Here is a 144179-nt window from a genome sequence, read left to right on the forward strand (position 1 = left end):
CTACTTAGACCCCCAAAGTGATCCGAACCAGGACTTAGTTCAACTCAGAACTAGAGATAAGCAGTTCGGGTTTGTTGAAAACTGAACACACCCAAACTTTGGGTTTCCGAATTGAACCGAGTCTCAGTTCTGATCACTTTTGGGGTTCCAAGTAGAACCGAGCCCTGGCTCAGGTCTTCCCGTAAGTTTAGAACACTGATCTGAAAAAAGCGTCAGGTTTTGGGTTACATGTAAACAGGTCCAAATTACATGATTTGAGCTGTTTTTATTGATGGTTCAGCTGAGCATACATGTGCAATATAGAATAGCAATGAGCTTTTACTATTGGACCACCCCTGTTGAACAGAAAAAAATCGGCCATCAGGAGGAAATGATGAGTGGTTGAAAGTCAACTCTAGGAGGGAAGGGCCCTGGCTCAGAGGTGGACACAGTGTCAATGTCGGATGCAAGCAGCCTGTTTTCAACAGCACATGCATCCAAGTAACACTGCACATGCGTCCCAACTGGTACAGCCAAAATCCACAGAACAAATTGGACACAGAGAGAGTGTCAGGGTTCAGCCTGGGATCGTCCAATACTCATCGTGGTGCCAGCTTCCCTTGACTAGCCATGCGGCCAGACGACAGGTGCGGTAGTGGGTAGTGAGTATTATCCCCAGGGCCCTGTTGATTTCCACACAATCTGCGGCGGTGGTTATGGGCACAGCTATATAGTCTGTCTCACCTGACTGGACCCTGCACCAATGGTAGCCTGGTCACCTCTCAGCTGACTCTCTCCTCCAATGGACAGCTACCTAAGGGTATAAAGCAGGACTCCAGGAAACAGGAAGTGGCCTGCACAACTCTTCTCCAGTAGCTGCTTGCTTCAGATCCCTGTTCCAAGCTCCATGCTGTTGTATCCTCAGTGTGCTTCACCAGTCTCTGTGATATTCTCCAGTGATATTCAGCATCGTTCACTACTGTAATTCTCCAGTGATATTCAACATCGGTCACTACCAATACTCCTTAGTGATATTCAACATCAGTCACTATCGATAATCTCCAGTGATATTCTACATTGGTCACTACTGATATTCTTTAGTGTCATTCTACATCATGATTACTGATATTCTCCATTGATAATCTCCAGCCACCCAGTTGTCTTTCTTATCTCCCTGTCAGTTGCTAATTCCTGGGTCCCTGATCAGGGGGCAGTGATGGCACAATGCTAAATCCATATCCTAATTGGAGGGGTCACTGGTGAAGACCACCAATGAGTTAGACTCCGCTCCTTTGCTCAGGTCTCGTCAACACAGGAATTAGCCGATGAGGAAGATGTATGTACTTTCTCCTCGTCTACTGTTGCCTCCCCACCTAGTCAACTCGTCTCCCAGTCCTCTGATTGGAAACCTCTAGGGCCAGGGCATGACAGAGAGGCAATTTCTGTGGGCATTTCTGGGTGGTAACAGGGGGTGGACAGACATGCAGGCGTATCGCGTGTGTGTCCCTGTCAGTGACTGTGGCCATTGCTGCACTGATTTAGGTGGCCATGTTCAGATATATATTCTGTGCCTCCATATGGCTGGTGCAATGTTTGATTGTGCGACCAATGTGTGGCCGATGGTTCGTCTTAATAGGCAAAGTGTCGGATCAGCACCGCAGTCAGTGGGAGTCTCTGCGCTGTGGAGAAAGATGCACTCACGGCTGCATAAGCGTCCACTGTCAATGTGTCTGTCTGACCTGTCAGTCTGACTCCCAGTACTTTGTCAGTGTGTCTATTCTGTGAACCTGTCTACAAGCACTATTACGGTTTCTATCTGTCATGTCAACCTGTCTTCCAGCATTGTCAGTGTGTCTGTTTGTCCTGTGAGTCTGTCTCTCAGTTTTGCCAGTGTGTCTGTCTATCCTTTGAGCCTTTCTAGCAGAACTGTCAGTTTGTCTGTCATAGATGTGAGCCTGTCTTTCAGCACTGTCAGTATGTTTGTTTGTCTGTCTGTCTGTCCTATGAGCCTATCTTCCAGTACTGTTAGAGTGTTTGTTTGTGAACCTGTCTTGTGTCTGTCTGTATTGTGTTTTTGTCTTCCTCTTAGTGTGTCTTTTCCCAGCACTGTCAGTGTGCCTGTCCCTTAGTCCTGCCTATGTTTCTGTCTGCTGTGTCACTTAGTTTGTGTCTCAGTCCTGTCTTGGTGTCCTCCAATCCTATCATTAGCCCCAGCATAAGCTAAGTTGTGTATGTGTAATAATGACTGCAATAACAAAATTGTAAGTTTACATTATTTGTTCTAAGGGCTCAAAGGTATTAGTTAACCATGAAAACTGAAAAAAAATAGCATTTTTGTTTCAGTCCAGTTAGTGGCATTGACCACATGGTGGATGCAGCAAGAACTCCCGTCATTATGGCAAATGTGTCTTGCTGCTTACTTATGGCAGTGCTGCACATACCTGTCGCAGATGAGACTAACGTCACTGCAGCTAAAATTTTATATTTGTAGTAAAAAATGCCTGTTTGCTCCAGGAATACATGCTTGTTTTGCTCTTCTGTATCATCTGCTTCCAGAATACAGCTATGGAATCTTTGTTACTGGCAAGTATGATCAACTAAAGTCTCTGCATTAAGTTTTTGTTATGCAGTAATTGCATTCTATACTCTGGATCATTGCTCAGTATTCTGCTAGCGACATAGGCCCTCATTCAGAGCCACTCGCTATTTGCGGTCGTTCGTCCTAAAACAAGGGGTGGCTATTCAAATGAACCGTTCGCTCTTTGCGGTCTGTTCACTCCTCTAGGTCTGAACGAGTGAACAAAACTTGCGATCGTTTTTTTAAAAAATACGCCCCCTGGCTGCTCGCATCCTACGTCATGTCCGCTATTTATTAGATTAATCGAGTACATCGACCAGGGTATGAACTGCTCGCTATTCTTGGGGTTGGTTTTTGCTACCACAATTTTGTGAGCAGTTCTGGCTATGAAATAGCCCAGTGACGTGGTCAATGACGCTTCTGTTTTAATTATGCACACCCATAAAACGCCCGTTTTGACCTTTAAGCACGCCTGCGTTTGGATCTCCACTCCCCGTTTTCGAGCACATTCCCCTGTTACCACCCACATACGCCTACTCCTGTCACTCAAATTATCAGGCATTCGCTATTTTGCGAGCACATGAATTTCGACTGCACTGACTGGTTCGCGCATGCGTATAACGATCCATACGCATGCGCAGTTGGGCAAACATCGCTCGGAACGACCGAGCGGCCACTTACGAGCGGCTCTGAATCAGGCCCATAATGTTTCTGGACTTCCCTTTGAAATTGCCATCACTGTTCAGTTTGTGTCAAAAGTATTACCTTTTCTGGACCTGTTACTTCTATTATATCATGCACCTAACATGCTGCTTGGCTTTAAGCCATTGGAATCCATATCCGTTGCATTTATTTTACATTGGTAAACCTTTTCCATGTTCTTGTTTGGTTATAATGAAGAACTCTGTTTCACCACATTCTTTGATTTCTTCTCTGTTATAAGTCTTATCAGCATTTTTGTGACACTTTTTATCTGTCTGAACCATTGCTGTAAGGTTTTTAGAGTCTGTCTGACAAAGTTGTGTGATAAAGATCAATCATTTCATATCATTTTCCCATTCTTAAAGCAATTTAGATTTACTAACACTAAAGCTGGGTACACACTTGGCGATATCAACCGTTCATTCGATTGGGCAATATATCGTGAGCGCATCGACAGGTGTGTAACCCCAATATGTCTTTGAATTATGTTGTTCACAGACATATTTCATTGGCTGTGCATCACAGCAGAAGGCCGATATATATATCTGCAGATATATCGGTGTATCTGCTGATGTGTATGGGCGACTTGCCAATCACCTGCAGGAAGTGACAGCTCAACTGGGTGGGCAAATTAAATGATCATAAGGCCTGATATAACGGGTGGACGATTGGTAAGTATATATGCTCTTACCAATCATCAGATAGGTCGGCTAGTCAGCCAAATGGCTGACCCATTAACTTAGTGTGATACAGTCCAACTTACATTATCATATAAATACACCTAAAAAAGGAAGGCAACCTTTTTTGCCAATAGATGTAACTACTTCTGGTGGCTTGCTGCTGCCCAGAGTCAAAACAGTAAAGTTAATAAAACAAACTCAGCTTTGTGTCTGGGACCACTTGGTTTAAACAAGTATCTCTCGTTCCCTTCCTCCTTTTTTCCCACAGTGAAAATGAAGGCTGCATTTGGCAATGATTGTCGACTGCTACATAGAATTTGTAGCAATGTAAAACATATACCTTTCTACCCCAGGACAAGCAACGGATTAAGGCCCTGATTCAGAGCCGGACGCTCTTTTTTTTGTATCGGCCTCCTTGATGGTTCAATGTACACAAACTTTGTCTAAGGCACAAATTACTAAAAATATTGTATAAAATTATGTTCAGACTGTGTGTATAAGGTGTATATGAAACATAAATGAATTTCATTTCTGTACACAAACTTTGCTTGAGCCAAAAAATTATTGAAAATACTGTATAAAATTACCTGCAGGCTGTGTGTATAAGGTGTAGATAACACATAAATGCATTATGTGTGTATATTGGGGTCCCATTCCTAAGATATTTAATTATGATATGCAATTATTCCAAAATATGGAGTATTCCGTTATCCAAAATAAACCTGGTACCAAGCATTTTGCATATGGGAGACTCAACCTGTAGTAACTTATTAATTATATTTATTAAATGGTCATTTGTACGCTTGCTTCACTATTATATATCCCTAACAGTGTGACATAGCACACTCTTTATGACTGTACTAAATCAACAGTTAAAAAATTAAGGATGTTTGAGTTGCATCCATTAGGAAAGATTATTTGTTCAATAATCTTCAGTAATTGTTCTGTGATATTTTATACTATTTTAATGTGGTTATTATTATTATTTAAAAACTAAATATTTAAGGGATTAGATGTTATTAGGGATACTTTTTAGAAAATTACAACTAGAGGCAATGACGAAAACTAGAATATGCTACACCTCTGAAAACCATACTATGATAAATTGCCATTTTTAATGCAACCCATCTTATAAAAGCTTTTTTTTGTTTATAATACATAGGACCTGCTCAAGAAAAAGCTGGAAAACACTGAAGTATATAAATACATACAGAGGAAACTATACAGAATGCTTTTTGTTGTTTTGCAATCTTTTCAACACTTAAATTGGGAGTTTCCTGTTTCCTTGAAATTTAAGAAACAATACAGCTGATTTTCCCAGAAATATATAATTAGATTAGATTTTTGGAAAGAAGCATCAATTTACATTAAGAATAAGTAAAGTCCTGGCTCAGTCAGATGGTGTTGGTTAAACAAACTGTAGCTTTCCCCTCTTCCTTCCTTTCGCTTTCTTTCACTATTTCTCCCTCTTTCTGTCTGTAAGTCTAATATAAAACTTTTCATGGCATTAGTGTGTCTCATATGAGGACATCAACTTTATGATTCCTGACACTATCATTGGGTATATATTGATTATACTGCTTAAGCTTAGGGAACTGGTTTTTTTTACAGGACATCTGGTTTCCTTTTGATTACCAGTGAATCAGCTCAGAGTTCCAAACTGTGGGTTTATGTGACACTGAGGCAAAGAAAACCCCTTAGTACTTAGTAATGCAAAGATATAATTGAAAGCAAATCCTCAGTTACAATTCTGCTTTTAAGTTGTATGCAATTTATTTTACCAGCAGCTTTGAAATGATTAAATGACTTCCTATACTAGTAGACCTTTAAAAGTCTACAGCACGTTCAAACACTCCTGCATATTTGTGGTAGCCTAAGCTGATGTTAGCATTTAATGTTCTAGGTATAACATGGTAATTATAGAACTCCAGGGTTATAGCATTAAGTTATTTATTTATATACAAAACAAGCATGCAAACATATTGTGGTAACACCAGAGCTTAAAATAAATGCTTAAATCATTACAATATCCCATTAGTGAAATATTTGTTATAACTACGCAACTTGAAAAAAAATCTTATTTATTAGGCAGTTGTACGTGATTCTACTTGTAAAATTCTCACAAAGAAGTTACAGATAAAAATTAGTGTAGCAAATATTTAATTATTAAACTTTTCAGTGCTGATTTTTGGATAAAAAGAAACATACTGTGTCCATTTTTCCTGTGAGGATAGTATAGCAAAGATGCAATCGAGTAAATTTACCAATTATTATTATTGTATTTGATATTATGAAAGATATTTAATGATAACATTATTCAGTAGGGCACTAATGATGATCGGGAATCTGTGCAGACGACAACTGTCAGCAGACTGTCAGTGATTGACAGTCTGCTGCCGTTTCGAGGCGGGGAGGGGGCGGCGATGACCTCTGTTTCCTGAAACTGAGGCGTGTTGCTGCCATTGGGGGGTGGGAAGAGGCCAGGATCTCCTAATTTCTCGCAGCTGCAATGGCCGGCTATGTGACCCCATGGGTCACCTTAGCCGGCCGATGGTTCGCAGAATACCCGATGCTGCGTTGGACAATGCAGCTCGGATACGTAATGCAGCAGGATGCGTGATGCCTCCTGCTGCATTACCATATCAGTACAGACGTAATAGTTATTCCGTCTGAAGCTGAATCAGGCCCTGAATTCAATTAAAAAGGATCATCATTGTATGAATCCACATTTCTCACATTCTCATACTTTTTCCAGATAATTGTATTAATAATTGATAAGGACAGTGAAACAGTTACATCTGAAAAGGGAAATAAAGATCCATAGTCGTGTGGTTTTCGTTTCTCACTCTGTTGCTAAACCTCAATGTTTGCTACTAAGTTTCTTGTATCTGATTGTCTAGTATTTCCATCCAATCAGACACAAAGGACTACAGTAGTTCCCCTTCTTGTGCTGGTTAGTCCTCATTAGAAATAGCTACAGTATATATGATTCATTTGTTTAAAGAATGTCCATCTTTCATCTAGCACACAGGGCCTGATTCAGACCCACTCATGGGTGCACTGCGCTCGCAAGTGGGTCGATGGTCGGTCATTGCGCACACGCGGCATGTGCACCCCGCATGCGCGAGCCCCGGAGCGAGTGAGAAAAAACTTGCTCCAGGGCTCGCTACAAGATGGGATGGCTGTCGATACTGATCGACAGCTGGCCCCGTTTTGTAGGCAGGGAGGGGGGTTGGATGCACAAACAGAGGCATTCCTGAAGGAACGCATGCCATTTGTGGGCAGCCCTACTGACATCACTAGTGATGTCAGTAGTGGACTTCCTGCTCTATTAGAGCAGGAAGTCCACTCGGGCTTGTGAGATCTGAGACCCTACCACAAGGGTCTCCTCGCAAGCCCGATGGTCACGATAATCACGACCATCGCCAGGCTGCATGCACATGCTGTGGGTGATCACCCACAGCTGTGCGAGCAGCCTGGAGGCCGATAAAAAAAAAATAGGGACGCCCTGATTCAAAGAGAGTGCACGCATATAGCGTGTGCCTCTGAATCAGGCCCACAGTTCTTTCCTGTGACATCACAAAATGTAGGGGAACTACTCCCCCCCTGTGCTCAGCACAACAATGTCGAGTGTATAATGAAATCGACCACTATATTGGCCAAACTGATATATCAGACTAGATTAAAACAAAGACAGCAGGAACAGAGAATAGAGTGGGAGAGGGACATAGTTGGGGAAAAGAGAGGAAAGATAGACAGGGGATCGATAGATGGTGAAACATGAGTAGAGAGGAGGAGAAATAGGGAAAAGGGGGATGGGGAAAACCAGATAAGGGAAAAGCCAGCAGAAGAGAGAGACAGAAAGAGAAAAAGGGGGTCAGACATGAAACGGGTTGGAAAACAGAAGGGAAAATGGTGCGCTAGTATTCAAATGCTGTCTTGTATACAAACTTGCTGCTGACAACTGAGGGGTTCTGTCCAAACCCTCACGAAAAGCACATGAGTAGAAAATGTGTCTGTGCTAGTATCTATACATAAATTCCCAAGGCTGTTAATAATACAATTAAAATTTTAATAAACATACACATGAACTACAGTTCAACCTTTTAAAACATATACCCTCAATTAGCAATGAATAACACTGTTGCCATGCCTCCAAGCCATAAATCACAAAGTAACAATTTTGGTGCAATGTGACTCTAATCAGAAAAAGTCCCAATAAATATAAAGGACAAATATGGGTAATTTAATGGATTGTTCCCGTCTGTATCACTTAATCAGTGATGTTCACATAGGTAGAGAAAGACCTCTAAGCACACAAAATGTAAATCGATACATAGTCACCAAGTAAAGACACTGTGATGAGGGTCCAACAAACGGCTCCCCGATGTGTGGCTCCTTTGTGACTGTGTATACCCGCAACACGTTTCCTCTGTAGCTTGTTTTTGGATTAGACAACTCCCGGCTTGTTCCAGGCTCCAGCGTCTCCCTTACGGTCGCGACGCACCAGCAGCTCCTGACCAGACCAAGTGAGATAGGTATTGGACTGTAGTTCCCAGCCCGCCATGATCAATGTCTGCAGAGGTACCATGTGTGCACAGATGGGGGTTGGAAAATCCATCTCCTATGGCTACAAATATGCTGCCACTGATGGTGTTCCATGGCCTTTAAAGATAAATGGTGCCACTATTATCCACAAGTGCATGTATTCCAATAGCAGGAGGCAAATATAAGGATTAAAACAGTCTACAGTGTGTAAACCCTTGATGCATTTCTCCCCTCTCCCAGGGTTTTTTTCAAAAGGCAGTGAAGTACCTCTCCTCAGAGAGACCAGCTTATTTATACCACACATAATCAATCAACTCCAAGTGGATGCATCTGTTTATGTGACATTAATTAGCATAAAAGGGATCCAAATATACCAAACAGCCAATAGAAACAAATTGGCTGCGCTCATTCAATAACACACTGGTGTATATATTATAGACCATACTTAGGTATGAAGTGTAAAATAATTTTAATTATACAATCTCATAAACAAATATATAAAAATATTCAGAGCCTAAGTGGAACATATATATGTTCCTACAAAAATTAAAATACATACATACATATACAAAACATATAGTTAATATCAAAAAAAGAGATTTGATAGGTATAGTCAAATTTACTGGTTGGATTGTTACCAGGCAAAGGAAAAAAGAAAAAATGTATCCCTTGAATACACTGTATCTGTGGCAAGTTTGTGGCTAGTGCAACAGTTTAATATAGTGTTGCTATATTGAGTAGGCAACATGAAATGAGCTCTCCCGATTTTCTTTTGTTGTGTTCTTATATTGCTGGCTGGTATGACAGCCTGTGATCTGCAGATCAGAAATGCCGATATTCCGTGTGTAAAGTTGCATAGATCGCGGTGGCTGCGGCATGTACCTTCATGTGTCTGTCACTGGATAGAAAACTTTTCCCCTTTCATTGCGGGAACTGTCCATGGTAATGCTCCGCTCCGTATCAGGTAATGTATCTCTGCTGTCGGAGCCGCCGGCCGGCTTAGGTGGAAACCTGCTTGTGAGCAGGTGCCTGCGGTCACGATGGAATGGCGTGACCACCAGTGGAGACTTCGTGACAGTTTGCTTGTTACCGAGATCCCCCTGTTAGAGATGGTGATAAGCTGGGTAATGATCTTTGAATATTGGGTCCGCTCAAAGAGAAAAAGTGTTGCTTTTGGGAATCAGATGCCACAAGTCCAGCTGTGTTTGCTCAACGCGTTTCCGTGTGTCTGCACACCTTCGTCAGGAGAATGCTGGGAAAAAGGGATTTAACCCTTTTATCCAGTTTCTGTCAAGTAGTATAATAAGAGTCATTTTCGGCTGAGACTTTCAAGGGATATCAGTCAGGTGCATTCAGTTTGGTCTCTCATTATCTTGCACGATTACAAAGGTTGGTTCAAAATCTCTTATACCCATAACAATTTAAAAAATATCAAATATGTCTAAAACACTTAGTCTCTATATGTAAAAATGTTCTTAAATTATTGTATCTAAGTATATCATCCAGTTCATATTGTTTTACCAATGAAAATCAATTGCCAATTTTGCTTATGTTTTAATCTCACAACCGTTATGAGAAATGTATGTTAAGGAAACCTTATAAATAATAAATAAATGAAATTAATTAAAAAATGACAAGATATAAATGAAAATAAGAATAAAAAGTATATATAAGACTTGTTATATATTCTTATTTCTGATGTGTAGTCATTTTCCCCCCTGCTATAGATAAGTGTATAAATATGCAGTTCTCTGATCTAAATATTTATATATACATTTGTCCCTTCACTTCTCATACATTCATTATTATAAAAATTAATGAGACAGCAATAATAATCATATATAAAATATGATATTCCATGATATCTAGCAAGTCAAATACACCAAATGTATCCAGATAATCGAATGATAAATAAAAATATATAAAAATAAATATAAGTGAACAAAAACTGTTGGTGTGAATTTATATTATGAGGTCACTGATTGGAGGGAATAGTTGGTCTCACATTGATGATCAAGTGTGGACATGTAATAGTCCCAAATACCTACAGGGAACTGTAGTGGAATCTGGGATTATATATCAAAATCCACCTCCGCCACTTCATTAAGACCCTCAGGGTATAAAGTACGCATTTTATGGATCCAGTAAGTTTCTCGAAGACAAAGACGAGAATATCTGTCCTCTAGCTGTACTTGTGTTCTATACCTATAATCTGTATGCATTTAAATTCCCCTTGATGTTTTTCGATGCAATGCCTTGATACAGAGTGTTCTGATTTGTTGTTCATAACATTCCTTCAGAAATAAGAAATAAGAATATATAACAAGTCTTATATATACTTGTTATTCTTATTTTCATTTATATCTTGTCATTTTTTAATTCATTTCATTTATTTATTATTTATAAGGTTTCCTTAATAAACATTTCTCATTACGGTTGTGAGATTAAAACATAAGCAAAATGGCCAATTGATTTTCATTGGTAAAACAATATGAACTGGATGATATACTTAGATAAAATAATTTAAGAATATTTTTACATATAGGGACTTAGGACCTCATTCAGAGCCGGTTGCACAGAGCGTGCGGTCGGTCTGAATGAGGGGAGGACCTCTTGAATTTTCAGCCTTACGACCGCCTAAGGTGATGGTCGCGATGGTCAAGACCATCGCGACCATCGGGGCTTACGATGAGACCCTAGGGTAGGGTCGTGCCGTCGTGCGCATGCTCTGTGGGGGGCAATCGACCCGGTCCGAGCGCATCGGTGCTAGCGACCGGGTCTGAATGACCCCCTTAGTGTTTTAGACATATTTGATATTTTTTAAATTACTATGGGTATAAGAGATTTTGAAATAACCTTTGTAATCGTGCAAGATAATGAGAGATCAAACTGAATGCACCTGACTGATATCCCTTGAAAGTCACAGCCGAAAATGACTCTTGTTATACTAATTAAAAGAAACTGGATAAAAGGGTTAAATCCCTTTTTCCCAGCATGCTCCTGACGAAGGTGTGCAGACACACGGAAACGCGTTGAGCAAACACAACTGAACTTGTGGCATCTGATTCCCAAAAGCAACACTTTTTCTCTTTGAGCGGACCCAATATTCAAAGATCATCATCCAGCTTATCACCATCTCTAAAAGGGGGATCCCGGTAACAAGCAAACCGGCACGAAGTCTCCACTGGTGGTCACGCCATTCCATCGTGACCGCAGGCACCTGCTCACAAGCAGGTTTCCACCTAAGCCGGCCGGCGGCTCCGACAGCAGAGATACATTACCTGATACGGAGCGGAGCATTACCATGGACAGTTCCCGCAATGAAAGGGGAAAAGTTTTCTATCCAGTGACCGACACACGAAGGTACATGCCGCAGCCACCGCGATCTATACAACTTTACACACGGAATATCGGCATTTCTGATCTGCAGATCACAGGCTGTCATACCAGCCAGCAATATAAGAACACAACAAAAGAAAATCGGGTGAGCTCATTTCATGTTGCCTACTCAATATAGCAACACTATATTAAACTGTTGCACTAGCCACAAACTTGCCACAGATACAGTGTATTCAAGGGACACATTTTTTCTTTTTTCCTTTGCCTGGTAACAATCCAACCAGGAAATTTGACTATACCTATCAAATCTCTTTTTTTGATATTAACTATATGTTTTGTATATGTATGTATGTATTTTAATTTTTGTAGGAACATATATATGTTCCACTTAGGCTCTGAATATTTTTATATATTTGTTTATGAGATTGTATAATTAAAATTATTTTACACTTCATACCTAAGTATGGTTTATAATATACACCCCAAGTGTGATTGAATGAGCGCAGCCAATTTGTTTCTATTGGCTGTTTGGTATATTTGGATCCCTTTTATGCTAATTAATGTTGCATAAACAGATGCATCTACTTGGAGTTGATTGATTATGTGTGGTATAAATAAGCTGGTCTCTCTGAGGAGAGGTACTTCACTGCCTTTTGAAAAAAACCCTGGGAGAGGGGAGAAACGCTTCAAGGGTTTACTCACTGTGGACTGTTTAAATCCTTATATTTGTCTCCTGCTATTGGAATACAATCACTTGTGGATAATAGTGGTACCATTTATCTTTAAAGACCGTGGAACACCATCAGCCGCAGCATATTTGTAGCCATAGGAGATGGATTTTCCAACCCTCTTCTGCACACACGTGGTACCTCTGCAGATGCTGAACATGGTGAGCTGGGAACAACAGCCCAATACCTATCTCACCTGGTCTGGTCAGGTGCTGCTGGTGCGGTGCGACCTTAAGGGAGATGCTGGAGCGTGAAAAAAGCTGGGAGTTGTCTAAGTAAAACAAGCTACAGAGGAAATGTGTTGTTGGCATACACAGCCGCAAAGGAGCCACACATCGGGGAGCCGTTTGTTGGACCCTCATCACAGTGTCTTTACTTGGTGACTATACTGTACATCAATTTACATTTTGTGTGCTGGAGGTCTTTCTCTACCTATGTGAACATCACTGATTAAGTGATACAGATGGGAACAATCTATTAAATTACACACATTTGTCCTTTATATTTATTGGGACTTTTTCCGATTAGAGTCACATTGCACCAAAATTTGTGATTTATGGGTCGGAGGCATGGCAACAGTGTTATTCATTGCTAATTGAGTTTATATATTTTAAAAGGTTGAACTGTAGTTCATGTGTATGTTTAATACATTTGAAATTGTATTATTAACAGCCTTGGGAATTTTCGTATAGATACTAGAGCGAACACATTTTCCTCTTATGAAAATTGTTGGGACAGAGAAAGGAGGAAATATAGAAATGCAGGCAATAAAAGTTTGAGAGCTGGCTTACTAACAGCAGCTGCCGAGAAAAGGAGATGCAGAGGAGACAGGAGGAAGGGGAAAAAAATATAGAGGAAAGAGAAGGAAACCAATAGTGAGGTAAGAAAAGTGCACTAGCAGTAGTAAAAAAGGAAGAAGCATTGGGATGAATAGGGTGAGACTGGGGAAATGGGAGAAATAGGGGAAGATGGGAGGTATAAGGGGAGATGGGAGAAATAAAGGGACATGGGAGGTATAGTGGGTGACAGGAGGAATAGGGAAAAATAGGAGAAGAGGGGAACAATAGAAGAATAGGCGGAAATGGGAGGAATAGGGGGAAATGGGAGGAATAGGTGGAGACTGGTGGAATATAGACAAATGGGTGAATAGGGGGAGATGGGAAGAATTTTTGGCATATAAGAGGAGTAGGGGAATAGGGGAGGTATAGGGGGAGATGGGAGAAATAAAGGAAAATGGGAGGTATAGTGGGTGATGGGAGTAATAGGGAGAAATAGGGGAAGGTGAGGGAAGAATAGAAGAAAAGGGGGAAATGGGAGGAATAGGGGGAAATGGGAGGAATACGTGGAGAGTGGAGGCTGGTGGAATATAGACAAATGGGGGTATAGGGGGAGATGGGAAGAAGTTTTGGCAGATAGGAGGAATAGGGGAATATTGGGGGAATAGGGGGAGATAGGAGAAATAAAGGGAAATGGGAGGAATAGTGGGCGCCAGGAGTAATAGGGAGAAATAGGGGAAGATGGGGAAGAGGGGAAGAATAGGAGGAAATGGGAGGAATAGGGGGAAATGGGAGGAATATGTGGAGAGTGGAGACTGGTGGAATATAGACAAATGGGGGAGGAATATGGGGTGTTGGGAGGAATATGAGAAAGAATAGGGTAGATGGGGGGAATAAAGGAAAGAATATGGCAGAGAGAAGGAACAGGAGCAAGAATAGGTGGAGATGAGAGGAATAGGGTAATGATAGGGGGAGAGATGAGAATGTGGGGAAGAGAAAGAAAAAACCCTGACAATAGCTGTCAACTGGAAAATGATGGGTCCAAACTACTAGTAGGCAAATAACAAAGGATTTACCATGCCTATTTTTAAAACAAAGTTGATGCATCCAATATGTTTCATTGTGGAAACATAATGAAAAGAAATAGTACAGGAGTACAAATAAAGTTACTCTAACCAGGCTAGAAGGGAAGAGGGTTGCTGGCTCTGATCTTGCTATAACAGACTAAAGACAATTAATGCCAATCAGACCACATAAATTGTAGTAGATAAAGTCGTTTTACTATAATGCTGTATGTTCACATGCTATTTCATATGAGATCTTAACATGATTTTGGTGGCTGCTTTGTAATGGGTTGAGTAGGATAGACTAAAGGTAATGAGTAGTTACAGTTTTACAGGAGACACAATAAAGATGGTAAGACAAATTACATTATAAATAATTAGATTAGGAACCCTCTGGATCAACTAATACTTGAAAAGCTTTTTTGGAGCAATAGTGCATACATATAATGTTGAATTAAAAAAAATGGCAAACTGAAGGAAACTAATGTCAATAGTTTTTATGTAAACACATTTTGGAAATTTGTTAAAATAATAATTAATTTTTATTTTAATTTGAGTGGAAACTATCTATATTTTTTTAATTACGGCATATAGGAAGACTGTAAAAATAAAAGAATATTGTGCTCCCTCTTTCTACTTCCAGGTTAAAATGTAGGACACAAATGGGTTTATAGTCACGGTTACATATAATGGAATTAGTATAATTTAATGCACCTTTATGTGAAATATATACATGGTGGTAAGCAGGTTTAACATTATATAAAGTGGATGGAATAAAGAGAGAGAACTGTAAAATGGACATTATACAAATGGCTGGCTTATACTGTGATATAATGTACATAATGTACAGAACACCTTACAATATTAATATTATTTTTTTTCTCCTGAAATTCATTAAATTGTAATTTTTAATGCAAATAAAAATTATGCGCATCATACTTCTCATTTGTTATCACATTACTTACTATCTTTATTGCAGCCTATAAGGAACAACATTGACATTGTTCCTCTTTGCAACCAACCAAATTGGTGTTGTTTAGATCTACAGTAGGAGTACAAATAATTTCCAATGGTCTTGAATCAACACATGCAATCCATGTATGAACTGCAGAAGCATTGTATTTGCCAAATGGTATCCTAAGTAGTTTTCTTTGGTGCTTATCCATCCAGGTAACATGAAAACATACCCAATACAGAGGTGGCCAATTCAGATTTTGAATTCAGAAACTTCTAAACCAAAAAGTCATATCTTACAGGCACATTAGAAATGACCTCTTCATTCGTCTATATAAAGATGCTGTTTTTATTTGTCCACCAACTATAACTCAAGGGACTTTTACATTTACATATCTATAGTTAGATAAAATGTTTGCAGATATACTGAGAATTGGTTCGAAAGCAGAATGCAGTGTAAATATAATTGGTCTCTATCAGTTGAACAAAAATTATAAAAGGAATGCCTTGGGTTTCACCATTGGCCAGCTGTGTTTATTATTCAGTCATTTAAATTGCACTATGGAAACTGTTTTTCCAGACTGCTGGCAATGAATTTATGTATGTAGTGTAACCATGTAAGATGAGGTTTTGATATGGATTTTAGTTAATATTTGTGTTTAGGTTTATACAGAGAAATGTGTTTCAGTATAGTCAAATGTCTATATGATTGAATGCCTGCATGATTAAATGTACATTGTTATTTACCTGCATGTCTATTCACAGGTTCCCACCAGTGATTAGACATGCAGGTAATCACTATCACCAAGCCAAAGAAAGAGTCAACTATGGGCCTGATTTACAGTTGAACGCAAATACATTTGCATCATATATACAGTAAATACAGCTTGCATAGCGTTTGTCACATGGTACATGTGCACACTTTGCATCTGTATTTTAAATTCAGGATATCATAGACTTGCACCCCCTTGTGATTGTAGAGATGTGACAGGGGTGTTAACATCTAATTTCATTACAGTAGGAGATGCCTTTTTATCCTTGCAAAGTCAATAGACAAAGTCTGTTTCCAAATTGATGATGATGATGATGACTGATGCATTTGTATCAAGTAAATGGAGCCCCTTGAGGTTAATCAACATAAATGTCCAATCAGAGTGCTCCATGCAGGGTGCATCATGCTTACAGTATATTGGCAGAACCTACTGTATGGTTTTGATAGGTGTTAGTGGTGACACCTATCATATTTAACATATTTAACACTAACCAATTTACCATCTACCTGCTCTCTTATAAAATGGTGTCTTATAGCAATGGTATTGGAAGACAAATCAATTGCACATTTGTTGTCACATGCAATGTTGACATTGGGCCTGATTCAGAGCCGTTCGCTATTTGCGGTCGTTCGTTCAAAAACAAGGGGTGGCTATTCAAATGATCCGTTCGCAAATTGCAGTCTGTTCACACCTCTAAGTCTGAACGAGTGAGCAAAACATACGCTCGTTTATTTGATAAAAACGCCCCCTGGCTGCTCGCACCATACGTCATGTCCGCTATTTATTAGATTAATCGAGTACATCGTACAGCGTATGAACTGCTCGCTATTCTTGTGGTTGGTTTTTTCAACCGCTATTTTGCGAGCAGTTCTGAGTTAAAAAAAACCAAGTGACGTGGTCAATGACGCTGCTGTATTAATTATGCACTCCCTTAAAATGCCCGTTTTGACCTTTAAGCACGCCTGCGTTCGAATTCCACTCCCCCGTTTTCAAACACCTTCCCCTGTTACCACCCACATACGCCTCATTCTGTCACTCAAAATAGTAGGCACTCGCTATATAGCGTACAAACGATTTTCGGCCGCACTGACTGGTTCGCGCATGCGTACTAAAAACCGTACGCATGCGCAGATGTGCGAACATCGCTCGGAACGAGCATACGGCCGCTAGCGAGTGGCTCTGAATGAGGGCCATTGTCTTTTGGACTAAGAAGATTCAATTTACACAAAGTCTCCATCAGCCACAACGCTTCTTTGGCTGTTTCTGTGAATGTCATGTACTCCACCTCAGTAGTAGATAAGGCAACAATGTGTTAGAATAGGAGAGCGCTACTGCTCAGTCTCCAATATGGTACCTCCATGGATGAAACTTTATTCCCCTACCAATATGGCCTCTAGACCCTACTACTGTGTATGCATGGTGCCATCTAGCCACTGTGTATGAGTGACATAGTGGGAGATATATGTCTCCCCCTTAGCTCCTGATACCTGTGACCTATTACCCACAATACTGCTGTTCCAACACCAGCACTGTTACCGCATACAAGATACAGTCACTGGCTGCTGATATGTCTAACCAACTTTGCTACAAGCTCTGCTTCATGCTCTTTAACCAGTGTAACAGTGAGTATGGCTGTGCTATCATTTGCTCAATAAACCATGGTGCCTGGTTAAGTCACACTGGACTTATCCTTGGGTCAACCACACATTGCGCTTGTGTGGATTCATTCTGCCAAACCACCATCTGTACTAGGGGTGTGCACCGGCCACTTTTCGTGTTTTGTGTTTTGGTTTTGGATCTGGATCTTTCTTCGTGTTTTGGATCTGGATTGGTTTTGCCAAAACCACCCTTCCGTGTTTTGGGTTCTGGGTTTTGTGTTTTGGATCTGTATTTTTTTGAAAAAAAGCATAAAAACAGCTAAAATCACAGAATTTGTAGGTTTTTCTGCTCCTATGCTATTATTAACCTCAATAACCTTAATTTCCACTCATTTCCAGTCTATTCTGAACACCTCACACCTCACAATAGTGTTTTTATGTCCAAAAGGTTGCACCGAGGTAGCTGGATGACTATGCTAAGCGACACGAGTGGGCGGCACAAACACGTGACCCATCTAGGAGTGACACTGCAGTGGCAGACAGGATGGCAGTTAGAAAAACTAGGCCCCAAACTGTACATAATGCAAAGAAAAAAAGAGGTGCAAGATGGAATTGTCCTTGGGCCCTCCCACCCACCCTTATGTTGTATAAACAGGACATGCACACTTTAACAAATCAATCATTTCAGCGCCAGGGTCTGCCACACAACTGTGGCTGAAATGATTGGTTCGTTTGGGCCCCCACAAAACAAGCTGGCAATTAATGTGTCCCTGCACAAACTGGCTCTACGGAGGCAAGATGTCATCCTCATCCTCCTCATCCACCGATTCCTCACCCTCTTCAGTGTGTACATCCTCATCCTCACAAAGTATTAACTCGTCCCCACTTGAATCCACCACCACAGGTCCCTCTGTACGTTCTGGAGGCTGGTCTCCCTGGAAGAGCTGATAATTCATTTTGATGAACATCATCTTCTCCACATTCTGTGGAAGCAACCTCCTACGCCTTTCGCTGACAAGGTTCCCGGCTGCACTAAACACTCTTTCGGAGTACACACTGGAGGGGGGGCAACTCAGGTAAAATAGAGCCAGTTTGTACAGGGGCCTCCAAATTGCCTCTTTTTCCTGCCAGTACAGGTATGGACTGTCTGACATGCCTACTTGGATGCTGTCACCGATGTAATCCTCCACCATTCTGTCAATGGTGACAGTATCATATGCAGTGACAGTAGACATGTCAGAAATTGTTGCCAGGTCCTTCAGTCCGGACCAGATGTCCAAACTTGGTCCTGCCTGCCCTGCATCACCGCCAGCGGGTTGCTTAGGATACCTAAGTTTTTTCCTGGCAGCCCCAGTTGCGGGAGAAAATGAAGAAGGAGCCGTTGACGTGTCACGTTCCGCTTCAGCTGACAGTGTGTTCACCAGCAGGTCTTTGCACCTCTGCAGGCTTGTGTCGGCCGGAAAGAGAGACACCACATAGGCTTTAAACCTAGGATCGAGCACGGTGGCCAAAATGTAGTGGTCTGATTTCAACAGATTGACCACCCTGGAATCCTGGCAAAGCGAATGAAGGGCTTCATCCACAAGTCCCACATGCCGAGCGGAATCGCTCCGTCTTAGCTCCTCCTTCACTTTCTCCAGCTGCTTCTGCAAAAGCCTGATGAGGGGAATGACCTGACTCAAGCTGGCAGTGTCTGAACTGACTTCACGTGTGGCAAGTTCGAAGGGCTGAAGAACCTTGCACAACACGGAAATCATTCTCCACTGCGCTTGAGTCAGGTGCATACCCCCTCCTTTGCCTATGTCATAGGTGGATGTATAGGCTTGTATGGCCTTTTGCTGCTCCTCCATCCTCTGAAGCATATAGAGGGTTGAGTTCCACCGCGTCACAACCTCTTGCTTCAGGTGATGGCGGGGCAGGTTCAAGAGTGTTTGCTGGCGCTCCAGTCTTCGGCACGCAGTCGCTGAATGGCGAAAGTGGCCAGAAATTTTTCGGGCCACCCAAAGCGTCTCCTGCACGCCCCTGTCGCTTTTCAGAAAATTCTGCACCACCAAGTTTATTGTGTGAGCAAAACATGGGACGTGCTGGAATTTGCCCAGATGTAATGCCCGCACAATATTGGTGGCGTTGTCAGATATCACAAATCCCCAGGAGAGTCTAAGTGGGGTAAGCCACTGGGCGATGATTTCCCTCAGTTTCTCTAAGAGGTTGTCGGCGGTGTGCCTCTTACTGAAACCGGTGATACACAGCGTAGCCTGCCTTGTAACGAGCTGGCGTTTCTGAGATGCTGCTACTGGTGACGCTGCTGCTGTTGCTGCGTAAGGTGATACATCTACCCAGTGGGCTGTCACAGTCATATAGTCCTTAGTCTGCCCTGTTCCACTTGTCCACATGTCCGTGGTTAAGTGGACATTGTGTACAACGGCATTTTTCAGGACACTGAGGACACTTTTTCTGACGTTTCTGTACAGTCTCGGTATCGCCTGCCTAGTGAAGTGGAATCTAGACGGGATTTGGAACCGGGGACACACTACCTCCATCAATTGTCTAAATCCCACTGCACTAATGGCGGATACCGGACGCACGTCTAACACCAACATAGCAGTCAAGGCCTCAGTTATACGTTTTGCTTCAGGATGACTGCTGTCGTACTTCATCCTCCTCGCTAAGGACTGTTGGAGGGTCACTTGTTTAGTAAAAGTAGTGGTGTTCCTACTTCCTCTCTGGGATGATGAACGACTCCCAGCAGCAGCAGCAACAGCAGCAGCGGCAGCAGTAGGCGTAGCAATGCAGGATCCTCCGGAGGAATCCCGGATAGGAGAGTCAGTCATGCCAGTGATATGGCCTGCAGGACTACTTCCGATCCTGACTAAGGAGGAAATTGACGAGGAGGGAGTTGACGGTGTGGTTTGCAGGCGCTTGGATACAACAGGACAACGGGATTTAGGTGTCCCTGGACTGCTTACGGTCTGAGCCAAAGTTTCTGAACTTGACAGTAACTTTTTATGAACGCGCTGCAGGTGCCGTATAAGGGAGGATGTTCCTAGGTGGTTGACGTCCCTACCCCTACTTATTTCACCTTTACATATGGTACATATGGCAAGACAGTTGTTGTCCGGATTTGGATAGAAATATTGCCAGACCAAAGAGGTGGAATGTTTGGTCTTCTGCCCAGGCATGACCGTGATGGGCTTTTTCATCCCACGGACAACAACTGTCTCCCCCGGAGCCTGATTTAAACAAACCACATCACCATCAGAATCCTCCTCGCCAACTTCCTCCTCAGCGCCAGCTACACCAGTATCCTCATCCTGTTGTACTTCAACAGTGACATCTTCAATTTGCATATCAGCAAGTGGACTGTGGGTGCTCCTTTCAGCACTTGCAGGGGGCGTGCAAATGGTGGAAAGAGCCACCTCTTCCCGTCCAGTGCTGGGAAGGTCAGGCATCGCAACCACCACCACACTTGGACTCTCCTTGGGGATTTGTGATATCTTCTTAGAAAGCACAGTTCTTCGCTGTGCTTTTGCCAGCTTAACTCTTTTGATTTTTTTAGTGGGAGGAGTGCTTCCATCGTCATGTGAAGCTGAACCACTAGTCATGAACATACTAGGGATCGACCTTAGCCGTTCCTTGCCACTCCGTGTCGTAAATGGCATATTGGCAAGTTTACGTTTCTCTTCAGCTGATTTAAATGTCTTTTTCAAGGTCATTTTCCTGAACTTTGCCATTTGGGATTGTATGTGCCCTCTACTATGACATTGGGCATCGGCCTTGGCAGACGACGTTGATGGCATGTTATCGTCTATGTCATGACTAGTGGCAGCAGCTTCAGCACTAGGAGGAAGTGGTTCTTGATCTTTCTCTATTTTATTTTTATCGGAGAAAGTTTGGTCCTCCATTTATGTTATATCGATTTGATATATATGTGCGGCTAAACACAGAAAATAATTTTTTTTTTGGTTTGGACTGGAGTGTACTTTGTGGGTTACAGCACCCTTTAACGGTCAAGCCAGCCGGCCCTTTACTTATGACACAGGCGCACTCTTGGCACTACTTTGTTGATGCACGTGCGGCTACTGCGCACACAATTCACAAACACAGAAAATAATTTTTTTTTGGTTTGGACTGGAGTGTACTTTGGGGGTTACAGCACCCTTTAACGGTCAAGCCAGCCGGCCCTTTACTTATGACACAGGCGCACGCTTGGCACTACTTTGTTGATGCACGTGCGGCTACTGCGCACACAATTCACAAACACAGAAAATAATTTTTTTTTGGTTTGGACTGGAGTGTACTTTCGGGGGTTACAGCACCCTTTAACGGTCAAGCCAGCCGGCCCTTTACTTATGACACAGGCGCACGCTTGGCACTACTTTGTTGATGCACGTGCGGCTACTGCGCACACAATTCACAAACACAGAAAATAATTTTTTTTTGGTTTGGACTGGAGTGTACTTTCGGGGGTTACAGCACCCTTTAACGGTCAAGCCAGCCGGCCCTTTACTTATGACACAGGCGCACTCTTGGCACTACTTTGTTGATGCACGTGCGGCTACTGCGCACACAATTCACAAACACAGAAAATAATTTTTTTTTAGGTTTGGACTGGAGTGTACTTTCGGGGGTTACAGCACCCTTAACGGTCAAGCCAGCCGGCCCTTTACTTATGACACAGGCGCACGCTTGGCACTACTTTGTTGATGCACGTGCGGCTACTGCGCACACAATTCACAAACACAGAAAATAATTTTTTTTTGGTTTGGACTGGAGTGTACTTTCGGAGGTTACAGCACCCTTTAACGGTCAAGCCAGCCGGCCCTTTACTTATGACACAGGCGCACGCTTGGCACTACTTTGTTGATGCACGTGCGGCTACTGCGCACACAATTCACAAACACAGAAAATAATTTTTTTTTAGGTTTGGACTGGAGTGTACTTTCGGGGGTTACAGCACCCTTAACGGTCAAGCCAGCCGGCCCTTTACTTATGACACAGGCGCACGCTTGGCACTACTTTGTTGATGCACGTGCGGCTACTGCGCACACAATTCACAAACACAGAAAATAATTTTTTTTTTGGTTTGGACTGGAGTGTACTTTCGGGGGTTACAGCACCCTTAACGGTCAAGCCAGCCGGCCCTTTACTTATGACACAGGCGCACGCTTGGCACTACTTTGTTGATGCACGTGCGGCTACTGCGCACACAATTCACAAACACAGAAAATAATTTTTTTTTAGGTTTGGACTGGAGTGTACTTTCAGGGGTTACAGCACCCTTAACGGTCAAGCCAGCCGGCCCTTTACTTATGACACAGGCGCACGCTTGGCACTACTTTGTTGATGCACGTGCGGCTACTGCGCACACAATTCACAAACACAGAAAATAATTTTTTTTTGGTTTGGACTGGAGTGTACTTTCGGGGGTTACAGCACCCTTTAACGGTCAAGCCAGCTGGCCCTTTACTTATGACACAGGCGCACGCTTGGCACTACTTTGTTGATGCACATGCGGCTACTGCGCACACAATTCACAAACACAGAAAATAATTTTTTTTTAGGTTTGGACTGGAGTGTACTTTCGGGGGTTACAGCACCCTTAACGGTCAAGCCAGCCGGCCCTTTACTTATGACACAGGCGCACGCTTGGCACTACTTTGTTGATGCACGTGCGGCTACTGCGCACACAATTCACAAACACAGAAAATAATTTTTTTTTTGGTTTGGACTGGAGTGTACTTTCGGGGGTTACAGCACCCTTAACGGTCAAGCCAGCCGGCCCTTTACTTATGACACAGGCGCACGCTTGGCACTACTTTGTTGATGCACGTGCGGCTACTGCGCACACAATTCACAAACACAGAAAATAATTTTTTTTTGGGTTTGGACTGGAGTGTACTTTCGGGGGTTACAGCACCCTTAACGGTCAAGCCAGCCGGCCCTTTACTTATGACACAGGCGCACGTTTGGCACTACTTTGTTGATGCACGTGCGGCTACTGCGCACACAATTCACAAACACAGAAAATAATTTTTTTTTTGGTTTGGACTGGAGTGTACTTTCGGGGGTTACAGCACCCTTAACGGTCAAGCCAGCCGGCCCTTTACTTATGACACAGGCGCACGTTTGGCACTACTTTGTTGATGCACGTGCGGCTACTGCGCACACAATTCACAAACACAGAAAATAATTTTTTTTTTGGTTTGGACTGGAGTGTACTTTCGGGGGTTACAGCACCCTTAACGATCAAGCCAGCCGGCCCTTTACTTATGACACAGGCGCACGCTTGGCACTACTTTGTTGATGCACGTGCGGCTACTGCGCACACAATTCACAAACACAGAAAATAATTTTTTTTTGGTTTGGACTGGAGTGTACTTTCGGGGGTTACAGCACCCTTTAACGGTCAAGCCAGCCGGCCCTTTACTTATGACACAGGCGCACGCTTGGCACTACTTTGTTGATGCACGTGCGGCTACTGCGCACACAATTCACAAACACAGAAAATATATTATTTTTTTAGCACTTGGGGGGAGCACCCCTGATGGACAGAGCACCCCCTGGACAACACTACAGCACCCCTTTAGGACTGGGACACTGCACAGGACTTTGGAGTGGACACAGCCCCTATGGAGAACTGACTGCACAACACAGTCCAGCCAGCCCCTATGGACTTTGAAGTAGTGGACACAGCCCCTATTAACAACAGCAGCACAGCACAACACAGCCAGCCCCTATGGACTTTGAAGTAGTGGACAACAGCAGCACTACACTACACTACACTACACAGCACTAACTCCCACCCTCCCTCTTCACTGTCCACAGCCGAGTGAGAAAATGGCGCCGACGCGGGTACCTTATATAGGATCCAAAACCCGCGAGACTCGGAAGGCGGGATGATGACGTTTTGCCTCGATGTCAGATCCGAGTCAGGCGGGAAAAGTCGAGCCTGACTCGGATCGGACTCGGATCGGGGGGGCTCGGGGGGGTTCGGATTTCAGAAATCCGAACCCGCTCACCCCTAATCTGTACACACATTTCCAATACAATGGTCTGTTTCCTGCTAGCCCAGCTAATGACTTTGCCTGCCAAAGCAAATAGATATCTAGTGTAGGAACATCTGTCATTCACATCTGATCTCCAGTTAGCATGACAGAAGACTTGTAATTATGAACCTCCATTTTTTACAAACTGTAGTTTTAAGGAACTTGTACCCCTCAGGTATTTTAGGATACATTTAAAAGCAATCCAATGCTCTCTTCCAGGATTAATTGCAAATTGGCTAACATGACTGGCACTTTGACAATCTGTGAGACAGGAAATTCAAAAGCTCCAGCATAACCATTTTGTAGTGGAACATAGCCCAGTGAGACAGCATGGGTGAAGTTCAAATCCTGACAGCGGAAGCCCGGCAGATGTGAAGATCCCGATTGCTAATAAGGTAAGTATTTACTAACCCTACACCCCTTAACCCTAACCCTCCCTTAGGGGTGCCTAACCCTAACCTCCCCCCAAGTGCCTAACCGTAACCCCCCTCTTAGTGCCTAAACCTAACCCCCCCTTCCCCGCAGCCTAAACCTAAGTCTCCTGGGGGGGGTGCCTAACCCTAACCTCCACACGGGGGTGCCTAACCCTAACCCCCCCTTCCCCTATCCTGACCCTAACCCTCCCGGGGGGGTGCCTAACCCTAAGCCCTCCCAGGAGCCCTAAAACCTAACCATCCCCCCACATGGCTCTCCACACCCGCCGCCCAGTTTACCTTCGTTCGGCATGCTGGGCGTTGGTCTAATGACAGGCATCGGGTTTTCGACATCTGTCATTAGTGCTTGCTGGGATTAGACAGTCAGGAAGCTGGCAGTTGGTATTTAGACCGTCGGCTTCTTGACTACATCCCGTCAGCATAAACATGCAGATGCCCTTTCTTGATCAGAGGTGCTTTCCAAGGTGTCCAAGTTACCAAGGTCAGCAATTTTGAGAGGAGAGGTATGTAATAAAGAGTCTTATTTGCCACACCTCTCCTACCGGGGATAGGTAAAACCCCAAGAAGTCTGCAGGAACAGGCTGTAGATAGGGATAAATTCCCTCTAGGTTTCATGGTTGTAATTGTTTTATTGGTTTCTGTGATTAGTTTGTAGTGCTTAGGTAAAAGATAAAATACTGTCTGTTCTTTTGGGCAGGGCAACTGATGCTGGCTGGTGATTACGCTGTTGAAATAGGTCTAGCTAGAACAAGGGTCTTCTGGTGTCATCCTGACATACAGTATGTCTGAGGTGCTATTGTATATGTGATGTGAACAAGAAAAAGTACAGTTTTTCCAGCAAGAAGTTGTTGGTGTGTCATCTGCCAAGTGGCAATATTACAAAACCTTATAAATTCAATAAACTTATTTAAGCACATATGCCCAATTTTAGACTCTAATACTGGATAGAAAAAAAATTTAAGGATTTACACAAAGAGTATTTAGCAAGTTTTGGTTTAGCTCAATCTCAGGTCAATATGCCAAGTAGGAACGTCTATAAATACCTTCAAATCCAACATTTTATAAGTCATTGGTGCTCCTCTGATAAAATACTGGGTGTAATATTGCCCCTGACCTTTGCTCTAGTCTTTTCAGATGGTTAGGTGTCTATGATTTCTAAATGGTATACAAGACTGGATCCTACTCTATTTCCTGAAATAATTAACTAATTCCATACTGAGAAAAGGAACTCCAGGTGGATTACTGTAAACATTACTGGTTACATGTGTTTTGCACTATATGCTAATGTACTACATATACAGTATTGCCCTAATCTTTGGCCTGGACCAGTACGCTATCTAGTACCTCAAAATTTATTCACTACTACTACTTCTAAATATTGAATTACCCACTCTATTGAGAACTATCATACTTAAAATAAATAGTAAGTGTATGATAGATCTTTAAACATCAGACACACATCTAGTGGAGTCTATACATCTGCAAATGATTGCCGCAATTCTCCTTTCTGCCGACAGTGAGGTTGGGGAATCAGAGATATTCAATATGTTGAAAAATCTCGATTCTCCGATCCCATCCCGAAAATGTTCTGACTCAGCGATTCGGTGATTTTTTTACATGTCAAATTTTTCCTATCCACCGATGGATCACTGATCATTGATGGTCGCTGATCCACGAAATCAATTCACAGATTTGGTCGGATTGGCAGAATGGAGAATTGGGCCATAGATGTATGGGTCCCTAAGACATACTTACTCACCTCTGGAGAATGTTGATCCAAGTAAAGATAAAGATATTATTATTATTATTATTATTATTATTATTATTATTATTATTATTATTATTGTTTCATTTTATTCCATTTGTTTATTATCATATATTGTTGCTCTTTATAATCATGCTTCATTGTACTGGTGATGCACCCCATATATCTAATACTCCTTTTATATTTTAATAATCAAAAAATATTTTTAAACAAATGTTACATTATTGAAATGGGATTTCAGTTGTTGATAACATAATAATAAAATTTGAGACAAGTGTAAATTTGCATTTTGAAGGCTTTTTTTTATCCATGGCAACTATATAAATCTAGTTCTTTGTCCAATAAAAAGAATTCATAGCTGAAAAGTGCTGTAGCAACAAGAAAGTCTACAACATTATAGCTAGGACACAATTTTACATGGGGAATGCTGTACCAACAACTTTTCATTTATTGTATCCATGTTTTTTCAATAGGTATTTATTTTTGACCAAGTATTCTATGCACACTGCTACAAAATAAGTTATCAATTACTGGTGAAGATTATGGGGAAGATGTACTAAGCCTTGAAGAGAGATAAATTGGAGAGAGATAAAGTACCAACCAATCAGCTCCGGTAATTTTTCAAGCACAACCTGTTAAGTGACAGATAGGAGCTGATTGGTTTATACATTATCTCTCTTCACTTGCTCCCACTTCAAGGCTTATTACATCTAACCCCTTATCAGAAGATTCTCTCATTACCCTCCCCAGGGGATCGGTAAGAATTAATCCCCGACGCCGGAAGACCGCCACCAATGAAAATCCCGATCAGTAAGTACACTAACCAACCTAACCCTCTCCTCCCCTAACCATCCTTTAGGAGTTCCTAACCCTAACCTCTCACCCTAGAGCCTAACCCTAAGTGCCTAATCCTAACTCACCCATCCACACAGCCTAAACCTAACCCTCCCATGGGGGTGCCTAACCCTAACCTCCCCCCGGGGGTGCCTAACCCTAACACCCCCTTCCCCTACCCTAATGCTCCCGGGGGGTGCCTAAGCCTAAGTCCCCCCAGAAGACCATAACCTAACCCTCCCCCCCGCAGCTGTCCATGCCTGCCACCCAGCTTACCCTCATTTGGTATGCCGGCCATCATGCTCCCGGCATAGGGATAATGATAGGCATCGGGATTTCGACGCCTATCATTTGTCCCCTGTCGGGATTGCAGTCGGGAAGCCGGCGGTCGGCATTTCGACCGTCGGCTTCCTGACTGTATACCCTCCCCAGCACCTGCCAGCTTACTGAACTTGAATTGGGAGCACATGGCTAGCAGCTGCCTGGCTCAGCTATGATCCAGTAAAGACCGAGGGGCAATGTATCAATCCTTCTAATTAGTGGAAAAGCAACCAATCAGCTTCTAGCTAGCATTTACCAAGTACATCCTATAAAATGATAGGTAGACGCTGATTGGCTGCTATGGGCAACTTTTCTTCTTCTCCACTCTTTTGAAGGCTTGATACATCTCCCCTAGGTCTTAACTAGTATGGCAGCCTCTGGAGACACTTAGCAGTATGAGCAAGTTTCAGTAAATATGTTCAAACTCTAGGTGGCAGCTGTAGATTTTAGGGCACCCCCTCCTCCCCTCCCAGTAGCGGCTTCCACTGCTGCAACTGAGACAGACCAGGAGAGGGGAGAACCCTGCAGCAGTAGGCTGGCCACATGGTAAGTATAGCAAGGTAGTTTGAGGTGCATGCTGGATCTGTAGTAGTAGTAAAAATATGAACCATAACTGGTGCATACTATAAAGTGCTAAGACATGTATGATGCCAAAGACACAAAATTGAGCCATATCTGCGTCCATGTATACAAGAACAAATCTGCTGCAAAGTGGAAAATGCAAAGTAATAGGTGCAAAATTTAATATGTAGACTCATATATGATGGCAAATGTAATATACAGAGCCATATCTGTATATATCACACCCTTCATTTATACAGCTGCTTTCTTATTATATACAGGTTGAGTCTCCCATATCCAAAATGCTTGGGACCAGGGGTATTTTGTATATTGGAATATTCCGTATTTTGGAATATTTGCATACCATAATGAGATAGCTTGAGGATGGGACACAAATCTAAACACAGAATGCATTTATGTGTTATATACACCTTATACACACAGCCTGCAGGTCATTTTATACAATATTTTCAATAATTTTGTGGCTAAAACAAAGTTTGTGTACATACATGAAATTAATTTATGTTTCATATACATCTTATACACACAGCCTGCAGGTAATTTTATACAAAAATATTTGGATATGGGAGACTAAGCCTGTATTCACAAGTGGTAAAGCGCTGACATAGGACACCCTTTGAGGTGTAATATAGTTTTAAAGCGTATAGTTTTAGAGCATATCTGGTACCAAGGCAAATATGTAGACACACGTCTTGTGGCATGCATAACCTATAATTGGCACCAGTTATGCATCCGTGTATTAAAAGTTAGGGGTGTGCACCGGCCACTTTTCGTATTTTGTGTTTTGGTTTTGGATCTGGATCTTTCTTTGTGTTTTGGATCTGGATTGGTTTTGCCAAAACCACCCATCCGTGTTTTGGGTTCTGGGTTTTGTGTTTTGGATCTGTATTTTTTTTTTTTAAAAGTATAAAAACAGCTAAAATCACAGAATTTGTGGATGTTTCTGTTCCTATGCTATTATTAACCTCAATAACATTAATTTCCACTCATTTCCAGTCTATTCTGAACACCTCACACCTCACAATATTGTTTTTATATTATAGCTAGGACACGATTTTACATGGGGAATGCTGTACCAACAACTTTTCATTTATTGTATCCATGTTTTTTCAATAGGTATTTATTTTTGACCAAGTATTCTATGCACACTGCTGCAAAATAAGTTATCAACTACTGGTGCAGATTATGGGGAAGATGTACTAAGCCTTGAAGAGAGATAAAATGGAGAGAGATAAAGTACCAACCAATCAGCTCCTGTAAATTTTCAAACACAGCCTGTTAAGTGATAGATAGGAGCTGATTGGTTTGTACATTATCTCTGTTCACTTGCTCCCTCTCCAAGGCTTAGTACATCTAACCCCATTTCAGAAGATTCTCTCATTACCCTCCCCAGGGGATGGGGTTGCACCGAGGTAGCTGGATGACTATGCTAAGCGACACAAGTGGTCGGCACAAACACATGGCCCATCTATGAGTGACACTGCAGTGGCAGACAGGATGGCAGTTTGAAAGACTAGACCCCAATTAGTACATAATGCAAAGAAAAAAAGAGGTGCAAGATGGAATTGTCCTTGGGCCCTCCCACCCACCCTTATGTTGTATAAACAGTACATGCACACTTTAACAAACCAATCATTCAGCACCAGGGTCTGCCACACGACTGTGGCTGAAATTATTGGTTCATTTGGGCCCCCACAAAACAAGCTGGCAATTAATCTGTTCCTGCACAACTGGCTCTACGGAGGCAAGATGTCGTCCTCATCCTCCTCATCCACCGATTCCTCACCCTTTTCAGTGTTGTGCACGTCCTCATCCTCACAGAGCATTAATTCGTTCCCACTGGAATCCACCACCACAGGTCCCTCTGTACTTTCTGGAGGCTGGTCTCCCTGGAAAAATTGATAATTCATTTTGATGAACATCATCTTCTCCACATTTTGTGGAAGCACCTCCTATGCCTTTCGCTGACAAGGTTCCCGGCTGCACTAAACACTCTTTCGGAGTACACACTGGAGGGGGGGCAACTTAGTTAAAATAGAGCCAGATTGTACAGAGGCCTCCAAATTGCCTCTTTTTCCTGCCAGTACAGGTATTTACTGTCTGACATGCCTACTTGGATGCTGTCACCGATGTAATCCTCCACCATTCTGTCAATGGTGACAGTATCATATGCAGTGACAGTAGACATGTCAGAAATTGTTGCCAGGTCCTTCAGTCTGGACCAGATGTCCAAACTTGGTCCTGTCTGCCCTGCATCACCGCCAGCAGGTTGCTTAGGATACCTAAGTTGTTTCCTGACAGCCCCGGTTGCGGGAGAAAATGAAGAATGAGCTGTTGATGTATCATGTTCCGCTTGCTGACAGTGTTTTCACCAGCAGGTCTTTGCACCTCTGCAGGTTTGTGTCGGCCGGAAAGAGAGACACTACATAGGCTTTAAACCTAGGATCGAGGACAAAATGTAGTGGTCTGATTTCTACAGATTGATCACCCTCGAATCCTGGCAAAGCAAATTAAGGGCTTCATGGATGTATAAGCTTGAATAGACTTTTGCTGCTCATCCATCCTCTGAAGCATATTGAGGGTTGTGTTCCATCGCGTCACAACCTATTGCTTCAGGTGATGGCAGGGCAGGTTCAAGAGTGTTTGCTGGTGCTCCAGTCTTCGGCACTCAGTCACTGAATGGCAAAAGTGGGCAGAAATTTTTCGGGCCACCCAAAGTGTCTCCTGCACGCCCCTACCGTTTTTCAGAATATTCTGAACCACCAAATTTATTGTGTGAGCAAAATATGGGACGTGCTGAAATTTGTCCAGATGTAATGCCCGCACAATATTGGTGGCGTTGTCAGATATCACAAATCCCCTGGAGGGTCTAAGTGGGGTAAGCCACTGGGCGATGATTTCCCTCAGTTTCTCTAAGAGGTTGTCGGCGGTGTGCCTCTCACTGAAACCGGTGATACACAGCGTAGCCTGCCTTGGAACGAGCTGGCATTTCTGAGATGCTGCTACTGGTGATGCTGCTGTTGTTGCTGCATAAGGTGATATCTACCCAGTGGGCTGTCACAGTCATAGTCCTTAGTCTGCCCTGTTCCACTTGTCCACATGTCCGTGGTTAAGTGGACATTGGGTACAACCGTATTTTTTAGGACACTGAGGATACTTTTTCTGATGTCTCTTTACATTCTTGGTATCACCTGCCTAGTGAAGTGGAATCTAGATGGGATTTGGTACCGGGGACATACTACCTCCATCAATTGTCTAAATCCCACTGCACCAATGGCGGATAAGGGACGCATGTCTAACACCAACAAAGCTGTCAAGGCCTCAGTTATCCGCTTTGCTTCAGGATGACTGCTGTCATACTTCATCCTCCTCGCTAAGGACTGTTGGAGGGTCAATTGCTTAGTAAAAGAAGTAGTGGTGTTCCTCTCTGGGATGATGAACGACTCCCAGCAGCAACAGCAGCAGCAGGAGGCGTAGCAATGCAGGTTCATCCAGAGGAATCCCGGATAGGAGAGTCAGTCATGCCAGTGACATGGCCTGCAGGACTACTTCCGATCCTGACTGAGGAGGAAATTGACGAGGAGGGAGTTTACGGTATGGTTTGCAGGTGCTTGGATACAACAGGAAAAATGGATTTAGGGGTCCCTGGACTGCTTACGGTCTTAGCCACAGTTTCTGAACTTGACAGTAACTTTTTATGAACGTGCTGCAGGTGACATATAAGGGAGGATGTTCCTAGGTGGTTAACGTCCCTACACCTACTTATTCCACCTTTACATATGGCACATATGGCAAGACAGTTGTCCAGATTTTTATAGAAATATTTCCAGACCAAAGAGGTGGAATGTTTGGTCTTCTGCCCAAGCATGACCGTTATGGGCTTTTTCATCCCACAGACAACTGTCTCCCCCGGTGCCTGATTTAAACAAACCACCTCACCATCAGAATCCTCGTCAACTTCCTCCTCAGCACCAGTTACACCAATATCCTCATCATATTGGGCTTCAACAGTGACATCTTCAATTTGAATATCAGCAAGTGGACTGTGGGTGCTCCTTCCAGCACTTGCAGAGGGCATACAAATGGTGGAAGGAGCCACCTCTTCCCATCCGGTGTTGGGAAGGTCACTTGGACTCACTTGGACTCTCCATGGGGATTTGTGACATCTTCTTAGAATTAGAAAGCACAGTTCTTTGCTGTGCTTTTGCCAGCTTAAGTTGTTTGATTTTTGTAGCGGGAGGAGGGCTTCCATCGTCATGTGAAGCTGAACCACTAGTCATGAACATAGGGGAGAACCTTAGCCGTTCCTTGCCACTCCGTGTCGTAAATGGCATATTGGCAAGTTTACGTTTCTTCTCAGATGATTGAAATTTATTTTTAAAGTAATTTTCCTGAACTTTGCCATTTGGGATTTTATATGCCCACTACCATGACATTGGGCATCGGCCTTGGCAGACAATGTAGATGACATTTCATCATCTATGTCATAACTAGTGGCAGCAGCTTCAGCACTAGGAGGAAGTGGTTCTTGATCTTTCCCTATTTTAATTTTATCGGACAAATTTTTGCCCTCCATTTATGTGATATTGATGCACGTGCGGCTAAGGCACACACAAACACAGAAAAACATATATATATTTTTTTTCAGGCACTTTGGGGGCTACACCACCCTTCAACAGACGAGCTAGCCAGCTCTTTACTTATGACACAGGTGCACACTTGGTGCTACTTTGTTGATGCACGTGCAGCTACAGCGCACACAAGTCACAAACACAGAAAAAAATATATTTTTTTTTTCAGGCACTTTGGGGGTTACACCACCCTTCAACAGATGAGCCAGACGGCCATTTACTTATGACACAGGCGCACACTTGGCACTACTTTGTTGATGCACGTGCAGCTACAGCACACACAAGTCATAAACACAGAAAAAAAATTTTTTTTTTTTCAGGCACTTTGGGGGTTACACCACCCTTCAACAGACGAGCCAGCCGGCCCTTTACTTATGACACAGGCGCACGCTTGGCGCAACTTTGTTGATTGCCCATGCGACTACAGCACACACAAACAGAAAAATATTTTTTTTTGCACTTGGGGGGAGCACCCCTGATGGACAGAGCACCCCCTGGACAACACTACAGCGCCCCTTTAGGACTATAGCCTTTATGGAATACTGCACAACACAGCCCAGCCAACCCCTATGGACTTTGGAGTGGACACAGCCCCTATGGACAACAGACTGCACAACACAGCCCAGCCAGCCCCTATGGACTTTGGAGTGGACACAGCCCCTATGGACAACAGACTGCACAACACAGCCCAGCCAGCCCCTATGGACTTTGGAGTGGACACAGCCCCTATGGACAACAGACTGCACAACACAGCCCAGCCAGCCCCTATGGACTTTGGAGTGGACACAGCCCCTATGGACGACAACAGCAGCACAACTCCCACCCTCCTGTTTCACTGTCCACAGCTGGAGTGAAAAATGGCGCCACCGCAGGACCTTTTATTGAATCCAAAACCCACGAGAATCCGACAGCGGGATGATGACGTTTTGTCTCGATTTCTATCCGAGTCAGACGGGAAAACTCGAACCTGACTCAGATCCGGCTCAGATCGGGGGGCTCGGGGGGGTTCGGATTTCAGAAATCCGAACCTGCTCATCCCTATTAAAAGTACTTATGAACACTCACAAAAAGCTTTCCCATGGGTCCTGTTCAACACTTCTTACAGTCTATTGGCTGATAGTGCTGTCACCAGTCCTGCAGTGAGCCCTGGCAGACAGTTGGAGTTCATTGTAGGACACAAGCTATAAAAGCTTTCAGGCAGTGAAATAACTGTTAAGCTGTCAATTTCTAAGGTCAAACTCGAAGTTCTAGTTTGAAGTTTGTGTGTGTGGTTCACAGTTAGACGACTGTAAAACATAGGAGTTCGAAATTCTTAAGACAGTTTGAACATGTACAAGCTTAATTAGCTATGCTTTATAGTATTTTAAGAGTTTTCTTTTTTTTAATAGCGAACATTACTGTTTTTGAGTTCGAAGTGTAAAATCACTGCTTGCATGAAAACCTGTAATAAGTTAGCTATTTAATCTCAAATTACAAAAGGGTTCATCTGGCTCGATTTCAGTTCGGAATATTTAGTCTAATGCTGGGTACACACTACACGATCCATTGCACGATATACATCGCTCCAACGCGGATCGGAATGATAGATCATGTGAACCGCATAGTGTGTACGCCCGATCGCGGGTGGGTTGTTCAACACATCATCCCATTTGTTGGGCAGCACAGCATTTGAGACGATTCAATGAACAACGTCATATTGCTAAATGCAGCATGGAACTACATATTGTGCCATCATACACTGCATCATGCAGTGTGTATAGACGGCGCAATGTATTTGCTGTCGCATCATGCCATCGCAGGGTACACACATTGTGTAGTGTGTACCCTACGTAAGGTTTGAGAATTTTCCATCTCTAGAACACATACAACAAAGCGATTTGAGAACTTATGCCGGGTACACACTAGACGATATATCGTCCGATCTGGCGACATATCGGGCACATTGTCTAGTGTGTACCTGCTATGTCGCTGACGATGCGCCCTCCAATGCAACATGGCCCCCTTCTCCTGCCATCGCTCCCGGCAACGGTAAGTGTGTATGCACTTTCTGATTCCGGCACTCCACTGGGTGGCATCGCTAACGAGGTCGGTACACACTAGACATCGTCTAATGTGTACCGGCCTTTAGAAACAATATTGAGCAGATAAATTAGTTTGTACATGCGCAGGTGCAGGTACAGTACATTCTTAATAACTCATTTTACTTGGTTATTTGAAGATCTGATATATATATATATATATATATATATATATATATTTCGTCCTCTGATTTTTAGAAATTTGTACATCAAACAAAAATTGACAGAAGTGAAAGAGTTAACCTAAAGTGTCGTGTTAGAGAACAGCAGTCACATACTACTGAGAGGCCTGGAAACCTTTAGTGTCCACAAAGTTCAGTTCAACAAGGTTGCGTGACATTTCAGATAATTCAGATTATGTTCAGATACATCTCTTTGTGTTGTTAATGTGAGTTGACATTTGACAGGGGATAGACTGAACCAAATATTTCACATATTTGCACATCAAGGTTTTAAATAAAACTCACCACTGCAGAAAATGTTTTGCACTACATTTAAACTTTGAAAGAGTGTGTTTTGAATATATATGTATAATGGACGGCACTCAGTGAGACTCCACAACATGAAAGTCCACAGCACTACTTTGCTTATTTAGTCAACGTTTCAGAGTTGTACCTCTTTTATGAAGATACTCATAAAAGAAAAAGGACACCCCATATATAATCTTCACCCAGTGTACCATCAACACACCGCTTGGTCCCAGAGACATGGCGCAGGCATCACGGTCATCCCCAGGGGGCGTGGCCAACCAGTCACAGGCAAAGAGACGAAAGATATCTGTAGTGTAGTTGAATAGCCGATATCACAATCGCCTTGGAGGTAACTGCTGAAGTGAAAGAAAAATCCAGAGCAATATAGAAAACATTGAAAAAGCCACGTTCGCATAAAATACACTGAAACAAGCCCGATCCACATAAAATACATTTTAAAAAACACATTCACATAAAATACGTTGAAAAAGCCATTCCAGCCCACTATCATTCAAGCCCCCCCCCTCCATGCCACTGCAGCGGCCCCTCATGTGTCACTCCAGCCTGCACCCATAAGCATGACAGCAGGCGGCATCCTCCCAGCTCTCATACAGCCCCCCCCCACTGCCACACAGCTCTTACCTTGTTAAGTGAGGCAGTCCCTGAGCCTCCCATCTCCTGCCCCAGCGCGCGCTCTGATGACTCCCAGATCCAAATAAGCCTCCCTTAAACAGCTGTGCATCTGTCAGAGGAGGCAGGCTGCAGGTGTCAGGGCTCGGGAGCAGTGCCGGGTGCGGGTGTCGGGAACCGCATCACTACAAACAAAGTGCTGCATGCGGCTCGAGAGCTGCAGGTTGGCCACCCCTGAACTAAGCAAGAAGTATACAAACAGTATAAAACATGCAGAGAGTGCATCTGTCACTTCCATGGTAATAATATGATCTTGATCGATGGAGGGCCATATGTTCTTTATGTCTTTCCAATATACAATAGTCCACAGCGACATCTGATGTAATAGTCAACATATTGACTTGTGCAGGTGAGGGGATGCTTGATTAAAAACTTTTTTCCAGTGTGCGGGTGAACAAATGTATGACCCATCTCCAAATGGCTGCACATTATTATGCAGCCAGTGCATCTGTAGTCACCTGGTTTTGTTTTGTAAGAAAAAGAGCCGATGCTTGTGGCTTATGATTAGAGACATCATTATGGATGACTAGGTCCTTGATATTCTGGTCTTTTTAAATGCTGGTCTAATGTCCACATCTTTGAGCATAGTTAGGGACTGATCAGAGGTAACAATAGGCCAGAGTTGCCTGACTTTTTTGATAATATCAGTGGATGCAGACTAGTTTGTCCTACTCTTTTGCTCTGTGAGTAGAATTTAATGCTTTTGTTCTTATAATCTTCAGGGTTTTGTCTTTTGCCTCTTTTAACAGTTTAGGATGGTAACCTCTCGCAATATACTTGAGGATCATATTTTCAATCTGAAGGATGGCATCCTTGTGGTTACTGCAGATCATAAGGATCCTAAAAAACTGAGAATATGGTAAGCTTTTTTTTAAGGTTGGCAGATGATAACTGTTCACCTGTAGGAATGTATTCCACTCTGTTGCTTTAAAGCAAATCAAGATGTCAATCTCCAATCTCTCAATGATTTTGACGGCCACATCCAGAAAATGTACTGTGTCATAGTTGCATTCATAGGTAAATTTTGCTGCTGTATCTAAGAGGTTAATTTGTGGCATCATGTTGTTGAATGCTTCTTTGGAATATGGACCTCATTCAGACACAGTCGCAAACTCTCTCGCTCCGGAGCTCACTACAAAAGGGCCGGCTGTCGATGGTGGTCGACAGCTCGGCCCATATTGTAGGCGGGGTGGGGGGTGGTTTCACAAACGGAGGCGTTCCTTAAGGAACGCTTGCCGTTTTGTGGGCGGCCGCACTGACATCAGCAGTGATGTCAGTGGGGAGCTTCCTGCTCGATCAGAGCAGGAAGCTCCCTGGGGCTTGCGGCTGCCGAGACCCAACCTTAGGGTCTCGTCGCAAGCCCCGATGGTCGCGATGGTCTTGACCATCGCGACTATCACCCTGGTCGGTCGCTAAGCTGTGGGTGGTAACCCACAGCTTAGCTAGCGACCAGGTGGCCGCACTAAAAAAAAGAAGCGGCCTCCCTCATTCAGAGAGAGCGATCGCTTCTTGCGACAGCCTCTGAATGAGGGCCTATGTCCATAATAGAAAAATATAATCTATGTAACGAAAGTATGTGGTTATGGATCCCTGTGTTTCTGGTGATGTAAATAACAAATCCATTTTCACTTTGCAAATGAAAAGATTAGCAAGGTTAGGGGCCACACATGACCCCATAGCGCATCCGGATTTCTGTATAAAGAAAAAGTAATTCCGCGACAAAGTTAATTCTAGTAATGTAAGTACAAAAATTGATATCTGGTCCGGTGTAAGATGGATTATTTGTAATAATTAGTAATAATGAGAACCGGACCCACCCAAAACCTCGCGACCCCTCTGTCGAGTAGCGAGGATTTGTTTTCAGCTGACTTAACGCTGATTGACTGAGAGAGCTGTCTGTCACGGCTCTCAGCCAATCGGCCTTAATGCCCATTGAAAACACTACAAAGTAGGGAAAAGAAGATGGCGCCCGCCATCCCCGCCCCCTGACACCGCTGGCACCCCCGCTGCTGACACCCCCCGCTGCCGACAGCACCGGCAGCCCCACTGGCATCAGCCCCTGCAGCCGACACCACCGCTGCCGACACTCCAGCACTGCTGCCCAACGTACTGAGGACACCGTCAGTGACCCCCACACTGCTGACACTCCCACAGTGAGGACACCACCAGCACCCCTGCACTGCCGACACAGTCAGCAAACCTGCACTGAGGACATCGCTGGCACCCCCGCTCTGCTGACACCCTGCATTGAGAACACCCCTGCACTGCCGACATAGTCAGCAAACCTGCACTGAGGGAACCCTGCACTGCCGACACAGCCAGCAAACCTGCACTAAAGACACCGCTGGCACACCCGCACTGCTGACACAGCCAGCAAACCTGCACTAAAGACACCGCTGGCACCCCTGCACTGCCGACACAGCTAGCAAACCTGCAGTAAAGACACTGCTGGCACCCCCGCACTGCCGACACAGTCAGCAAACCTGCACTAAGACACAGCTGGCACCCCCGGACTGCCGACACAGCCAGCAAACCTGCACTAAAGACACCGCTGGCACCCCCACACTGCCGACACAGCCAGCAAATCTGTACTAAAGACACCGCTGGCACCCCCGCACTGCCGACATCACCGGTAGCCTTCACTGAGGACACTGCCAGTACCGCAGCTCTGCCATTCCATGTATTGAAGACACCATCAGCAACCCCGCTCTGCCGACACTGCTGTCACAGTAAGTGCACTATTGGTGTATCCAACCCGCACTGTATAACACACTGTATCCATGTTGAAAATTAGAAACTGAACTGCCACTAACGCCCACTGTGTCACTTAGCTTAGTCAGCCAGCTAGCTGGATGCAACCTTTCGGCCTTAACTAGATTAAGCAAATAATATTGTGAGGTGGTCAAAATTGATTGGAAATGACTGGAAATAAATGTTATTGAGGTTAATTATACTATAGGAACAAAAACAGGCCAATTTTATGTGATTTTAGCTGTTTTTGTGATTTTTTAAAGAAAAAATCCAGATCCAAAACCAAAACACGAAAACAAAACACGGAGGTGAGGTTTTGGCAAAACCAATCCAGATCCAAAACCAGGGTAGATCCAGATCCAAAACCAAAACACTGGGGTCGGCACACATCTCTATTAATAATGCAACGAATGGTTTAAAGAGCTTGCTGATGGGGTTTGCAAGTGTACAAACTCACCAAGTCAATGGTAGATAGTGGTGAAAGCTGTTGTATTTTAAAATAAAGGTGGTGGTAACTTTGAGGATAGTGGATTGTGCTTGTAGCAGAAAATCAAGGAATTGCAAGACTATGTAATACAGTGAATTTCTGGCGGCAAGCAGACAGCATACTCTATAAGTATAACTTGCAGGAAACTGCATGGGAGGAAAGTATTGAACAGGTCACAGCCCAATTGTTACATCTAAAAAAATGTGAAGTGCTTTTTTTCATTCACGGAGTACTATTTTTTCCTTTTGTTTTTGGATCTGCATTTTTTCAAAAAAATCATAAATACAACTGAAATCACATAATTTGGGCCTGTTTTTGTTCCTACAGTATTTGTAACCTCAATAACTTTAATGTCCACTCATTTCCAATCAATTTTTACCACCTCACAGCTCACAATATTGATTTAATCCAGTTTAGGCCAAAAGGTTGCATCCAACTAGCTGGCTGTCTAAGCTAAGTGACAGCAGTGGGCAGCACTAACATGTGGCAGTTCAGCTTCCAACATGGCACTGAGTGGTACTGTAGTGATAGACAGGATGGCAGTTTAATAAACTATATGACCCCATAGGAAGTTTAAAAACCAAGAATGTTTTCATTAATCAAGAACTAGGTCATAGGCCTGAGGGAGTTGGAATATGTTTAAGGACTAAAGTCAGGAAAAGGACGGAAGGATTGATTCATTTTTAATTTATTTATTTTAATGTTTTGATTCTTAAAAAAAAAGTTCTTCAGGTCATGAAAGACATCTTTGATCTGGAGTAGGTTTTCTATAAAACTAATAGAAATGTGGTGGCCTTATTTGTGGAGGTGCTGCTAGTACACACTGTAAAAATATGTTTACTTTGTGCTCTGGGAGGTTGTTAGGGATAATGGGAACATGAATTGCTGTTTACATCAGAGGAAAGCAGCCTGTAGCTCTCCAGCTGAACTAGAACTCCCAGCATCTGTGATGTTTGCCGGGCCTACTGTCAACAGCAGGTGGCGTTCGTCAGTTTACCTCAGCCTGCTTTATGCACTGTATGTAATTTCTGGACATATTTGGCATTCAGCAACCACATGTAGAAGATTTCAGCAGCTGTGGCAGTTCAACTTCCAAAATTACACATCAGGAAACAAATGTTTTTATTATTCAAGAGTCCTAAGGGAGTTGAAGTATGTATGTAGTTGAAGGCAAGGAAAGGAAGGGTTGATTAGTAGTAAATTTAATTTCATTTTTTGATTCCAAAACAAATTTATGAGGAAGGAGGGGAAGGGAGGAGGCATTTACAAAAAATATTAAATCATTCAAATCAGTCCTTGCACCAGAAGAATCCTTGAGTGCTACACCTGCTGCTGCTGCTCCTGGGAGTGGATCTTCATCCCAGTAGTAGTTTAGAAAAACAATTGACTGTTAAACAATCCTTTGCAAGGGTAGCAAGTATGACAGCGGTCACCCAGTTGCACAGCGGATCACTGACGCCATAACATCTATGCTGGTAATAGATGTGTATCCAATAGCCGCCAATAATGCAGTGGGTTTTGGTTTTAGACAGGTGAGGTTCTGTGACCCTGCTACCAAATCCCATCTAGATTCCACTTCACTAGAAAAGCAATTCCCAGCCTGAACAGGGATGTTAAAAATGTCCTCCAAAATGCCAGTGTACCCACTGTCTACTTAACCACATACATGTGGACAAGCAGAACAGAGCAAACACAAGATTACATGACTGTAACAGCCCACTGGGTGGGTGTATTGCCTTTAGCTGCACCAACAGCAACAGCAGCATCTAAGAGCAGCTGCTCATTCAGAGCCAGGCTACTCTGTGTATGACCGGTTTCACTAAGAGGCATACCACTGACAACCTTTTAGAAAAGCTCAGGGAAGTCATTGCAAAATGGCTTACCCCTCTTGGACTCTCCTCGGGATTTGTGATTTCTGAAAACGCCACCAATATTTTGTGAGAGCATAACAGCTGGGTGAATTCTAACACGTCCCATGTTTTGCTCACACAATCAACTTGGTGATGCAAATTTTTTTTAAAATTACATGTTCATGCAGGAGATGCTCTCTATGGCCCGAAATATTTCTGGACATTTTCGCCATTCAGCAGGCATATGTAGAAGATTGGAGCACCTGCAAGAGATGTTGAATTTGCCCTGCCACCAGCTGAAGCACGAGATAGTTTCTGTTAGGATGTGGCCTGGGATCGACCACTACTAACATCCGCACCAGCTTCCTTGGGCTTAGGTGTTCAGTCGCTGGGAGTGGAGGTGAGTGGCTGTTGAGTATTCTTCCCTGTGATTAGTTATCCTTACATTTCTCAGTGCAACTCTGCGATTAGATTCCTACCCATTCTCAGTGTATTCCTGTGTCTACTTTTCACAGTGCAACTCTGCGATTAGGATCCCTACAAATTCTCAGTGTACTCCTGTGTCTACATTTCTCAGTGCAACTCTGCTATTAGGATCCCTGTCGATTCTCATTGTTTCATATCAAGTGCTGACTACCATCAATTCCCAATGTTTCTTATCAAGTGCTGGCTATCATCGCCACTCAGCATCTCATACCAAGTATCGATTACCATCGATTCTCAGTGTCTCATTCCAAATGGTGATAACCATCGATTCTCAGTGTCTTGTACCAAGTGCTGGCTACCATCGCCACTCAGCATCTTATACCAACTATCGATTACTATTGATTCTCAGTGTTTCCTACCAAGTGCTGACTACCATCAATTCCCAGTGTTTCATATTAAGTGCTAGCTACCATGGCCACTCAGCATCTCATACCAACTATCGATTACCAACGATTCTCAGTGTCTCATTCCAAGTGCTGACTACCATCGTCACTCAGCATCTCATACCAACTATCGATTACCATCGTCACTCAGCGTCTCATAAGTCCTGATTACCATCGCTATTTAGCATCCCATACCAGGTGCAACTCACATATCAGTCTTTGGAGCATCATGCTTGCTCATCAGTGCTTATATAATCCTCCCATATCTATCTCTGTGTTTTCTCCAGGTACCTGCCTCAGGATCCATGACCTGTTCACTTGATGCAGTGAAACACACATCTTGCTTGGAGGGGTCAATGGTGAATAACATAGAGTGGACTAGACTCCGTGCCCTGGGGTCGGTTTCATCAACACCTGGGAGAGACGTATGTAGAGGACATATATATTTGCCTTCCCATTTCTACTCATCCGCTACCCTTAGCCTACCAGCTCAAGTTCCAGCAGTTGTAACCTATATACATCCGGGTATGACAGTTACAAGGTGGAACTCCAACCTTTATATGCTTCAGTAGTTGGAGGAACAGCAAAAATCCATCCAAAGCTACACAGCAAACTATGACATAGGAAGAGGAGGGGAATGGACCTAACTCAAGCTCAGTGGAAAATGCTCTGTCGTGTGCATGCGCAAGACCCGGATAGCGATGGGCAAGCCGTCGCTCCGGGTCTCGCTACAAAGGGGGCGTGCTGTCGATGTTGAGTGACAGCATGCCCCCTTTGGTGGGTGGGCCGGGGGCGTGGCTGCCCAGATGGAGGCATTACCATGGGAACACCTACCGTCTAGGGCCGGCCCCACTGACATCACAAGTGATGTCAGTGGGAGTGCTTTTGGCTGTCAGAGCCAAAAGCACTCTTGGGCTTGTGGCAATGAGACCCTACCACAAGGGTCTCAATGCAAGCCTGATGGTTGCAATGGTCTTGACCATCATGACCATCTTTTTGGCCGCTTGCTATAGCTGTGGGTGGTCACCCACAGCTATGCGAGCGGCCAGGAGGCCACTCTAAAAAAAGAGAAGGATGGCCCTGATTCAGAGTGTGCACTCTGTCAGAGCATCCGGCTCTGAATCAGGGCCTAAAACCCTTCGAAGTAGTCACCTGTGAAGTGAGTTCAGATACTGCCAGCTTGAGTCAGGTAATTCCCCCAATTAGACTGTTGGAAAAGCAACTTGAGAAACTGAAGGAGGAGCTGAAACAAAGAGATTCTGCAAAGTACATTGGACTTGTAGATCAAGTCCTTTATTTGCTTCACAAGGAACCAAGGGTTGTCATGACCTTCCATCAGATCAATACATTTTGCCAACCGTGCTCGATCCCAGGTTTAAGTCATATGTTGTGTCTTTCTTCCCAATGGACACAGATCTGAAGACATGCAAAGACTTGTTGGTAAGCAAACTATCAACTCAAAATGCACGTGATGCAGCGATGGCTCCTCCTTCAGTTTTTCCAGCAAGTGCGGCTGCCAAGGCAAAACTAAACATTCCCTAAAGACCCACTGGTGATGCAACACAACCACATCTGGTCAGGTCTAAAAGAATTGCCTACAATTAAATAATTGAGACCTCTACCGTGACTCCATCTGATACGGTCACCATTCAGGTTGAGGACAAATTTTAAAGATAGCATCCAAAAAGGCATGTCAGACAGTCTGTTGGACTTCTAGCAGGAAAAATAGGTAATTTGGAAGCCCTTGCACAAACTGGCTTTGCTTTACTGGCACTTCTCACCCACCAGTGTATACTCCAAAAGAGTTTTCAGCACAGCCGGGAACCTTGTCAATGATTGGCATAGGAGGCTACTGCCTCAAAATGTGGAAAAGATTATGTTCATCAAAATGAACTACAAATTCCATGAGGAAGACCATACTGCCAATTTCATCCAAAACTTACAGAGGCACATGTAATGGTGGATTCCAGCAGGGACAAATTAATATTGTGTGAAAGATGATGTAGACACCGATGAGGGTGAGGAATCCAATGATGATGGCGACAACATCTTGCCTCTGTAAAGCGAGTTTGTGCATGTACAGATCAGCTGCCCATTGGTAGCTTATCTTCTGGGGGCTCATACAAATCAATCACTTAATGACTGAGGATATTGTTGATGAAAGTGTTGGTGGTGAAGAGGTAAGGTGCTTGGATCTAGTAGAGAGAAGGAAGCTAACTGATGCTGGACTGCTTGTTGGTACTTTTTTAGCCAAAGTTTCTGAATTTTTAAAAAACTTTGTTGATGGATGCACTGCAGATGATGTAACAGGGAAGAGGTTCCTAGATGGTTAAGGTTCCTACCTCTACTTATTCTGGCTTTACAAAGGGTACAGATGGCTTGACAATTGTTGTCTGGATTTGGATAGAAATAATTCCACACATAAGAATGGGACTTTTTTTGTCTTATGCCCAGACATGACAATTGGCTTTTCCTTATCATGGGCAACAACTGTTTTTATTCACTGGTGCCAGATTTACACAAACAACATCCTCATCATCAACATCATCAACATTCTTATTAACGTCAGCTACACATATATCCTCCGCATCCTGGTGCTCTTCCACAGAAGCATCCTCGATTTCTGTCAGCATGTTCACTTGTCATCATAAGAGGCAGAACCACCAGTCATAAATAAATGCCAAGGCCTTAGCCTCTCCTTGCCATTTCATGTGGGGAAAGGCATATTGCCAATTTAATGTCTTTCTGCGGCTAACTTACATTTGTTGTTTTTTTCTTTACTACTGTAAAAGTTTGGTTCTTTGATTTTGGATTCCCTGACTTAAGCCCTATATGCCCTTAGGCATCAGCTTTAGTATATGATGTAGACAGACTAGTATCGTCATGACTGGTGGCACTGGCAGCAGCTCCAGTACTAGTATGTGGTTCCTGCTCTCCTCTCAACTGATCTTTCTCTATATCAACAAACATGAATTAAGTGGAGTACAGCAAACACGTCAATTTGTACCAATTTTATATATTACACTGCGTTATCAATGACCTACAGTTTCACAATAAAAGAATAACACACTGCACTACCACTTACAGTGTCACAAGATTTTTTATGAGTAAAACACTGTGCTACCACTTACAGTGTCACAAGATTTTTTATGAATAAAAAAAGAATAACACACTGTGCTACCACTTACACTGTCAACGACGGGAGTAATGACATGCCCATTTTGATTCTTGAACGGGTGGATGAACTATTAATGTGGCAGCACACAAAACGGAGCTGGGAACAGGAAGGGGGCAAAGAGATTTTTAAGTCTGGTACTAGACATCTCTTATTATTGTGCTTCTGGGATTATGTATGGGAAGGCTGGAAGGGGAGGATGGAGAACATATCCCAATAACCATCACAAAATAGCTTCAAGGAAAGCCAAGTCCACCAGGTTGGTATATACAAATCAAGGTAGAAAAATAGCATTTAGAGTATTTTGCAAGTATACCTATTTGTGATTTTAGTTGAAATAAATACAGTATGAAACAAAAAAAAGTAAGCGTCAGAGCAGCAGCACAAATGCACAGTGCTTATATGGATACACTGGGGTATGGCCTGCAGCATCACAATGCTTATATGGATACATTGGGGTATGGCCAGCAGCGTCACAGTACTTGTATGGATACACTGGGATACAACCTGCAGCGTCACAATACTTGTATGAATATTACACTGCGGGACGACATACAGTGTCACAATACTTGAATGAATATTACACTGTGGTATGACCTACAGTATCACAATACTTGTATAAGTATTACATTGCGGTATAACCTACAGCGTCACAATACTTGTATGAATATTACACTGCGGTATGACCTACAGCAACATAATATGTGCATTAATATTACACTGCGGTATGGCCGTCAGCGCCACAATACTTCTATGAATATTACACTGCAGTATGACCTACAGTGACACAATACTTGTATGAATATTACAGTGGGGTACAGCAGAGCCCCTGGATGTACACAGCCAGAAGCCCCTGGATGGACACAGTAACCCCTGCCTGTGGATGACACAGCAGCCCCTGGATGGACACAGCAGCTCCTGTCCCTGGATGGATCCAGCAGCCCCTGTTCCTGGATGGACACAGAAGCCCCTGCCCCTGGATGGACACAGCAATCCCTGGATGGACACAGCAGCCCCTGCCCTGGATGGACACGGCAGCCCCAGGAGGACACAGCAGCCCCTGGATGGACACAGAACAGCCCTGACATGAACAACACAAGAGCCACCGCTGGAATGAAAAGGCGCACTGATCACCCGGACATTTATTGAATACAAAACCTGTGAGAATCTGACAGCGGGAGGATGACGTTTTGCCTCATTTTGGATTCTGAGGCAGACGGAAAAACCTGAGCCTGACTCGGATCCTACTCAGAATTGCCATGTTCAGGAGGGTCCGGTTCTCTGGGAACCGGACCCACTCATCTCTAATTCAGAGTGCCGGGATTTGCTGCATATATATACAGGTTGAGTCTCCCATATCCAAAATGCTTGGGACCAGGGGTATTTTGGATATCGGAATATTCCGTATTTTGGAATATTTGCATACCATAATGAGATATCTTGAGAATGGGACCCAAATCTAAACACAGAATGCATTTATGTGTTACATACACCTTATACAAACAGCCTGCAAGTCATTTTATACAATATTTTTAATAATTTTGTGCATAAAAAAAAGTTTGTGTACATACATGAAATTCATTTATGTTTCATATACACCTTATACACAGAGCCTGAAGGTTATTTAATACTGTATTTTAATAATAATTGTGTGCTTTAAACAAAGGTTGTGTACAATGAACTATCAGAAAGCAAAGGCTTCACTCATGCTAAAAATATTCCGTATTTCGGAATATTTGGATATAGGAGACTCAACCTGTACAAATATATATATATATATATATATATATATATATATATATATAATATCTTAATATTTAGAGAGTAGTGACTTCACGTGTGTCACATGACTGACTGTGAAATAAGTATATCAATTCAAATTATAGCAAATGCATATGCACTAAGGCGTCCTGGATGGGCAGATACATCTATATTATTATTTTCTTTTAGATACATTTATTATTTTTCAATGATGTATAACACTATGCTAAATATATTGTAAATTTAGGGAGCATTTTACAAAATGATTTAATGAATAACAGGCAATACCATAATTTTATAATTATGTGATTTGAACAAACACTGCAGGGTCACGGTGTGTTTTACAAAGTGCTCTCATAATGTGAAACCAATCTGTAGACTGGTGCTGTGATTTCTTGAACACACAGAAGCCAAATGCCAAGGAAAGAAAAACCTATTCAAGCATTTTTTTTCCTCTCTCCATACAAAACTCTGTCTGTCAGAAGCATAAACACTTGCAATCATGCACTTCCAAGGATGCATGTGCTATCAAAAAGGGAGGTGTTAATTGCTGTGCTAATTACAACATGATTGTTTTGCACTTGTTTTGCACTTGCAGGTGATTAAATTTTTAACGAAGCATATTACTTGGCACTGTTAGCATAGTTAACACATTTTTTTTTATGCCTTGGGAGAAGTCCCGCACCGTAGACCCTTTGCTGGCTGTAATGTGCTGTTGTGTTTGGAACGAGCCTCTGTTTAGTCTGTCAGTAGCAGCGCCCCAGCTTCCTGCTTGGGAAAAAGCAGCAGCATATTATAATCATACTCAGCATGAGCGCACCGGCCAGATGCGTACGCTGAAATCACCAAGGTATTAGCTAAAAATTAGCCAGTGCTGCTGATGCCAGTCTCCCAGACTTCATTTAAAAACTACAGCAACTCAAGCCAGTAAGACAGCAGTGTCTGATGACTTGAAAGCAAAGTAGAGAAATGACAGCGTGTTTCAAGTGATTTATATCTGCTTTACAGTGTCTAGTCCCAAGTGGACGAAAGCATGGGAAACTTGCATCTGTTACATGGGCAGATTTGTCTCTGTGTGCTCCCACTGAGCAGCAAGCTGCATACATTGAGCACATGAAGTACAGATGCATGCACGCCCACCATAAAAATACACGAACATCAATGAATCAAAACACTTCAGAGATTTGTGATGCCATCTCATTCTCCATTGCTCTACTCCAACCCATCAGAGATGTTGGGTGGTGGCACCTACATTGGCAGGCGCTAATATGCCCTCCAGCTTTTTGTCTCCAGCCGTGATTGCTGGAATAAAATCGAAGCTCAAAATTCAATGAGATAATATTAGTTACCATGCTGACAGCACTTGGCAGATTCAGTCTACTGTAACCACCTACTGATTGTGACTCGTACCTATTAAATATAAAATCTTCCCAAATTAGTCTGCAGAGAAAAACAAAATTAAGACTAATGCGCCATAAAATTTCACATTTCCGTCCTCTGAAATTTTATTGATGCAATTTAAAGATGAAGATATTTATTTTCTAGCAATTGAATTTTAAATATGTTATAATTAAAAGTGCAATCTTTATTTTTGCTTTATTTGCAGTAGGCATAATGTGCCTTGTTGACAGAATGCAATCAAATGTGTTTTAGGCCTTATCATAGCAGGTTAGTAATTGTAGAAACGCTCCAGTAGCCATTTGCGTTGCAATTTTGCAGCTTGACTTTTTTCACGGCAGCTGTCAGCTTTTGATTTCTATATGAATTGCTAGGGCACACTATAAGGTCAGCCACCTTTTACTCTCCCACACACCACAGCATGTGTTCTCTGCTACAGCACTGAAACGATGAGGCCAGGCAGTGTAATCAGAGCATGCTATTGAAGATTTCTGAAAAAAAAAATTAGGTTATAAGATTGTAAGCCATTTCCAAGTTAAAATCAATAGACATCAAACAGGAAAGTATAGAGAAATAGCTAAATAATTTTTCTCTCACATATGTTTTTTTGCAACCACTGCATATGATTACACACCACGCCAATGATTATTTTCATACAAAAACTGTAATCTAAAGCGCTAAGTGTAAATATATATATATATATACACTTTACATTAGTCATTTACATTAGTCATCAATTCAGTTGTTTTTAGTTTTATATATATATATATATATATATAAATTTATATATATATATAAATATAACATTATATATATATATATATATATATATATATATAAAACATATTTTTCTTTTTTTTTTATCTGTTTATACTAGCAATTTAGTCTAGAATACTATTTTTAGGTTCACAGTAGGTGGTGTAGTTCAACATTTCCTCTCCATATTCTGATCTACTATGTAAATGTCATCAACAATAAATTTATTGTTTTGACAAAATAGATAATGCCATATTACATATGTACTTATACAGTTTATGATTATTATTGTAAATTGAACAATTATTCTGGGCACACCATGGTCAATTTAAAATTGTCAGATCTAAATATCGCCCTTAGGGTTACCTACTTATCAACAGCCCTAATGATCAGAGTCCAGTCTCGCAATGACTTGAATGGGAGTTCCTACATTTCCGTGGTCTTTTTGGGAAATTCAATCTAATGAATAACCCATATTGTTGCCTCTGAAACAATATCACTCTAAATATGATAGAAATTCTGTTATATTCAGTATTTGATGTGAAAATGTTTAAAATCTTTACAATAAATAGCCTTGATTTTCGAATAGCAAAATAACATATTATAATATACATTATATAGAACAAAACTCAGAATATGATATAAATTAAATTAAAATTCAAACTCTGTATAAGAGGCATCTACTCAAATATCTAAAAGTTATATAAATAATTATAAATATAATAATTACATGAGCTTTACAAATTCAACATACACAAAGGGCTGTTGCTATGCTCTAACTAGTTTGAAATTCTAACATTTATACAGTTAATGTTAAAAATAGTGCAATATGTCAATAATTTATTCTGAAAAAGTAACTGATTTTATTGATTGATTGATTAAATCAAGTCAATGTATTTTGTGATAGACTAACAGAAACAGGACATAGGGCCTGATTCAGAGCCGCTCGTAAGCGGCCGCTCATTCGCTCCGAGCGATGTTCGCACAACTGCGCATGCATATGGGTTGTAATACGCATGCGCGAACCAGTCATTGCGGTCAGAAATTGTGTGCTCGCAAAATAGCGAATGCCTGCTAATTTGAGTGACAGAATGAGGCGTTTGTGGGTGGTAACAGGGGAAGGTGCTTGAAAACGTGGAGTGGAGATCCGAACGCAGGCGTGCCAAATGGTCAAAATGGGCGTTTTAAGGGTGTGCATAATTAACAAAGCAGCGTCATCGACCACGTCACTTGGTTGTCTTTTAGCCTGAACTGCTCGCATGATTGCGGTAGGAAAATGCTACCACAAGCACTGCGAGCAGTTCATACGCCTTTCGATGTACTCGATTAATCTAATAAATAGCGGAGATAACATAGGATGCGAGCGGCCAGGGGGCGTTTTTTAAAAAATAGCGAGCGCATGTTTCATTCGCTCGTTCAGACATAGAGGCGTCAACAGACCGCAAAGAGCAAGTGCTCTATTTAAATATCCGGCCCCTTTTTCTGAACGAGCGAGCGCAAATAGCGTCCGGCTCTGAATGAGGTCCATAATACATTAGGCAAGTTGTGAATTATTTTTTGAGTAAGCAAAGATTTTCTACATTTAAGAAACAACACTATATTAAGTTTATTCCGTACTTCTTAACTTTCCTGATATAGATGGTAAAGCACTCATAAGAGGTCTCTGCTCTGTCACCCCCTCTGAGGAACATCTTGTTTGTATGCAGGAAAGTTGGAAGGGATGTCTTGCGCATAGCTGTTCTGCATAATGGAAGTTACTGGGTGTTTGGAGGCATCAAAAGTGCTATAAACGCCAGCATAGGTAATGCCACATCCTCTTTGTACTGTTCCATCTTGCAATTGATTCGCTAACTCTCCCATTCAAGTTGCTTCAAAGTTGGGAGGTAGGATATGTTATCCTTTACAGCTTATCAAAACATATATGCAAATGATTTACTTTCAATTGATTAATTAATTGATTTTAAATTCGGTAAACATTTTGGGAAACTTCATATTGCTTTTTTGTAATGTTTTTTAAAACACTGATTAAGCTAAGTATCTATTAAAATATAAATAATATATACCATATTACAGTATAGATGTCTCAGCTTATAATTGTGACAAAGTGACAAGCTTATAACCGTAACAAAGTGACATATTAATACAAATTCTATAACAATAAAAAATAATAGAGCAGATAGCAAAATGGGAAATGTCGGCAATAAGATAATGATTATAAATCTGCATCGATATCTTCTCCAGACACACAGGTTAGTCTGCATCAAATGATTTATTACTAGAATAGGTCTGGTTAGCTAGTGAGCATCATCTGAAACCTGACTGATTATTTTTCAAAGGGCAACAGTGTTATAAAGAATAGTTAATTTACATGTGGGCACCAGTAAGACTGACTACAGTATATTTAGATGTGCATTTTTAAGGAGTTTGATAGCAAGTTTGACAGTACATTTTTATTGTTTGTATGTTATTTACCACTCCTTTATTTGAAAAAACTTATTTTCTTTATTGAAGCATGAAAGCATAAGTCAAAAGTACAATGCAAACAAATAATAAAGCAGGTAAAACAAAAATATATGACAAAAAGGAACAGCAGTATGTGAACCATTAACAAATAAGTAATTAAATAAACAAAAAAGTAATTAGAATGAGAGGTAGACCTGGATCTACAAGAAAAAATAAGAACCGCAGCCCCTATGGAACATATATGGCAAGAGAAGGTATACCAAGTCACTGGTAATATGAGGTATTATGGTGTATCAGGTTGCATGGTGGAAAAGTAAATTGGGGGGTCTTGAGTACACACATGGGTTTCATACCAAAGTGTACCCAGAAAACATTTGCAGAGTTGTTCCCTAAGTGAACGAGTGAGGGTGTCAATGAAACTCTCTTGTCTCAAAGAAATGCGCTATAAACTCTTTTTGCATGGATGCTTCCAACCAATCCATTCAGAAGTCATGAAAGAGCTTCTCTAAAAATAGTGAGAATGACAGAGGGGCAGATTGTATCCACAACTGCAAAATAAATTTTTTGGCTGCAGCAATTACAAGTAATAATTTCCTTGCCCCTTAGCAACCCGCATGCTTTCAGGCAGGATACCAAGGATGGCTTATAGAGGGGAAAGGGTAAATAGCTTACCAAGTGACAAGTAACATAATGCCCTACCTGAGCCCAAAATCATCTAATCATAGGACATGCCCAAAAACAATGTGCCAGGTCCGCCTTCAGAGAGCCACAGTAGGGACAGGAAAGATCCTACACCAGCCCTACCAATATCTATTAAGAGGAGAAAAAAATGTCCTATGGAATATGGCAAGAAAAAGTTCTACATATGATGCCACCGGGATTAATTTAAAAGACTCAGCTGGTGTCCACAATATTTTGTATGTGGCCAGAGATGGGAAGTGATCCCTTCAACCACTTCAAAACAGTTTTTATTAAGTATGTGGACTTTGCAGTTTTGACTGCATTCCCCATATGTACAAAGCTCTGGAGAGCTAAACTTTTTGGAGGTTGTATCCGGTAGACAATGCCATCTATACATGGTGTTGACTAATGTAATCCTTTGAGCTCCTTTTCACATTCTTCCCTGAGATGGATCCAATAGGATCCCTTCCAGTGTCCCCTGTGGCTTGCGCATCGGCCAGCTCATGCGTAGAAGGACTGCTCAGTCATAAAACTGGAAGTCCTATCATCACAAACGACAACTATTTTCAGAAGAGCTGGCCTTTAATCACATTTCTACATACAGTATATACTGGCATTATTAACACTGATATTCATGCGGTAAATGGCGGGATGTATCGTATCCATAAGTGTTGCAAATTTTGAACTTCAAGAAGATTGTACCATCAACATGTACGTGACCAATGACCAATGACTAATGAGCGAGAGAAATTCAATTGTATTTCAAATCAGTTAAACTTTATAAGCATCTCTAGTCCATCCTATTACCTACCACAGGACCATATCCATCATTAATTTCAACTTCACAGTTTTTCTCCTAAATAATACTCAAGTCAACCTCATTTATGTTTTTTATGAAAATGAAGAAACAGTGGACTGTCTTTATTATATGTGTTTTAGAACGTTTATTACATTGGTCAAAATGCTCTGTTTTAAATGCACAAGAAAGGTACAAAGCAGGGTCCCATGACAGATTTCAAAGATTCTAGGGAGATAAACAGCGAATACCTCAAGTGTAAATTGGCAATGGCATTGAAATAATCACATCTCACAAAACAAAATGTCATTTTTGATTGTGAATACAAAGCAGAATACAATTATGCTCCAAGCTCACACTCAGCAATGAATGTCTTGTTACAGCCGCTTTTATTAGAAGATACAACATTTTACAACCCAAAAATCTTGGACTGAAAAAAACATAGAAATTACATTTGCAAAATTTTACTACCTTGAAATGACTAGAGAAGAGCGGGTTCAGATTTCAGAGATCCGAACCCACCTGAACTTAAGAGATACGCGGCAGATCCGAGTTGGCTCGGGTTTTTGCCGCCTGACTCGGATATCAAAATGAGGTAAAATGTCATCATCCCACTGTCGGATTCTCACGTGTTTTGGATTGTATAAAAGGTCCCACGATCGCCGCCATTTTCATTCAGGCTGGGGAGAGTGAAGAGGAAGGAGGGAGGGGGCTGTGCTGTGTTGTTGCTGATTGTGTTTAAATGGCAGGCTACTGTTGTCACTTGTCAGGAGCTGGCTGCTGCGTAGGGGCTGGTTGGCTGTTGTCACGCTTGTCATAGGGGCTGTCTGTTGTCCACTCCATACTAGGGCTGGCTGCTGTGCTGGGATGTGCCTGTGTTACTCTATCTACTATACTAGGAGCTGTTCTGCAGACAGAAGAGAGGGGCTTCAGTGGCTCCTGTGTCACTGCAGTCCATAAGCTCTGCTGCTGTGTTGTCCAGGGGGTGCTCTGTCCATCAGGGGTGCTCTTCACCCCCAGTGTGAAAAAAAAGAAAGATTTTTCTTCTGTGTGAGCTGCGCAGGGGTGCTGCCTTTGTTTATCAGGGGGCCGCTGCCTCATTCAGGGGTACTCTTCCCTCCCCAAGAGTGAAAACAAATAAAAAAATTAAAAGGGTTTTTTTTCTGTGTGTGCATTAGCCACACTTCTCAGCAAAGTAGCTGCGCAGGAGACAGTGCTGCCTGTGCCATTTATCAAGAGACTGCTGCCTCATTCAGGTGCTCTTCTTCCCAAGCGCCATCAAAAAATCAATTCAATCAATCAATGTGTTTTTTTTCTCTGTGTGTGTGCTCATTAGGCACACTTATCACCAGTAATGTAGCTGCACAGGGGTGCTGCCTGTGTCATTTATCATGAGGCTGCTGCCTCATTCGGGTGCTCACCCTCCCAAGTGCCAAAAAAATAATAATCAATCAAATAATCAATCAATGTGTTTTTTTTCTGTGTGTGTGCACACGTTAGGCACACTTATCACCAGCAACGTAGCTGCGCAGGGGTGCTGCCTGTGTTGTTTATCAAGAGACTGGTGCCTCGTTCTGGTGCTCTCCCTCCCAAGTGCCAAAAATGAATTAATTAATCAATCAATGTGTTTTTTTTCTCTGTGTGTGCATTAGGCAAACTTATCATCAGCAACATAGCTGCACAGGGGTGCTGCCTGTGTCGTTTATCAAGAGGCTGCTTCCTCATTAGGGTGCTCTCCCTCCCAAGTGCCAAAAAAAATTAATTAATCAATCAATTAATCAATGTGTTTTTTTTTCTGTGTATGTGTGCGCGTTAGCCATGAGATCACAAATGCCTCAGCTGAGATTTGCCTAAACATTTTCAAAAGGTGACAATAGAGGATATGGTTTAAAAAATGGAATAAAGCAGCTAAAACTGCACTGACAAGGTTCCTGGCTGTGCTGAAAACTCTTTCTGAGTACACACTGGAAGGTGGGCAGCTCAAGTAAAGCAAAGGCAGTTTGTGCAAGGGCCTCCAAATGACCTTTTTTTCCTGCCAGTAGTCAAATGGCCTGTGTGACATGCCTATTAGCATGCTATCATTAACATTTTTTAAATAGTCCTCAACCATTCTTTAAATTGTCACCATATCAGATGGAGTCACACTAGAGGTGTCATTAATCGTAGGCAAGTCTTCTGACTCGACCAGATGTCAAAACTTGGTTGTGTTGACTCATCTGCATCACCAGTGGGTGTTTTGAAAGTTTATTTATTTCTGAGCAGATGCACTAGCTGGAGAAACTGAAGGAGAAGCCATCGCTGTATCAAGTGCCACTTGAGCTCTTCAGATCTGTATCCATTGGGTAGCAGAAACAACATATTCATCCCTTTTGGGCTGAAAATCCACTCCCAGCAGAAGGCATGGTGCTCAAGGATTCTCAACAAAGACACAACGTAAGACTTAAACCTTAAATCTGAAATCTTGCATTTGCTCTGTTCCACTTGTCCACATATCTGTGCTTGTTAAGTGGACAGTGGGTACAATGACAGTCTGAAGGCCACTAAATAACCATGTTTTTTTTAATGTCCCTGTACAGGTTGGGAAAAAGTTTCAAGTGGAATCTTTGAAAATTAATATTTAACAGTCAATTGTTTTGGAAAGTACTCTTCCTGGTCCCCTTCTGGGATGAAAATCCACTCCTAGCAGCAGAAGCAGGTGCAGGATTCTCAAGAAAGACACAACGTAAGACCTTAAATCTGAAATTTTTAATTTGCTCTGTTCCACTTGTCCACATATCTGTGCTGGTGGACAGTGGGTACAATGGCAGTTTGGGGGCCATTAACTATGTTTTTTTTATGTCTCTGTACAGGTTGGGAAATGCTTTTCAAGTGGAATCTTTGAACAGTCAATTGTTTTGGAAAGCACTACTAGAAGTCTTCCTAGTCCCCTTCTTGGATGAAAATCCACTCCCAGCTGCAGGCATGGTGCTCAAGCATTCCTCTGGGGCAAGGACTGATGTGAATGAGAGAAATATTTTCTGTAAATGCCTCCCCTCTCCTCCCTCATAAATTTACTTCGGAATCAAAAAATTTAATTTAATTTAGTACCAATCAACCCTTCCTGTCCCTGCCTTCAACTACATACCTACTCCAACTCCCTCAGGCCTTTTGAATAATAAAAACATTTGTTTCCTGATGTGCCATGTTGGAAGTTGAACTGCCACGTGTTTGTGCCGCCCACTGCTGCCGCTTAGCTTAGTCAGCCAGCTAGCTTGGTGCAAATTCTGTGCCTAAACTGGATGAAAACAATATTGTGAGCTGTGAAGTGGTCAAAATTGACTGTAAATGAGTGGAAATAAATGTTATTGAGGTTAATAATACTGTAGGAACAAAAACAGGTCCAAATTATATGATTTTAGCTGTTTTTTTTATTTAAAAAAAAAAAATCCAGATACAAAACCAAAAAGGAAAACACGAAAGGGTGGTTATGGCAAAACCAATCCAGAGAGGAGATACAGATCCAAAACCAAAACACGGGGGTCAGCGCACATCTCTAGAAATTACTACTTTAAGCAGTTATTAAAAAGTTTGAAGACCACATTACATAAATCTACAATTGGGGGCTAATATCCACCTGTTAAATCAATTAACCTGTCAAATTACTTAAAACATCAATATTTATCAATATATTTCTCATCATATTCAAAGCTGACTAATAAATGCAATACTTTCGGAAAGGTCAAGAGAGTTCTTAAACCTATATCTCTTCTCTTAATAATTTTGGAACTCGTATGATAGATGGGATGTAGTTAGAGGTTAGGCACTAGTGGGAGGGTTAGGGTTAGGAATTAGGGGGTTGGGTTAGGTTTTTAGCTGCAGAGTGGGAGGGTTAGGTTTAGGCATTAGGGAGAAAGGTAAGGTGAGGGTTACGATTAGGCACCAAGGAGGAAGGTTTAGGGCTAGAGTTAGGATACCTACTGACAGGTGTCAGTATCCTAATCCTGTTTAGATGCCGGCATTGGGATTCCGACTGCTGGGTTCCCAAGATCCGGCATCCTGCACCCAGGGGCTCATGGGAAGAAGGGTGCATGGCCTAATTGTGGGAGGAGTGGCCACGCCCCCTAGGAAGAAGAAAAACATTTTTTTTGCAGCACTGCAAAGCAGGGAGGGGGGCGCTGTGAGCCCCTCAGCTCGGTGCATAGCCAGTGGAGGGCACGATCAGTGTGATTGCTCACCCCACAGGCATAAGAGACTGCTGTGGCAACTACTTAGCATCCACGAGCAGTCTCACAGTGCAGCCCAACACACAGCAGCATGTGCTGGGCTGCTTTGATGTAAGAGGGAGGGGGGGTGGCGCCAGATCCGGGCCCCCATCAAGCCCTTCCAGCAAGCCCAGGCCCGGGTAAATAGTACCCGCTCTCCTCCCTCTCTGCCCCCCTGCCTGTACCCGACCCATATCATATAATCTCCCATAAACCCTTATTCTAAAAGTTGGTATCATGGTATTCCTCCTGCCTGGCTTCTCACCAGCACGTTGTATAGCTCCCAAACATGTTGGGTGGTGGCTAGGTTTCCTTTATTGTTTCTGCAGGCTCCTTCAACACTAATGCTGAAGAAAATGCCAATAAAATGGAAGAGAAAGAAGTAATTGTTTAGAAATAGTAATATTGTTTGTGATGCTTCTGAAATAATGATTGATCCAGGACCCTAGTTTATTTTCTCCCAATCTGAGATGGGTAGACACATACTGATGATTGCTGGCTTTGACAAACCACACCTTATTAAATCTACTCCAAGATGTTTGAATGAAGAATAGCAGCTACAAGGAGATTTAAACAATAGATATAATAGACAGCTAAGTACAAAACTTTCTGGACATTATTACAAGAAAAGTATTGTATTAGACTCCTATGTTAAAAGCTAACTTTGAATGAGACTTAAGGTGCGTACACACTGAGCGACCTAGCAATTCAACAATAACGACCAATGATTTCCTTTGAAGTTCCTGGCCTCTGTCATGAACGATATCATTCATATCCTTCATACACAGTGAACGACATGATGAACGATTTTGCCTACGATCAATGAACAACAATGGAGCAAAGACAAGATAAGATGGAGGAAAGAGAGTGTCCTGGGAGTGGCCACAAACATGAAGATCATTTGTTGTTGGTCGTTTTCCATAAAACAAATGACTACAATATAGTTAAAATTGGCCTGCATGTACGTGTGATGAACGACAATGAACAACGACCTACGGGAGCGCACATCGTTGGTCGTTATCGTTCATAATTTTTAGGGAAAAAATGAATGATATTTTGAACGACTGAACGATAATGATATCGTTATCGTTGGGTCGAGAAAAATATTGCCCAGTGTGTACGCACCTTTAGGAGTTCAGAATCACTAAGGAAAACAACTGTAAAAATAGTAATACAAGTTTACTTTACTTTCACAGAGGGCACAAAAACAAATCAACAACCATAATGTAAAGGTAGATGGGGAGAAGCATTATCAGCTCCAAAAATTAAAGCAGGTATTGGCGACTGAATTGTTTATGCAGCTTCTGATGGTGTGTTATAGCTGGAATGAGAAGAGGTAATGGAAGGTGGAGATATGAAATTGAAAGATGTGGTGTCAGCTACTGTCATCAACAAATTTCCAGAGATCATCAAAGTAGGAGCCTGCCCATAGGTGATCTGTGCAATAGAGCATCCAATGGAAGTATGCACAATACTGTACCAGTGTAAATTGGTGCTATAATGACTCAACTCTGAAGATTTGTTGATCTTATAATTCACCTGCCATCCAATGCTGTAATCTGCGTCTGAGCAGTGCATAAGCTGCTCATAATTGTATACCTACATGTACCCTAATTTTGGTGACCAAATAAACTAATAAATATAACAGTTCTTCTGTGTCATTGTATTTATAATATGTAGTTAATTAATGCACCGTGCCTGAAAATGACACAGGGCTCAGCCCATGATGTAGGAGATACAGGAGACAATGATGAGGTAAGGGGAGACACGTTTCAAGAAGCAGGAGATCAAAGGGGCAGAAGTGGTCAGCAGTGGTGTAACTAGGGTATTTGGAGCCCAGGGCAAATCTAAAAATGGAGCCCCCCCATGTGCGAGCGCCAAAGGCACGTGCGGCAAAATAAATGGGCGTGTCCACTTAAAATGGGTGGTGTCAACATGACACACACCCCTTTCTCATCACTCTGAACATTCCTTTCCATTCTATATGCACCTTAATGCAGTGCCCCTTATACAGTCCCCAATATGCAATGCCCCCAGTAGTGGTCCACCTTATGCAGGCCCCCAGTAGTGCCCCTTATACAATACCCCCAGTATGCAATGGCCCCAGTAGTGGTCCCTCTTGTGCAGGTCCCCAGTAGTTATCCCCCTTATGCAGTGCCCCATGTAGTGGTCCCTCCTATGCAGTGCCCCCAGTAGTGATCCCCCCTATCCAGGGCCCCTTATACAGTGCCCCTGTAGTGATCCCCCCTATCCAGTGCCCCTTATACAGTGCCCCCTGTAGTGGTCCTCCCTGTTCAGTGCCCCCAGTAGTGGTCCAGTGCAGTGCACCTTGTGCCCCCAGTAGTAAGCCCCTTATATAGTGCCCCCCAGTAGTAGCCCCCCCTATGGAGTGCCCCCCAGTAGTAGTCCCACCTATGCAGTGCCCCAGTAGTGGTCACCCCTATGCAGTGCCCCTTATATAGTGCCCCCAGTAATAGTCCCCCCATGCAGTGCCCCCAGTAGTGGTCCACCAATGCAGTGCCCCCAGTAGTAGTACCCCCCCAGTAGTGGTGTCCCCCCCGATGCAGTACCCCCAGTAGTAGTCCCCCCAGTAGTAGTCCCCAGTAGAGGTTCCCCCCGATGCAGTGCACCCATTAGTAGTCCCCCCTGATGCAGTGCCCCCAGTAGTAGTCCCCCCCAGTAGAGGTCCCCCCCAGATGTAGAGCCCCCAGTAGTGCAGACAAACACACAAGTAAAAAAACACTTACCTGAATCCCCGCTCTGGCTCTGACTCCTGCTCCCGCTGCCATCCGCACAGCAGTCTTCCCGGGCTGGCGCGCTCTGCATTATGGGAGAGATGTCATGACGTCTCTACCATCATCCACTGCAGGACCCGGAAGGCGGAGCTCATGATTGAGCTCCAGCCTGGCTCTCGCAGTGGGCACAGCAGCAGCCAATGAGAGTCTGTCTAACTCTCATTGGCTGCTGAAACACACACATCGCTGCCGCACTGGCGGCGATGTGTGTGTAAATGTGTAGTGCGACCACGCTCACTGCGGTCTGCACTACATAGGCTAACTAGGATGGGCTGGTACCATGGCTGGCGGCCCCTCCCTGGACCGCCGGTACCACGGTGCCCAGGGCACGAGCCCCAGCGGCCCTGCCTTAGTTATGCCACTGGTGGTCAGGGGATGCATGAATTATTGGACCAAGGGAGTAGAGTCATGGGGTAAAGCAAAGCTCAGGTGAAGTAGGAATGACTTGTCTCTGGAAACAAAAAGAGCACGATAGGGATCAGGAGAACTCCGGATCAAGCAAAAAAATAAGTCCATTAGGAATCAAAAAACACACATTCTGAGGGGCATCTTCCGAGGCCAGGTGAGTTAGGGATCAAAGATCCAGTGGGTAATAAGGGATGCAGAGCAAATTTTAGGAAATAAAGGAGATGTCAGAGTGTTGGGCTGCAGAAGGGGCAAAGAGATTATTGGACAGAAATTATGATTTAGGCCAGAATGCAAATGTCACTTTTCATCATAAGATGACATTTGATGTGTGCACCATCTCACAGCATGATGACATCACATAGCATGCCTCTTTTTCTTATCAATTACCTGTGCTGCTGTGAGCAGTGTTTTATATATTTATTCATATCTAAATAGTATTGCATAGCAGATTGTTAGTAGTGGGTCATCCAACAAACAATGAAAATAAATGCTGCTGTTCAGGATGTAGATGGTCAGAATACCGGCTCCAGATCCCAACAGTTATCAGAATATCGGATCCAGAATCCCGACGGTCAGAATCCTGGCGGTAAGTATCAGACTTAGTGTTAGGGGTTTGATTAGGGTTAGGCAATAGGAGGGCTAGGGTTAGGCTGCGGGATGGGAAGGTTAGGGTTGGGCTGCAGGACGGGAGGTTTAGGGGGAGGGTTAGGGTAAGGGTTATAATACATTAAAAAAATCTGTCAGAATGCTGCTGACCATCGGCATCCCTTGCTGTTCAGTGTCACAGTATGCTAGTAACTACTACTGCATGATTCCATCTGGGCTTGATAAATAGGAGTGAACTTACCTTTGGTTATGTGCACAGCTACTATGCTGAGTCAGAGCTGGATTAAGGCGGGGCACAGGGTATACACTAGGGGTGAGTGGGTTCGGATTTCTGAAATCCGAACCCCCCGAGCCCCCCCGATCCGAGTCAGGCTCGACTTTTCCCGCCTGACTCGGATCTGAAATCGAGGCAAAATGTCATCATCCCGCCTTTCGGGTCTCGCGGGTTTTGGATTCTATATAAGGTACCCGCGTCGGTGCCATTTTCTCACTCGGCTGTGGACAGTGAAGAGGGAGGGTGGGAGTTAGGGCTGGCTGGGCTGTATAGTGTAGTGTAGTGTAGAGCAGTGTAGTGCTGTGCTGCTGTTGTCCATAGGGGCTGTGTCCACTCCTCCAAAGTCCATAGGGGCTGGCTATGTTGTGCTGCTGTTGTCCATAGGGGCTGTGTCCACTCCTCCAAAGTCCATAGGGGCTGGCTGTGTTGTTGTTGTCCATAGGGGCTGTGTCCACTCCTCCAAAGTCCAGACGGGCTGTGTCCACTCCTCCAAAGTCCATAGGGGCTGGCTGTGTTGTGCTGTGCTGCTGTTGTCCATAGGGGCTGTGTCCACTCCTCCAAAGTCCATAGGGGCTGGCTGTGTTGTGCTGTGCTGCTGTTGTCCATAGAAGCTGTGTTCACTCCTCCAAAGTCCATAGGGGCTGGCTGTACTGTGTTGTGCAGTCAGTTGTCCATAGGGGCTGTGTCCACTCCAAAGTCCTGTGCAGTGTCCCAGTCCTAAAGGGGTGCTGTAGTGTTGCTCTGTCCATCAGGGGTGCTCCCCCAGAGTGCAAAAAAAATAAATATTTTTTCTATATTTGTGAATTGTGTGCACAGTAGCTGCACGTGCATCAACAAAGTAGCGCCAAGTGTACACCTATGTCATAAGTAAGTGCACTCCAAACCAAATAAAAAAATATTTTCTGTGTTTGTGAATTGTGTGCACTGTGGCTGCATGTGCATCAACAAAGGAGCAGCACCAAGCGTGCGCCTGTGTCCCATAAGTAAAGGGCCGGCTGGTTTGTCCGTTAAAGGGTGCTGTAACCCCCAAAGTACACTCCAAAAAAAATTTAAAAATATATTTTTTTGTGTTTGTGAATTGTGTGCACAGTAGCTGCACGTGCATCAACAAAGTAGCGCCAAGCGTGTGCCTCTGTCATAAGTAAAGGGCCGGCTGGCTGGACCGTTAAAGGGTGCTGTAACCCCCAAAGTGCACGCCAAACCAAATAAAATTTTTTTTTCTGTGTTTGGGAATTGTGTGCACTGTGGCTGCACGTGCATCAACAAAGGAGCAGCGCCAAGCGTGCGCCTGTGTCCCATAAGTAAAGGGCCAGCTGGCTTGTCTGTTAAAGGGTGGAGTAACCCTCAAAGTGCGCTCCACAACAAATAAAAAATTATCTTATTTTTCTGTCTTTGTGAATTGTGTAGGCTGTAGCTGCACCTGCATCCTCAAAGCAGCAGCGACAAGCGTGCGTCTGTCTGTTAAAGGGTGGTGTAACCCCCAAAGTGCACTCCAACAAAAATAAAACATTTTCTTCTGTGTTTCTGAATTGTCTGCACTGTACGTGCATCCTCAAAGCAGCAGCACCAAGCGTGCGTCTGTCTGTTAAAGGGTGGTGTAACCCTCAAAATGCGCTCCACAAAGAATAAAAAAATCTCCTTTTTTTTCTGTCTTTGTGAATTGTGTGGGCTATAGCCGCACCTGCATCCTCAAAGCAGCAGCGCCAAGCGTGCGTCTGTCTGTTAAAGGGTGGTGTAACCCTCAAAGTGCGCTCCACAAAGAATAAAAAAAACTTTTTTTCTGTCTTTGTGAATTGTGTGCACTGTAGCAGCGCCAAGGAGCAGCGCCAAGTATGCGCCTGTGTCCCATAAGTAAAGAGCCAGCTGGCTCATTTCTTAAAGGGTGGTGTAACCCACAAAGTCTCCAACAAAAACACAAAATTAATTTCTGTGTTTGTGTGCGCCTTAGCCGCACGTATATATCAATATAACATAAATGGAGGACAAAACTTTCTCCGATAAAAATAAAATAGGGAAAGATCAAGAACCACTTCCTCCTAGTGCTGAAGCTGCTGCCACTAGTCATGACATAGACGATAACATGCCATCAATGTCGTCTGCCAAGGCCAATGCCCAATGTCTTAGTAGGGGGCACATACAATCCCAAATGATAAAGTTCAGGAAAATGACCTTAAAAAAACATTTAAATCAACTGAGGAGAAACGTAAACTTGCCAATATGCCATTTACGAGACGGAGTGGCAAGGAACGGCTAAGGTCTTTCCCTATGTTCATGACTAGTTCTTCAGCTTAACATGACTATGGAAGATATCACAAATGAGAGTCCAAGTGTGGTGGCGGTTGCGCTGCCTGACCTTCCCAGCACTGGATTGTAAGAGGTGGCTCTTTGTCACTGTTGATGTACAACAGGATGAGGATACTGGTGTAGCTGGCGTTGAGGAGGAAGTTGGCGAGGAGGATTCTGATGGTGATGTGGTTTGTTTAAATCAGGCTCCAGGGAAGACAGTTGTTGTCCGTGAGATGAAAAAGCCCATCACGGTCATGCCTGGGCAGAAGACCAAACATTCCACTTCTTTGGTCTGGCAATATTTATATCCAAATCCAGACAACAACTGTCTTGCCATATGTACCATATGTAAAGGTTAAATAAGTAGGGGTAGGGACGTTAACCACCTAGGAACATCCTCCCTTATACGGCACCTGCAGCACGTTCATAAAAAGTTGTTATCAAGTTCAGAAACTTTGGCTAAGACCGTAAGCAGTCCAGGGACACCTAAAATCCCGTTGTCCTGTTGTATCCAAGCGCCTGCAAACCACACCGTCAACTCCCTCCTCGTCAATTTCCTCCTTAGTCAGGATCGGAAGTAGTCCTGCAGGCCATGTCACTGGCATGACTGACTCTCCTATCCGGGATTCCTCCGGAGGATCCTGCATTGCTACACCTACTGCTGCTGCTGTTGCTGCTGCTGGGAGTTGTTCATTATCCCAGAGAGGAAATAGGAACACCACTACTTTTACTAAACAATTGACCCTCCAACAGTCCTTAGCGAGGAGGATGAAGTACGACAGCAGTCATCCTGAAGCAAAACGTATAACTGAGGCCTTGACTGCTATGTTGGTGTTAGAAGTGCGTCCGGTATCCGCCTTTAGTGCAGTGGGATTTAGACAATTGATGGAGGTAGTGTGTCTTTGTTTCCAAATCCCGTCTAGATTCCACTTCACTAGGCAGGCGATACCGAGATTGTACAGAAACGTCAGAAAAAGTGTCCTCAGTGTCCTGTAAAATGCGGTTGTACCCAATGTCCACTTAACCACGGACATGTGGAACAGGGCAGACTAAGGACTATATGACTGTGACAGCCCACTGGGTAGATGTATCACCTTACGCAGCAACAACAGCAGCATCACCAGTAGCAGCATCTCGGAAATGCCAGCTCGTTCCAAGGCAGGCTACGCCTGGTATCACCGGTTTCAGTAAGAGGCACACCGCCGACAACCTCTTAGAGAAATTGAAGGAAATCATCGCCCAGTGGCTTTCCCCACTTAGACTCTCCTGGGGATTTGTGATATCTGACAACGCCACCAATATTGTGCGGGAATTACATCTGGGCAAATTCCAGCACGTCCCATGTTTGTGCAGAATTTTCTGAAAAGTGACAGGGGCGTGCAGGAGACGCTTTGGGTGGCCCGAAAAATTTCTGGCCACTTTCACCATTCAGCGACTGCGTGCACCTGTGTCATAAGTAAAGGGCCGGCTGGCTTGTCCGTTAAAGGGTGCTGTAACCCCCAAAATGTACTCCAAAAGTCTGTCTGTTAAAGGAACACATTGGTGACAGCATCCAAGTAGGCATGTCAGACAGTCCGTACCTGTACTGGCAGGAAAAAGAGGCAATTTGGAGGCCCCTGTACAAACTGGCTCTATTTTACCTGAGTTGCCCCCCTCCAGTGTGTGCTCCGAAAGAGTGATTAGTGCAGCTGGGAACCTTGTCAGCGAAAGGCGTAGGAGGTTGCTTCCACAAAATGTGGAGAAGATGATGTTCATAAAAATGAATTATCAACTCTTCCAGGGAGACCAGCCTTCAGAACGTACAGAGGGACCTGTGGTGGTGGATTCCAACAGGGACGAATTAATGCTCTGTGAGGATGAGGATGTACACAACACTGAAGAGGGTGAGGAATCGGTGGATGAGGAGGATGAGGACGACATCTTGCCTCCGTAGAGCCAGTTTGTGCAGGGACAGATTAATTAACAGCTTGTTTTGTGGGGGCCCAAACGAACCAATCATTTCAGCCACAGTCGTGTGGCAGACCCTGGCGCTGAAATGATTGGTTTGTTAAAGTGTGCATGTCCTGTTTATACAACATAAGGGTGGGTGGGAGGTCTCAAGGACAATTCCATCTTGCACCTCTTTTTTTCTTTGCATTATGTACTGTTTGTGGCCTAGTTTTTCAAACTGCCATCCTGTCTGCCACTGCAGTGTCACTCCTAGATGGGCCACGTGTTTTTTGGGACTCGTGTCGCTTAGCATAGTCATCCAGCTACCTCGGTGCAACCTTTTGGACATAAAAACACTATTGTGAGGTGTTAGGTGTTCAGAATAGACTGGAAATGAGTGGAAATTAAGGTTATTGAGATTAATAATAGCATAGGAGCAGAAAAAGCAACACATTCTGTGATTTTAGCTGTTTTTATGCTTTTTTTCAAAAAAATACAGATCCAAAACACAAAACCCAGAACCCAAAACACGGAAGTGTGGTTTTGGCAAAACCAATCCAGATCCAAAACACGAAGAAAGATCCAGATCCAAAACACGAAAAGTGGCCGGTGCACACCATACACATATAGTGCTTCTCCCCGTAAATGACAGAACACGTGTGTTCTGTCAATTTTATGGCTGCCAGTCAATCAGCGGCCGCTACCATGGTAACAGGCCACTAGTTGGATGAGAATGGCTGTTACTAAGCCAGCACTTCTTCATTTATTTATTTTGGTAGCATTAGAGGTGTATCTGATTTTTCTTTCATAAACACATTATTGCTCGTTAAATATATTTAAACAGCAAGATAGTGTAAATATATCTTAATAATGTCTTTATGATAGATTAGATACACCTCCAGTGCTACGAAAATAAGAAAAAATAAATTATATACACACACACACACACACACACACACACACACACACACACACACATATATATATATATATATATATATATACACACAACACAGTTACTGCTGGGGCGCTTGGGGCGCTTTAATCAGACTCTAGAACAATGATAAAGTCATTATATTCCTTATGTTGTATAATACAATTCCTTCAAGGCTTAAAAGGTTCCGATTCTTTTTCTCTTGGAGATTAAAATCACCGATATTCGTGCTTGTTTTTTCAGAACTGGTCAAATGAGTTTGTATAATGGAGCTTGTTTAACGTCCTCCTTGAGGTTCTATAAAGATACCCTCATACCAGAAAACACCCAAAATAGGCCCAATGGCCAAAATTAATAATAATTCATGATCATTAAAATAGACTTTTATTAAAATTCCACAATTGTAGATGGACAGAAGATCTTACATGAACCAGAAATGTCAACATCCACTACATAGGTAAAATAGATTCCTCTACACCTTCCAATGGAGGGAAATGTTTTAAGTATAGTGTCCACCTTTCACACAAACCCTACGTGTTTCGTCTTTTACCAATACTTCTGCAGGGGTAGATCTCAGAATGAACTTGCACACATATGATCTTAGTATGACAGTGTTCTATGCGATTCTCAGAACCAATATGACCTCACAGCTGATATATATAGTGTGATATATAGGATTTCTTTAATCATCAACAAGACTATATAAAACTTTTAGGTACTTATACCTCTCTGTCCCACTACTACAATTAATCCTCTGGCTCTGTTTCTTTTTACTGTTAGTTAGAATGAGAAGCCAGTAGGCATAGATGGAACAGCCGGGACCCGGCTGACAATGGAGACAGGTGCCCCCTTCAGGGCTGGCACCCAGTGGCAACTGACTCCATTGTCTTCGGGAGTTCCGCCAATGCACAGGGGGCCCCCCAGCCAGTGCTGCTTTTCCCCAGCTGTGGTGCTGCTGTCTCCAGCCTCCGCTGTCAGCAGCATCGGCGCAGGCTGGAGATGAGAAGAATCAGTTCCAGTGCTGCCAGATAGTCAGGGACAGATGCAAGTGGGGGGGTGGACGCGCACACAGCCACACATGTCATGTCATACAGCGGCCGGAAGAGGGACTTGCGTGTGGTACAGCTCCTCTTCCCGGCACTCTAGGAGGCGGACCTTACATCGATCTGCCCTTCTCCCTGCATGGACTCTGGGATGTCACGTCTGGCAAGGAGGAGTGACAGGGTGCCTCTGTATTCACCAGGCTGCCTGCAGACAGTGCTTGGGATTCTACACTGTGCTGTGGTGTCTACAGTCCACTCCACTCTCCACCCTAGCCAGCCCCAGCACAGCAGTCAGGGGAGTGAGGACCAGGTGCAGCACCAGTGGGAGGAGAGGGAGAGCCTGTTCGGAAGGTGCATGCATTAAACAGCCCAGCAGTAACAGGTAAGTAGTCTATTTTATGATACAAGGTAAAAAAGAAGTTAACCACTGTAGAAATCTGGGTCTGTTATGTATTGGAGGAAGTGGAGGAGTATTAGCTTGTGGACAAGAACACCATCATGGATGTTGCAGCTTCTGCAGCCATTTTATAGTTATGAATTAAAGTGTTCCTTATGTGGCAGCAGTACAACTGTAAGTCCAATGCTGCCACTATAAGAGGTACCAATAGGAAGCACTGGGGAAGGGAGTTGCAGGTGGTCCTAATCAGGTCAGTGTGATGTATTCATCCAGCTATTGTACTACAGAAACAGAGGACAGCAGGGCCGCTAGCACTGGAGGGATGTAGTTAGCACACTGACGGCTGAGGTGCCGCTGGTCTAAATCCCGATGTGGGAAGCCCGACACGGGACTTTAGATAGGCGTTGAAATACCGATGCCAATCTTAATCCCGATGCCGGAATACAGAAGGATGTCATCCTGAAGGAGGTAAATCCGGGTCGTTTTGTTAGCCGCTGGGGGGGGTGGGGGTAGTGTTAGGCTTAGGCAGCATAGCGGGGTTAGGGTTAGGTTTTTTGAGGGGGAGGTTAGGATTAGGCACCACTGGGGGGGGGGTAGGGTTAGGCTCTAAAGAGGAGGGTTAGTTTTAGGCATGAAGGGGGGAGACTTAGGTTTAGGCACTAACTGGGAGGGTTAGGGTGCGGGGTGGGGAGGGTTAGGATTAGGCTACAAAAATGGAGGGTTAGGGGGAGTAGGGGGGAGGGTAAGTATACTTACCCGATCCCTGTCGTGATACCGACCATCGAGGTGCCGCTGTCGGTATTTTGACAGGAGGCATCCCGATGGTCGGTATTACATACCCATTCCCTCCAGCCATTTCCCTTACATGCATGGGCATCCTGGTGCATTACCCTCTAAAGGACATCCATAAGGCAGGTCTGGGATAATACATAGAGTTATGGTATGGCTCACATAGATCTAACCACTGAGGTGCAACAGCCGCTGATAGAATATACACAGAACACACTATTTTTCAGGACAGTCAGATTATATAGATGTGTGCCCATCTCCCAGCGCTGACCAGTGCGTAACTCACAGCCTGTGTCCCTGCACACCATGCATAACTAGGTTTGTGTTACAGTTCTCCTCACACGTTACTTACCAGACGTGCTGCAGACACCCGGCCAAACAGTGTAACGTATAGCACACAGACCTGCATCCCACTCAGTAGATGCGCTCAGCCTGTGTCCAAAAGCGGTGTAGAAAGGTGCAAGGCCCTAAAGAGTTGAGATTGAAAATGGGAGTAGTCAAGTTTAATTCTTAAACCACCCTTCCCTCTAAAAGAAAGTCTAGATCCGTCCATACCGAGAGGAGGCTCCAGAGTCTGCCCCCGCTGTAGGACTGCAGGTAGGACCTGCACTGCTGAGTCATGGAGGTGCTGGGGGACAGACACAGCGAACACAGCCAGGGGGGAAGTGCTGACAAGATGGAGAGGGTCCCCCTCTATTTAGTGCCCTGGACCCCCCGAAGGCTTAATCCGGCTCTGCGCTGAGTGATGAATGTGATCACTGCAAAATGTAGTTCTAAACAATGAGCATTCTTATTTTTCATGGGTACAAGCTAGTAAACCTAAATCAAGGGAACATTAACTTCACAATTTCCTGTCTTTAATTATTACTGTGTGCATGAAAGTAATTGTGATAATGATATCTGTTTTTAGGTTTTTATTATGTTGGGAGACAGTGAGTACATTTGCACAGGTCAAGCAGTCTTGAGCAATGTTCGGATGTCTTTTCAGCCTATTCGCACCCTAAACAAACAAAATTAAGAGGGCAGCATGATTGGTGTAGTGGCTAGCATTACTTTCTCACAACCTGGAGGTTATGAGTTAAAGTCCTATCTAAGGCACTATCTGTGTAGTGTTTGTATGTTCTCCCCACTGTTGCATGGGTTTCCTTCGATTGCTCTGGTTTCCTCGCAAGCTCAAAAAACATACTGGTAGGTTAATTGGCGTTTGACAAAAAAAATTACCCCAAGCGCATAATTGTGTGTGTGTCCTTGTGATAAAGAATATAGGACCTGATTCAGAGTCACTCGCAAGCGGCTGCTCGCTCGTACGCGGCCGATGGTAAGCTTCATTCTGCGTGTGCGCGAAGTACTCTTTGCGATCGCAATCCGCTCGCTTGCCCAGCAACGACAGCCCAGTGTAATGAGTGACAGGAGAGGTAGTTTGAGGGTGGTAACAGGGGCAGGACACTAATAACGGGGGAGTGGAGGTGCGAACACAGGCGTGCCTGAGTGTTGCAACGCCATTTGTAAGGCGTGCATAATTAACAGGCAGCGTCATAGTACACGTCACATGCCTGTTTTTTACACTGAAGTCCTCGCAGTGCTTGCGGTAGGGTAAGGCGACCACAAGCGCTGAGTTCGATTCTGATGTCCTCGATGTACCAATGTTTTAATACACTTCCTGGAGATGACGTGCACTAGTAGGCGTCTTTACATACGCTAATGGGTGTCTGCATACACAAAGCGATCGCTCGCACAAAGTGGGCATGCTTATTCCTTTCCGAGGGAGCGCCTGCCATGCCGTCACTTAGCTGAATTTGCATACGCTGGGTGCGAGCGATCATATCTAGCGAGCGGCTCTGAATCAGGTCCATAGAGTGTAAGCTCAACTGGGGCAGGGACGGTCCAACTGAAATGATTTCTGCAAAGCGCTGTGCTATAAAAATTACTGTTGTATGTGTGCTATTTAAATAATTCTTAATACATAAATAAATAAATAAGGGAAATAGAGGTGGGTTCGCAGGAAAATAACTAGCACATTATTAAAGAGTAGGGGGCCTATTTATGAAAACTTGTGATTCAGCTACGAAAATTAAGGGTGTTTATTTCTCATCTATTAAAATCTCTGCCTGGGACAGCAGCTCTGATAAGTTGCTGCTCCAGCAAAGTTCTTGGCAGTAATGTGACAGCTATTGCTATCAGCTCACTGGCTGTTCTGACACTGCACATGATCTTGTTAATCGCTAGTTAGTTATAAATAACCCTGATACCTAAATCATGCAGAAACTACCATATCCTCATGAAAATGATGTACAATGGGATTAATAAATAGGGCTTTACATCCTAAATAGGTAGACAAAAGAAAGAAGAATCTTATTTTTAATTGCTGCTTGCCTTTTTGTACTAATTCCATTTAAATGTATTTTCTTAAAACTGTAATTACATAAATTGTATGAGAAGTCTTTAAACAAATGAGGATGTCTTTAATTATTGGGTAATAATAAGTTGCGCTGTCATGCTGTCAACAAAATCAATACAGAATAATTAAATAGAAACAGACTGGGGGGTTATTTTTTTGCATGAATATTATGCACATTCTGTAATAGAGCAATGGTTCCCATTAATAAACTTCGGAAACACTCAGTCGTGGTTCACTGACTCTCATTAATTGCAGAACAGTTCTAGTTTTGTAACCTTAGTACCATCACAATTGATTATTCAAATACTTTTCTTTTTCATGGGGAAAATACTGACTTTGGCTGGGGTTTTGCGATGATGCTTAGTCAAATGAACAAACACTGGAATTACTGGATTTTAATTGTTGGGAATGTTGCACAATGGCTTATTTCTCTTGCTTGAGAAGTATTTGCAGAGGAAAGGAGTACTCTAGCCTGTGAAAATGGAGACCCCAATTCAAGACCAGTGCAAGCCCCATTGACCTTGGGCAAGTCATTTTATTTCCTCTAGCCTGAGGCACAAAATCCGTACTTGTGATCCTTGCATCATGACCTGTATTGTTCTACAGGCAGAGATTTACACTGGTGGCATTATATGAAATGGAGGACAGTATATTGAATCCTTAACATTTTTTTTTTTTTTTATTGTTGCTTTTAAGCTTCAACAGACTGGAGGAAAATAATTTATGGGAAAAAATCCCTCTACTGTTCTCATTTTTAAAATAAGATTTTTGTAATTTCTGTGTTCCTAGACAACACAAATGTTTTGATGAAGAATAATAAACCTTTCTATCAGCAATTCAATTTCTCCTGGAATCTCTTAGTATGACCTTGTCCAAGTAAAATATACAGGACCCTATTCAGTAGTTAGGTTCTGGAAATGCTGATAACAGCACTGATACTATCAAACATTCTAAGGGAATTGTCATATTTTATATGCAATAACCATGGACTGCTAAAAATCTAATATAAGTACAGATTTTTTTTCTACAAACAACCACTACAGGTAACGTAATTTTATATGAGTATTTATAGATTGAATAAAGGATTCAGAAAATCTGTTTGTATTTTTTTTGTAGATAATTTATTTGAATTGGTCAAATGCAAAAGGTACATACATGCATTAGAGCAAATAAGCAACAAACATTAACCAGTAAATGGTGAGGTAGAGTGTAGCATAGTAACAGAATTTGACAGAACAAAGGCCCTCATTCAGAGCCGTATGCTCTGAGCAGAGCGCACGCTCTGAATGAGGGCCGCCCTCCATAAAAATGGAGCGTCCTCCTGGACGCTCGTATAGCTGTGGGTCACCACCCACAGCCTATACGAGCGTGCAGTTTGATGGCCGCGATGGTCGTGACCATCGCGACCATCGAAACTGCGAGCCGGAGCCTGCGGTTGAGGTTTTCAACCGCAAGGCCCGGAGTGATTTTGGCTCTATCAGAGCCCAAATCACTCCCACTGACATCACTAGTGATGTCAGTGGGCCGGCTTCTGACGGGAGGCGTTCCCTTGGGAACGCCCCCGTCAGGGAGGCACGCCCCCGGCACGCCCACCAAAGGGGGCGTGCTGTCAATCAACATCGACAGCACGCCCCCTTTGATCAGACACAACGAGCGAAGGACTTTCCTTCGCTCGTCGCGTCTGGCGCATGCGCACTACGGAGCTCCCTCCGTTGTGCGCATGCTCAGTGCAGACCATTGACCCACTTGCGAGCGGACAGCCGCTTGCGAGTGGGTCTGAATCAGGGCCAAAGATAAAACATAATAATAACATAGAGACAGGATTTAAGAGGCAAGATCAGGGTTATTAGGATTTATAATACTTAAGCTGCATACACACACAACGATTTTTTGTACGATTATCGTTAACGATATCGTTTATCGTTCAATCGTAAAAATCATACACTTTCTGAGTTAAAACGATGAACGATTATCGTTCATGCGCGTTCACGTTTGTAGTTTGTAGTTCAGTCAGACTGACCAACTGAACGATTTTCATTAAGGGAATATTCAAAAATCGTTTGTAGTTCAAAAAAATCGTTCATTACACTTTAAAAAGTCTGACAGATAATCTGACAGAAAATCGTTCATAAAATCGTTGGTAACAAAATCGTTGTGTGTGTATGCTGTCTTAAAGGTAGGATGGGTTTGGGGGCAGGAGGGAAGGTGTGTGTTTGTGTATGTGGGAGGGAATAGGTGTGTGTGTGTCTCTGTGTGTGACAGTACAGAATTAGCCAAAGAAGAATCGCTGTAACACAATGAAGTTGATGCTGACATTAGGTACTAGCAGATATAGAGGAATAATCTGAGAGTTGTTAGTAAATATCCATATTGTGTATCTCTCTGCCACACATATTGTGTATCTCTCAGGCAGGGGAGTCAAAAGGTGAAACAGGAGGACAAAGACCCCATGACCGATATGCCATAACAGGGATGGACTGGGGCAGTAGATCAGCCCTGGCAGTCCGCCCTGTGTGTGCACCTTAGGCACGCTCGCTCACAAAGTGTTTGTTTCAAGGGGGCATGCCATGAGTCACAGGGTCATGGCCATGTGGACGAGCACAGCACACCGGCCCATTACTGCCGCCACCCCTACTGTCTCCCTGAGCTCACATAGTGAATCCGGAGGCGTGGGGACACTTTCGCCCTCCTCGAGCCGGCCCTGAGGCCATCGACCTTTCTGGCATTTGCCAGAAGTACCCGGGGGGGTGTGGTTAGAAAAACACAGGCATGTCTAACCATTTAAACTCTGTTTCATTGGCGTGCATAAATTAGCCATTGCAATAATTTTTGCAGCATGCAGCAGCATGCCCTATGTGCGCCGATGTTACCGATGTTTATGCTGTTGCATGTCGTCGGATGGATATGAGAAGGCAGCAGTGGGCGTCCCTATGCTCGGCTGTACTTTGGCAGGCATTAGCATATTTTAGCAACTGCGATCTGTGAAACATTGCAGTTGCAAATGCATTAGTATAGATCTCGGATTCTGGCCCTCATTGTGTTTTTGAGCACTGATAATGGAGGTGAGTGCAGGTTTTTCCAGTACTTGGCCAATAAACATTTGGCTGCTGACAGGACATTTGCAGAAAGTTTCCTGTAGAATGTGTTTAGGCCTTGCAGGACCGGATCTTGGCTCTATGCTGCCCGGTACCCGCCCTGCCCACGGAACCAGTGATGTCATGATGTCACGCCTAGTGGGCTGGGCTGCCGGCTCTAGGAAATGGAGCACTATCTGGAACTTCTCTGGGTAGATCCACATGCTGCAGGGTGCTCTGCAGCAGTGGTCATTCCTCCAGGGTGCTGAACTAGTGACTGTGCAGCCCCCAGGGCCCCGTGCAACGGCACCGCTCGGACACCCCTAGTTATAGCCCTTACGTCTTGGGGGGCATAGCATAATAACAATGCCCATGGGTCCATAGCTACCAGGAATTGTTTAGTATTATGTGTACATTTTCCCAATAATAAATAATTATAAGCCAGGACCACCGTATATAGAGCATGGAAACCCTGGGCTACAGTAAGCCTAGGAAACATGTTATCATGGTTTTTTGGGGTGATATGCCCCGGGGACTATAGATCATGTCCTTCCAGGCCTCATAAATTTTGGAGATCATGGCTCGACATGTTGGTTGTGGTCTACAAAATATTGTTTGTATTTTATTTTGGCAATAATACATACATTAATTGAGTAAGAACTATAAATAAATTCAAATACAACAAAACTAGAGAAATTTAGTATACAACAGCAGATTCACTGGGAAAAAAAACTAAACAACTAGAGATTGTCACCCATCAGAGTCTGGATCACCATTACTAGGTCTGGCGGTATTACTTTACTGCCACCTGTCTTACCACTGGCCACCTATGCCATACCTGAGACCTATGGACACTCTATAAACATGCAGTTTCTTGGGCAGTCTCACATGATCATGCTCTGACAAACCAGTGTCCAGCAACTTCGGTCACATGATTTTTCCAGCCTATCAGTTCTAAGGGCACCTTATTTAAACCAGGAATTGCTGACTACTCATTGCCAGAACAACATCTTTCTCTGAGGATCTGTATGGTGGCTTTTAGTTTAGTATCTGTCTGAGTGCTAAACAAAAGAACCTGTTCCAGTATTGCTTCTCAGCATTCAGTTGAAAACTATCCAAAAAACCTGTTCTGACATTGTTTCTCAACATTCAGTTCAGTGCTATCTAGAAAGCACATGTTCTGGTATTGCCTCTCAGCATTCTGTTCAGTTCTATCCAGAAAACTTGTTCCAGGATTGCTTCTCAGCATTTAGTTCAGTGCTATCCAGAAAACGTATTCTAGCATTGCTTCTCAGCATTCTGTTCAGGGGTATCCAGAAAACTTCTTCCAGTACTGCTTCACAGCATTCTTCTCCAGTGCTACGCAGAAAACCTGATCCAGTATTGCTTCACAGCATTATTCATTGCAGTTTTCCTTAATTGTGCTTCCAGCACCCAGTTATATTTCATTGAAGTTTTTCTCAGAACATTCTACATTCCAATGCATCCACAGGTAATCCTGCTAGCCTGCATCTGTTACCATTCTCAATACCATTCTCCAGCATAAGTTTTCTGCTGCTAGTAAACCTGCTAGAAGAACAGCATTATTAAACTACCAAGCTTTATTCACACTCCACCCATACAGCCAGCCCTAAGGTTCCCCGACTTGAATCAACCAACCCCAAGTGCCGTGACAGAGTGGAGGGACACAAATCAACAAACTTTGAGTTTTTAAAAAGATTGGCATTTTATTGCTGAAGAAACTTATAATATGGTTCCAAAAATTTTTTAAATTGGAAGGCAGTAATTCTTTGCATTGCCTTAGATTTAAGAAATGTTTCCTTCCTCTAGGTAACATGGCATTCTAGGGTTTAGTTGTCTGAGATAAACACCATACAGCCTGTGGGCCTGATTCGGAGATGGATGGAATTACAGAGCCGCACAGGAGAGGCTCTGCAATTCCCTCCATCTAAAATGTTAATGCGAAACGATGTGTCTGTAGGAAACAGACACCTCCTTCCTGCATCTGCAATACCAGCGCTGCGACTGAGGTCGCAGCCAGAGATCACCATCGCAACCATCGCGACCATCAGTCACATTGGTTGCCCCTTTGGCCAGGCTGCGGTAGCTGAAACTCACCGCAGCCTGGCCAGGTCCTGGCAGCTGCGAGGCCAGAAAATCTGCATTCATTAATGCAGATCCTGGCCTCACCCTTCCAGAAAACGTGGGCGACAGTTGGGAGGGTCTGCGGGCGAGATCACAGGACCCATCCTGCACAGGCACAGAAATGGTCCTGCGCATGCGCAGACCACTCACCATCGGAGATGTACGCTAACCATCGGGGTAGTGTACATCACTGAATCAGGACCTGTGCTAACAGAAATTACAGTGGGCATTTCACCAATCAAACAAAAATAGAGGTTGGGGATAGGACAATAGGGAAAGTTGGAAAGCAAGGATGTGTATGAGGTAGCAATTGAAATAGTGCCCCTATACAAATTACCATTCATTTCATGGGACAAATCTTTAAGACCTGAGGACTTGATTCAGAGATGGATGCTAATGCGATCGCAGCTACGTTTTTGTACGCAACGCAGCTGTCAAAATATGCCAATGTTTGCAAAGACCACCAGAGCATAAAGACGCCCACTGCTGCCTTCTTACCAGCGTGTGACAAAGAATACCTGTGTAAATATCGGTAACATCGACGCACATTGAGCGGCCATCTTGCCCTTGCGGAAGGTCTGACCAACCACAGACATGGCAGCTCTCCTCTCATGCAGAGGGGTCTCATACTGCATAGGCAATCGCAGTGATTATTTATGCACGCCCGTGAAACGGCGTTTAAACAGTCAGGCACGTCTGCGTTTTTCTGACCCTGTTACCACCCTTAAACATTGACAACCTGTCAATCACTGTTCGATGTATTCCTATGTGCGTCCATGTGACTTATACGCATGCGCGATGGCAAACAATCACTCGATCTGCGTACAGAATCGCCATTGCGTTCATCTCTAAATCGGGCCCTGAGTCTGTCTCTGGAACAAAGTTGTAAATATGAGCACTTTATGCCAGTGTCACAAAATTGGCTTGTAGGAATAGCTGGTAGGAATTGGTCCTGAAAGCTGGAGGCGGAAGGGAATTACAAAAGTTTTACTAGATCAAAAACATAGAAGCAGATTGGGTATTTGTATGAGTCAGGGAAGCCAGACCTGTGGGTATCATCATTCACAGACACATATGTCAGGAACACTATTTAAGGATTGAAGCACAATACATTTCCAGTTTGTAGAATTGACTGCAATTTGATTTAGTTCCAGAAGAATGAAGGCTATTGGCTACAGACAGTAAGTGGGCAGGAGACTGAACTGAGCATTCTTCAGGCAAATCCGTAATGTACAATCTCTCCAGAATAACAACTGAGATAAACTGCTGTTGTTGCTGTGTATTTGCAGAAAGTACATACATTGCTTCATACGGCCTCAGTTCAATTGTAACTGAGGGGCCTATTCATCAACACTAAAATAACGTTTTTAAGGACATTTTCCTTAAATAACGTTATTTTGGTATTCATGTAGCCACTTAGCACAGGAGATATCACAGATGTCTCCTTGCTAAGTTCCCCTGCGTTAATTTCCACACTCCCCATACATTAGTATGGGGATGTGGAAATTGTGGTATTCATCAAATTCCGAAAATTATCAATTTTCGGAATTTGATGCAGTTACTATTCGCCACTGTGAGGCTGGTCGGACATGTGTGCTCCCCAGGAGAGCACAAGAAAGTTTAGACCAAAAAAAAAAAGTTTTTTTTTTTTTCTAATCTGTCATGTGGTCTGCTGGGAAACCACATGACAGACCAGCAGGACGGAGCTGGAGGCTGCTGCGCGGACAGGTAAGTCCGGGGGGGGGGGAGGTGAGCGGAGGGGGGAGGGGGGGTACGAAACTTAACGCATCTGTAGGCAGTGCTGCGCATGCGCTGGTTTTACAGATGTAACAGCGCATGCGCAGCACTGTTTCCAGACGCGATAAGGTAGTGTAGGCAGGGAAAAGTATCTATTTCCCGAAAAGCTGTCATTGCAAAAATGACAGCTTTTCGGAATAGATACTTATGGAGAGGTGGAATGATGAATTCCACCTATAATTAGCTAGAACTCCATGAGAGTTCTAAAGCTAATTATCTCCAGAGAATTTTTATGTTTAATGAATAGGCCCCTGAGTCTGTCTGTATTTTGCCCCTGCATATTATTTTTTTTCACATATTCATAGAGACTGGATCCTATTGGTGTTGCTTTCTGTTTAGCAGTGTTTGTGCCTATTGAATATCTGAGTACCATGGGCTAGACTCCCATGTTTCTTGGTAAAGCAATACTGATTCGTTTTGACCTCAGAGGAAATTACATATTCAGTGCAATCTGGATGACTTTGGACTGGAGCGAACAGTAAGCACACACAGCACACTGAGGCAAAGGGAGGCCTATGCTGCTGGTGGTAATCTGGAACTGGGGCAATACCAACCACTAATATCCATTAATTGTATTACTATAATGCTTCCCAATAGTAGCTACAGTAGTACTTTATGAGTAATTAGTTAGTAAATAAGTCTATGGTCTATATCAGCAATAATGCAGGTTCAACTTCTAACCAGCTTTGTGCGAGCACCCCGGGCCCAAGATTTATGCTGGCTGCAATCATGTCTATGCAGAGCATTTTTTTGTGCAATCCTAACATCTCTGCACTGGGGTTTGTGCTGTTAAAAATATTGGGTCTCATTGAGACCCGGTCACAAGCGCTGAGCGCTCGCAACCGGGTCGATGGTTAGGCCCTCCGCAAGCACAGCGGCCGCACTGCGAGTGCGCAAGCCCCGGAGCGAGAGAGAAACTCTCTCGCTCCGGAATTACTACAAAAGGGCCGGCTGTCGATGTTGATCGACAGCTCGGCCCATGTTGTAGGAGGGGCGGGGTGGTTTCACAAACGTAGGCGTTCCTTAAGGAACGCCTACCATTTTGTGGGCGGCCGCACTGACATCAGCAGTGATGTCAGTGGGGAGCTTCCTGGTCGATCAGAGCAGGAAGCTCCCCGGGGCTTGCGGCTGCCGAGACCCAATCTTAGGGTCTCGTCGTAAGCCCCGATGGTCGCGATGGTCTTGACCATCGCGACCATCACCCTGGTCGGTCGCTAAGCTGTGTGTGGTAACTCACAGCTTAGCTAGCGACCAGGAGGCCGCACTTAAAGATAGAAGCGGTTGCCCTCATTCAGAACTAGTGCTCGCTTCTAGCGAGCGCCTCTGAATGAGGGCCATTGTCCTTCCAGAAATAGTACAAATGTTTTATTTATAACATTAGCAGTTCTATGATAAAAATCAAAGTAGAAATCTCATGTTTCATCTAAATGTACTATTTCATTATTGGTTTGTGTTATAGCGGATCATTAATTGAGTAACTGATTTACATCTGTGCTTAGCATGAATGGTTTACGTGAAATACACATGATGCTATCAAGGACCTTTTATTACATTGCAATGCCATTCAGATAAGCCATATTCCATTAAAACTAAAAATACTGTTTTTAAATATTGCAAGAGTAAGCAAGTTGCAAAGTAATTTGTAGTAGAAACCTTGTAGTGTAGTTAAGTTTAATATTATGCAAATTGAAAGATAATTATGGGATAAATATGTTACTGCTTACTCCCTCCTTACAGCCATCAAGAGAGGAAAAAGGACATAATGCCTGGACCATAGAAAATAGTCAGCAGGTCATGACTGCATTATGATTGGGGATACTGTCAAAGGTTCATAAATACACTGGGAAGGAAGCAGGCAGTTGTCCATATATACAGGGGAGCACAAAAAACACTATAGAGATAATAAGCTTAGATAAACATTCCATGTTGCACTCACTGATAACATGAAACACAGTGGCCTCGCTGAGGAATCAGAAGGAACCTCAATCCTCCAGCATAGATTCATAAATCAGTAGCAATAATAGAGAAAGGACCATAGCCCTCACAGTCTTCAGCAAGTGCGACACATATTTATTCATGATGTAATCTCCTTCCTCAGGTACAAAACAAAAAATATGAATCATGTGAATGTCACTCTCCGAACACCATAGAGGAAACACTGGGCAGTAGAATAAGTAATAGGTATTGTAGTACACTTAGGGCCTGATTCAGACCCGCTCGCAAGCCCTATGTGCTCGCAAGTGGGTCGATGGTGGAGCACTGCGCACGCGCAGCATGCACAATGCGCGTGCGCAAGCCCGGAGCAAGTGAGAAATTCACTCGCTCCGGGCCTCATTACAAATGGGGTGGCTGTCGATGTTGATCGACAGCTCACCCCGTTTTGTAGGCGGGGAAGGGGGGAGTGGCTGGCCAAACGGAGGCGTTCCCACAAGGGTCTCGTCGCAAGCCCAATGGTCGCGATGGTCGCGACCATCGCGACCATCACCTGGCCGCTCGCAAAAGCTGTGGGTGGTCACCCACAGCTTAGTGAGCGACCAGGAGGGCATTTTTTTTTTTAAAAGCGGCCGCCCTGATTCAGAGCGAGCGCTCGCTTGTTGCTTCAAGAAAATTGCATTTCCAGTACAAAAAGTAGGAGAACTCCTGGACCCCTGGGAAAGTATTCTATCCTCCCGAATAAGGACTTTGCTTCTCAAACTGCCTGTATGCACAACAATATCACATACAGTACATGATGTGATGCAATGTCTCAACATCCCTACATTCAGTTACAGTGTGCTAGATATCAATAAAATAATTAGTAGAGAAAGTGAGAGAGTGAAGGTGTGAGGAGAAAGAGAGAGAGAGAGAATGGTGTAAGGGAGCCTGAGAGAAAGAGAGAGAGAGAGAGGAGGTGGGTGGCTCTGGACTAATTATTCATTACTAATAAGCATTTACTTATTGTTTTTTTAAACAAACTCTCTAATAATTCTATAATAAATTAAGAGACATATGTGTGTATTATTGTATTTTTTTATTAGTATAATGTGTTGTACAGACACTGTATGCCCAGCTATATCCTTGCCACTGTCACGGCAAATAGCGCCACGCATAGCATGGGATGCGCGCGCCCGCAAGCGGATAGGCGCATTGCATTCGCAACTGTGCCTCCATAGGCTTGCATCTTGCGCTCGCAGTGCGTGCCGTAGCGTCCTGTAGCATATGCAGGCATGAGGAATCGCATGGCGCATCTGTATTTTATGTTAAATATATTATGGTCTGTTCATACTTCAGGGAGTTCATATTGATACAATTTACCCTGCATCACAGCGCTGTTTTTTTTCTATGGTTGCCTACCTAAAATGAAAGTATAAAAAAGATAAAAATCTCACTTAAATTGCAACTCAAGTGAGATTTTTATAATTTTTTATGGTTTATTTTAGGTATATCAATTAATATGTCCGATTTTATCATGTGATACTGTTTATTTATTTGGTTTTAAATATTGTTTTAAATAATTTTTTTAAGTTTTTCATCAATTATTGTCTGCGCTAGAGAAATACATTATGCAATTTGAGTATCCAGGACAGTACTTGCATGTTTTTTGATACCATTAATAAATAAAAATGTACTATTTATTTCCATTAATACTTGGCAACTCTCTTTTGATTATTCCTACTTTATAATATAGCTCACTGTGTGAGTCAAAGGTTGATAATTGTCTCAGCTTCAGCCAATATAATGATAAGGACAGCCCCAAAACACTGTATTGCTCTCCTTTGAGAGGAGAAAGGGACAGTCTAGTCAAAGCAGACACATTTTATTAGATTATTATAATCAAGATTGTTGTTATACCCTCCTCCAGTGCTGGTGATGGTGCACAACAGAGCCAATTTTATTATGGCCATAGATACTGTTCCCAGGAAATATAGTGTGACTTAACCCAGACAAATGCATTGAGATATCCCCGTGTTTACATGCAATCCAAAACCCGAGATTCGTTTTTTAAATCCGAGTTCTGAACTTACACCGAGTTGGGACCCGGTTTTACACAGATTCCCAAAACTGAACTGGGCTAGGACTCTGTTCAACTTGGAAACCGAAAGTTCTTGTGTGTTTGTTTTTTACCAAAACTGAACCGCACATCTCTAATACATTGTGATGGCAATTGTCAACCAAACCAAAGTTATATAATTAATAAAATAAAAAAAGGGAAGGAAAAGAAATGGATAGTATAGGTTGGGAAGAGCTAATGTTCTGTAAAAGCAAATATGTGCTTTCTCTGTCAATGACCATGGGCTCTATTTATCAACATTGTTTTTACTAAAATAATGTGAAAAAGGGTGTTTTCTAGGGGTGTGCACCGGCCACTTTTCGTGTTTTGTGTTTTGGTTTTGGATCTGGATCTTTCTTCGTGTTTTGGATCTGGATTGGTTTTGCCAAAACCACCCTTCCGTGTTTTGGGTTCTGGGTTTTGTGTTTTGGATCTGTATTTTTTTGAAAAAAAGCATAAAAACAGCTAAAATCACAGAATTTGTAGGTTTTTCTGCTCCTATGCTATTATTAACCTCAATAACCTTAATTTCCACTCATTTCCAGTCTATTCTGAACACCTCACACCTCACAATAGTGTTTTTATGTCCAAAAGGTTGCACCGAGGTAGCTGGATGACTATGCTAAGCAACACGAGTGGGCGGCACAAACACGTGACCCATCTAGGCGTGAAACTGCAGTGGCAGACAGGATGGCAGTTTGAAAAACTAGGCCACAAACTGTACATAATGCAAAGAAAAAAAAGAGGTGCAAGATGGAATTGTCCTTGGGCCCTCCCACCCACCCTTATGTTGTATAAACAGGACATGCACACTTTAACAAACCAATCATTTCAGCGCCAGGGTCTGCCACACAACTGTGGCTGAAATGATTGGTTCGTTTGGGCCCCCACAAAACAAGCTGGCAATTAATCTGTCCCTGCATAAACTGGCTCTACGGAGGCAAGATGTCATCCTCATCCTCCTCATCCACCGATTCCTCACCCTCTTCAGTGTGTACATCCTCATCCTCACAGAGTATTAATTCGTCCCCGCTGGAACCACAGGTCCCTCTGTACGTTCTGGAGGCTGGTCTCCCTGGAAGAGTTGATAATTCATTTTATGAACATCATCTTCTCCACATTTTGTGGAAGCAACCTCCTACGCCTTTCGCTGACAAGGTTCCCGGCTGCACTAAACACTCTTTCGGAGTACACACTGGAGGGGGGGCAACTTGAGCCAGTTTGTACAGGGACCTCCAAATTGCTTCTTTTTCCTGCCAGTACAGGTACGGACTGTCTACTTGGATGCTGTCACCGATGTAATCCTTTAACAGACAGACGCACGCTTGTCGCTGCTGCTTTGAGGATGCAAGTGCGGCTACAGCCCACACAATTCACAAAGACAGAAAAAAAAAAGAATATTTTTATTGTTTGTGGAGTGCACTTTGAGGGTTACACCACCCTTTAACAGACAGACGCACGCTTGTCGCTGCTGCTTTGAGGATGCAGGTGGAATCTAGACTGGATTTGGAACCGGGGACACACTACCTCCATCAATTGTCTAAATCCCACTGCACCAATGGCGGATACCGGACGCACGTCTAACACCAACATAGCAGTCAAGGCCTCAGTTATACGTTTTGCTTTAGGATGACTGCTGTCGTACTTCATCCTCAACGCTAGGGACTGTTGGAGGGTCAATTGTTTAGTAAAAGTAGTGATGTTCCTACTTCCTCTCTGGGATGATGAACAACTCCCAGCAGCAGCAATAGCACTAGGAGGAAGTGGTTCTTGATCTTTCCCTATTTTATTTTTATCGGAGAAAGTTTGGTCCTCCATTTATGTTATATTGATATATACGTGTGGCTAAAGCGCACACAAACACAGAAAATATTTTTTTATTTTTGCTGGAGAGTAGTGCACTTTGTGGGTTACACCACCCTTTAAGAAATGAGCCAGCCAGCTCTTTACTTATGGGACACAGGCGCACGCTTGGCGCTGCTCCTTTGTTGATGCACGTACAGCCACAGTGCACACAAATCACAAACACAGAAAATATATATTTTTTTGGTTTGGAGTGTACTTTGCGGGTTACAGCACCCTTTAACGGTCAAGCCAGCCGGCCCTTTACTTATGACACAGGCGCACGCTTGGCACTACTTTGTTGATGCACGTGCGGCTACTGCGCACACAATTCACAAACACAGAAAATATTTTTTTTTTGGTTTGGAGTGTACTTTGGGGGTTACAGCACCCTTTAACGGTCAAGCCAGCCGGCCCTTTACTTATGACACAGGCGCACGCTTGGCACTACTTTGTTGATGCACGTGCGGCTACTGCGCACACAATTCACAAACACAGAAAATATTTTTTTTTGGTTTGGAGTGTACTTTGGGGGTTACAGCACCCTTTAACGGTCAAGCCAGCCGGCCCTTTACTTATGACACAGGCGCACGCTTGGCACTACTTTGTTGATGCACGTGCGGCTACTGCGCACACAATTCACAAACACACAAAAAATATTATTTTTTTAGCACTTGGGGGGAGCACCCCTGATGGACAGAGCACCCCCTGGACAACACTACAGCACCCCTTTAGGACTGGGACACTGCATAGGACTTTGGAGTGGACACAGCCCCAATGGACAACTGACTGCACAACACAGTCCAGCCAGCCCCTATGGACTTTGAAGTAGTGGACACAGCCCCTATTAACAACAGCAGCACAGCACAACACAGCCAGCCCCTATGGACTTTGAAGTAGTGGACAACAGCAGCACAGCGCAGCACAGCACAGCACACTACTCTGCACTACACTACACTACACTACACAGCCCAGCCAGCCCTAACTCCCACCCTCCCTCTTCACTGTCCACAGCCGAGTGAGAAAATGGCGCCGACGCGGGTACCTTATATAGGATCCAAAACCCACGAGACTCGGAAGGCGGGATGATGACGTTTTGCCTCGATTTCAGATCCGAATCAGGCGGGAAAAGTCGAGCCTGACTCAGATCGGCCTCGGATCTGGGGGGCTCGGGGGGGTTCGGATTTCAGAAATCCGAACCCGCTCACCCCTAGTGTTTTCACACCCTTTTCACATTATTTTAGTATCGCCTATAGTTATTACAGGGCAATTGGAGTAGAATTCGTAAAATTCTACTCCAACCCCTAAGTATCACTTATTTTTAGTAAGCAGATCGCATTTCCCATAACTGTAATGGGAAATGTGATCTGACCATAATTACTAAAAATAAATGTGAAAAAAATACCGGGGAAAGCCCTGTGATAATAACGCCACCTGAAGGTGGCGTTATTCAGGGTCTACCCCGGGTTACCGGACTCCTGCTCTGCTCTATTGGGGAGAGCAGAGCCGGGAGTCGGTACCTGTAATCAGCTGTGTGGTCTAAACAGACTGCAAGCTGATTACTGTAAAAAAAAAAAGAATAAAAAAAATTGTAAAAAAAAAATTACTTACCTGACTCCAGGGACCGGTGATCGGGCCTCCGGTGATGACTCCCCTCCGGTCAGCTGGTCTCCCACAGTGTACTGCTGCCCGGTCATCAGGTGATCGGGCCCCAGTGCAGTATGGGAGATCACCTGACTGGAGGAATGGAGATCATCACCGGAGGCCTGGAGCATGCAGGTAAGTGTAAGTAAGGGAGGGGGGGTCATGGGGGGTCGCGGGGGGTCCGCGGTCGTGGGGGGCGGGGCTTAGCGCCGGAGGGGGGGTAGCTGCGGCGAACGGTCGGCGCATGCGCGGGCACTTAATCACGGTATTTTTTGCGAAAATACCGTGATAAGGCTCCGAAGGGGATTAGCAGGGACAGAGCTTTATCGCAAGCTCTGTCCCTACAAGGGCTTTGTAGTAAATCCCTGTGATATTGCCTGAATTCGCAATGCGAATTCACTCGGTAATATCACACTACAATCTGCATTACCAATGCGGATTGTAGTAAATAGAGCCCCATGTACATTTAGCAGAACAAAAACAAATAAACACTGATATTATTTATTATACTATAATAATGTTAAAAAATAAATTTAAAAATTTAATTTACTAAGTTCAAAATGCCTGTAGGCTAGTGCAAAATCACTTTGTCCTGCACTTTTCCGTAATTGCAGAAATGTCCCTAGATTATTGCCAAGGCATATGGGCTTGTAGAACAAGAGGGTAACATTTATAGAAGGGAAGAGGTAGAGGATGTGGGGAAGATTATTGGAAGAGTCATTTACTAGCGACATCTATTGGCAAAACCTATAGATGTGGATATATGTGGAAGTAGTGTGTGATGGAGGTCAGTCCACATGATGAATAACTTAATCAGGTTGTGGTTTATTAATTGAGTAGAAAAGGTTGCTGAATAACACAGGGTTAATGCAATAGGAATACAATGTACATAGCATTTTCAACAGATCCGCCCAGGAACATGTGGGGTTGTAATACAGGTGGTGTGCTACTTAGTGAGGCACACAGTTGCACTAACATACAGTGGTGGCAGTGGAGTATAAGGAACAGCTAGCAGTCGTGACACAGTGGCACTTGCAGGGTCTCCGATGTAACTCACCCTTTCCGCATAGGAGACACACACAGGGCACATCCTTTTACAATGGAGAATGGAGGTGAAGAGGCACGGACAAGCCATGCAGGTGCAGTAGCAAATCTAGATTGTCGGATCGAAAGTCGCGGTGACGCAGCTCTGGCAGTAGGGGTCCCGGCAGCTCAGAGGACACAGTGCAGAGCACTCTCCTCCAACAACGTCTGCAATAGAAGCACAAGTTTTTTAGAACAATGCAAAAACAAGACTTCGTTTTGAGTAGAGAGATTCAAAAACATTACCATTCCCCAAAACTACTTCAACTTTGCTCCAGCCCTTTTAATGGGACACATTATGCACCTCCTTGTTATAATTTGTATAAGAAGGATGTTTCTAAGTCCACTACCAAACAATGCATAAAAAGTATCACATACACACAAAAGTTTCACATAACAATAAAAACAGTCCAAATGTTTTCTCACTCTCATGAATAAATTAAGCCATGTTGGAAGCTAAACTGAACTGTATTTTATGAAAAAAACTAAGTATATATTATTATATTATTAGAAATCGTGGTTTTAAGGTGGTTTTAAATTTGTTAAAATGTAACAATGTCCCCAGGCAAGACACCCAGCTGTAGATCAATCTCTTTTTCTTCCAGAGTGTATGGGCCAGCTTTACGCACTATACTTGCTTCTCAAGACTTGACTTATCTCTCTTTATATATATATATAATAGAGATTGGCGGTTCCGGTTCTCAGAGAACCGGACCCACCCGAACATAGTGGTTCCGAGTAGGATCCGAGTCAGGCTCGGGTTTTCTCATCTGACTCGGAATCAAAAACAAGGCAAAATGTCATGCTCTTGCTCTCGGGTTCTCACTGGTTTTGGAATGTATATAAGTCACTCCCCGCGGTGATCGGTACCATTTCCTAGCTGAGTTCCAGGCTGTCAGTCTGTGCTCCATCAAGGGAGAGCTGTGTCGTACAATTCAGGGGTGTGCTGTGCTCCATTCGGGGTAAGGGGGGGTGTTGTCCAATCCAGGAGTGGACTGTGCTTTCTCCCTTTCTCCAGGGGGCTGTGTTGCCCATCAAGGGGTGTGCTGTGCTCCGTCCAGGGGTCTGTGTTGTCCAATACAGAGGTGTGCTGTGCTCTGTCCAGGGGGCTGTGTTGCCAATCCAGGTGTGTGCGGTGCTCTGTCCAGGGGGCTGTGTTGCCCATAAAGGGGGGGTGCTGTGCTCCGTCCTGGGGGCTGTCTTGTCTGATCCATCGATGTGCTGTGCTGTCCATCAAGGGGTGTGCTTTCCATCTAGTGTGCTGTCCATCCAGTGTGCAGTCCATCCACAGGCTGTAAAAAAAGTCAATAAAAGATTTAAAAAATAAATAAATAATAAGTAAAAAAAAAGTTAAAAAGTAGATTTTTTTTTGTACTGTACCACAGTGTATCCATATAAGCACTGTGACGCTGCCGGCCATACCGGAGTGTAATATTCATACACCTATTGTGATACTGTAGGTCATACTGCAGTGTAAAATTCATACAAGTATTGTGATGCTGCAGGCTGTACTCAGGTGTAAAATTCATATATGTATTGTGACGCTGTAGGACATACAACAGTGTAATATTCATACACGTATTGTGACGCTGTAGGTCATACTGCAGTGTAATATTCATACAAGTATTGTGGTGTTGCCAGCCATACCGTGTAAGTATTGTGTCACGCTGTAGGTAATACCGCAGTGTAATATTCATACAAGTATTGTGATGCTGCCGGCTGTACCGCAGTGTAATAGTCATACAAGTATTTTGACACTGCCGGCCGTACCACAGTGTAATATTCATCCAAGTATTGTGATGCTGTGGGTTCATACCAGTGTAATATTCATACAACTATTGTGACACTCTTGGTCATACCGCAGTGTAATATGCATACAAGTATTGTGACATTGCCAGCCATACCGTAGTGTAATATTCATACACGTATTGTGACGCTGTAGGTCATACTGCAGTGTAATATTCATACAAGTATTGTAACGCTGTAGGTAATACGGCAGTGTAATATTCATACAAGTATTGTGATGCTGCCAGCTGTACCGCAGTGTAATATTCATACAAGTATTGTGATGCTGCAGGCTGTACAGCAGTGTAATATTCATAAAAGTATTGTGATGCTCTAGGTCATACCACGGTGTAATATTCATACAAGTATTGAAACACTTTAGGTCATACGGCAGTGTAATATCATACAAGTATTGTGATGCTGTAGGCCGTACCCCAGTGTATCCATATAAGCACTGTGATGCTGCAGGCCGTACCCCAGTGTATCCATATAAGCACTGTGCGTTTGTGCCACTGCTCTGATGCTTACTTTTTTTTTGTTACATAGTGTATTTATTTCAACTAAAATCACAAATAGGTATACTTGCAGAATACCTTTATGCCATTTTTCAACCTTGATTTGTACATACCAACCTGGTGGGCTTGGCTTTCCTTGATCATAACAGTCATGATTGGTCAGATGCAACTCAAGCACCAAATGGAGAAGCTATTTTGTGATGGTATCTGGAGATGTTCTCTCTCTTCCCTTTCCAATCTTCCCATACATAATCCCAGAAGCACAATGATAAGAGATGTTTAGTACCAGACTTTTTAAATACCTTTGCCCCCTTCCTGGTCAGAGCTTCTGTTTTGTGTTCTGCCACATTAATAGTTCATCCACCCATTCAAGAATCAAAATGGGTAGGCGCGACACCGGCATTACTCCCGTCGGTGGGAGGGCCCAAGGACAATTCCATCTTGCACCTCTTTTCTTTGCACTATGTGCTGTTTGGGGCATTTGGGTTAAAAATATACAGTATATTTTTAACCCAAATGTGAGTGTGCATTTAGAAATAAATTGATTGTTATTTGTTGATAAACAATATTGCACTATATTATTTTCTTTTAATATATGGGAGCTGATGATCTAAAAGTGACGTAAAGATCTATCAGGAGTCCATTGGTTATACTTCAATGAGAAATTGTGAAAGGCTTGATCTATCTACTAAAGTGTGAGTGACCCTTTTTCTAAAAATTGGACTTCATAATCACCACAGTATTATACTATCCCGTTTTCTCTCTTCTCTTGGGAGGTACGAAAGAATCTTGGGGAAAAGAGTGGTGATCCTAAAACAGCGAGAAGAACATTTTGTGTTGTTTAGGGTACAACCAAACTTTTTCATGAATTAATCTCTTTATGGACAGTGCCATTGTGAGACTCTGTAACTTTTTTGTATTTGTATCAAGGAAATTGTAAGGTGTCCTTTGAATCCATCATGGGCTGCAGTCCTTTATGCGCAGTTAAAAGACAACTATTATCTTTGATAGCATCCTCTGTATGCCCCTTTCATTTTAAAAAAAATTATCTGAACCACTGGGTGGGCAAAACATGGTCGATTTTCAAATTTAATCAGTTTTTTTTATTGCTGCCCCCCCAACCCCAACCGATTACTCCAGGACCCAGATGAATTGATAGGCTGTTAAAAATAATGGTTCAGCTTAATAAATGCCTGCCTCCTCTGTATGTAGGTGACTCTAAGCGGAATAACTAGATTGTGGGTGTTATGCTAGAGACCAGAAATATGAGTAGCAGCACAGTGCAATAAAGTGCTAATACGTTTAATAAAAAAAAATTGTTGTGTATATTGGTCGCATACATACATATTTACATGGTACATACCGTGCGTAAAGCAGGCTGAGGACACCACCTGTTGTTGACAAACAAGTTCCAGCAGGCCAAACAGCACGGATGCTGGGAGTTGTAGTTCAGCCGGAGAGCTACAGGCTGCTTTCCTCTGATGTAAACAGCAAATCTTGGCCCCATTGTCCCTAACAACCTCCCTGAGCACAAAGTAAATGTCTGTTTACAGTGTGTACTATATGAAATAAAAAACCTCTTCCAGATCAAAGATGTTTTTCAGGAACTGAAGAACTTGATCCTTCATTGATCCTCCCACATAAATTTTCTTCAGAATCAATTATTAAAATAAATACATTTTACAAACTAATCAATCCTTCCATCCTTTCCCTGTCTTTAGTCCATAAATTTGAAGCTGAATTGCCACATGCTTGTGCCACCCACTGCTATCGCTTAGCTTAGTCAGACTGCTAGCTCGATGCAACCTTTTGGCCTAAACTGGATGAAATCAATATTGTGAGCTGTGAGGTGGTCAAAATTGACTGTAGGAACAAAAACAAGCACAAATGATGTGATATCATCTGTTTTTATGATTTTTTAGAAAAAAATACAGATCCAAAACCAAGACACACAAGGGCAGTTTTGGCAAAACCAATTGCAGATCCAAAACCAAAACCACTACCAAAACATGGGGTCGGCGCACATCTCTAATATATACCAGCTTCATAAAGAGGTTAGATGCAATCTGGGAGATTACTAGACTCTTCAGGGAGTCAGGGAGATTGCTACTATTTCAGAAAGTCTCCCTGACAAGCAGGGAGAGTTGGCAAGCATAAGCTGATTGGTTGGTAGTTTATCACTCTTCAATTTATCACATTCCAGAGCTTAGTACATCTCCCTTTCGTATCTCTTCCTCAGAGATGATCCTGTCACTCTCTCTCTGTTTTCTCAGAACTCTAACCTTTCTCAACTCAATGCTCCTGCTTTCCACATTACAACGCCCACACATAAAATGTTTTTCTCATCTCTATCCAACATACATAACTGCATATTAGCTGTCTCTGCAGCACTTATAATCTCTGAATTTGATTCAATAGTTCTTTTGAATGACAATGAGGGTCAATTTTGATGCTGCAAAACTGCATGGCCTGTTTTGAGGTAGTACAATATGTGGCTATGTTTATGCTAATAAAGGCAGAAACTGCAAGGGTGAAAATGGTCTTATAACAGCATTCCTCTCTGAATGCAGGCTAGCGACAATAATATGCTTCATATTATGAACACACACACACACATGCACACCTGTAACTATTACAAAGCTGGTAAAAACACACATTAGAGAAGAAAATAATGAACTGCCACCTGTGATCTGGCTAAGTGGTTTACCTCATAGTCTGAGCTTTAGCTATAGTTGCAAAGAAAGCGTATAGTGTTCTAAAGATTCCATACTGAGCAGTCTCTTCAAACAATATGAAAAGACAGGTTGTGGCCTGTACATATGTTTATGATCAGGACAGACTGGAAGGAAAAGATGGCCTCTTTATTCCGTTGGGTGTGTAAAACCAGTTTATCTAGTTTATCATACCATCAGACTAAGGACTGTGAATGGGACATGATGCATTATTTGTTCTAACTTCTGTCTTCAGAAAAGGGCATAGATTATGAGCAATTCTTTTGCAATGCCATACTAGGCTTTACTATAGATAACTGTAGCCATTGCTATAATATGGACCAGGGGGTTCAACTATTTGTCCACCAAAGGCTTCATAGTCAGAGAAAATCAGCCATTTAGAAATGGTTAAGAACTAGAGATGTGCGCCGACCCCCGTATTTTGGTTTTGGATCTGAATCTAGTTTTGGATTTTTTTTCTTTGGTGTTTTGTTTTTAGGTTTTGGATCTGTATTTTTTCCATAAAATGATATAAACATCTAAAACCACATAATTTGGGCCTGTTTTTGTTCCTACAGTATTATTAACTTTAATAACAATCATTTTCAGGCATTTCTAGGCATTTTTAACCACCTCACAGCTCACAATATTGATGTCACTATTTTTCACCATTACAGACCAAAGGCTGCAGCAAGGTGGCTGGCAAAAGTAAGTAACAGAGCAGCGGCACAAACGCACGGAAGTTTAAAAAAATATAGGACATCTATAAAACATTGCCACACAGCAACGGCAGACAGGATGGCAGTTTAATAAACTATAATAATGTCAGTCGGGAATGCCACAAATTGTGCCAAATGTAAAGGAAAGAGGTGCAAGATAGAATTGTCCCTCCCACCCACTCTGATGTGGGATATTAAAAAGGACATGCATAGTTTAACAAACCGAGCACTTTAGCCACTAGCACTGACACTTTCGTGGATGAACTCCTTGGTTTGTTTGGGCCCCCACAAAACATTTTTTGGAAGGACTACCTTCAATTATTAAGGAGGAGGTTGATGATGAGGGTGTTGGTGGTGAAGATTGTATGTGCTGGTCCAAACTGCTGGTAGCTGATACTAGACTGCTTGTTATTAATTGACAAATTATTATAATTTTGTTAAACAAATTGCATGAACTCGCTGCAAATGACATAACAGGGAGGAGCTGCCTAGATGGTTAACGTCCCTTCCTCTGCTAACTTTGGCTTTACAAATGGAGCAGATGCTTCACAACTGTTGTCAGAATTTAGATTAAACTAATTCCACACCCAAGACGTTGCTTTTCTGGCTTTCTTAGCAAGAACTGCTGCCACTGGTGGCTGATTTACGCAAACCACATCCTCTTCATCAACATCCACATTAGCGTCAGATAGGACACAAATTTCCCCCTCATCCTCCTTTTGCACTTCCTCCACACTATCATCCTAATTTTTTATTATTTCACCATCTAATACTAGCACAGCCGTCATGGCGTCAGTGATCTGCTGTGAAACTGGGTGACAGCTGTTATACTTACTTCCTCTTTCAAAGGACTGTTTAATAGTCAATTGTTTTTTTTTAAATTACTTCCGATCACAAATGAGGATGTTGATGATGATGCAGGTGTTGGTGTTGGAGATTGAAGGCGCTTGGATCCCACAGAGAGGGAGCAGGTAGGTGACACTGGACTTGCTATGTTTTGAGTTTTGGAACTTGGCGACATACACATTGATATTTGATGAATGCGCTCCAAGTGACGTAACAAGGAGGAGGTTCCTAGGTGGTTTAGGTCCCTCACTCTACTCACTATTGCTTTGCAATGGTTACATACGACTTGACAACTGTTGTCCGGATTGAGGTGGAAATAATTCCACACTTGAGAAGTGGATTTTTTTGTCTTTTGGTAACAATGGGCTTTGGCTTTTTCAATCCATGGGCAACAGCTGTTGCCTTACTTAAACAAAGGACATTCTCAAAAAGAAAGGCCAAGGCCTTATCCTTTCCTTGCCACTTCGTGTAGTGAATGGTATATTGCCAATTTTCTGTTTATCTAAAGGCAAATTTCACAGAGGACAAGGAAGTTTACGGCCTTGCACTGCTGGCGGCAGCTGCAACATGTGGTTCTTGGCCTTGCTCTCCTGTCATGTGACAGCCCTCCATATTTTCTGCAGTCTTGAAGCAGTTGTGTTGCATTCTCGACTTGCTAGATCTTGTGCGGCTAAGCCTAACACGCACAGACAATTATTAGAAAAAAAAACAATTGATTTTTATTTTTTTTCAGCTCCAGAACTTGGGCCCAGAGCACAGAGTGATACTGACTGGAGTTGGGCAGCACTAGGTTGCATTGCCGACTTGCTAGATCTTGTGCGGCTAAGTCTAACACGCACAGACACACAGACAATTATTAGAAAAAAAGACAATTATTTTTATTGTTTTTTTGCTCCAGTACTTGGGCCCAGAGCAGCGATTGATCCTGACTGGAGTCGGGCAGCACTAGGTTGCGTTGCCAACTTTCTAGATTTTGTGCGGCTAAGCCTAACATGCACAGACACAAAGACAATTATTAGAAAAAAAGACAATTGATTTTTATTGTTTTTATGCTCCAGAACTTGGGCCCAGAGCAGCGATTGATCACGACTGGAGTTCGGCAGCACTAGGTTGCAAGTTGCATTGCTGGCTGATTCTTGTGCGGTTAAGCCTAACACGCGCACACACACAGAAATATATTACACTAAAAGACACTTTTATTTTTTTATTTTTTTACAATATATATATATTTTTTGGGGGAGTCCAGAACTTTGGCCCAGATGGACGCAGCACCAGCCCAGATGATTCTGCACCAACCCAGATGGACACAGCAGACAGCAGAGCACCAGCCCAGAATGGATCAGCACTCAGCAGTACCAGCCCAGAATGGATCAGCACTCAGCAGTACCAGCCCAGAATGGATCAGCAGTGCACCAGCCCAGGACACAGGACACAGCAGACAGCAGAGCACCAGCCCAGAATGGATCAGCACTCAGCAGTACCAGCCCAGAATGGATCAGCAGTGCACCAGTCCAGGACACAGCGGCAGCACAGCACACAGCACCACTCTACCAGCCCTACACTACCCACCCTCCCTGTTCGGTCTTCACAGCCGGAGTGAAATGGCGTCCGCCACTTGGTCCCTGTATACTACATTGATCATAAAGACGTAAGCTTGCGAACCGCAAGATTTCCGACTCTATAGTTTTGCCTTGTTTTGAGATCCGAGTCAGGTGGGAATCTCCGAGCCTGCTTGGATCCGACTCGGATCTGCAAAATTCGGGTGGGCTTGGTTCTCTGAGAACCGAACCCGCTCATCCCTATTAAGAACCAATTCAGTTTTTCTACAACTATGAAAAACCTGTGTGGTGACCACCGACTGACATTGTGCACCTTCCTACGCATGTCTTCTTTGTCTGTGAATACAGTCATTGGGGCGATTCGAATGTGGACGACAGACATAAAGTGCTGTTGGAATGGTAGCACTTTGTGAGTACTAACATTGTAAATTTTTACTATAGGTGTTCTTGGCACTGTTGGGGAACCGTAATCTATTGTGAAATTGATTGAGGCCTCCCTAGTTAGGGTTGTCAGCTCAACCCTTTAATAAGGGACTCATATGAATTACACAAATTCTGTGACTGGCTGACTTCATGGCCCCATTTCACCTGGATTTAATCAGTCACAGAACCTATGTAATGAACATGTTTTCCTTATTAAAGGTATGATCTGGCATACTCTCAGTACTCATAAGCAGCTGCGCCGGATCCAGGTAAAGAAGAAGGGGACATAGCCTAATCATGGGAGGCCTGGTCACACCCCCTTAGGGGGAAAAAATAAACATTTTTGCACTGCCGCATCGTGGCGCTGACCGCATGGGAGGGGGGCACTGTGAGCCCCTTAGCCCGGCTCATAGTCAGTGGGGGGCGCGATCAGTGTGCTTGCTCCCCCCACAGGCATAGGAGACTGTGCTGCGGCTGCCACTTAGCAGTCTCCTAGTGCAGCCCAGCACACAGCAGCGTGTGCTGATCTGCTTTGATGTAAGAGGGAGGGGGGCATCGCCGGACCCAAGCTCCGTCAGGCCCCTCCAGCAAGCCCGGGTACCCGCCCCCCCCCCCCCTCTCGGCGGCCATGCTCATGAGAGGTTTTGTTATAATGGAACATTGTTTAAGAAAAAAACAAAAACAGTTATACTATACAACGTGAAGTATGTAACTTCTCACATACATTTACAGAACTTACAATGTTTTGAACTGTATTTATAATTGTATACAGCTATGTGAATGTCCTTACAATAGTGTTTTTTGAATAATGGAACTTGTAGAATAGGTTTAGTGGCCCTGTAATGAAAAATATTCAACAAACATTTACTATTATATAGAATACTCACATCACATTGTTTGTTTACATAAAAAAGGATATCAACCTCTGGCATTAATACAACATTTCAAAATGTGAAATTATATGGAAGCCTTTGTAGAAATTAGCTAAATTATGTAATTCAACTAGTTAACTAAGGGCCTATTTTTTATTATTATTGTTATTATTCTTTATTTTTATGGTACCACAAGGGTTCCACAGCACCTTTACAAGTGATCAAAACAAGAAAACAGTGACTTACAGTAAAATACAATGCAGGACAAGGACATGGTTTAAAAACCTTGCTGCATCAGCAGTCATTACACTCAAATAGGCAGCATGGTGACAGCAACCAAGGGTTGGGTGCTGTTGTAGGGAGTATATGATAGTACAGGTAACAGAAAGGAGAAGCACATGAGGGAAGAGGGCCCTGCTCGTGAAAGCTTACATTCTATTTATCATGGTTGCAGTGGGTGTCCATAAAAAGTATAATTCTATATCCCTGCAAATGGCAGCAATAAAGAATGTCTTTTTGGGGTAATTTAGTGCTATCCTTTTGCCACAGGGACTTGGTGGTGGTGATGGGAGGCTTGTGGGTCAATCTCTGAAGCTTGTTTTTCGGAACTTGATTGATTGGGATATGCAGTGACCTGTGTTAAGGCCCCCATACATCAGCAATCAATCTGCAAATCACTGGAAAAGATCTGTAATGTATGGGCGCAGATTGCTAAATTGGGAAATCCTAAAATCGGGCAATAAATCTTCTAATTGTTCAATTGTGGTTTTCAGATTGCTGATGTATGGGGGCCTTTACTTAGCTGATTGCAGGAGATATCCTGAAATTAACTTTTGGTAAATAGCAGTGATACTAAAATCATGCGCAGACTGCTGTATCTATGTGATTTTTCACAGGTGAAAAGCTGCATAAATAGGCTCCTTCATCTTTCCAGCATGCTCTCTTTCCTTGTCAATGGCAGTTGTCATTGTTGAAAAGCTCAACTGGGAAAGTTGATATTTCTTTCTTCTTAATGAAATAGGAAAATTAGTATGAGAGGTTGCAAGAGCCTAATGAGAGCCGGCACAAGGTTAAGTGGTGCAGATATATACGTGGGCACCACCTCATAGGGAGCTCTGAGCCTGATTCAGAGCCGGACGCTCTTTCAGATCGCTCGCTCTGAATCAGGGCCCTCCCCCTCTTTATTTAGAGCGGCCTCCTGGCCACTTGCATAACTGTGGGCAATCACCCAAAGCTATAGCGAGCGGCCATTATGATGGTCACGATGGTCAAGACCATCGCGACCATCGAGCTTGCAACGAGACCCTTGTGGTAGGGTCTCGTTGCCGCAAGCCCTGGAGTGCTTTTGGCTCTATCAGAGCCAAAAGCACTCCCACTATCACTTGTGATGTCAGTGGGGCCGGCCCCAGACGGTAGGCGTTCCCATGGAAACACCTCTGTCTGGGCAGCCACGCCCCCGGCACACCCACCAAAGGAGGCGTGCTGTCAATCAACATCGACAGCATGCCCCCTTTGGTGCGAGACCCATAACGACGACTTGCCCATCGCTATGCGGGTCTCGCGCATGCGCACGACGGAGCCGACTCCCTCGTGCGCATGTGCACTTGGCCAACATCGACCCGCTTGCGAGCGCTCGCGAGCGGGTCTGAATCAGGCCCTCAGTGCGGCCACTGCCAGGATAATGACTGGCGGCAACCACCGGCAGCAGCACATTCGCAGTGCCAAACACAGTAGCAAAAAAATCACTCCACTGTGTTTGACATCGACAGTGTGTCCAACTCAGAATTAGCCCCTGTGTGTTTTTACATGTATTTTTATGTATAGTATTAATTATAGATGTTGTTTGATTGGGGGTGGTGGTAGGGGGGGTTGCTGTCGCTCCAAAATTTTGTGCACAGGGTGTTAGTAGGCCTGGGACCGGGTCTAATTCCAGTGATGCCCGAGGTTTCATTCCAAATTGTTTAATAGATAAGCTGTGCTTTTATATTTTGGTTTATAAGGAGTATTTGGCTATTTTATTTGTGATGAATTTTTCAAAGATTATCTCCTAAATAAATTATTACACGTTATACCACATAGCATTTTGACAAATTTGCAGTGAAAGCCAGAGTATGATCTACCAATGCATTCTATGTGCATGCTTTAACATATAAATGTCATTTCTAAAGCTGGCCACACACTAGAACAACTTACATCCAACCATCCAACTAGTTGATTGGTTGGAATGAAAATCTGGTAAGTGATGAAAGCAAATGACAATCAGCAATTTGCTCCCAAACGCCAGAAAATGGACAAAAACTGTTTGTTAAATGTTTGATCTAAACAATTTATTGAAACAACAGTTTTTGTCCATTTTCCCGCATTTGGGATCAAATTGCTGATTGTCATTTGCTTTCATCCCTAACCAGATTTTCATTCCAACCAAACTACTAGTTGGCTGGTTGGACAGATAATCTTTAGATGTGTGGCCAGCTTAAGGGTTAGTTGTCTCTTTATTGCAATTTATTTTCACATTTTAAACACAGAAGTGAAAATGATGTATAACAGATTATTGTCAGCTTGAATTTGAGATTGCTTGATACTTCATTTGTTGGAAATATGTGTGTACAGGTGCGGTGGTATGGCAGAGTTATGTTCGCACCAAAGGAATGCCTTATCACTACAGGCAGGCCTGTTGCTTAACCAAATGAATGGTTTATTTTGGTTAAGTGTTGTACAGCCATATTCACTGTGATACACCGGTTACTATGAAGCGAAGCAGCGTTTGATGCACCTCACCAGCTGGTAAGTGTATATTGCAATAAGGTAGCGGTGCAGGGTGCTGGGTAGTATCTCATGTCTCTGATGGAGCTATGTGAGAGACGTCCGTCTCCCACTATGTAATTCTTACACAGTAACAAGATGGCGCTGCGCATGTGCAGTACGAAGTGAACTCGGTGGCCATCTTGGATCAGGGAATGAAGCCTCCCTGGAGATACTTTAAGCATTGAGTCTGCACAGAAGCGCACTCCACTATCAACACTATTTAATCTCAGCCTTTCAACTAATCCCAAGAAAATGAACGAAACAGTTATATTTGTTTAAATATGGAGAGGGCTACTGCACTGTCTCCATGGTGCTCCTTTTGGCCTTTATCAAGATGGCTGCTGGTTTGGTCTTCTGCGCATGCATGGTGCATCTTGTAACATAGGACCCACGTGGAACCAGCCAATGAGTGGCCGCTACATGTAAAGCGGCCGCTGATTGGCTAGCGGCCCATGAGAAATAACAGATGATTTAGCTCATCTGACATTTCGCGAGGTGTAAGTGTATGTAACAGCATATACTGTACTTCCATATGTTCGGCCTGGTTTGGGTAAGTCGGTTTGTTGTTTTAACAAGACCCTGGATGCTACGGCGAGCAGCGCCAGGATGGAGGTGAGTATAGGATCTTTTTTGCAGGTCATTCCACACGGATTTCTACATACGAGAAGAGGACAGACCGGCTGGTACAGGTAAGTATGTGTGATTGAGGTATGTGTGTAATAACTTGTACTATGGCCCTGATTAAGAGCCGCTCGTAAGCGGCCGCTCGTTCGTTCTGACCGATGTTCACACATCTGCGCATGCGTATGGATTTTAATACGCATGCGCGAACCAGTCAGTGCGGCCGAAAATCATTTGTTCGCAATATAGCGAATGCCTGCTATTTTGAGTGACAGAAGGAGGCATATGTGGATGGTAACAGGGGAAAGTGCTTGAAAACGGGGGTGTGGAATTCGAACGCAGGCGTGCTTAACGGTCAAAACGGGCGTTTTAAGGGAGTGCATAATTAATACAGCAGCGTCATTGACCACGTCACTAGGTTTTTTTTTACTCAGAACTGCTCGCAAAGTAGCGGTTGAAAAAAACCAGCCACAAGAATAGCGAGCAGTTCATACGCTGTTCGATGTACTCGATTAATCTAATAAATAGCGGACATGACGTGTGGTGCGAGCGGCAAGGGGGCGTATTTTTCAAAATTACAACCGCAAGTTTTGCTCGCTCGTTAAGACTTAGAGGCGTGAACAGACCGCAATTAGCGAACGGTTCATTTGAATAGCCACCCCTTGTTTTAGAACGAACGACCGCAAATAGCGAGCGGCTCTAAATGAGGGCCTATATACGGTGTGTATGTTGTGTCTTTATTTAACTATTTATTTTACAGTGGAGGTACGGGTGCCGGCCGCCTGCTGGCACTTGTAGTTTCACAAGTGGCAAAGAGCAGGCATGCTGGCACCTGTAGTTCCACTGTAAAATACAATAGTTTTCTTTGATTTTACACTTCATTACACTTCATTAACCCCATACCCACAGGCCAGGGGTGCGGGGAAGAGCCCTGGGGTTTACACCAAGCCTGGGGTTTTGGGAGAGGGGGGACCCCTTCTTGTGGGAGTCCCCACTTCCCCTGAGATCCCCGGCTTGGCCTGACCAGCTTGGGGTGAGAATGCTTTGGCCCTGGAGACCTGGTTGTGGCATTACATTGGCATTGGGTCCAGTGCTGGTTTATATTTAAAACCAGGACTGGCCCTGCAGCCTAAATTACGATGGAACCCTACTTGTTTTGTTCTCCATAATTTTTGTCAACCAGGGCTGGTTGACAAGTCAGGGGTTGGTTATGGCTTTTGGGGGGGGACGGACCCTACGTAATTTCTTTTTAAATAAAAACCCTTTACATTAGGTATACAGGCAGAAACATACACAAAACACACTGATCTGTGTATGTTTCTGGCAAACTCGCAGTGAGTTTGCTACAATCTCACCCGAAACTGTAAACTCCAATCTTAGGAGTTGCATGTTTTTCATGAAAAGTACATCCTAGTTTGGCCGATGTTGAGTTTTTTGAGTTTGCTATGGAACTCTGGGCCTGATGCAGACCCGCTTGCGAGCGCTGAACGCTCGCAAGCGGGTCGATGTTGGGCCAGTGCGCATGCGCACGACAGACCCGGCTCCGTCATACGCATGCGCAAGACCCAGATAGCGACGGGTAAGCTGTCGCTATGGATCTCGCTACAAAGGGGGCGTGCTGTCGATGGTGAGTGACAGCACACCCCCTTTGGTGGGCGTGCCGGAGGCGTGGCTGGCCAGACAGAGGCATTCCCATGGGAACGCCTACCGTCTGGGGCCGGCCCGACTGACATCACAAGTGATGTCAGTGGGAGTGCTTGCGGCAGACGAGACCCTACCACAAGGGTCTCGTCGCAAGCCCGATGGTCGCGATGGTCTTGACCATCTCGACCATCTTTTTGGCCGCTCGCTATAGCTGTGGGTGGTCACCCACAGCGATGCGAGCGGCCAGGAGGCCACTCTAAAATTCAAAGGGACGGCCCTGATTCAGAGCGAGCGTTCTGTCAGAGCGTGCGGCTCTGAATCAGGGCCTCTCTTCCAAACTCACTCGAGTTTGTCTTTAGTAAATTTGTGAGGAAAAACATGCCTAAACTCACATTACATTGCATACTTGATTCTTAATAATTTTACCCCAAGGAGTGCTGAAACTTTAATGTTTGTTTATTTTATGCTATGTGCCTGTATGTGTGCAGGTCTAAACTCACGTATGATAAGTTGCAGTGTCTGCTACCATTAAAAAGACACTGCTTTACCTAGTACTTGCCTGTCTGAATGCCTCATTTCAATACCCTGTTTTACATATGGTGGCCTGTACGGGGACCTCTGCACTGCTTTGTGGCATGCATACGCCAGCCACTTCCAGCGTGACAAAGGAACTGACAAGACAGAACGTTCAGCATACGTTACACAAGGCACTCCAACAGCTCAGGTTTTAGAGATATTTATGGTTGAGCAAAGGGGAGAAGAAAAGGCGCCAGCAGCATTCCAAATAAGGCACTGGCCGCAAGCCAATCACAGCTCGCGGAACGGCAGTCAATCAGGAGTGGCTACTCAAGATTGGCTGCAGGTCCATGAGCTGTGATTGGCTCGCAGCCTTCTCTGAAATGTGCCATCCCAGTTCAGCCAGCAGCCAGCCTTCTCTGCCCTGTGCCCCCTAAGTCCAGCCAGCCTTCCCTGGCCTGTGCCCCCCTAGTCCAGCCAGCCTTCCCAGCCCTGTGCCCCTACCAGTCCAGCCTTTCCAATCCTGTGTCCCCCCATGTCCAGCCTTCCCTTCCTTGCCCTGTGCCCCCCCATTAAGGTCCAGCCTGCCCTGTGCCACCCCTCCATCATTTCTAGGTCTACCTCTCCCTGTCCTGCACTTCCCTTTCCTTCTGGCTTTTTATGTGGGTATGGCTTTTTCAATGAATTTTATGTGGATCCCGCTATTTCATTATATTTTATGTGGATCCAACTATTTCAATGTATTTTATGTGGAATGTGGCTATTTCAATGTATTTTATGTAGCTCCGGCTCTCTATCTATCTATCTATCTATCTATCTATCTATCTATCTATCTATTTATCTATATATTAGATATAATATATATATTAGAATTGATGTTGCGTTCCTTAAATATTTAGTATAAATTCAGTTTTTTTGGGTGTGGGAATTTGCAGCAGTTATCTCCCTCGTATTAGTTTATTTGTATAGTTACATATATTATAATAGAAGTTAGATTGTCATGTTATAATAACAACCACCCCACAGCCCAAACTTTGAGAATGTTTAAACTGTTTTACGCACCAATTGATTCCCCAACCCAGATATAGCTCCACCCACATTATGCACAGCTCAGCCTACCTGTGGTCAAGCATGGATATCTTTAAAACCTGGGCTGTTAGCATACGCGCACGTATGGGGGGTTTCCGAGTACCTAGAACTCACCCCTGCCCGTTGCTCCATCGCCGAGTAGCAATATAACAATATTACTTTTTATTTTTTTTGGAAAGAGACCTGTTATACTGGCTGGGCTGGCTGTTGGGGGACCTGCAGCGCACAGCCCCTCCCAGTCAGTTTCGCGCACCGGCAATCACATTGTGAGAGGATGAGAGCTGCTGCCGGGTGACAGTATTCCACTATTCCCAGCGCTCTTTCCCGGAGCCACACGCCGTAGGTGGGGCCCAGGGGGGTGGGGGGGAATTTAGTAAATTATGCCATTTATTTGGCTCTGCATTCGTGTTTTTAGGTGAGCGCCGTGGTGCGAGTGTGTGGCAGTGTGCGTGTCTGTGTCACTGTGTGTGTGTATCTGTCTGTGTCATGCATGCATTGTGCACCTTAGCACCACTCTGACAACACCCTGCCATGAGTCAGCAGTGTAGCACATAATCCCTGTCTGTATAAATACCAGGTTAGTTAAAAAAAATTCAGCAATAGATGATACAGGGACAGTGGCGGTTCTAGGGGCGGGCTAACAGGGCCGTCGCCCGGAGCGCGGGCCCCTAGAGGGCGCCACTGAGTCCCCAGGAGGAAGAGAAAAAAAAATCCCAGAAAAAAAAACGTGCCGGTCCCCCCCCCCCCCGCTAGCTGCCGCAGGGAGGCTTCATTTGCCGGGCGCCCTCTGATATTTGTTATCAGAGGGCACCCACCTCCCTCCCTGCAGCGGCAGCCAAAAGACGGAGCTCGCTCCTGAGCTCCGGCTTCCGGCAGAGAGCACTATGGGAGGTACGTCGTGATGTCATGACGTCCCTCCCATAGATCCGTGATGGAGCCGTAATCAGACCGGATGACAGTGGACGGAGGAGCGGGGCTTAAGGTAAGTATTGTGTTTTGTTTTTTAATTGTTTTTTTTTTTCAGAAGCGCCAGCACTGGGGGGGATTTCTATTGGGGGCATTACTACTAGGGTCACGACTAAAGGGGGGCATTACTAATGGGGGCATTACAACAGTGGCCACTACAAATGGGGGCATTAATATAGGGGGCATTACTACTGGAGGCACTACAATAGGGGGCATTACTACAGTGGACACTACTAATGGGGGCATTACTACTGGAGGCACTACAATAGGGGGCATTACTACAGTGGACACTACTAATGTGGGCATTATAGGGGGCATTAGTACTGGAGGCACTACTATAGGGGTCATTACTACAGTGGACACTACTATAGGGGGCATTACTACAGTGGACACTACTAATGGGGGCATTACTACTGGAGGCACTACTATAGGGGTCATTACTACAGTGGACACTACTAATGGGGGCATTCTTACTGTGGGCACTACTATAGGGGGTATTACTGGGGACACTACTAATGTGGGCATTACAACTGTGGGCACTATTATAGAGACATTACTACTGTGGGCACTACTAATGTGGGCATTACAACTGTGGGCACTATTATAGAGGCATTACTACTGTGGGCACTACTATTGGGGGCACTACGATAGGGGACATTACAAATGGGGGCACTACTATTGGGGGCCTTAACACTGTGGACATTACCACTGCGGGCACTACTAATGAAGGCACTGTATGGGCGGCACCACTTATTGGGCCATTGTGTAAGGGGCACCACTGCTGTGGGCATTGTATAGGGGGCACTACTGCCATGGGCATTGTATTAGGGGCACTACTACTGTGGGCCTTGTGTATAAGGGGCACTAATTTGGGCATTGTGCAAAAGGGGCACCACTGTGTGGCGTAACTTGAATTGAGTATAATGTATTATAAAGGGAATTACTGTGTGTGGCACAATGTATTATACAGGGCATTACGGTGTGTGACATAATGTATTACACAGGGCATTACTGTGTGTGGCATAATGTATTATACACGGCATTACTGCGTATGGCATAATGTATTATACAGATTATACAGGGCATTACTGCATGTGGCATAATGTGTTATAAAGGTCATTACTGTGTGTGGCATAATGTGTTATAAAGGGCATTACTGCGTGTGGCGTAATGTGTTATAAAGGGCATTACTGTGCAAGGAGCATTACTGCACCTGGCAATTATTTGCCACGAGGGGAGAGCTTGGGGGAAGCCCAGCACCTTCGTAAGGCATGCCCCACAGTGTGATGAATTGGGGGTGTTCCGCAAGGACACGCCCCCTTTCCGGAGGTTCGCGCACAGAGGAACGCCATCTAAATTTTATTTATTTTGGGGAGGGGGGCGCCACTGGGAACTTTCGCTCTGAGCTCCGCGATGTCTGGAACCGGCCCTGTAGAGGAGTCTATTTACTAAGCAGCGTTAGGAGACAGAGTGAAAAGTGATGTCAGTGATAAGGTGCCAGCCAATCAGCTCCCAACTGTCATTTTTCAAACACAGCCTGTGAGATGACAGTTGGGAGATGATTGGCTGGCACCTTATCACTTTCTTATAACTTTTCACTCGGTCTCCTATCACTGCTTAGTAAATAGACCCCACAGTCTACTTGTCCCTGCTGACCCAGTGATTTCTCACATGGGCAACATGTACTCCACTGATGAGATGTTTCCAATAAAAAAGCAGGAACCAGCAGAGGGACAGCAGGTGTGTGCAAGACATAGGGGAACCCAGCACACTTGTGAACACTCATCCTAAGGTAAGCAAACTCAAAATTGATTCCAGTTTTGGGTGGAATTGTCCTTTAAATGTAGTCAAGGCATCTTACAACACAGAGTTAGACCAAGCATGTGTGAATGCTAAGGGGGGAGGGGAGACGGTGGGGGGCGGCGGGCAGGCATATGATGGTGGTATTGCTGTCTGTCTGTGGAGGGGTGGTTCTGGGGTGGGAATGGCTGTGTGCTGTCTGTGTATAGGGGGGTGAAGTTACATACTTTAATTTCTGATGGCAGCCCTGGTTAATGCATTTTTTTTACTAGCGTTTACCTGTGGCTTCGCTCACACGGATGTCTATTATTGCTCAGCAGTAACCAATTATTTGGAACCCCCCCTTTCAAAATCCTGCATTTGCCACTGGTTAGGGTGTCTTGAGGACCAAGCTTGGGAACCTCTGCTATAGTATTTATACTAATATTATAAGAACGTTGTGTCTGTTTGTTCCAAGTTGGCGTAAAAACTACTGAACCGATTTTAATAAAAACTGCATCACTTTGTAGTAGAAACTCCTAGAAATAACCTGCACTTTGTTTCAAGTTAACCACTTAACTGACAAGTTTTTTTTCTAAAAACCGCTCCAAAATTGTCGTTTTTCTTTTTAGTGAATTAGGTGAGGAACATCCATTTTAACTTATTTAAAATGGTTTAGTCCAAAAAAAAAAAAGAATATTTTTTTAAAAAAATCGTTTTTTCAAATACTGGAACATTGGAACCACCATCGGAACATCGGAAACATCGCGACGTTCAATTTGAGACCGGATCCAGGCACCAGGTACGTAAGGGGAGTGAGGGGGGGAGTTTACTTACTTTTCCCCAGCGGCTGCTCAGTTCTGCAGGCGCTGGGTAGGGGGTCCTGCTTTGCTGACCGATCAGCAGTGATCAGCAGCACAGCAGACAGAGGGGGAGAGGGTGCTGGCAAGCAGAGGGACCGGAAGGAGCAGCAGTTGCGGGAAGATTCTCTTCCTGCAGCAGCCCTCATGTTCATGTTCAAAATTTTATGTCCAGTACAGATAAAGAACTGCCTGGTGTGAACAGAGGGCCTGATTCAGAGCCGGACGCTCTGACCAGAGCGCTCGCTCTGAATCAGGGCCCTCCTACATGAAAGTGGAGCTGCCTCTTGGACGCTCGCATAGCTGTGGGTGACCACCCACAGCTATAGCAAGCGTCCATGATGATGGTCGCGATGGTCAAGACCATCGCGACCATCGGGCTTGCGACGGAGACCCTGCGGTAGGGTCTCGCTGCCGCAAGACCTGGAGTGATTTTGGCTCTATCAGAGCCAAAATCACTCCCACTGACATCACTACTGATGTCAGTGGGGCCGGCTTCAGACGTTAGGCGTTCCCATGGAAACGCCTCCGTCTGGCAGCCACGCCCCCGGCACGCCCACCAAAGGGGGCGTCGCTGGCTGGGTCTCGCGCATGCGCACGACGGAGCTCCCTCCGTCGTGTGCATGCACAGTAGCGCACCATCGACCCGCTTGCGAGCGTCCTGCGCTCGCGAGCGGGTCTGAATGACCCCCCGAAGCTTACGTCCATGCCAGGCAAGTGGTTAAAGCTGAGCAATAACAAAAACAAAATTTATTGACATCATCAATGCAAGAGATAGGTGTGGCACTATACGCGTGGCAAGTGAAGGGTGCTTTGGGCCTGCATTCACTTGAATAGGATATACAGTATAGCAGTCTGTGTACAGGGCCCACAGTGACATTGGTGTAAGTGGTTAGTGAAGGCACTGCGGCCATCAGTCTGTATAGCGCTGCTGGTCATGTGAGCCACTCCAGCGACAGGGCCACTATGCAAAGCAATACAACTATACACATCAAATAAAAAAATGTGGTCAGCATTAATTTTATTGTGGGCAACGCCACGGGCAACAGCTAGTATGCAATATTATGTATTTATACATAAAACAGGAGTGTACTTGTTTCTAACATACTATTTATTTTGAGTTGATTGTAATTTATATAATTATTTTTGGCGCTGACTCTGAGCTTAAACTGTGTAGTTAGATCAAAGGATTAATTTTCGAAAAACAGTTTCAGATTAAAGTAATTTTTTAGTATGTATGTCTTTATTTAGCTGTACCCTTTTAATTGTGCCAAACTTAGAAAACTGGATTCTCAATTATTTCGGGTAACAAACTAACTGAGGCTCTCAAGTTTCTAAAACAGGATTTACTTTTTTGATGAAAGGCTTACAGTATGCTAAGAAGAGGAAATAGACTTATTAATTACATTAGACATATACTGTAATTTAGCGACTCACAATTGTTAACACCATGTGTTGATATGCTATGGAGAAAACACATTGTCACAGTTGATATATGAAAGCCATGATGCTTCATTCTATGTACTGATTTTCATACGTTAATGAAACCAATTTTAAAAAGTGTTAATGGAATGCACAGTTATTTATTAAGATCAATGCTGACCAATGAAGCATCTACATAGTGACAACACTTTTAACTTACAGACACCAACCAATTTGGCACTTCTGCCAATAAACAAGTGTGAGACCTTTTTGATGTGTATATAATATTTGAATGGGTTCTGATAGTAAAACCATGATGTTAAACTTGTTTGTAATATAGCTTCTAAAGTTGAGAGCAGGTGAAGTTAAAAGTGGGTGGCAATAATTAGGGTATTATGGTGACACCCAACCACCCAGATTCTGTGTGATATTTGTACGTCAGTCAGTAACTTCGATGTACAGTGCATCATTAAGTGGGTACGGGGAGTATGATTTAAAATATTGTTTTCCTGCATATTTCTGGATATATTTTGTTGCCTAATGCTGGGCATACACGGCAAGATAAAAAGTCTGTCAGACCGACAGACATTTTATCTGGCCGGCTGCCAGCCGCAGATGTCCGCGGCATACACTGTGAGAGAAATCTCACAGTGTATAGCCCGACATCTGCGCTCCGCCCCCGGGGGAGGAGACAATTCCCTGTTCCTTCCATAGGAAGGAACACAGGAAATGTCTGTCGGCCGCACTGGGCATACACTGCCCGATGCGGTCGACAGTTACCGGGTAAATAACGCATGGGAAGGGGATGCTGGACAATCCAGCATGCCCGACCGAGCAATATTTAACCCTCGGTCGCCCCCCCCACGCTACAATTATCGCGGCGATCCTCCGATATCGGGCGGATCGTCCCGATAATTGCAGCGTGTATGGCCAGCATAAGTTATATTTTATGCATCTGATGCATTGCCACAATATAGTTACATGTGGCACTGTTGGCCCAGTAATCTTACTATAACTACTGTTGCTATTGTGAGAAAACATAATAATTGTTTCAATACAGTTCTGTTAAGTTCCACAAAACAATTCAACAATTAATCTGAAATCTGACTCAGGGCCTGATTCAGCAAGGAGCGCAAAAGAGAAAACGCACGTACTAGGCCAATGTTTTTGCACTGCGTGTGCGCGAACTAGTCTGTGCAATGGGGTTATGGTACGCAGACTACACGCAGTGCGTACACATACCCATCCAATATTGATTGACAGGAAGTGCCGTTTGTGGGTGGTGACGGGGGGTTGTCAGGCAAACGCAGGCGTTATAACCCTGTTATAGGGGCGTGCGTAATTAAGGCAGTGCGGTGGCATACGCAGCCATACCGTAAGCTGTACACAGGAGCAGCCAAATTCCTGCGGCAGGTCAGATCAACCACTATTGTGCGTATGGGTCCGATGGTTCTCGATGTTACCGATATCTTGCGTACTGATCAGGCTGTGAGTAAAAGGGAGATGGGTGGTTTAATATGGGGCTGGATGTCTGCATCTTGTGCTATGGTCTCTGTGCGTATGCATTGATTAGCATATTCTCGTAGTGGACGGGTGCGTGCATCTGCTAGCGTGCGTTCCTTGCTGAATCAGGCCCTCAGTCTCAATATTATTCCTTTTACCAATAATTGCAGTCAAAATGTAGCCATCTACTCCTTGAATTTTCAATTGGTAGAAGGAGGTTAAACTATATATACTAATCTAGAAAAATCTGCTGTATAAATTGTGTCAGCCGGCAAACATTATTCTACTGTATATATTAAATCCACCGACAATCATTAATGGGTGTATTTACTAAGCTTTTTTTCATATAATTATGTAGAAACCGCAATTTCTGCATAATTTGATGTATTGTTGCTATGCTCTAATAGCCCAATGAAGGATATTTTACAACTGCTGCCCCTGCAAGTTTATTTTAGTACATAGAGGGGATATTTGTGCTATAAAATGAAAAATCCTGTCACGCTACAGACCAGTGGCGGATATTACCTAGGGGCTGCTGGACTGCAGTCCCCCCCAGTAAAAACCAGGCTAGCAGCAGTCATGGCCAGAGCAAGGTTTCTTGCACCCTAGGCATAGCTTCAGCCTTGCGCCCCCCCCCTTCCCTGGGATAGCTACACAAGCCCTTATACAGTGCCCCCAGTAGTGGTCCTCTATGCAGTGCCCACAGTAGTACCCCTTATACAGTGCCCCCAGTAGTAGTCCCCCCTATGCAGTGCCCCCAGTACTGGTCCTCCCTATGCAGTGCTAGCAGTAGTGCCAGCAGTAGTGGTCTCCCCTATACAGTGCTCCCAGTAGTGGTCCCCCCTATGCAGTGCCCCTTATATAGTGCCCCCAGTAGTAATGCCCCCTATGCAGCACCCCCAGTAGTATTCCCCCCTATGCAGTGCCCTCAGTAGTGCCCCTTATATAGTGCCCCCAGTAGTAATCTGCCCCAGGCAGCTCCCCCAGTAGTAGTCCCCCTATGCAGTGCCCCTTATATAGTGTGCCCAGTAGTCAACCCCCCTATGCAGTGCCCCCAGTAGTGGTCCCTCCGATGCAGTGCCCTTCTATAGTGCCCCCAGTAGTAGTTTTCCCCTCTCCTCAGCAGTGCCAGACAAAGACACACACAAAAAAACAAAACACTTACCTGAATCCCCGCTCCTGCACCCTCCGCCATCCACTCCTCCATCCTCCCAGCCGGCCCACTCTGCATTGTGGGAGAGACATCATGACGTCTCTCCCATCACCCACTGCGGGAGCTGGAAGATGGAGCTCATGTGTGAGCTCCAGCCCGGCTGCGGCAGTGAGCACAGCAGACAATGAGAGTCTGTCTGACTCTCATTGGCTGCTAAAACAAACACCGCCGGTGGCTGTGTGTTTGACTGTGTAGTGCGGACCTAGTGGTAGCGCCGGCCCTGGCAGCAGTGGTAGTGACTTCCCATTGGAAGCACTCCCCTGCTATAACGACAGCCCTATCTGACCCATAGGGGCTGCAGCTAATGCAGCCCCTAAAAGCCAGCCTGTTTGCTAGCCTAGCAGCAGCTCTGGGCTTAAGCTATGCCCCCTGATTTAGGCCACATCTCCCACAGCCACCAGCCTTAAGCCCCACCTCCCGTTGATCTCAGCTGTCAATCACCAGGATGGCAAGGGAGGATGTGCACTGCTGACTCCCCGACCAGACAGGTAAGGAGCCGTCACTGCTACAGACTATAATAATTGTGGCACTTAGGCCCCTAAATCCTTAAAAAGTGTTTAAAAATGCAATCTGAAATAATTCCACTGTACTAGTCATTACTTGTTATATACGTATTACTGTCCACAGTTGTTCTTGCTCCCCAATTGTCAAAGCACCTCATACGAAGGAAAACTGGAACAGTATCAAATTCTCACAAACACTATTTTGCAATTAAGTGTTTAGATGAGTTAGTGTAACAGGAGTTCACCTTACTCTAGATGATACTATTTCCTTCTTCTGAGATACCTGATTATGACAGTATATGAACTGAAGTGCCCCCACCCAAGCTTTAAAAGGAATGGATGATGTAAAGGCTGGCTTGGATCAACCCTTAATCAAATATTCTAATATGAATAGACAAATAACATATGCTCCACCAAATGGTCAGATATACATTCAAAGTGACAAATTAATAAAAGAAACAGAATGAGATTTATTTATTGTTCAGGACCTCCGTAGGAATGGTGATCATCAAACCTAATAGTTAACTTACAGTTTCTGCATAAGTACCCTTTTCTCATCCCTAAAAGCGTTCTGATGTACCTATTACTGGTTCCCAGCTATGTGTTCCCTAACTTCACATTCCCCATACACACCCTTACTCACTTTACGCACAACAACAGAAATATGAGGCTATGGCCCTCATTCAGAGCCACTCGCTAGCGGCAGTACGCTCGTTCCGAGCGATGTTCGCACATCTGCGCATGCGTACGGTTTTTAGTACGCATGCGCGAACCAGTCAGTGCGGCCGAAAATCGTTGGTACGCAATATAGCGAGGGCCTGCTATTTTGAGTGACAGAATGAGGCGTATGTGGGTGGTAACAGGGGAAGGTGCTTGAAAACGGGGAGTGGAGATCCGAACGCAGGCGTGCTTAAAGGTCAAAACGGGCGTTTTAAGGGAGTGCATATTTAATACAGCAGCGTCAATGACCACGTCACTTGGTTTTTTTTAACTCAGAACTGCTCGCAAAATAGCGGTTGAAAACACCAACCACAAGAATAGCGAGCAGTTCATACGCTGTACGATGTACTCGATTAATCTATTAAATAGCGGACATGACGTATGGTGCGTGCGGCCAGGGGGCGTTTTTAACAAAAAAACGAGCGTATGTTTTGCTCGCTCGTTCAGACTTAGAGGTGGGAACAGACTGCAATTTGCGAACGGATCATTTGAATAGCCACCCCTTGTTTTTGAACGAACGACCACAAATAGCGAACGGCTCTGAATCAGGCCCTATGTTACCAAGTTAATAACACTTCTTTTCAAAAAATGACTATATTTATATTTTAACTTATAAACCTAAAATGGCCATACCGAGTTATTATTAACAGTCTCAAGTTGGAGTGCACTCTTTTAAATTTGAAATCCGGGCTTGATACCTATTCTATTAATTGTTCCTGAGTATACTTTAGCTAAATTTGCAGTATCCTTTTCTTGAATAGATATTACAAAGTAACCACTAGTTACTGAAGCTGTGGTAAGTCAAGTCTCAAGTTGTCAACAGGCTTTTCCTAAATTGTTAAGTCCGCCAGCTCTTTCCGATGGTTGAACCAGTTGCTTAATGCTGACTAAGTAGTATCTATGCTGGTGGATGATAGATTATAGATGATCCAGGTAGTCCCATCTGATGATTTACCAGTTGAAGATATCTTGCACTGCCTATACTGTACTTGAAGATATAATATTTTACTATCTGCTCTGATAGGTAGGGTACAGGGTGCACACTTGTGGAATTAATTCTGGACACTTTTAGGAAATTTAAAAAAAATTGCATTTAGTCATTATTTCTACATTATAATCACTTATAATTTAGATTCCAACCGAAGTATATGTGAGTATAATTTTTACTATTTATTTTGAAGTTGTTATTTGTCAAATTTCCAGTGAAAAAATTCAGTAAAACCAGTTTCACAGGTATGCTGTTATTACGGAAAAAAAATATGCAATTTCAGCAATACACAAAATTAATATTTCATTGGATATCCTCTGTTATTAAGAACAGCTTTGATCAGAGCCGGATTTAGACCTCATGGGGTCCTAAGCAAGATACCAGTTTGGGGCCCCCTTCCATCAAACAATCCATAGCACTACTGTATATTTTTCATATCCTGATTCATGCCCTTACATTATTTGTTATGTTTCCTCCTTATATTCAAAGATTTAAATGTTACAAACATGGTGTAATGGTTAGCATTACTGCCTCACAGTACTGAGGCCATGGGTTTGATTTCCACCACAGTCCTGTGTGGAGTTTGTATATTCTCCCAGTACTTCCATAGCTTTCCTCCCACACTCCACATATATACTGGTAGGCTAACTGGCTCATAACTAAAAAATTAACCCTAGTGTGTACATATACATGTGTTTAGGGCAGACTAGACAGGCCAAGTTGTTCTTAACTGCCGTCAAATTCTATGTTTAAATATTAGAAACAAATACAAAAGGAATATAACACAGAAAACATTCTAGGGATTTACTGTACATACAATACAGGAACAGCTTTAGTGACCAATGTACAATATACATACATAACTAACGAAAGCAAAAAAATTCTGCAGCGTGGTTTGGCCAGGGATGGGACTGGGAGCAGGATCGGGGTGTGATTGGAGGTGGGGCCTGGAGCAGTGACTACCTGCTGCTCCAGAGTCCCAACAGATGCAGAAGTGATCTCAGCCAACCCGAAACTTCCTGTGAGCCCATCTCACACCTCTGAGTGCAGCATGAGAACATCACTTAAAAGTATGTAAAATAGGAAACTGCACTTTCACCACTAAAACGGCTCCAGCATGTATTTGGTTGTAGTGCTTATCTGGCTGCTGCTGTAGTGAGAGCCAATCAGTACAGCAACATGGGAGAGAGGAGGGACCAAGCAGGTCACGTCTGATGTAGAAAGGGACAGCCTCCATTGCCTCCAACGGAGCTAAGGACCCAAGTGCCGCGATGCAGGGGGCAACAGCCAGGAAAGGAGGAGCCAGTGGCAGGGCAGGAAATTAAAAAAAACAGGTAACCATCAAAACACTATCAAATCATTACCATTCGATGGTGACAAACATTGGAAAGACACCATCGAATGGTAAAAACACTAACATCACAAGAAAAATATTGATGGTCTCTAACCATTGCAATTCGATGTCCATCCCTAATCTACCATCACACCACCCTCCATGCACCCACAGCAAAGTCACTGAATGATCTGAATCCTGCCATGTTAAACCCAAGGTCCAAGCAGTTGAAACACATGATGAGCTGGGCGCAAAATGACTCAGATGCTGCTGGGGAAAAAGATGACAAGAAGGGTGTTTACACTATTACTGCTACCAGACATTGCCCACATTGTCTCTGTTTATGAGGTAAAAGATCAAACATCACCACCACAAACACTATCACCCACATTACACTAACAGCACACACTGCATCACTATAAATTCCACTCAGCACACACAGCATCCCTCTATCACTCACTCAGCGCACACTGCATCCCTCTATCACTCACTCAGCACACACCGCATCCCTCTATCACTCACTCAGCACACACCTCATCCCTCTATTATTCACTCAGCACACACCGCACCACTCTATCACTCACTCAGCACACACTTGCATCCCTCTATCACTCACTCAGCACACACCTCATCCCTCTATTACTCACTCAGCACACACCGCATCCCTCTATCACTCACTCAGCACACACCTCATCCCTCATCAGCACACACCTCATCCCTCTATTACTCACTCAGCACACACCGCACCACTCTATCACTCACTCAGCACACACCGCATCACTCTATCACTCACTCAGCAACACCACATCCCTCTTTCACTCACTCAGCACACAACGCATCCCTCTATCACTCACTCAGTGCACACCGCATCCCTCTATCACTCACTCAGCACTCACCGCACCACTCTATCACTCACTCAGCGCACACCGCATCCCTCTATCACTCACTCAGCACACACTGTATCACTCACTCACTCAGCACACAATGCATCACTCACTCACGCAGCAAACACCGCATCCCTCTATCACTCACTCAGCGCACACCGCATCCCTCTATCACTAACTCAGCACACACATGCATCCCTCTATCACTCACTCAGCACACTCCGCATCCCTCTATCACTCACTCAGCACACACCTCATCCCTCTATTACTCACTCAGCACACACCGCACCACTCTATCACTCACTCAGCACACGCATCCCTCTATCACTCACTCAGCACACACCTCAACCCTCTATTACTCACTCAGCACACACCGCATCCCTCTATCACTCACTCAGCACACACCTCATCCCTCTATCACTCACTCAGCACACACCTCATCCCTCTATTACTCACTCAGCACACACCGCACCACTCTATCACTCACTCAGCACACACTGCATCCCTCTATCACTCACTCAGCACACACCTCATCCCTCTATTACTCACTCAGCACACACCGCATCCCTCTATCACTCACTCAGCACACACCTCATCCCTCATCAGCACACACCTCATCCCTCTATTACTCACTCAGCACACACCGCACCACTCTATCACTCACTCAGCACACACCGCATCACTCTATCACTCACTCAGCAACACCGCATCCCTCTTTCACTCACTCAGCACACAACGCATCCCTCTATCACTCACTCAGTGCACACCGCATCCCTCTATCACTCACTCAGCACTCACCGCACCACTCTATCACTCACTCAGCACACACCGCATCACTCTATCACTCACTCAGCAACACCGCATCCCTCTTTCACTCACTCAGCACACAACGCATCCCTCTATCACTCACTCAGTGCACACCGCATCCCTCTATCACTCACAGCACTCACCGCACCACTCTATCACTCACTCAGCGCACACCGCATCCCTCTATCACTCACTCAGCACACACTGTATCACTCACTCACTCAGCACACAATGCATCACTCACTCACGCAGCAAACACCGCATCCCTCTATCACTCACTCAGCGCACACCGCATCCCTCTATCACTAACTCAGCACACACATGCATCCCTCTATCACTCACTCAGCACACACCGCATCCCTCTATCACTCACTCAGCACACACCGCACCACTCTATCACTCACTCAGCAACACCGCATCCCTCTATCACTCACTCAGCACACACCGCACCACTCTATCTCTCACTCAGCACACACCGCATCCCTCTATCACTCACTCAGCGCACACCGCATCCCTCTATCACTCACTCAGCACACACCTCATCCCTCTATCACTCACTCAGCACACACCGCACCACTCTATCACTCACTCAGCACACACTGCATCCCTCTATCACTCACTCAGCACACACCTCATCCCTCTATTACTCACTCAGCACACATGGCATCCCTCTATCACTCACTCAGCACACACCTCATCCCTCTATCACTCACTCAGCACACATGGCATCCCTCTATCACTCACTCAGCACACACCTCATCCCTCTATTACTCACTCAGCACACACCGCACCACTCTATCACTCTCAGCGCACACCACATCCCTATATCACTCACTCAGCACACACTGCATCCCTCTATCACTCACTCAGCACACACCGCATCCCTCTATCACTCACTCAGCACATACCGCATCACTCTATCACTCACTCAGCACACACTGCATCACTCTACCACTCACTAAGCACACACCGCATCACTCACTCAGTCAGCAAACAACCCATCCCTCTATCACTCACTCAGCACACACAGCATCACTCTATCACTCACTCAGCGCACACCGCATCTCTCTATCACTCACTCAGCGCACACAGCATCACTCTATCACTCACTCAACGCACACCGCATCCCTCTATCACTAACTCAGCGCACACAGCATCACTCTATCACTCACTCAACGCACACCGCATCCCTCTATCACTCACTCAGCACACACCGCATCCCTCTATCACTTACTCAGCTCATACCGCATCACTCTATCACTCACTAGGCACACACCGCATCACTCTATCACTCACTCAGCACACACCGCATCACTATATCACTCACTCAGCACACACCGCATCGCTCTCTCACTCAGCACACACCACATCCCTCTATCACTCACTCAGCACACACTGCATCACAATATCACTCACTCAGCGCACACCGCATCCCTCTATCATTCAGCACACACTGCATCACTCTATCACTCAGCACACACTGCATCACTCTATCACTCAGCACACACTGCATCACTCTATCACTCAGCACACACTGCATCACTCTATCACTCAGCACACACTTCATCACTCTATCATTCAGCACACACTGCATCACTGTATCACTCAGCACACACTGCATCACTCTATCACTCAGCACACACTGCATCACTCTATCATTCAGCACACACTGCATCACTCTATCACTCAGCACACACTGTATCACTCTATCACTCAGCACACTGCAGCACTCAGCAGAGCCTTTCAAACTCCACTTGGCAGCTTGCACAGTAACCCACCTCTTTCTTCCTCTATATACAAAACACAAGTGACTCACCTGTCTCCCTGTCATAGTTCACTGTGGCAGAGCAGTAGAACGTCAGTTGGTACTTCAGAGGGCAGGAACACACGATATGTAAAAACCCCATGCTGCCTGTACTGTAATATTAGAGGAGAGCTTCCCGGGAGTCAGGACTACACTAAGGATAGATAGCTGAAAATCCTCTCAGCGCCCCCTGCTGAAGCCTGGATGCAAGAACTAGGAGAAGATGCCGACGAAGTTTTTCTGCATATCCGGACCTAGCTGCTGTGAGTAATCCCCAGGGCCGGATTTCTGGGAGCCCGACCACGGCCCCTTTGGGACCCACCGGCCCTAGGCAGACGCCTAGGTTGCCTAGTGGTAAATCCGGCCCTGGCTTTGATTAGTTGAGGCATCGAGTGAACCAGACCAGAGCCGGATTTAGACCTCATGGGGTCCTAGGCAAGATACCAGTTTGGGGCCCCCTTCCATCAAACAATCCATAGCACTACTGTATATTTTCATATCCTGATTCATGCCCTTACATTATTTGTTATGTTTCCTCCTTATATTCAAAGATTTAAATGTTACAAACATGGTGTAATGGTTAGCATTACTGCCTCACAGTACTGAGGCCATGGGTTTGATTTCCACCACAGTCCTGTGTGGAGTTTGTATATTCTCCCCGTACTTCCATAGCTTTCCTCCCACACTCCACATATATACTGGTAGGCTAACTGGCTCCCAACTAAAAAATGAACCCTAGTGTGTACATGTACATGTGTTTAGGGCAGACTAGACGGGCCAAGTTGTTCTTAACTGCCATCAAATTCTATGTTTAAACATTAGAAACAAATACAAAAGGAATATAACACAGAAAACATTCTAGGGATTTACTGTACATACAATACAGGAACAGCTTTAGTGACCAATGTACAATATACATACATAACTAACGAAAGCGAAAAAATTCTGCAGCGTGGTTTGGCCAGGGATGGGACTGGGAGCAGGATCGGGGTGTGATTGAAGGTGGGGCCTGGAGCAGTGACTACCTGCTGCTCCAGAGTCTCAACAGATGCAGAAGTGATCTCAGCCAACCCGAAACTGGCTGTGAGCCCATCTCACTCCTCTGAGTGCAGCATGAGAACATCACTTAAAAGTATGTAGAATAGGAAACTGCACTTTCACCCTCTATCACTCACTCAGCACACACAGCATCCCTCTATCACTCACTCAGCACATACCGTACCACTCTATCACTCACTAAGCATACACCGCATCACTCACTCAGCACACACCGCACCACTCTTTCACTCACTCAGCACACACCGCATCACTCTATCACTCACTCAGCGCACACCGCATCCCTCTATCACTCACTCAGCGCACACCGCATCCCTCTATCACTCACTGAGCACACACCGCATCACTCTATCACTCACTCAGTGCACACCGCATCCCTCTATCACTCACTCAGCACACACCGCACCACTCTATCACTCACTCAGCGCACACCGCATCCCTCTATCACTCACTCAGAGCACACTGCATCACTCACTCCCTCACTCAGCACACACCGCACCACTCTATCACTCACTCAGCACACACCGCATCCCTTTATTACTCACTCCCTCACTCAGCACACACCTCACCACTCTATCACTCACTCAGCACACACCGCATCCCTCTATCACTCACTCAGCACACACTGTATCACTCACTCACTCAGCACACAATGCATCACTCACTCACTCAGCAAACACCGCATCCCTCTAGCACTCACTCAGCACACACAGCATTACTCTATCACTCACTCAGCGCACACCGCATCCCTCTATCACTAACTCAGCGCACACATGCATCCCTCTATCACTCACTCAGCACACACCGCATCCCACTATCACTTACTCAGCACATACCGCATCACTCTATCACTCACTAAGCATACACCGTATCACTCACTCACTCAGCACACCCCGCACCACTCTATCACTCACTCAGCGCACACCGCATCCCTCTATCACTCACTCAGTGCACACCGCATCCCTCTATCACTCATTCAGCACACACTGCACCACTCTATCACTCACTCAGCACACACCGCATCCCTCTATCACTCACTCAGCACACACTGTATCACTCACTCACTCAGCACACAATGCATCACTCACTCACTCACTCAGCAAACACCGCATCCCTCTATCACTCACTCAGCACACACAGCATTACTCTATCACTCACTCAGCGCACACCGCATCCCTCTATCACTAACTCAGCGCACACATGCATCCCTCTATCACTCACTCAGCACACACCGCATCCCTCTATCACTTACTCAGCACATACCGCATCACTCTATCACTCACTCAGTGCACACCGCATCCCTCTATCACTCACTCAGCGCACACCACATCCCTATATCACTCACTCAGCACACACTGCATCCCTCTATCACTCACTCAGCACATAGCGCACCACTCTATCACTCACTAAGCATACACCGTATCACTCACTCACTCAGCACACACCGCACCACTCTATCACTCACTCAGCGCACACCGCATCCCTCTATCACTCACTCAGTGCACACCGCATCCCTCTATCACTCACTCAGCACACACCGCACCACTCTATCTCTCACTCAGCGCACACCGCATCCCTCTATCACTCACTCAGCGCACACTGCATCACTCACTCCCTCACTCAGCACACACCGCACCACTCTATTACTCACTCAGCACACACCGCACCACTCTATCACTCACTCAGCACACACCGCATCACTCTATCACTCACTTAGTGCACACCACATCCCTCTATCACTCACTCAGCACACACCGCATCCCTCTATCACTCACTCAGCACACACTGTATCACTCACTCACTCAGCACACACTGCGTCACTCACTCACTCAGCAAACACCGCATCCCTCTATCACTCACTCAGCACACACAGCATCACTGTATCACTCACTCAGCGCACATCGCATCCCTCTATCACTAACTCAGCGCACACATGCATCCCTCTATCACTCACTCAGCACACAACGCACCACTCTATCACTCACTCAGCACACACCGCATCACTCTATCACTCAGCACACACTGCATCACTCTATCATTCAGCACACACTGCATCACTCTATCACTCAGCACACACTGTATCACTCTATCACTCAGCACACTCCGCATCCCTCTATCACTTACTCAGCACATACCGCATCCCTCTATCACTCACTCAGCACACACCGCATCACTCTATCACTCACTCAGCGCACACCGCATCCCTCTATCACTAACTCAGCGCACACATGCATCCCTCTATCACTCACTCAGTACACACCACATCCCTCTATCACTTACTCAGCACATACCGCATCACTCTATCACTCACTCAGCACACAACGCATCACTCTATCACTCACTCAGCACACACTGTATCACTCACTCCGCACACACTGCATCACTCACTCACTCAGGAAGCAACCCATAACTCTGTCACTCACTCAGCACACATAGCATCCCTCTATCACTCACTCAGCACACGCAGCATCACTCTATCACTCATTCAACGCACACCGCATCCCTCTATCACTTACTCAGCGCACACATGCATCCCTCTATCACTTACTCAGCCCATACCGTATCACTCTATCACTCACTCAGCACACACCGCATCACTCTATCACTCACTCAGCACACACCAAATCACTATATCACTCACTCAGCACACACCGCATCGCTCTCTCACTCAGCACACACCACATCCCTCTATCACTCACTCAGCACACACTGCATCACTCTATCACTCACTCAGCGCACACCGCACCACTCTATCACTCACTCAGTGCACACCGCATTCCTCTATCACTCACTCAGTGCACACCGCATCCCTCTATCACTCACTCAGCACACACCGCACCACTCTATCTCTCACTCAGCGCACACCGCATCCCTCTATCACTCACTCAGCGCACACTGCATCACTCACTCCCTCACTCAGCACACACCGCACCACTCTATTACTCACTCAGCACACACCGCACCACTCTATCACTCACTCAGCACACACCGCATCACTCTATCACTCACTTAGTGCACACCACATCCCTCTATCACTCACTCAGCACACACTGTATCACTCACTCACTCAGCACACACTGCGTCACTCACTCACTCAGCAAACACCGCATCCCTCTATCACTCACTCAGCACACACAGCATCACTGTATCACTCACTCAGCGCACATCGCATCCCTCTATCACTAACTCAGCGCACACATGCATCCCTCTATCACTCACGCAGCACACAACGCACCACTCTATCACTCACTCAGCACACACCGCATCACTCTATCACTCAGCACACACTGCATCACTCTATCATTCAGCACACACTGCATCACTCTATCACTCAGCACACACTGTATCACTCTATCACTCAGCACACTCCGCATCCCTCTATCACTTACTCAGCACATACCGCATCCCTCTATCACTCACTCAGCGCACACCGCATCCCTCTATCACTAACTCAGCGCACACATGCATCCCTCTATCACTCACTCAGTACACACCACATCCCTCTATCACTTACTCAGCACATACCGCATCACTCTATCACTCACTCAGCACACAACGCATCACTCTATCACTCACTCAGCACACACTGTATCACTCACTCCGCACACACTGCATCACTCACTCACTCAGGAAGCAACCCATAACTCTGTCACTCACTCAGCACACATAGCATCCCTCTATCACTCACTCAGCACACGCAGCATCACTCTATCACTCACTCAACGCACACCGCATCCCTCTATCACTTACTCAGCGCACACATGCATCCCTCTATCACTTACTCAGCCCATACCGTATCACTCTATCACTCACTCAGCACACACCGCATCACTCTATCACTCACTCAGCACACACCAAATCACTATATCACTCACTCAGCACACACCGCATCGCTCTCTCACTCAGCACACACCACATCCCTCTATCACTCACTCAGCACACAATGCATCACTCTATCACTCACTCAGCGCACACTGCATCACTATATCACTCACTCAGCGCACACCACATCAGTCACTCAGCACACACCGCACCACTCTATCCCTCACTCAGCGTACACCGCATCCCTATATCACTCACTCAGCACACACCACAATCCTCTATCACTAACTTAGCACACACTGCATCACTATATCACTCACTCACTCAGCACACACCGCACCACTCTATCACTCACTCAGCGCACACCGCATCCCTCTATCACTCACTCAGCACACCGCATCACAATATCACTCACTCAGCGCACACCGCATCCCTCTATCATTCAGCACACACTGCTTCACTCTATCACTCAGCACACACTGCATCACTCTATCACTCAGCACACACTGCATCACTCTATCACTCAGCACACACTGCATCACTCTATCATTCAGCACACACTGCATCACTCTGTGGAAGGCTGTGCTGGGATCACGTGTTTGATCCCAGCATCAGCCGAGGTGCAGGGGCAGGCAGGGGGGATGTGTCCTCTGCGGGACACATCCGTTGCCGGCGCTGGGACAGTAATGTCCCTAGCGTCGGTGCAGATACCGCGGGTACCTGGTGAAGGGACCGCCTGGTCCCTTTCACCAATGCCGGCGGTACTGTGGCGCCGGGAGAAGCTTGGCTCCGGGCGCAAGCTCAGCGGAGGTTGGCGCCCGGCAGCCAAGAAGCGGCGGGTAGCCGGCGCTGGGACAGAGTACCTGCTCCCAGCGCCGGTCAGGCATTCAGTGCGGCGGGCATTTGGCTCTGGCCGCGATCCAAACCTGGCTCGTGGGCCAGCAGCCAATCAGAGGCGGACGCGTCGAGCCAATCGCGGCTCGCCGCGTCATAGCCCCGCCCACTTGCGCCGTCTTGTATTAGACGGCGTCGAGCGGGAGAGTTCCGTTCGGCGGCGGAGAGGGAGGAGAGAAGACCTCCCGAAGAGCAGCATTTCGGCGCGTCAACAGGGGCGGCGGCCGCGGAAGAGGCCAGAAGACGCCGCTGTCAAGAGAGAAGACAGGCGGCGCCGGCTGGAAGAAGAGAAGAAGAGGCGGCGCCGCTGGCCAGGACGGGCCAGCGGCCGAAGAATGTGGCTGAGGACCGGAGAGGACTGCGGGGGAGGAAAGTAAATGAGCGTCACGAAGTTCCCCCCCGCAGCCTCTTCCAACGTAGCAGGTAGGCCCTCCGTGAGGCCCACCATATACCCCCCTCCCTAGACCGCCAGGATTGTTGGGCGCTTGGCCCGTGGAGCATTGTCGGGCACTAGGCCCGTGGGCAATTAGTCGGGCACAAGGCCCGGGGGACAGTAGCGGGCATTAGGCCCCATAAAAGGATTGGCCCGTAATAAGGTGTGAGTGGCCTGGGTACTAGGCCCAGGCCACTAAATGATCGAGTAGGCGGGCACCAGGCCCGTGGCCATAAATCAGGCGTAGGCCTGTACCCATACAGGAGGGCACTAGGCCCTATATCTGAGCCCCAATAAAAGTGGTCTGGACATTAGGCCCAGGCCACTACCAGAGCCCACCGTTAGGCAGGCCACTAGGCCTGAGCTGCAAAATAGAGCGGGACTCTGGGCAGTAGGCCCAAGTCCCTTGAGTACCCTGCAGTAGGCAGGCATAAGCCCTGAGCCGCTGGTAAGACCCTGGGCCCATTAGGTAGCCCCTGCATAGATGATTAGAGGTGTGAGCAGTGGTGGAGAGCTGTACGGCTTCCACCCATGAGGTAGTGGTTTCCCCAGTCACCGAGAAGAGGAGCTGGCCAGCTCTAGGTAGATAGCAGACATTTAAAGAGACAGTACCGTGTTTTGCTCTTGTATATTTGGTCTGTGATTGGTGTTCCGTGCAGGGCAAAAGTTTAGTTGTTGTTATATCTGTCGCACTACACCGTAGGTTGAGGGTGATGCCATTTAGTATGTGTAGTTGCTTGACATAGGTTTAGGACCTGCACGGCTGTGTTGTGTATCTCCTTACAGGGACCTGTAGGCGAGTGAGCGGACGAAGAGCAAGAGTGGACACGGTGAGGAATATCTGTGTGTACTGTCTCTCCCTGTTTGTCACTATCTATCTCCTTCCTTCTGGGCGGACGGTGAACCTTGCAACCCGGTGCAAGGACGGATCTTCACCTGGTGCGTGAGTACCGATAGCTGAAAATTCGGGATCTGAGGCCAAAAGTGACAATGATGATCTTCACTTAAAACCTGAATTTATCCCCCGGTTCGGTAGGGCGCGTCGGTCGACGTGAGGAAGGACGGTACTCACCTAGTCTCCTTCCCCCTAGGTCATCGTGTCCGTGTTCTATTTGGAGGTTCCAGGACCGTCTGCTCAACACACGGCCTGAAGGTGAGAGGGTGCGATGCAAGGTAAGTAACAGACGTACACCTGCACGGCAGCAGGCTTTGCACCGCACCCGCCTCACACATTTTGGCATAGTCGGCAGGATCACGGACACGATGTGGACCACCGGCAAGAGGACCCCCCTACGGACAGCTCTGGAGTGGAACCATCCCCGGGCATATGAGGACAAGAGTGACTGGATTTCGGTGTCGGGAGAAGACATCATGAAGATGGTGCAGCGGTCGGTACAGCGCGGCAAGGAAGAGCGCCGGGAGAAGGGGCGCAAGAACTCCGCTGTGACCCCCTGCAAGACGTGTCAGCGGCTGGGACATGATGCCAGTGAATGTCCCTGGCGTGAATTTAGGGTGGCAGAAGAGGAAGAAATGTCCCCGTTGGAGATCACACAGATGGCCCAGCAAGCGGTCCAGAGATGTGGTCAGAAGAACTCGGTGAAGAAGAGACTCTGGTGTATGCTCTGCGGAACCTACGGGCATGAGCATAATAGCTGTCCACGAGATGAAGAGTGGCACCAGGAGGATGAAGAATTCCGGTGTGAAGGATGTGGAGATCCAGAGCATGAGTTTCGAGACTGTCCGTGGGACGAAAATCGGATGATCTTGGATGGCAGAGCCCAGAAGTGGATAGAAGAGCCTGCTGGAAGTACGTTCGCAGGTGCCCATTGTTCCTGAGCAGGAGCCGAAGGGTAGAGACCCCTTTGTGATGAAGATGGCAACAGCACCCCCGTGCTGGAAGTGTCGGCGGCAGGGACACTTGGCCCATGAGTGTCCCTGGGAAGATGCAGTGGCACTGTTATGCCCCGAAGAGGTCCCAGTGAAGAAGAATCCTTGCCTGCAGAGGACGGATGTGGATGACTGGGAGGTGAAGATGCCGCGCTATAAGGAAGAGCGTGAAGACCCAGTGGCAAAGAAGTCTAGGATCTCCCCATGCTGGAAGAGTCCGAGACCTGGATACCCGGAGATGTCAGCGGAAGAGATGGAGTACGCTGAAGAAGGAAAGTGTCGCTTGCTGCAGGAGTCTGTGGAGAAGAGTCCAGACTCATGGAAAATGTCTGCGGAGACCCGGGAGGAAGAGGATGCCCCGGAGGAATCGACTATTGGGTGGTGGTTAGTGCCACACCCTGAATTCAGTGAAGATGCCCCAGACAAGTTGGAAGAAGAGTGGGTGGCTGCGGCACCCTTAGAAGAAAATTCCCCATGGTGGCCCATTGTGAGTGGCACTTCCGAGTTGCCACTCCCACAGAGGATCCGCAGAGTGAAGTCAGGAGGTACGAAGACGGAGAGCCCGGAGCCAGTGGAGAAGGAATGTGGGGTCATGGTCGGTCCCGGCTGGGCCCTTGAACAGATCCTCGCTGGAGGGACCATAGAATACCCTGACCCGCGGACGATGGAGATGGAAGAAGACTTTGTAGGGACTACAAAGGAAAAAGGGGGGGGGAAATGTGTAAGGCTGTGCTGGGATTACGTGTTTGATCCCAGCATCAGCCGAGGTGCAGGGGCAGGCAGGGGGGATGTGTCCTCTGCGGGACACATCCGTTGCCGGCGCTGGGACAGTAATGTCCCTAGCGTCGGTGCAGATACCGCGGGTACCTGGTGAAGGGACCGCCTGGTCCCTTTCACCAGTGCCGGCGGTACTGTGGCGCCGGGAGAAGATTGGCTCCGGGCGCAAGCTCAGCAGAGCTTGGCGCCCGGCAGCCAAGAAGCGGCGGGTAGCCGGCGCTGGGACAGAGTTGTTGCTCCCAGCGCCAGTCAGGCGTTCAGTGCGGCGGGCGTTTGGCTCTGGCCGCGAGCCAAACCTGGCTCGCGGGCCAACAGCCAATCAGAGGCGGACGCGTCGAGCCAATCGCGGCTCGCCGCGTCATAGCCCCGCCCACTCATGCCGTCTTGTATTAGACAGCGTCGAGCGGGAGAGTTCCGTTCGGCGGCGGAGAGGGAGGAGAGAAGACCTCCCGAAGAGCAGCATTTCGGCGCGTCAACAGGGGCGGCGGCCGCGGAAGAGGCCAGAAGACGCCGCTGTCAAGAGAGAAGACAGGCGGCGCCGGCTGGAAGAAGAGAAGAAGAGGCGGCGCCGCTGGCCAGGATGGGCCAGCGGCCGAAGAATGCGGCTGAGGACCGGAGTGGACTGTGGGGGAGGAAAGTAAAAGAGCGTCACGAAGTTCCCCCCCGCAGCCTCTTCCAACGTAGCAGGTAGGCCCTCCGTGAGGCCCACCATATACCCCCCTCCCTAGACCACCAGGATTGTCGGGCGCTAGGCCCGTGGAGCATTGTCGGGCACTAGGCCCGTGGGCAATTAGTCGGGCACAAGGCCCGGGGGACAGTAGCGGGCATTAGGCCCCATAAAAGGATTGGCCCGTAATAAGGTGTGAGTGGCCTGGGTACTAGGCCCAGGCCACTAAATGATCGAGTAGGCGGGCACCAGGCCCGTGGCCATAAATCAGGCGTAGGCCTGTACCCATACAGGAGGGCACTAGGCCCTATATCTGAGCCCCAATAAAAGTGGTCTGGACATTAGGCCCAGGCCACTACCAGAGCCCACCGTTAGGCAGGCCACTAGGCCTGAGCTGCAAAATAGAGCGGGACTCTGGGCAGTAGGCCCAAGTCCCTTGAGTACCCTGCAGTAGGCAGGCATAAGCCCTGAGCCGCTGGTAAGACCCTGGGCGTAAGGTCCAGGGCCCTGAGCCCATTAGGTAGCCCCTGCATAGATGATTAGAGGTGTGAGCAGTGGTGGAGAGCTGTACGGCTTCCACCCATGAGGTAGTGGTTTCCCCAGTCACCGAGAAGAGGAGCTGGCCAGCTCTAGGTAGATAGCAGACATTTAAAGAGACAGTACCGTGTTTTGCTCTTTGATATTTGGTCTGTGATTGGTGTTCCGTGCAGGGCAAAAGTTTAGTTGTTGTTATATCTGTCGCACTACACAGTAGGTTGAGGGTGATGCCGTTTAGTATGTGTAGTTGCTTGACATAGGTTTAGGACCTGCACGGCTGTGTTGTGTATCTCCTTACAGGGACCTGTAGGCGAGTGAGCAGACGAAGAGCAAGAGTGGACACGGTGAGGAATATCTGTGTGTACTATCTCTCCCTGTTTGTCACTATCTATCTCCTTCCTTCTGGGCGGACGGTGAACCTTGCAACCCGGTGCAAGGACGGATCTTCACCTGGTGCGTGAGTACCGATAGGTGATAATTCGGGATCTGAGGCCAAAAGTGACAATGATGATCTTCACTTAAAACCTGAATTTATCCCCCGGTTCGGTAGGGCGCGTCGGTCGACGTGAGGAAGGACGGTACTCACCTAGTCTCCTTCCCCCTAGGTCATCGTGTCCGTGTTCTATTTGGAGGTTCCAGGACCGTCTGCTCAACACACGGCCTGAAGGTGAGAGGGTGCGACGCAAGGTAAGTAACAGACGTACACCTGCACGGCAGCAGGCTTTGCACCGCACCCGCCTCTCACAACTCTATCACTCAGCACACACTGCATCACTCTATCACTCAGCACACTGCAGCACTCAGCAGAGCCTTTCAAACTCCACTTGGCAGCTTGCACAGTAACCCACCTCTTTCTCCCTCTATATACAAAACACAAGTGACTCACCTGTCTCCCTGTCATAGTTCACTGTGGCAGAGCAGTAAAACGTCACTTGGTACTTCAGAGGGCAGGAACACACGATATGTAAAAACCCCATGCTGCCTGTACTGTAATATTAGAGGAGAGCTTCCCGGGAGTCAGGACTACACTAAGGATAGGTAACTGAAAATCCTCTCAGCGCCCCCTGCTGGAGCCTGGATGCAAGAACTAGGAGAAGATGCCGACGATGTCTTTCTGCATATCCGAACCTAGCTGCTGTGAGTAATCCCCAGGGCCGGATTTCTGGGAGCCCGACCACGGGCCCTTTGGGACCCACCTGGCCCTAGGCAGATGCCTAGGTTGCCTAGTGGTAAATCCGGCCCTGAACCAGATGTCCCAGATCTTCAGGTGAAATCACGTTGTACCAGGGCTGGATTATGGCTTCGGCCAGCTCTCTCTTGTTACTTGGATTTTTTCGTGATACCATCACTTTAAGCCTTGACCAAAGATTTTCTATCGGATTTAAATCCAGACTATTTCCTGGCCAAGGCAAGACTGTGATTTGGTGATCACCGAACCACTGTTGGCTGTGTGGCATGGCGCTTTATCCTGCTGAAAGATACACTTCTGTGGGTCAATTTCTAACAAATCCTCGATTGTGGGAACAGTTTCACCTCCAGCACTGCTTCTTGATACTTTTTGGCATTGATATTGCCATCAACGACAGTCAAACATCCCACACAATGGCTGGCCATGCTGCCCACACCATCACACTCACTGGGTGCTTCATAGTTGCCGTGGTGCACTTGGGCAAAAGATCTTCCTCAGGCTGATGCCGAATAAATTTCACTCCATCACTCCCGAAGATGCTGATTTTGGTCTCATCGCTCCAAATAATCTTGTCCCAGTATTCTTCTGTCCACTCATTGTGTGCCAGAGCCCAATCTATACGTTTCTGCCTCAGTGTTTGGTTTCTTTCTCGGGGCCTAGCTCGCAAACCATTGTCACAAAGTTTTTTGGTTCGGTCACAAACTTGGACACAAGATATTTTCATTATGTTGTTGATGGCTTTTGCAGACCTTCGACGGTCCTGCAGGGCCAGGCGAAAGATTCTGCGCTCATCTTGTTTTGTAAGCATTTGGCTTTCTCCCCATTCTTGTGGCTAATTTCGTCGATCCACTGCTCGCAACCCTTATGCAGAGTTTCCTTACACCTGGCTTTGTTGCCCCACCACCCAACCTCTTTTCAATTTCTTCGCAGTATACCCTTTTTCATGAAGCTTCATGCTTTGCATCTTTCCCAGGCAACCAGTCAACACGTTTCAAGGTATTCGGAAACATTTTAGTCGTTATTCACACTTTGACCAGCGCTGCAACGAGCTTTGAGGATTGATTGTAAAGGCTGCCACAGTCTGGATGAATTGAGTGCTGAACAAAGCACATGAGCCTGCATGGATGCTGTGTGGGACCTGCTCCCGGACCTGTCAGCATGCTGCCTGCTGTGACTGGTGACAGCCTGCATCTTCACCACTGACAGTGGTTGGTAAGTGTATTTCAAAACCTTCTTTCTCTCTCTTTTCTTTCTCCAACTCTATCTCTCCATCCCCTTCTCTCTATTTCCTCTCTCTCTGACAAATCATGTTAAAAGATTAAGTAGAAACATCATAGATTAATATAAAAACATTAAAGTATTGATTTGGTATAGCAGAATATAAATTGTCTGCATAAATATCAAATAAAACATTTTTTTATGAAAAGTGTCCAGAATTAATTCCACTACTGTAGTAGTCTGTATCACTGACTGAGGCACTGGCCCTGATTCAGAGCCGGATGCTCTGACAGAGCGCTCACTCTGAATCAGGGCCGTTCTTCTTCATTTTTAGAGCGGCCTCCTGGCCACTCGTTTAGTTGTGGGTGACCACCCACAGCTATAGCGAGAGGCCAGGAAGATGGTCGCGATGGTCAAGACCATCGCAACCATTAGGCTTGCGACGAGACCCTTGTGGTAGAGTCTCGTTGCCGCAAGCCCTGGAGTGCTTTCGGCTTTATCAGAGCCGAGAGCACACCCACTGACATCACTTGTGATGTCAGTGGAGCCGGCCCCAGACGGTAGACGCCTCTGTCTGGGCAGCTACGCCCCCAGCACGCCCACCAAAGGGGGCGTGCTGTCACTCACCATCGACAGCACGCCCCCCTTTGTAGCGAGACCCTGAGCGACGGCTTGCCCGTCGCTATCCGAGACTCACGCATGCGCACGATGGAGCTGCCTCCGGGCCAACATCGACCCGCTTTCGAGCGCTCGCGAGCGGGTCTGAATTAGGCCCACAGTCTGAGACTTAGCCCTCTCTTTATACTATGTACAATAGTCTTTAATTATTTCTGCACTAAATAGATCCAGTAGCTGGGAAGTATGCTGTCTCGTTAAAGTATTCTATAAAGTTCTTATCACAGTGTTTCTCTCCTTTCTTAAATATATAAAGTGACAGGCTGTCAGTATTAAAGCTAGTATAGTGACCTCTGTATACTATCCCCTCGCAGCAAATGTAGTAGTTAAATAACTTACAGTTTCTGCATAAGTATCCTGTATTATGATGATAGTCAGTCAAGATCTTAATGTAAATTATTCCCAGCTGCTGCTGTGCAGCAGATTGGATATAACGGTGAATGGTGCTGTGAAATATTATGGACCTGATCCCGGATTATGGGAGAGGACTGCTTTAATTTCAGGGCCCCCTTGGTCAATAGACTCAGTTTAAACAGCTTTTGCCAGTGCCTCGTACCTCACATACACCAGCAGAGGAGACTTCTCTCCTCCCTCGACTCTAGCACCATGTGCAGGGATGTTCCTCTGATGACCTCACTGACAGCACCTGCGCCGGGTCCCTTCCTCAGCTAGGTGATAAGACTGCCGATCTGTGATCCGCCACCACGCTGACGGTGTCACAGTGGTCGGTGCTGCCACAATGCAGCTACTGTTCCTTTGGCTCAGGCCCCTCTGTACGACTATTCAGCCAGGGGTCCTTACTCTGTGCTCCAACTATCCTTCTCTCCTCCTCTGGTTTTGCTTACCAGAGGAATCCAGTTGTGGCTTCAGCACAGCGCTGCCTCTCCCTCTCTCCCCAGCGAGAGCTCGGGCTCCATCTCTCACCCTACAGGTACCTGACCGCAACTCCTCTCCCTCCTCTTTTAGCCATTACATCAGGCTAAAACCAGCTCTGACCGAGACCCCTCTCTCCAATTGTCACTTTTTCTAGTGTCTGTGTGCACAGTGTGCAGCACTGGCCCTCACTGGTTTTAAGCAGTCAGTACCTTCGGGCAGATTCTGGCCCACACCACCAATTATGTATAAGTACATATATTTAATACATATCTGTGGGACAGCAATATATTTATCAACTAGTAAGCATGGATAATAAATATATAGTAATACTTATTCAATTCTTACCACACAGTTTATATAATCATCATACATATTACAGTCAGGTCACATATTTGCTAGGTTGACCCTAAATAGTTACACTAGGTATTACTTACCCATGTATCATTACTTGCTTGCTGGTCTCAATGGGCCTGAGTCATTCCCGCTCGCAAGCACATTGCGCTCGCAAGCGGGTCGATGGTGGCCCAGTGCTCACGCGCGGTGTGCGCACTGCGCATGTGCGAGCCCCGGAGCGAGCGCAAAAATCACTCGCTCCGGGACTCACTACAAAAGGGGCGGCTGTCGATGTTCATCGACAGCTCGCTCCATTATGTAGGTGTGGCGGGAGGTGGCTTCACAAACGGAGGCGTTCCCATGCGAACGCCTACCGTTTCTGGGTGGCCCCACTGACATCACCAGTGATGTCAATGGGAGAGCTTCCGGCTCGATTTGAGCCAGAAGCTCTCTGGGGCTTGCGGCCACAAGACCCTACCACAGGGGTCTCGTTGCAAGCCCGATGTTCATGGCCGCTCGCTATAGCTGTGGGTGGTAACCCACAGCTATGCGAGCGGCCAAGAGCCCGCAACTAAAAAAACATGCGCCCACCCTGATTCCCAGCATTCCGGCTCCAAGTCCCACCACTCCATCTCCTAGTGTGATGCCCTTTTCTTTACCAGACCCAGCATCTCTGCTCCCAGTCCCAACATCCCATCTCCTAGTCTGCTGCTCTTTTCCTTCCTAGTCCCAGCATCCCTGCTCCCAACTTGCACAGTTTGTAGGTGCAAGTTTGTCCCGTAACTCACAAATGTAATAGGGTGTGAGATTGCTGATGTACGTTTGACTGGCATGCAAGCTCATGTGAGTTAAACTGGGGGTAAACTTGCACCTTGTTATGCGAATTTCATTACAAGGTGCGAGTTTGACGAAAGCATGCACAGATCATTGAGAACCGTGCATGCTTCTGTGTGTAAAATTTAAAAAGAAAGTAAAAAATCATGAAAAACAAAATTGGCAGGGGATTTCCCCCCAAAAGCATAGTTAGCCCTGGGCTCTTTGAGCCGGCCCTGGTTTAGAGATACAGGGAAAAAATATGTAGTATTCCCCTGTATTTAATGAACCAACACCGGGCTCTTTGACCGGTCCTGGTTCTAGAAATACGGGGAACAAAAGGAGTAGGGGTCCCCATATTTTTAGGAGAACCAAAAGTACCAGCATGCAGGGAATTAAAGGCCCGCTGGTACCTCTAGTTCACCTGCAAAATAAATATTTTAATAAAGACAAGATTTACACATTGTTTTATACTTTTATCACACATACATACTCTCACTCATTCACTCACACTCACACTACATACTTACCTTGTCCCTAGCGCCGGTCTAACCCTTTTCCAGTAGAATCCAGATTGGTATCTGTTAAAAAAAACATACTTACCTACCCCTTGATTCTGGTATTTTTCGTTCCTTGTATGCATCCACAGTCTTCTAAAAATAAAAAATGAGAAGTGTGAACCCACTGGATATAGCACAGGCCCTCATTCAGAGGAGGTTGCAAGAAGCTATCGCTCTCTCTGAATGAGGGCGGCCGCTTCTTTTTGTTTAGTGCGGCCTCCTGGTCGCTAGCTAAGCTGTGGGTTACCACCCACAACTTTGCGACTGACCAGGGTGATGGTCGCGATGGTCAAGACCATCGTGACCATCGGGGCTTGCAACGAGACCCTAAGGTTGGGTCTCGGCAACCGCAAGCCCCAGGGAGCTTCCTGCTCTGATCGAGCAGGAAGCTCCCCACTGACATCACTGCTGATGTCAGTGCGGCCGCCAACAAAACGGCAAGCGTTCCGTTAGGAACGCCTCAGTTTGTGTAGCCACCCCCCCAGCCCCGCCTGCAAAACGGGCCGAGCTGTAGATCGACATCAACAGTTGGCCCTTTTGTAGAGAGCTCCAGAGAGAGAGAGAGAGTTTCTCTCTCGCTCCGGGGCTTGCTCCCGGAGCTATTCAATTCATCGCGCTGTTAGGTTGGGGAAGGCTCGTTATCATGCCTTAAACAGGGTTTTTAGGCGTGATAACGGGCATTCCCCGACCTAACTTCCCGGGGCGAGGCTGTTTTCCCGGCGCTAAGGGCAGAAAACAGCCTCGCGCTGGGACTTTTGTCGGATTTCTTCTCTCATCCCCGGAGGGATGAGAGAAGAAATCATTAGTCGGACTTGTCAGTGTGGTGTATTGAATAGCTCCGGGAGCTCACTCCCGGAGCTATTTACATCGCGCTGAATAGAATCGAGCCCGTAGTGTGGTGATTTCATATTGTTTCTTTCTCCTGAAGTTGTGCAAATTTTCATTATTCATTTTCAAATGAAGTACGTTAGATGACACAATGGCCCTCATTCAGAGTAGGGATGTGCAGGCTCGGTTCTACTCGGTTCCGTTCGGTTCTTTTTACCGGATCTTATTGGGTTTCAGCTGTCACGAGTTTTGGATAGCCAATAAGATTCGGTAAAAAGAACCGAACGGAACCGAGTAGAACCGAGCCTGCACATCCCTAATTCAGAGCCGTACGCTCTGAGCAGAGCGCACGCTCTGAATGAGGGCCGGGCTCCATGAAAATGGAGCGTCCTCCTGGACGCTCGTATAGTTGTGGGTCACCACCCACAGGCTATACGAGCGTGCATTGTGATGGCCGCGATGGTCGTGACCATCGCGACCATCGAAATTGCGAGCCGGAGCCTGCGTTTGAGGTTTTCACCCGCAAGCTCCGGAGTGATTTTGGCTCTATCAGAGCCAAAATCACTCCCACTGACATCACTAGTGATGTCAGGGGGCCGGCTTTTGACGGGAGGCGTTCCCGTGGGAACGCCCCTGTCAGGGAGGCACGCCCCCGGCATGCCCACCAAAGGGGGCGTGCTGTCAATTAACATTGACAGCACGCCCCCTTTGATCGGACACAACGAGCGAAGGACTTTCCTTTGCTCGTCGCGTCTGGCGCATGCGCACGACGGAGCTCCCTCCGTCGTGCGCATGCTCAGTCCATAACATCGACCCACTTGCGAGCGGACAGCCGCTCGCGAGTGGGTCTGAATCAGGCCCAATATTCTTTGATGAAACATGTTAGATGATACACAAAATAAGTAAAAGTTAATAACATAGATTAATGCATTAGCTCGCTCGAAGCATACGCAAGTTCTGGAAGGCAGGCGATCGCACGCCAAGGCATTAGCACGCCCACTATGTCTTGGCGTGCGATCGTGCTGTTTATGCAGATGCCCACCAGCCTGTCTTAAGACGCCCACTTGCGCACGTCATCTCCAGGAAGTATATGCAACCATTGGTACCATCGAATACCATTGGATGATAAGCACTTGTGGTTGACCATACCCTACCACAAGCACTGCAAGCACTTCAGTGTAAAATTCAACCAAGTGACGTGTACTATGACGCTTCCTCTTATGCATGCCTCTGAAACGGTGTTGAGGCGCTCAGGCACGCCTGCATTTGAACCTTCACTCCCCTGTTTTTAATGGCCAGCCCCTGTCACCACCCACAAACGGCTTATTCTGTCACTCATTCAGCCGGGCTGTCTATTCGTGGCTAGCGAACGATGCCCGATCGCTCATACTGGTTTGCGCACGTGCACTGCGATGTATACGCATGCACAGAATGAAAAAATCAGCTGACTGCGTGCGAACACTTCCTAGCGAGCGGGTCTGAATCGGGCCCACTGTTCCAAAATTGGGAATTTATTTGCCATTTTTTAAAATCCAAAATAAGTAAGACCTTGTCATAGGATTGGACTATTCTCAACTAATGGTGGTGCAGGTCTTTTTTCTTTGTCTTTACACATACTGAATATATGGGCAGGAATCTAAACAGTGACACCAGGAAAAATACATCACAGCGTTCTATCAATTTTATTATTAGGCTTTATTTATATAGCAACAATTTTTTATGCTGTGTTATGAACATTATTTTTTAATCACTTAAATCAGTCCCTACAACATTGTAGATTGCCGTTTAAATTGTCCTTACACTAACATTAACCTATCAGTATATTTCTGGACTGTGGTAGTGAATCAGATTATCCTGCAAGGAACCCAGGCAAAAACGGGGAGAACATACAAACTTCACAAATACTGTCAGATTATATAATGAGTATAGTACTCAGTATCCCAAATTTAATCTATTATATGCTGGAACACTCTGGATCAATACACTATTACCAAAGCAATAGCAGAGTGTGTAGTACCTGTGTGCTGATGTTAATATGAAGTATAATACAGATTAACCCATTCTTAGATTTATTATATCAACAACAGTTGTCATATGACACAGGGAATGTCACAGGTGTAACAGCAGTAGGTATAACACATGAATTGTGGCATCCTGGAGTTCAGGCTATCGCTAAGCGTTAACGTGCACCAGGCATGATCAGGATACTGGCACCGGCAGATGGTAGCACTGGTGGTCTAGTGTACAACTGTGGCGGTATAGTGTGCTTACTGGTAATACAGTGGCACTGCCAGGCTCCAAAGTGGTGAGAGTCTCTTGGATCCAAAAGTCTATGTGAAACACTAGGGAGTAATGACATGTGCAGTAGCACATGTCAGATGTTGGACCTCTCTATCTGAGCTCTGGCAGGTCCAAGTGACCACTGGCTCAGTGCTACCTGTCACATACTGGAGGGAGACAGCGCAGGATTGCACTCCTTCCAACATAGAGAGATGTCCAATTAGCCCCTAACATTATTCGGACGCTAATTGACCTCCACGATCGGCGAAAAACAGGGATTTTTCATCGATTATCCCCGATTTTCACAATTTTTTTTTCATCCTATCCTATTATTTTGGTCGAATTAATAGGATAGTTCTCCCGGAAACACATAGGTGCTGCAATAAGCTCGTGGACTTATGTATTTTAGCCTTTTTTCAGGTGAAAAAACGGCAGTTATTGTGGATTCTTTTTCGGGACACATTAGGTCCTGAAAGAAAAACCCTGATAAGTGCTGACTTCGGGGCTAATTGGATAGCCCAAGGCGAGGTAGTTAGCCGCGGTATTTACCGTGGCTAATTGGATACCCCCCATAATCTACAGTAGTAGAGAACTGATTATATCAGTAATAAGCAGTGAGCAACCACAATAATGATTCTGTATATATCAATGATATGTGTTGCTCACCTGCAGGTGGGGAGGAGAGGACATAAGTACAAATACACTCCAAGTTCTGGTACACTGACAGTCAGGATTGAATTGCTGCTACAGTATACACAATGGGTGAGTCCAGGTGACAGAGTCGGGTGTTATATGTGGAATCTACAAGTTTACTACAAAAGAAGTTGAGAAAATGGAATTATGTTGGTACACATGGAATACACACATTTAGCACAGAAGACAGAAGGTAGTCAAATGGAATTTCAAGAGTTGGTAACACGTTAGAAATATTGCACAAGCAATGCTCACACAGTTACAAGGCACAGAAGGTTATTACCTAGCACTGAGTGGAAAATTAATTCAAAATTTATGGTAATAGTTAAATTGGCTCCAAGTTTGGATGGCTGTCTACTTCCCGCTCATGTGCGTACAGGAGGCCACAGTATTGAGAACTGCCTCTCCATCTGTAGACCCAAGCAATGGCACTAAATGCCTAAGATACATACTGTAACATCAGGCCAATGTCATAAAATACATGCCCCGAACCTTAAAGGAGCATTGAGGCATGGCTGAGCATATCACAGAATGTAACAAAGATAGTGCCTAAATAGCAAAACCAAACTAAATTTCTATACTTTAAACCACAAGTAATTGGTAATACACTTACTATGATCAATACTCTTGTTTAAAAATTCCCAACATTTGCCTAAAATATTTGTCATTATTAGGTTTCACAAAGTTTTTTGGTAATGTTTCAAATAAGTTCATATTAGGTCAAAGGTACAGGGAGTTCGGAAAGTCCCTCTGGAGTGACTGAGTGCTAAGTGTGTGACAGACAGTGGCTGGTCCAGAGGTGGTGCTGCTGCGAAGTCCAAAATTCAAACAACAACTGCCACCCCAAACACTGCCAAACATCACCAGAAAGGACTCACTGGCAGTTGGTGTGGCTGCCCTATTTCTTTCCAAACTCCCTGGGCCAAATGTAATAGGGAGAGAGTTTAGAAAATGTGAGAGTTTAGCAGTAAACTCTCACTCTATTATTGATCGAGTTGTATCCTCAAAATGGGAAAACATCTGGATGAGAGTTTAAATCGTGAGAGTTTTTTGAGTCTGAACAACATGCGAGTTTGCATGTTCTTGGATGCTATTACATTGGCCGGGTTTAATATGTGCGAGAAAACTTTCACATTTTCTAAACTCTCACCCTATTATATTTGGCCCCCTGTATTTAAATCATGAGGTTGTTGTTGTTTTTTCTGGCATATAACTTGGTGTTCCATGGAGACATCAACAGCTGAATGTTTTTGCATCACTCTCCAGGTAAAGGCAGTGCCCAGGGGACCAATGCTTTTTAATCTATGGCACTATTGTGCCATTAGGCTGTCCATTTTTTCATTTTATGATGCATTAAAATATAAAAATGATCTTGGGCCTTCCAAAATGTTGCACATTGTGCATGGACTTATTAGGAGGTGCTTTTGTATCAGTTTGATGGCCAGTTTGTCTTTTTAAATTACATGTGGGAAATCATTCTAGTGCAATGGAGTAGTCACCGTCATAGTCATAGGTGAACATTACATCTTAGAAGGTTTTCATATATTTGAGTGATTGTTGGGCTTGAAACAGACATTTTCTTCTTACCATCCCTTATCATGATACTATGGCTGTAAAATAAATAAATTATGTTATGTAAATAAAGTGAATGTTCTTCTGCAGAAAAACAAAAACAGATAGTCCCACAATAGACAACATATGTTACTGAAATGCCTAATGATTTGCCTACTCATGAATTTGTGGTTTGAAGTCCTCCAATTACAAAATCAGTTCCTCATTATCTAAGTTGTTGATGTATGTGCACTACTCTGTGATGCACGCAAGATGGTGAACAGTAGACACCTGCAGAAAGAACAATTGGAGCACACAACCCGAATAGACTTAACCAGCAGCTTTGGTTTATTTATAGTGCACAGTGATAGTAAAGCCATACTCACAGATAAACATATGGGTATTGGAGATGGAGTAGGGCATATGTATCGTGTATGTAGGTGCTGGCAGCAGGACTTGTAGGATCCCCCATGGAGCTAATTGGTACACTGCCGTATTCTACCGTGGCACTCAAACACAGTTAAGAGCCAAGTCGGTGCTGCACATGCGCAGTACAAGTTATGGTGGCCATTGTGGTTAGGTATGGACAAATGCTTCATATGGTGGTAAGCGCAGTGGCGCACCCTGTATTCCAGCAGCCTACCTCACTGCAAGCTCTCTCCATGTTATATAAACATACATAACATTCAGCAGCAACCTGAAAGAAATTAGTATTACACAAGTAAAAACATATCAACATTTTCAGGTATAGTCTAGTCCATAACTTTTTAGGAACAAAATTAGGGATTGTGACATAGGCCCTGATTCAGAGCCGGATGCTCTGACCAGAGCGCTCGCTCTGAATCAGGGCCTACCTCTATAAATATGGAGTGTCCTCCTGGACGCTCGTATAGCTGTGGGTCACCACCCACAGCCTATACGAGCGTGCAGGATGATGGTCACGATGGATCTGACCATCGCGACCATCGCCAGTGCGAGCAGAAGCCTGCGGTTGAGAAACTCAACCGCAAGGCCAGGAGTGATTTTGGCTCTATCAGAGCCAAAATCACTCCCACTGACATCACTAGTGATGTCAGTGGGGCCGGCTTCTGATGGTAGGCGTTCCCTTGGGAACGCCTCCGTCTGGCAGGCACACCCTCGGCACGCCCACCAAAGGGGGCGTGCTGTCAATCAACATCGACAGCACGCCCCCTTTGATCAGACACAACGAGCGAAGGAAAGTCCTTCGCTCGTCGCGTCTCACGCATGCGCACGACGGAGCTCCCTCCGTCATGCGCATGCACTGTGCACACCATCGACCCACTTCCGAGCGGACAGCCGCTCGCGAGTGGGTCTGAATCAGGCCCATAGTCCCTTTAGTTAGCACATCCTCAAGGCTTTTTTCACTAGCTACAGGAATCACAGGAACAGATCCACACCCCTCAAGTACATTGATAAAGTGATGTTTGATTTCAATGTGTTTGGGCCGTGCATGATGCTTGGCGCTATAAGACTGATGAATTGAACCTCTGAATCAGGGCTGACCACCCACAGCTATAGCGAGCGGCCAGGAAGATGGTCGCAATGGTCAAGACAATCGCGTCCATCGGGCTTGTGACGAGACCCTTGTGGTAGGGTCTCGTTGCCGCAAGCCCCAGAGAGCTTTCGGCTCAAGCAGAGCCGACAGCTCTCCCACTGACATCACTTGTGATGTCAGTGGGGCCGCCCCCAGACGAACGCCTCCGTCTGGGCAGCCACCCGACCGGCCCGCCCACCAAAGGGGGCATGCTGTCACTCAACATCGACAGCACGCCCCCTTTGGTGCGAGACCCGGAGCGATGGCTTGCCCGTCGCTATCAGGGTCACGTGCATGCGCACGATGGAGCCAGCTCCGTCGTGCGCATGCACTCTGGGCCACCATCGACCCGGTTGCGAGCGCTCAGCGCTTGCGACTGGGTCTGAATCAGGCCCTTATTTCACATAAAGTATTTTTAATCTGTAATGCTTCCTTAGCTGACTCTGTTAAGGCCATTCTGTCTCAGTAGTAAATAGAGCTACTATGGGTTGTTTTATACTTAACCAGCTTACCACTGTGTCTGCCTATAGAAATAATCATCCCTTATAGGAATGACAATCATCTTCATCTGTCCCCAAATCGGCATGACAAAATTATTTGAGAGTTCAATTTCCAGCTTTAGCAAATTCCAACTTCAAGGTACCTCTTAGGTATTTTAGGATTCTCTTGACTGCTTCTTCTTCAAACATGTTCTCGCAGTAATGTACTGGGCGATCCATGTATATTTCTTTTGTTAATTTTCCATTCAGGAAAGCTGAATCAAAGTCTAACTGATATAGCAGTATGTTGTACAAGGCAGATATAGCCATCATCAAATGTATTGTACTGTATTTAGCTATTGAAAAGTAAGTTTCACCGTAGGTAACACCTGATCTTCGTGTATAGCCTTTTGCCACAAGATGAGCTTTGTAATTGGTCATCGTCCCATCTGTTTTCATCTCTTTTTAGAAAATCCTCTTGTTCTTGGCTGTTTTGTGGTGACTTGGCCTCTCAACTACAGCCCATGAATTGTTGTCATTGAGGGATGTAATTTCCTTGTCTATTCTTGATTTCCACTTACACCAGTCATCGTTCGACTTTGCCTCTTGGATATTTTGGGGTTCACAGAATGTTATTTGTAAACTCCTCATAATACCTCTTTAATAGGTGCTGGCAGCATAATTTGTAGGATCCCCATGGACCGAAGTGGTACATCACTGTGTACCACCATGGCACTTAAACACAGTAAGGAGCCAAGTTGGCATAGATTAAGTTACAGCTGCCATCTTGGTTAGGTATGGGTAAATGCTTCAGTTTTGAAGCAATATTGAGGGAAGTGCTGTAGGACACCCTGTATTTAAACAGGGGTGCTCGAGGTGGATCACGTGACCAAGATACCTACTAATATGCCTTCCGATTATAATACCAGAGCCTGAATATATGCTTTTACGTCTTCCTATTACAATAGCCAAGACATGCTGTCCAGGCAACTCACTATTGGTATACAGATAAATGTCTCATTTTGCACCTGCATCTAAACACGTGAGAATCATTGTAAAATTTACTTTTAGAGCTAGATAATTTTAAAAATCAAATTTGAAAATATAACAAAAACTACATAAAAATTAATTCTGCAGATCAATCATACTTTTTTAGCTTCCTAAACAAATGATCCATCTATTTCTATTAAATTTCTTTTACTTGCAAACAACCAGACAGGCAGGGACCAGCTGTTGTAGACGTCAAGTTCAAGGTGTGGAAGGCCTGAACAAAATAACTTCTGATCTAACAACATGTGAGAGGCAGCATTGATCACAGAATGAGACAACAGAAAAAATAACCTGGTAAGAAGAGAACTTTCTTTGCATAATTGTTGTGTCACCAAAGTCCCAACACATTCCCGAAGGTGACACCGAAGTCTATATAATTACAATAACACGTGGTAAAAAAGCAACATCTCACTGAAATGCCTACAGTGGCCTCAGGAATAGTGCGACATTGTTGAAAAAACAATTACAGGCAGGCAGCTAACCAATCAAAAACACCTATGCAATGTAATGGTGGGTACACACTACACGATATGCTCCCTGAGCGATATCGTGTAGTGTTGTCCCCGGCAGGCTGTGCTCAATGTCGTTCATGACATTGAGCACAGCCGCTGAACGATATCATTAACGATATCGTTCAGCGCCGGGCTCTCTCCACCATTCCCTGACATGCAGCTACCTGACGAGATCGTCAGGTTGGCCTGCATGTCAGCCCGATAAACGAAGATGACGAACGACCCGCTGGAACGCGCGTCGTCATCATCGTTCATCTTTTTGGTGTTAAAAATGGACGATAAAGTGGACGACTGAACGATAACGATATAGTTATCGTTCAGTCGTCCACTTTATCGCCCAGTGTGTACGCACCATAAATCTAATACATGTAATCACTGATGAAAGGGGCGCTTGGAAGTCTACACAACTTATATTGATGAGCTACAGACAACAAATAACTATAATAGTGGTGCTGGTAGAGAAGCATACCATAACACAAAATCATTTATATCTTGTCATAAATTAGTTATTGCACACAATGAGATGAAATCATAGAGGTATAGTTGTAGTGAACTAAGTAACACTGGACACTGAATGACTGGAAAAATATAATACTGTAGTTCCTGCTATATCACCCTGATGGGAAACCTACAGCCTCTGCAGTGTCAGCAATGCACACATTTAGTGACTGCTTAACGTGGTCAGCTGTGATGAGTGTCATTGTAGCGCTCTATGGGTTCCTTGAAGTATGTAGAACAATGTGGGGTATTTAAATGTCAGTGCTGTCCATACTTTTTCACCCAAAATATACTCCTTTCAACTTAGTCTAGTGACATATTGGAATTGTTACAGGAACACGACAGTAAATTCAAATAAATACAATATCCTCCCAAGTTACCATTCAATAAATTCAGTTAAGCATCTGCGGGATAAGTTATTCAGCATAGAGAAGCAAAACTGGCCAAATTTTTTGTTTGCACTTCTCAAGGGCATCACTGTGATATACTGATTAATTAATAGTATAAGAAAATGCTAATGGAATCATTGCAAGTTATAGATATACAAAATAAAGTGGCTGCTTTGAATATTTCATTCATTCAAAAGCAAATTCCACAAAAGTGACTTTTCCATAAGTATATACTGTATACATACATAAAGTGTATACCTTAGGCAACGTAGATATACAATGTAACAATTTAAATATTGATCTGGTGAAAAAGGAATAACAGGTGAATGGTTATGAATTGGTTAATACTATTCTTGAATATAATGTCAAAAATGATATATTTACCATTAAGTAAAACCGGAAACAGGATATAAGTCCTGGACATAAGACATAAATGAAAGGAATGACA

At 44.8% G+C, this 144179-nt stretch overlaps 1 long non-coding RNA gene across 1 annotated transcript; it reads right to left on the reverse strand.

The window, feature by feature from the left end:
* Positions 1–49210: 49210 nt before the first annotated feature.
* On the reverse strand, positions 49211–92334 carry LOC148524749 (uncharacterized). Its single transcript, XR_015878348.1, has 3 exons — positions 92280–92334; positions 87247–87440; positions 49211–49352 (listed from the first exon to the last, which is right to left on the reverse strand). It is a non-coding gene; the product is annotated as an uncharacterized LOC148524749 (long non-coding RNA).
* Positions 92335–144179: the final 51845 nt, after the last annotated feature.

Source organism: Taudactylus pleione, unplaced genomic scaffold (assembly GCF_031769625.1).
Source record: "Taudactylus pleione unplaced genomic scaffold, aTauple2 ptg000116l, whole genome shotgun sequence".
Taxonomy (NCBI): Eukaryota; Metazoa; Chordata; class Amphibia; order Anura; family Myobatrachidae; genus Taudactylus; species Taudactylus pleione.